The sequence below is a fragment of the Rhinichthys klamathensis genome, unplaced genomic scaffold (genome assembly GCF_029890125.1).
Source record: "Rhinichthys klamathensis goyatoka isolate OS25496 unplaced genomic scaffold, OSU_Roscu_1.1 h1tg000011l_1, whole genome shotgun sequence".
Taxonomy (NCBI): Eukaryota; Metazoa; Chordata; class Actinopteri; order Cypriniformes; family Leuciscidae; genus Rhinichthys; species Rhinichthys klamathensis.
In genome coordinates, this window is record NW_026606564.1 from 20,420,515 (window position 1) to 20,551,491 (window position 130,977).

The following is a 130,977-nucleotide window of genomic DNA, read 5'->3' on the forward strand; positions in this document are numbered from 1 at the left end:
AGAAGGAGAAGGAGAAGGAGAAGGTGAAGGAGATGGAGAAGGAGAAGGAGAAGGAGATGGAGAAGGAGAAGGAGATGGAGAAGGAGAAGGAGAGGGAGAAGGAGAAGGAGAAGGAGATGGAGAAGGAGAAGGAGAAGGAGAAGGAGATGGAGAAGGAGAGGGAGAAGGAGAAGGAGACGGAGAAGGAGAAGGAGATGGAGAAGGAGAAGGAGATGGAGACGGAGAAGGGGAAGGAGACGGGGAAGGGGAAGGAGAAGGAGACGGAGAAGGAGATGGAGAAGGAGAAGGAGAAGGGGAAGGAGAAGGAGAAGGAGAAGGAGACGGAGAAGGGGAAGGAGACGGGGAAGGAGAAGGAGAAGGAGACGGAGAAGGGGAAGGAGACGGGGAAGGGGAAGGAGAAGGAGACGGAGAAGGAGAAGGCCTAAAGCTGCTCTTTCCATGACGTGACCGTGACTGTTGACCTCCAGAAAGGACAAAGAACAGCAAGGATCATAAGGGGATCACGACACTGCAAAACGTGCAAAAACTATATCTTCAGGGGTTCAACAGCTTGCCACTGAATCAGAACCCTCAAAAGTTCAAGTTTCTATCTTATTCACAATAAAAAGGTTCATAGTCAAATAGTAATAGTATAGTAATACCTTAAGGGTTCATATTACTACTCTAAGACTGTTTTCCCCATGAGAACCCTATTTTAACATCCAACATTTTTTTTTTTGTACCCAAGAGATCATTTCTGTCTAATTTATTAACATTTTCTAACCAAACTTCTTGATATCCTGCTATTAAAAAAAAATTGTTCTGTTCATCAGATTCATATGTAGTGCTACAATTATGTTTTAGTCTGTAAAGTTGACTAATCTGTAAACTGCATTTGAGAGGGGTTGTATTACAATCTATTCCTAATTTCGTGTTTTCATCCATATGTTTTTGATACTTAGAAGTTTGCAATAAACCATCTATCTTGGTTATCTTAACATCCAAAAATTCATTTTAAATAACAAACATGTTTAATATTTAGCATTGATCAAACTTGTTGATCGATGGTGACAGAGAAATAATTGTTTAAATAGTAGTTGGAGATGTTGGATTGCCTCACACACTGAAGAAAGCCTGAGATTGTTTTTCTTCCATGTTTAAAATAAAAAAAAATATCACAGTTGAATTTTAAAAACATTTTTAAGAAACATGAGTCAAAATGATAAATTATTATTTATTTTATCTTTTATTTTAGGATTGTATACCTGTATGATATTACGCTGTACCCACATTGAACCAGCGGATTGTAAAATGGATGGATGGATGATTCAGCTGCGGCGCCATCTTCTGGTCAAAAGCGGGAATTCATTCGGCGCAACTCTCACAGTGCATTATGGGAATTGTCTAGCCGTTTAGGCGTACATCAGTTGTACAATAATTTTTGCGGTGCATTGTGTGATTGAATGAGTGCGCTCGATATATCGTTCACTTTGGTTTCGTACACCACAGCAAATGGCTATTCCCTCAAATAGTGCCGTATTTAAGGGTATAGGGGGTGATTTTGAACGTTTTCTAAAGTTTCCTAAAGGCAGTCAGTTCTCTTTAGACATACATTCATACATTAATTCAACAATTTTCTTCTGCACTCGGTTGTAAAGGTTGTAAAACCTCTCACTTATGTCAGCCATATTTTCACACAAAACTAAACGCATGTTACAAAAGTAACTGTGGTTCTATAACTAAGTGTAAGAGGCAGTGCTGAAAACACCAGTGGAAAGACCCCTCACGCTGGCGCTTGACCAACAACTGAATAACAAAGTTGTCACAATTGTGACTCATGTCTTGAGATATAAAAATACTCTAACATGTCATCTCAATCTCTAGATCATTCTCACGATACCGAGTGTCCAGAGACTCTGGCAGTCTTCCACTTAGTCATAGAACCTCAGTTACTTTTGTTACAAGCATCCTATTTCTTTTCGCGGCAGACCGCCAGAGGCAGTGCTGAAAACACTGGGGGAAGATGAATACCTATGCAGTCACGAGGAATCCCCTTGCGAAGCGTCCGGGCAGGCAGAGAGCACTGCAGGAAAGAGAGTCACATTCAATCTGTAGAAACAAGAAAACATGCAGCCTGAACCCCAAGTTGTTGCAGCACAAATCTCAGAGGGCGACACTCCTGCCAAATGTTGCCAAAGCTCAAGCTTGGACTGACAGTGAACAGATGAAGGCACAGATTGCCCAGCTGACACGTATGCATGGGAAATTACCTGCTTCACCCAGTGCGCCAATCTCAGTCAAGAAAGCACAGAACCTATGCGTGCATCACTAAAGCAAACAAACAATTGGTCCGTCTTACGCCAAGCTGCTGTCTTATCAATGTCAGCCCTCAAAGACCCAACTGGACATAACTCCAAACGTATGTCAGTTTGATCTGCTGGCAGTGCAGCTACTGTAACACAAAAGGCTGGTTCATAAAATGTGGGAACAAACTAATACTCTTGGGTAGAAATGGCGGATTGGGCCACAATTTTTTTTTATTATTAATAATAATATTAATATGTTTATTTTTTATAGCGCCTTTCAAGAACCCAAGGTCGCTTCACAAAGTAATACAAACAGTTGACAGACAAGAGACAGGCAATCTGCTAGTTATAGCAATTAAACAAGCAGAAAAGCAGATGGAGACAACAACAAATGAATAGATCAGATATGCAAGAAGACATACATTTTGATGTAACATAGCATGTAACAGGCATGTAACATAAAAAGTAAAATAGTGGAGGACAGAGAGATAGAATGAAAAACAGTTATTTACTGAGCATGGTGAATATATGTTCCCCTTCAGTCGCTCACGTTCGACGTGACGTCGACGTGACGAAGTTAGGGGATCACTTCAGGGAGCCCTATCAACTTCGAGTATCTAAGAACAAGCCAATGAACGTTGGCGTGCGTGAACGCGTCACGCGCCCCCGCCCCGCAGCGCGGGTATAAAACAGGAAGCGGGCGCGAGCACCCACCGTCTTTCATTTCGGAGCGCGAGTTTCCTGTGACTGATGTCTAAAGATTCAACGCCTTTGAAGACTTCAAGGAAGATCTCTCTGTTCTAGTGTTGGTGTCGGCGCGATCAGCGGTGGCCGCGAGCAGTGCAGCTCTCAACTGCTGTTCTCACAGCACTATTGTTTGTGTGTGTGTGTGTGTGTCCACACAGTGGCTACCCCTGGGCGCCTCAGCACTGTGAGAGCAATTTCCTTTTTTTATTTTACTAAAAGAGCAATACAAGCGGACCCTGCGTCTTTTTCAAGATGTCATTCCGCTTGTGCGTTTCTGGATGCAGTCGTTCCCTGGCGCCAGCAGATGGCCACAATAGCTGCATCTCGTGTTTGGGCGTTCGGCACGCTGAAGCAGCTTTTGTGGATAGCTCATGTTCCCATTGCGGGAATATGACTATCACAGCACTTAGATCGAGACTCGCTTACCTCAAGGGAGGTGCAGTCCCCTCGCCTATGCCCCGATCTAGTGCTTATTCTGCCCCGCAGAATAGGCCTACTTCGGCGCATGACCAGGGTGATCTGAGGATTACCGTGAGGGCTTCCCCGCCGAGGCAATCTCCGCGGGCCCCTCACGCCTCTCATGTGCTGTTGCCATCGGCGCCCCTTGGCGAACGGCTCAGTCCTTCTCCGGAACGACCAGTCGTTTCCTTTGGGGCACCAGCTGACGATCAGATGTCGATCGCAGCATCGGAGGGGGAGCGGTCATCTGGAGATGACGATTCGGCTGCGTTGCCCCCTTCGGGGATGTGTAGCGTTGTCCGAGCCGGATCCAGAATGGGCCGCTATGCTCTCCCGGGCCGCCGAGAAGGTCGGGCTTGCGTGGAATCCTCCACCACGTCCCGAACCTTCTCGGCTGGACGATTGGTTTCTCGGGGCGGGCCGTGCTGGTTCTCAGTGCGCCGCCCCGGTGCCTTTCTTACCGGAGGTGCATGAGGAGCTTTCTAGGACGTGGAAGGCATCGTATAGTGCCCGAAGCCGTCGTAGTGGCTCCTCTCCCCTCGCCACCCTCGACGGCGGGGCAGCTAAGGGGTATGTGGGGATCCCCCCAGTGGAGCGGGCTGTCGCGATGCAGTTGTGTCCGGCATCCGCCTCCTTCTGGCAGGGTGACCCACGCCTCCCGTCCAAGGCCTGTAAGTTCTCGTAAGTCTAACGGCGAGGGCTTACAAGGCCTGTGGACAGGCTGCTTCCGCTCTTCATGCCATGGCGCTCTTGCAGGTCCACCAGGCCCAGGCGCTCATGGACATGAACGAGGGTGGTTCTGACCCAGAGCTCCTCCGGGAGCTCCGTGTGGCAACCGACCTCGCCCTCCGGGCGACGAAGGAAACCACACGTTCAGTCGGTCAGGCGATGTCCACCTTGGTGGTCCAGGAGCGCCACCTTTGGCTCAACCTGGCGGACATGAGGGACACCGATAAGTACCGGTTCCTGGATGCCCCTCTCTCCCAGGTTGGGTTGTTCGGCGACGCGGTCGTGAGCTTTGCCCAGCAGTTCTCGGCCGCACAGAAGCAGACGGAGGCCATCCGACACATCCTGCCCCGGCGGACCGCTGCTGCTCCCACCCGCCCGCCGGCCGCAGCTCCTCCGTCTACTCGTCGCCGAGGTCGGCCTCCTGCGGCGTCCTCCGCTCCCGCTAAGCCCCAGCAGCAGCCATCATCCAGGCCTCAGCGTGGAGCAAGCCGCAGGAAGTCGACCCCGCCCGTCCAGGCCGCTGCCAAGCCAAGAGGCAAGCGCCGGTGCAAACATCCCTGAGACGGGCGGCCCAGAGGTGGATCAAGTTGCTCTTCAGGAGATGGCGGACATGCCACTCCTTCCCCCGGTGGAGGGCCGGGTGGAGAATCCTTTGTTTCCTTTTCTTTTTGTTCCCACCTTGTCAAAGAAAGAGCAATTTCTGAAACCTCTGGGCCCCAAGAGGGCGCGCTTGGCAGTCAACGACGCTAAGCCTTGTCACTCCCGAGCCCCTCTTCCATCGCCAGTGGGCAGCAGTGGCTGTGTCCTGGACGCACTGTCGCCTCCGCACACTCACTCTGCCCTCCGGCGGAAGCAGGTACGTCTTACACCACACGTTCAGACCCCACTCCGGGCCGCTATGCCGCCCGAGTCGGGTCCCTGCATTCCGTCACGCTGCCCCACTCCGGGTACGTCTGTGGTGCCGTTGGTCCCGCTTGCTCGGTCTCTGGGAGCTTGGCTAACGCTTCCCAGTCCGTCTCGCTGGCTCATCCGTACTGTCAGACTCGGCTATGCGATTTCAGTTCACCAGGCGCCCCCCTGTTTTCAGGGGCATCCTGTTCACCCGTGTTCTGGCGGACAGTGCCCCTGTTCTCAGAGCAGAGATTGCAGTCCTACTGGCGAAGGACGCAATCGAGCCGGTCCCTCCAGCCGATATGAAGACCGGCTTCTACAGCCCGTACTTTATTGTACCCAAGAAAGGAGGTGGGTTACGGCCAATCTTGGACCTGCGCGTCCTGAATCGGTCCCTTCACAGGCTACCATTCAAGATGCTTACGCAGAAACGCATTTTCAAATGCATCCGTCCCCAAGATTGGTTTGCAGCGATCGACCTGAAGGACGCGTACTTTCATGTCTCGATTCTCCCTCGACACAGGGCGTTTCTTCGCTTTGCGTTCGAGGGACGGGCATATCAGTACAAAGTCTTACCCTTCGGGCTGGCCCTGTCGCCCCGCGTCTTCACGAAAGTTGCGGAGGCGGCCATTGCTCCCATGTGCGAGCGTGGTGTTCGCATTCTCAACTATCTCGACGACTGGCTTATTCTCGCCCAGTCGAGAGAGCAGTTGTGCGAACACAGGGATTTGGTGCTCAGTCACCTCAGCCACCTCAGCCACCTAGGGCTTCGGGTCAACTGGGAGAAGAGCAAACTCACCCCCGGGCAGAGGATCTCTTTTCTCGTTATGGACTTGGACTCGATCAACATGACAGCGCGTCTCACCGAGGCCCGCGTCCAGTCAGTGTTGAACTGCGTGAGTACGCTCAGACGCAGAACAGCGGCACCACTGAAACTGTTTCAGAGGCTCCTGGGGCATATGGCATCTGCAGCCGCGGTAACGCCGCTCGGATTGCTTCATATGAGACCGCTCCAACACTGGCTTCACGATTGAGTCCCGAGATGGGCGTGGTAGAGCGGCTCGTGCCGGGTTCCAGTAACCCCGCACTGTCGCCAAACTCTCAGCTTGTGGTCGGACCCTTCGTTCCTGCGGGCAGGTGTTCCCCTAGAACAAGTGTCCAGGCACTCTGTGGTCTCCACGGATGCCTCTATCACCGGCTGGGGGGCCACGTACAACGGGCATGCAGCTTCAGGTCTGTGGACGGGGCCTCAAATGCATTGGCACATCAACTGCCTCGAATTGTTAGCAGTACATCTTGCGCTGGGCCGCTTCAAAACGTCGCTACAAGGCAAGCATGTACTGGTCCGTATGGACAACACTGCGACCGTTGCGTACATCAACCGTCAGGGTGGTCTACGCTCCCGCCGCATGTCACAACTCGCCCGCCATCTCCTCCTTTGGAGTCAGAAGCATCTGAGGTCGCTTCGTGCCGTTTACATTCCGGGCCTGCTCAACCGTGCAGCCGACGAGCTCTCACGGCAGCAGGTGCTACCGGGAGAATGGCGACTCCATCCCCCGGTGGTCCAGCTGATTTTCAGGCGCTTCGGGACCGCACAGATAGATCTGTTTGCCGCCCCGGACACGTCTCACTGCCAGTTGTTCTATTCCCTGACCGAGGGGACCCTCGGCACGGATGCTCTGGCACACAGCTGGCCCCGGGGTCTTCACAAGTATGCGTTTCCCCCAGTGAGCCTTCTGGCACAGACCTTGTGCAAAGTCAGGGAGGACGAGGAGCAGGTCTTGTTAGTTGCGCCGTATTGGCCCAACCGGACCTGGTTCCCGGAACTAGTGCTCCTCGCGACAGCCCCTCCCTGGCCCATCCCTCTGAGAGAGGACCTGCTCTCTCAGGGACGGGGCACCCTGTGGCACCCGCGTCCAGACCTCTGGAAGCTCCATGTCTGGTCCCTGGACGGGACGCGGAGGTTCTAGGTGACCTACCCCCAGCGGTAGTTGACACCATCACTTCCGCTAGAGCCCCCTCTACGAGGCGCCTCTATGCATTGAAGTGGAACCTATTCGTTGAATGGTGTTCTTCTCACGAGGAGAACCCCCGATCATGCTCGATCAGAGCCGTGCTTTCCTTCCTGCAAGATGGGTTGGAGCGAAGGCTGTCTCCCTCCACCCTTAAAGTGTACGTTGCCGCTATTGCCGCACATCACGATGCTGTTGATGGTAAGTCCTTGGGGAAGCACGACCTGATCGTTAGGTTCCTGAGGGAAGCGAAGAGACTGAATCCATCTCGCCCACTCTCTATACCCTCTTGGGATTTGTCTCTGGTCCTTTCGGCACTCCAGAGACCACCCTTTGAGCCTCTGCAATCAGCTGAGTTAAAAATCTTGTCCTGTAAGACAGTTCTCCTGGTTGCATTGGCCTCTATCAAGAGGGTAGGGGACCTACATGCTTTTTCGGTCGACGAATCGTGCCTAGAATTCGGCCCGGATAACTCTCACGTGATCCTGAGACCCCGGCCCGGATACGTGCCCAAGGTTCCTACCACTCCCTTCCGGGACCAGGTGGTGAACCTGCAAGCGCTGCCTTTGGAGGAGGCAGACCCAGCCCTGGCTTTTCTCTGTCCCGTCCGCGCTCTGCATTTGTATGTGGACAGAACGCAAAGCCTCAGGACCTCAGACCAGCTCTTCGTCTGTTACGGAGGCCAGCAGAAGGGAAAGGTTGTCTCCAAGCAGAGGATGGCCCACTGGATAGTGGATGCCATCGCCTTGGCTTACGAAGCCCAAGGCGTGCCTTGCCCGCCCGGGTTGAGAGCCCACTCCACTAGGAGTGTCGCTTCTTCTTGGGCGCTAGCACACGGCGCCTCGCTGACAGATATCTCTAGAGCTGCGGGTTGGGCGACACCTAACACGTTCGCTAGGTTCTATAGCCTACGTGTTGAGCCGGTTTCTTCCTGTGTGCTCGCTTCAACCAGCCGGTAACACCGAAGTTCCCGCTCTAGTGTCGGCTTGCTGCGCCACTCCCCTCTACGGAGCGGATACGTGCGCTCTTTTGCTCCAGTCGAGTTCCCCACCCAGGTGAACCCTGTGAGTTCCTCCACACCCCTTCGGCAGTTGGACGTTGCGGAGCGTCCGACGCCAGGCCTAGTGCTCGTATGCTTGTGTAACTTGTGCTAGGCTTGGTTCCGTATGTGTGATCCCTGCGGCGATCCCATATGAGTATTTTCCACGATCAGCTCCCTGCGGTGAGCCCGTGTCTTTCCCTTGGCAGAGCTCGCTCTGCTGTCACTGTCTGGTGTAGCCTCCCCCTCCTTAGGTGGAGCCACCCCAGTGACATTCCATATGTTGCACTGCCCCAACCGGCCAGTCCATGTGTGTATTCTCCACATGGTACCTCCCTTCGGGCAGGATGTGGCTCCGCAGCGTCCCTCTCCCCTGGAGAGGCACGCTTCCCAGTGTTATTCAAGAGTTCACTGCGTGGGTATGTGGAACAGCAGGTTCTCCCTCTACGCAGGTCTTCCGCATTGGGGGTCTGAGAGTCTTGCGTAGGGCACTGGATGTGGCAGCAACCGATGGCGTTTTCCATGGGATCCCCTAATGTCGTCACGTTGACGTCACGTTGAACGTGAGCGACTGAAGGGGAACGTCTCGGTTACTGATGTAACCCTCGTTCCCCGAAGGAGGGAACGGGAGACGTGACGTCCCACCGCCACAGTTGCTGACCATCGCTGTACGGCCGTCATTAAACTCGGCTCCTCAGTGAAAAACGGTGGGTGCTCGGGGCCGCTTCCTGTTTTATACCCGCGCTGCGGGGCGGGGGCGCGTGACGCGTTCACGCACGCCAACGTTCATTGGCTTGTTCTTAGATACTCGAAGTTGATAGGGCTCCCTGAAGTGATCCCCTAACGTCGTCACGTCGACGTCACGTCTCCCGTTCCCTCCTTCGGGGAATGAGGGTTACATCAGTAACCGAGACGATTTTTAAGCTGAGATTTAAAGGTCTGTAGGTTAGGGGTGGCACGAAGATCAGATGGTAGCTTATTCCACAGCTTAGGGCCGACAACACTAAAAGCCCTTCCGCCCACAGTAGACAGTTTATACCTGGGTACGACAAGCAGATTATCATTGCTGGATCTAAGGGTACGAGCGGGGACATATGGTTGCACTAACTCAGCAAGGTATTGAGGTGCGGGGCCATGACAGGCTTTATAAACTAAAATTAACAGTTTAAACTGGATGCGATTGACCACAGGAAGCCAGTGAAGTTGGGAAAGGATAGGAGTGATATGTGCAGATTTTTTGTTAGATGTAAGGGCTCGAGCAGCAGAGTTTTGTACCATTTGAAGCATTGTATAGCATTGGTGGGTAGGCCGCTATATTGTGATATAGATGGCCCATATGTGTGACATTTCACTCGCTATAATATCATTATAATATGAAACAAATAAGATGATCAGAATAAAAGAAATATCTGGGCTATGAAATGTACAACGAATAAAAAGAATGATCAATGTATGAACTATGTATGACTTGTTTGAGTGAAAAAACCTTTGACTCACAAACCTGCCGTTATCATGCACAGGATGCACAGATGCACAGGATACACAGACCCCCACCCTGCCTGAGGCAGTTTCCAAGAACCAGATGCACTGTTTATGTTATCTCACCTCCTATATACTGAGAATTAGGGTGTGCTGTCGCTAGCTAAATGTATCCTGCTGACGTAAGTGATTGCTGTTAGCTGCGGAAAGTGCTTGCTGTTAGCTGCGGAGAGTGCTTGCTGTTAGCTGCGTAAAGTATTTGCTGTTATCTACGGAAAGAAATTGCCGATAGCTACCACCAGTACCGGTGGAAACCTGGCTATAAAAGAAGGAGAGTCAGACGGACACTTCGCTCTTCCTTGCAAACAACACTCTGATATCCCAGCAGTTGTCAGAGGCAAGAAGCTAAAGGCCTAGCTAGTATCTATCTGTTAGTTAGTACTCATTTTGATCTGTAACAAGTGTTTCTTTTTCATTTGATTATTTTAATAAATTCTGTTACATTTATTATAATCATCTGACTGGACCTTGGATCATTGAGTGCTGTTCACTTTCCTTCAACTGAATCAAGAAGATTCTTTCTGGGGAGAACCAACATCAAGGGGTGAGAATTCTTTTGAGTTAAGAATAATTCACTGTTGAATTTGATTGATCAAACAGCCTAGCCAAAGAGGCAGCATATAACATGTAAACATATAGAGTGATATATGTACTACAAACTGTTATAGTGCGAACACGGTTGAAGAGTACCGCAAAAGGGAGACTTATAATATAAAGGGGAAATCTATTATCTCTATAATAGAATACCAATTTATATAGACTGATCACCTAACTCTTGAGGACACGACTAAAGGATAGGCTCTTTAGTTACCGCGGGATTATATTGATGTCCTGAACGGATGTCTTATAATTCGGAACGGTATTAATCGTGAAAATCCATCGCAATATAGGGAGTTACAGTAGTCCAATCTGGAGGTTATAAAAGCATGTATAACAGTTTCCCCCATCTCCAATGTTAAGAGAGGGGCGTATGCGAACAAAATTCCGCAAGTGAAAGAAGCATGATTTAACAACCTGGCTGATGTGTGAGTGAAAACATAACGAGGGATCGAACAAACCTCCCAGATTCCGCACAGTTTTTGAAGGCCTAATCTGGACACCATCAATATCAATAAAAAAGTCATGCCCGGGTAAGCTCTGTGATTTAGGGCCAGTCAACAAGATTTCAGTTTTCCCAGCATTAAGCTGTAGGAAGTTATCGGACATCCATGTTTTAAGTTCCTGAAGGCAAGAGACAACAGAAGTGGGTGGACAAAGTGGATTGGGTTTAACCGTGAAATAGATTTGAATATCATCCGCGTAACTATGAAAATTGAGACCATGCCGTCTGATGATCTGACCCAGTGGCAGCACATAAATGAGAAATAAAAGATTCACTTTTTATAGTCTGAGCTGTTGACACGACAGATCTTAGCACAGTTATTGGTGGTGTGTCCTACAATGTGAATAGAAGCACATGGTTGGCCACAGTTATCTATTTGCTATTTTTAAGGTATTGAGCTTTTGACGTCTTTGTTTGTCTACTCCAACTGTGATTGAAAGAGTGTATGGCAGTATGTTACGGTGCTTGCCATGATGCCCTGTATGCGACCATCTTTTCAAGGTCTTTTGGCTCCAAATTGGCATTGAGGCAGTCCTTGTAACATTTGAGTTGCCCTGTTTGAGAGTGCATGCCGCTCTGGAGCTGGCCATAGAAAACTTGCTTCGGCACACGCTTCACTGTTGTAATGGCCAAGAGAAATGCGGTCTTAAATGACAGCCATTTAATATCTGACTCTAGTATTGGCTCAAATGGGGGTTGACACAGGGAACCCTACTCAAATCCTACGTCAGACTTCACTCAGCACGTGTAGGACACAGACGATTAGCTCTTTCAGGAAGGCAACAATTAACCGATCAAATCCAAGTGAAGTATTACTAAACTCACCACACACCTTTTAGTGCCAAAAAATGTCCATTCTAACTGACTCAGTAGGTCTGGTCTGCTGGGCAGAAGATAAGGTTGCTCGATTGTCAGTGAAAGAAGAGTCTGAAACCATGGCCTTGCAGGCCAATGTAGAGCTACTAACAGCAGATGGTGGCTGCAGTCCTCCAAACCAGTGGTAATGGGGGGAAATCATGCAGTATAATGTCTAGCCAATCATGGGCTAGTGCATCCAGGCCCAAAGATTCCAGTTCGTCCCTCATGGAAAACCAACGAGGGCAGTGAGATGTTTGACTGTCCGCCAGGGCCGGCTCTAACCCTTTGGTTGCCCTAGGCGAAATTGAGTTTTGCACCCCCCCCCCCCCCCCACCCCCACCCTCAAAAATAATAAGTATTTTTTAAACTAAACAAAAATGCTCTTATAGTCAACAATACTTCAACAATAAATTGTTCATACAAATGCTACAAAGAACGTTCAAGGATATTTATAGTTGCATTGTACAAATATATTTTATCTGACCATAACTTGTAGTAGATAAATTACAATTGCACCTCTAGGCCTATTATAATTACTAATCTATTAGGCTGCTACAAGGTTAAGGGGGTTTCGGGGGTATCTCCCCCGTAAGAATTTTTTTGTGGATTTTAATGTTAAATTCATCAATCTGGTGCACTTTGAGAGTTCAAAACTAAAAGCTCCAACCCATATTCAGTGTGCAAATTGAACAAAGAAAAATTCAAACCTATTTTTATTACAGTGTCTGTCTACATTACACTACAACAATAATATATATAATATTAATCCCATGATGACAGACAGTAATAGCCATTGGCTATATTGTAAAACAAATGCACTGAAAAATAAAGGAAACTTTCATAAGTAGCCTTATTGTACAAATTTCTATACTTGAAAGTAAGTTATATAGGCCTATTTGGAAGTAACCCAGCGCCGTCAATTAAGTAAAACAATACGAATGGGCCACCGATGTACGAGTTTTATGGGCCGTTAAGACAAAAAATAGAAACATAGAAAAATAAAAGTATGAGATGTATCGGCCCAAAAAGCACGTCGGCCCAGAGGGAATCTCCCGGTAGTCCCGATGGCCAGAACATTTGACACCTTAATGGCTGCTGAGATGAGAACACTTACCTCTATACTGGGCTTTCTTTTTATCTTGTTGCTTTCTCCGTTTCGTCCCTGTGCACCAGAGGGTTTAGACCGCTTCATTTTCGATCAGCGCGCGCAGCAGCTGAGCACTTGCCTAACGTAACCATAGAACGTAACGTAACGCAACTAACCCCCGCCCCTTTAGGAAATGATCGATAATAATAATAATCCATTCAATCTAATAATCAGGTTGAAAAGTAATTAAACGTATGGCTGAGGGGCGCCTTTTAGGATGATCATGTTTAATAAACATGTTTTTGTTTCGCTTGTCATTCTAATTCTGTGATTAAGGGGAAGTAGGCCAAGGGCGACACTAGAGGGCGCCCGCGCCCCCAACACATTTGTCGCCCTAGGCAACCGCCTAGTTCGCCTATAGCAATCGCCGGCCCTGCTGTCCGCAAACACATCTACCACACAGTCCCATACGTTTGGGTGTAGATTCCAATCTCCAATCTCTGACTGAGTCGACCTGGTAGATATAATGCTCGAATGGAAAGCAGGTTGATCTGAGCCCAAACAAGCAGGTTGTGAGAGACTTGAAGCGCACTCTGTGACCTTGTGCCTCCCTGATGATAGTTGTAAAAAACCGTCACCCTGTTGTCTGTTTGCACCAGAACATGTTTTCCCAAGAGAACAGTCCGAAAATGAAGAAGGGTAAGAAACACAACGGTCAACTCTTAGGTGATGATATACTGGGCAACTTTTTGAGCAATGTTTCTGGGCAATGTTGCCGTCAACGGGCAACCAGGTGAGACACAGGGCCCACGACTGATCTAAATTATCCAGATAGAAATTTGTTGCCCATTCTCAATGGGAAAGTGTCCAGGCAACAATCAAACGGTAACATTGCCCAGCAACATTGCTCAAAAAGTTGCCTCGTGTATCATCACCTTTACTGTTGACTGTATGTCAACATTTATGTGTGCTGTGCGCAGGGCCCCTCTCCAAGTGCTATTCACTCCTCTCTTGTGCCAGACACAACACCATCCAAAAAGACTGGCATCTGTCCTGATGATCTCCCACCGTGCAGGTGGAAGTCCCAATGGAGCTCCTCTGAGGACAATCTGCTTCTGCGACCAAGGTATTAGAGCTTGCATCCAACGATGTGTGACTATGAACTTTGTGTATTGGTCTCGTACTGGGCACAGATCCTTTTGAATGTGCCATTGTTAGAATGGCCTCAGCCATAGCAGTCCCAGTGGTACTACTGTCGTTGCTGCTCTGAGCTTCCCCAAGAGTCTCATGAGAGGAATGTAGCTCTGACAATGGCCAACCCGAAGGCGACTTACAGACGTCAGAATTGACCCTATTCTCTCTAGAGTTGGAAAAGCCAGCACTGTGAAAGAGTTGAGAGAAAGACCCAAGAAATCGGTTGTCTGCATTGGGACAAGCTTGCATTTTTCCCAATTCACAGCAATCCCTAAAGCCGCAATATGGTCCAACAGATAATGAGCTTGATTTATTGCTTGCTGGGGTGATGCTGCACAGACAAGCCAGTCGTCCAGTTATGACAACACTCTCATGCCAATCCTTTGGTGTGGTTCCCATGCCGCCTGACAAACTTAAAAAACTCTTGGTCCCAGAGCAAGGCCAAACGGAAGAACCTTGAACTGGAATATTTGACCCATGAATGCAAGCGGAAGTAGTCACCTGTGTTCTGGAGCAAAAGGAACATGAAAATAGGCATCCTTCAACTCGATTGTCATGAACTCATGGCATAATGTTAACTTTAGGAAAGATTTAAATATCTCAAATCTAAGACAGGCCGAAATCGTGCTCAAGTGCGTGGCGTAGATCGTGAACTATTGTCTGTCTCATGCCAGCATACAGCAAAACTGTATATGGTATGTTCTGTATAGACTGTATATGCTTTTTTTTCATTTTGCAATACTTGTTTACGCTTATGATCGACTGCAGTGACACTGGAAGAAAGTAACAAACCTTCCGATCCTGATTCCAGACCCGCCAGAAGATTATGGAGCATTACGGGCACGGGTCAGACAGGCCTCTCTCTAATTTAAATTTGACAGAATATTCAGCATTTCACATCCGGGAACTGCAGGAATAGCAGTAGAGTACCGATGCATGATTAAATCTGCTGTTAGTCGACCTCACCAGCAGGGGGTGCAAGCGTGTGTTCACAAAGACCAAGTTAGAGAGAGTCATTCATTTAATTCATAAAAACGGATTTACAGAAATGGAGCAAGTGGTAAGTGTTTTTGATGATTATCAGGGCCAGTATATATATGCGGAAAGCTGATAAAGACACAAAAGCTGCATTTATGTTTAATTTAATGTCTCCGCGGTTATTTTCCCTGTGTACATGTAAACAGTTTCTACCGTGAACGAGATTATGTTATTCCCCGATGCTAATGTTCAGATCAAATGTTAAATCTGATTTAGTAGACATTTATTTCTTTCGGTTGTTTAGTTTCCTTAACCTTATATCACGGCACTGTGCTGCAGTCCTAGTGTTAAAACTAAATCTATGCAATGATCCCATGATGGAACCCCTAAAAGGTTCGATATGAAGCGCCTGACGAAACCCTTTATGGTTCCATATAGAACCTTTATCATTGAGTTGTGCAGTCCTTCATATTTTGATGACGTATCTGTGAACATATTCACAATACATCAGAGTTTCTTGAGCAGTGTATTGTGTGTATGAGTGATTCTTGATGTTGTTGAGCCATTCAGACACGCCTATAAGAGCAGAAACAGACTCCAGTATCTTCTGAATGACCCCTGACCCCTGACCACATGCAGTGAAGCTCTTCTGCTCACGAGCGGATCGTGTGTGAGTGTGTGTGCATGACTGTGTGGACCTGTTCTGTCTGTGTGAACAGAGAGACAGACAGTGTTTGCAATTATCAGGGATTTAACGGAGATTAACTCACTTCAATCTGACAAACAAGACAAGAACTTCCACAGACACACACACACTCAAACTCACGCGCGCACACACACTCAAAAACTCCCTCATACACACACACACACACACACACACACACACACACTCAAGCACAAATCAAGAGAATCTCAACTCATAAGCATTGTTTATTTTATGCATTTACTGATCTAGTTTCCTGATTTACAATATTATCATATAAATTAATACACTATCTACATTATGAAAACTGGTCAAATTCAAAAGCTTCTTGCAAAAGCTGAAACCTAATAGTAATTCCAATAATTCTCGTTTTTATACACATCTAAAACAGGAAAGAGCTTTGAGATTGATATTTTCACAGACGGCTGAAAGCTACAGAACAGAGAAGCAAATGAATCGCTGTAATTCACAGAAGCAACTGGATCCAGGCAGAGAACGCTTGATTTGCAGTTATCATTATTTGTCAATATGCTGAATATGCATCGTATATTCTGCATAATTGGATGTTTTTAAATAAAAACTGACAAAAAACTATACAAGTTTTAGGGCTGGACGATATGATGATATATACACTCACCTAAAGGATTATTAGGAACACCATACTAATACTGTGTTTGACCCCCTTTCGCCTTCAGAACTGCCTTAATTCTACGTGGCATTGATTCAACAAGGTGCTGAAAGCATTCTTTAGAAATGTTGGCCCATATTGATAGGATAGCATCTTGCAGTTGATGGAGATTTGTGGGATGCACATCCAGGGCACGAAGCTCCCGTTCCACCACATCCCAAAGATGCTCTATTGGGTTGAGATCTGGTGACTGTGGGGGCCATTTTAGTACAGTGAACTCATTGTCATGTTCAAGAAACCAATTTGAAATGATTCGAGCTTTGTGACATGGTGCATTATCCTGCTGGAAGTAGCCATCAGAGGATGGGTACATGGTGGCCATAAAGGGATGGACATGGTCAGAAACAATGCTCAGGTAGGCCGTGGCATTTAAACGATGCCCAATTGGCACTAAGTGGCTTAAAGTGTGCCAAGAAAACATCCCCCACACCATTACACCACCACCACCAGCCTGCACAGTGGTAACAAGGCATGATGGATCCATGTTCTCATTCTGTTTACGCCAAATTCTGACTCTACCATCTGAATGTCTCAAAAGAAATCGAGACTCATCAGACCAGGCAACATTTTTCCAGTCTTCAACTGTCCAATTTTGGTGAGCTCTTGCAAATTGTAGCCTCTTTTTCCTATTTGTAGTGGAGATGAGTGGTACCCCGTGGGGTCTTCTGCTGTTGTAGCCCATCCGCCTCAAGGTTGTGCGTGTTGTGGCTTCACAAATGCTATGCTGCATACCTCGGTTGTAACGAGTGGTTATTTCAGTCAAAGTTGCTCTTCTATCAGCTCGAATCAGTCGGCCCATTCTCCTCTGACCTCTAGCATCAACAAGGCATTTTCGCCCACAGGACTGCCGCATACTGGATGTTTTTCCCTTTTCACACCATTCTTTGTAAACCCTAGAAATGGTTGTGCGTGAAAATCCCAGTAACTGAGCAGATTGTGAAATACTCAGACCGCCCCATCTGGCACCAACAACCATGCCACGCTCAAAATTGCTTAAATCACCTTTCTTTCCCATTCTGACATTCAGTTTGGAGTTCAGGAGATTGTCTTGACCAGGACCACACTCCTAAATGCATTGAAGCAACTGCCATGTGATTGGTTGATTAGATAATTGCATTAATGAGAAATTGAACAGGTGTTCCTAATAATCCTTTAGGTGAGTGTATATAACATTGATATAAGTGATCATATGGATTTAGACCTACATATATTATATTTATATAAAGCGTTCACAGGTAAATCTGCTGTATGTATTTCTTTGGTAAGTTGTAGGGAACACTATATCGAGTCCAACCTTTAGTTTAAACTGATAATGGGTTGTTTTACTGGTGTTTTCTCAGTTTCCCTGTTAACTCCAGTCACACTCAGCTCTTCTGACACTCAGTGCGGCGGAGGGAGTGTGTTCCCGCGGGAAAGAGACGTCGAGGCATTTATTAGTCATGAAAAAAAAAGAGTTCTCAACTAACATTTTGAGTCTGAGTTTTCATTGACAGAATTAAGCCTGATGTGTTTTTTATAAGTAGCCTATATTGTAGAACTATAAATGAGATCAGGTGTAAGAGACACTTATCAGATTCAGAATCTTTATTTGTCATTATACAAAAGATTATATGCAATCTTATTCAGCGCAAAATCAATCTCCGACTTTACAAATAATGATCATATGTGCAAACAAAAATGATGGTTTAATCTCGGGAGGGCAGCGAGGAGGTTGAAGACCTACTTTAACTAGTTCCTCTCTGACATAATCCTGCAGCAACACTCGTGATAATCCAAGCACATTCATGTTTCCACATCTCACATGTATAAGGAGAAGCCTTTGCCGGGTCACGTGTGTACAGTGGAGGCTCACAGCGCTCAGGATCCCAGCGTGGGATGTGCGGAGACACTGAAACACACTCCTCTTTCTTCTGTGGCACGGATACAGACGTGGAGGAGGCACACACACACAAAACAGTGTGTGAAATCTGCCAGCGCACAGAATCTCTGAGAGACAGGCGGATTGATGGCTGCTATAAATACCAGCTCCTACATAAGCTCTACTCACACAGCAAAACCAGTTTGATCTGAGGCTGTAATACAGCATCAGCAACAGCACACGAAGCATCCTCGGTGAATGAAGAAGACTGTTTTCAGGACTGTTAGGGGGTTTGCATTATGTGTCCACATCATCCTGTCAATGGATGGACTTTTATCATTTAAAACAGCATATATTTAAATCAACATAACCCTCATCCTTCCCTCGCACTTTGTAACACATCTTTCCCTCGTGTGTCAAAATGACCCGAAGCCCGAAAATTATACTTAATTTTTTTTGTTCAGAAAGCTTATTTTATTTCATTTTGATAATAATTTATAAATAGTTTTTTAATGCAATTTGTTTTTGGGGAGATTTATTTGTTATGTGTTATTTTATTTACCTTTAAATGACTAGATTAGGGACATTAGAACACATCCTGAGCGGCTGCTGCAAGGCGCTGGCTGAGGGCTGGTACCGATGGAGGCACGACCAGCTCCTCAAATCCATCGCTGAGCCAATCAGCAAGGGGATCAAGTTACAGCCGATACACCCAAGCTATAGCCAAGGCCATTCACTTCATCAAACAAGGACAAAAGCCAGAGAAAACATCGAAAAACTGCTCTGTAGGTTTGCTCTCCACGGCCCAAGACTGGCTGATGACAGTCGACCTGGAAAAGCAGCTGAAAATCCCAACACACATCACCCAGTCCAAATTAAGACCTGACATCATCTTAGTCTCTGAGGCCACAGAACATCAGATCTTGTTAGAGCTGACAGTGTCCTGGGAGGAGAGGATGGAGAAGCTCAAGAGAGAAAAATGGAGAAATACCAAGAACTGATGGAGGATTGTCGGAGGAATGGATGGAGGACCAGGCGTATGCCAGTAGAGGTGGTCAGTAGGGGATTTGCTAGTTACGCCCTGAGGAAGGCCTACGGCACGCTGGGCATAACAGGTGCTAACCGAACAAGAGCCATAGGCAACAACGTGGAGGCCACAGAAGAAGCATCCAGATGGCTGTGGTTAGAGAGGGGAGAGCAGCAGAAGAAGCGTCCAGATGGCTGTGGTTAGAGAGGGGAGAGCAGCAGAAGAAGCATCCAGATGGCTGTGGTTAGAGAGGGGAGAGCAGCAGAAGAAGCGTCCAGATGGCTGTGGTTAGAGAGGGGAGAGCAGCAGAAGAAGCGTCCAGATGGCTGTGGTTAGAGAGGGGAGAGCAGCAGAAGAAGCGTCCAGATGGCTGTGGTTAGAGAGGGGAGAGCAGCAGAAGAAGGGTCCAGATGGCTGTGGTTAGAGAGGGGAGAGCAGCAGAAGAAGAGTCCAGATGGCTGTGGTTAGAGAGGGGAGAGCAGCAGAAGAAGCGTCCAGATGGCTGTGGTTAGAGAGGGGAGAGCAGCAGAAGAAGCGTCCAGACGGCTGTGGTTAGAGAGGGGAGAGCAGCAGAAGAAGGGTCCAGATGGCTGTGGTTAGAGAGGGGAGAGCAGCAGAAGAAGCGTCCAGATGGCTGTGGTTAGAGAGGGGAGAGCAGCAGAAGAAGAGTCCAGATGGCTGTGGTTAGAGAGGGGAGAGCAGCAGAAGAAGCGTCCAGATGGCTGTGGTTAGAGAGGGGAGAGCAGCAGAAGAAGCGTCCAGATGGCTGTGGTTAGAGAGGGGAGAGCAGCAGAAGAAGCGTCCAGATGGCTGTGGTTAGAGAGGGGAGAGCAGCAGAAGAAGCGTCCAGATGGCTGTGGTTAGAGAGGGGAGAGCAGCAGAAGAAGAGTCCAGATGGCTGTGGTTAGAGAAGGGAGAGCAGCAGAAGAAGCGTCCAGATGGCTGTGGTTAGAGAGGGGAGAGCAGCAGAAGAAGGGTCCAGATGGCTGTGGTTAGAGAGGGGAGAGCAGCAGAAGAAGCGTCCAGATGGCTGTGGTTAGAGAGGGGAGAGCAGCTCCTCAAATCCATCGCTGAGCCAATCAGCAAGGGGATCAAGTTACAGCCGATACACCCAAGCTATAGCCAAGGCCATTCACTTCATCAAGCAAGGACAAAAGCCAGAGAAAACATCGAAAAACTGCTCTGTAGGTTTGCTCTCCACGGCCCAAGACTGGCTGATGACAGTCGACCTGGAAAAGCAGCTGAAAATCCCAACACACATCACCCAGTCCAAATTAAGACCTGACATCATCTTAGTCTCTGAGGCCACAGAACATCAGATCTTGTTAGAGCTGACAGTGTCCTGGGAGGAGAGGATGGAGAAGCTCAAGAGAGAAAAATGGAGAAATACCAAGAACTGGTGGAGGGTTGTCGGAGGAATGGATGGAGGACCAGGCGTATGCCAGTAGAGGTGGTCAGTAGGGGATTTGCTAGTTACGCCCTGAGGAAGGCCTACGGCACGCTGGGCATAACAGGTGCTAACCGAACAAGAGCCATAGGCAACAACGTGGAGGCCACAGAAGAAGCATCCAGATGGCTGTGGTTAGAGAGGGGAGAGCAGCAGAAGAAGCGTCCAGATGGCTGTGGTTAGAGAGGGGAGAGCAGCAGAAGAAGCGTCCAGATGGCTGTGGTTAGAGAGGGGAGAGCAGCAGAAGAAGCGTCCAGATGGCTGTGGTTAGAGAGGGGAGAGCAGCAGAAGAAGGGTCCAGATGGCTGTGGTTAGAGAGGGGAGAGCAGCAGAAGAAGAGTCCAGATGGCTGTGGTTAGAGAGGGGAGAGCAGCAGAAGAAGCGTCCAGATGGCTGTGGTTAGAGAGGGGAGAGCAGCAGAAGAAGCGTCCAGACGGCTGTGGTTAGAGAGGGGAGAGCAGCAGAAGAAGGGTCCAGATGGCTGTGGTTAGAGAGGGGAGAGCAGCAGAAGAAGCGTCCAGATGGCTGTGGTTAGAGAGGGGAGAGCAGCAGAAGAAGAGTCCAGATGGCTGTGGTTAGAGAGGGGAGAGCAGCAGAAGAAGCGTCCAGATGGCTGTGGTTAGAGAGGGGAGAGCAGCAGAAGAAGCGTCCAGATGGCTGTGGTTAGAGAGGGGAGAGCAGCAGAAGAAGAGTCCAGATGGCTGTGGTTAGAGAGGGGAGAGCAGCAGAAGAAGGGTCCAGATGGCTGTGGTTAGAGAGGGGAGAGCAGCAGAAGAAGCGTCCAGATGGCTGTGGTTAGAGAGGGGAGAGCAGCAGAAGAAGCGTCCAGATGGCTGTGGTTAGAGAGGGGAGAGCAGCAGAAGAAGGGTCCAGATGGCTGTGGTTAGAGAGGGGAGAGCAGCAGAAAAAGCGTCCAGATGGCTGTGGTTAGAGAGGGGAGAGCAGCAGAAGAAGGGTCCAGATGGCTGTGGTTAGAGAGGGGAGAGCAGCAGAAGAAGCGTCCAGATGGCTGTGGTTAGAGAGGGGAGAGCAGCAGAAGAAGCGTCCAGATGGCTGTGGTTAGAGAGGGGAGAGCAGCAGAAGAAGCGTCCAGATGGCTGTGGTTAGAGAGGGGAGAGCAGCAGAAGAAGAGTCCAGATGGCTGTGGTTAGAGAAGGGAGAGCAGCAGAAGAAGCGTCCAGATGGCTGTGGTTAGAGAGGGGAGAGCAGCAGAAGAAGGGTCCAGATGGCTGTGGTTAGAGAGGGGAGAGCAGCAGAAGAAGCGTCCAGATGGCTGTGGTTAGAGAGGGGAGAGCAGCAGAAGAAGCGTCCAGATGGCTGTGGTTAGAGAGGGGAGAGCAGCAGAAGAAGCGTCCAGATGGCTGTGGTTAGAGAGGGGAGAGCAGCAGAAGAAGCGTCCAGATGGCTGTGGTTAGAGAGGGGAGAGCAGCAGAAGAAGGGTCCAGATGGCTGTGGTTAGAGAGGGGAGAGCAGCAGAAGAAGGGTCCAGATGGCTCTGGTTAGAGAGGGGAGAGCAGCAGAAGAAGCGTCCAGATGGCTGTGGTTAGAGAGGGGAGAGCAGCAGAAGAAGCGTCCAGATGGCTGTGGTTAGAGAGGGGAGAGCAGCAGAAGAAGCGTCCAGATGGCTGTGGTTAGAGAGGGGAGAGCAGCAGAAGAAGCGTCCAGATGGCTGTGGTTAGAGAGGGGAGAGCAGCAGAAGAAGCGTCCAGATGGCTGTGGTTAGAGAGGGGAGAGCAGCAGAAGAAGCGTCCAGATGGCTGTGGTTAGAGAGGGGAGAGCAGCAGAAGAAGAGTCCAGATGGCTGTGGTTAAAGAGGGGAGAGCAGCAGAAGAAGCGTCCAGATGGCTGTGGTTAGAGAGGGGAGAGCAGCAGAAGAAGCATCCAGATGGCTGTGGTTAGAGAGGGGAGAGCAGCAGAAGAAGCGTCCAGATGGCTGTGGTTAGAGAGGGGAGAGCAGCAGAAGAAGCGTCCAGATGGCTGTGGTTAGAGAGGGGAGAGCATCAGAAGAAGCGTCCAGATGGCTGTGGTTAGAGAGGGGAGAGCAGCAGAAGAAGAGTCCAGATGGCTGTGGTTAGAGAGGGGAGAGCAGCAGAAGAAGCGTCCAGATGGCTGTGGTTAGAGAGGGGAGAGCAGCAGAAGAAGCGTCCAGATGGCTGTGGTTAGAGAGGGGAGAGCAGCAGAAGAAGCGTCCAGATGGCTGTGGTTAGAGAGGGGAGAGCAGCAGAAGAAGAGTCCAGATGGCTGTGGTTAGAGAGGGGAGAGCAGCAGAAGAAGCGTCCAGATGGCTGTGGTTAGAGAGGGGAGAGCAGCAGAAGAAGCGTCCAGATGGCTGTGGTTAGAGAGGGGAGAGCAGCAGAAGAAGCGTCCAGATGGCTGTGGTTAGAGAGGGGAGAGCAGCAGAAGAAGGGTCCAGATGGCTGTGGTTAGAGAGGGGAGAGCAGCAGAAGAAGCGTCCAGATGGCTGTGGTTAGAGAGGGGAGAGCAGCAGAAGAAGGGTCCAGATGGCTGTGGTTAGAGAGGGGAGAGCAGCAGAAGAAAAGTCCAGATGGCTGTGGTTAGAGAGGGGAGAGCAGCAGAAGAAGCGTCTAGATGGCTGTGGTTAGAGAGGGGAGAGCAGCAGAAGAAGCGTTCAGATGGCTGTGGTTAGAGAGGGGAGAGCAGCAGAAGAAGCGTCCAGATGGCTGTGGTTAGAGAGGGGAGAGCAGCAGAAGAAGCGTCCAGATGGCTGTGGTTAGAGAGGGGAGAGCAGCAGAAGAAGCGTCCAGATGGCTGTGGTTAGAGAGGGGAGAGCAGCAGAAGAAGCGTCCAGATGGCTGTGGTTAGAGAGGGGAGAGCAGCAGAAGAAGCGTTCAGATGGCTGTGGTCAGAGAGGGGAGAGCAGCAGAAGAAGCGTCCAGATGGCTGTGGTCAGAGAGGGGAGAGCAGCAGAAGAAGCGTCTAGATGGCTGTGGTTAGAGAGGGGAGAGCAGCAGAAGAAGCGTCCAGATGGCTGTGGTTAGAGAGGGGAGAGCAGCAGAAGAAGCGTCCAGATGGCTGTGGTTAGAGAGGGGAGAGCAGCAGAAGAAGCGTCCAGATGGCTGTGGTTAGAGAGGGGAGAGCAGCAGAAGAAGCGTCCAGATGGCTGTGGTTAGAGAGGGGAGAGCAGCAGAAGAAGCGTCCAGATGGCTGTGGTTAGAGAGGGGAGAGCAGCAGAAGAAGAGTCCAGATGGCTGTGGTTAGAGAGGGGAGAGCAGCAGAAGAAGCGTCCAGATGGCTGTGGTTAGAGAGGGGAGAGCAGCAGAAGAAGCGTCCAGATGGTTGTGGTTAGAGAGGGGAGAGCAGCAGAAAAAGCGTCCAGATGGCTGTGGTTAGAGAGGGGAGAGCAGCAGAAGAAGAGTCCAGATGGCTGTGGTTAGAGAGGGGAGAGCAGCAGAAGAAGCGTCCAGATGGCTGTGGTTAGAGAGGGGAGAGCAGCAGAAGAAGCGTCCAGATGGCTGTGGTTAGAGAGGGGAGAGCAGCAGAAGAAGCGTCCAGATGGCTGTGGTTAGAGAGGGGAGAGCAGCAGAAGAAGCGTCCAGATGGCTGTGGTTAGAGAGGGGAGAGCAGCAGAAGAAGAGTCCAGATGGCTGTGGTTAGAGAGGGGAGAGCAGCAGAAGAAGCGTCCAGATGGCTGTGGTTAGAGAGGGTAGAGCAGCAGAAGAAGCGTCCAGATGGCTGTGGTTAGAGAGGGGAGAGCAGCAGAAGAAGAGTCCAGATGGCTGTGGTTAGAGAGGGGAGAGCAGCAGAAAAAGCGTCCAGATGGCTGTGGTTAGAGAGGGGAGAGCAGCAGAAGAAGCGTCCAGATGGCTGTGGTTAGAGAGGGGAGAGCAGCAGAAGAAGCGTCCAGATGGCTGTGGTTAGAGAGGGGAGAGCAGCAGAAGAAGCGTCCAGATGGCTGTGGTTAGAGAAGGGAGAGCAGCAGAAGAAGCGTCCAGATGGCTGTGGTTAGAGAGGGGAGAGCAGCAGAAGAAGCGTCCAGATGGCTGTGGTTAGAGAGGGGAGAGCAGCAGAAGAAGCGTCCAGATGGCTGTGGTTAGAGAGGGGAGAGCAGCAGAAGAAGGGTCCAGATGGCTGTGGTTAGAGAGGGGAGAGCAGCAGAAGAAGGGTCCAGATGGCTGTGGTTAGAGAGGGGAGAGCAGCAGAAGAAGGGTCCAGATGGCTGTGGTTAGAGAGGGGAGAGCAGCAGAAGAAGGGTCCAGATGGCTGTGGTTAGAGAGGGGAGAGCAGCAGAAGAAGCGTCCAGATGGCTGTGGTAAGAGAGGGGAGAGCAGCAGAAGAAGCGTCCAGATGGCTGTGGTTAGAGAGGGGAGAGCAGCAGAAGAAGCGTCCAGATGGCTGTGGTTAGAGAGGGGAGAGCAGCAGAAGAAGCGTCCAGATGGCTGTGGTTAGAGAGGGGAGAGCAGCAGAAGAAGGGTCCAGATGGCTGTGGTTAGAGAGGGGAGAGCAGCAGAAGAAGGGTCCAGCTGGCTGTGGTTAGAGAGGGGAGAGCAGCAGAAGAAGCGTCCAGATGGCTGTGGTAAGATGAGGGGAGAGCTGCAGAAGAAGGGTCCAGCTGGCTGTGGTTAGAGAGGGGAGAGCAGCAGAAGAAGCGTCCAGATGGCTGTGGTAAGATGAGGGGAGAGCTGCAGAAGAAGGGTCCAGATGGCTGTGGTTAGAGAGGGGAGAGCAGCAGAAGAAGCGTCCAGATGGCTGTGGTTAGAGAGGGGAGAGCAGCAGAAGAAGCGTCCAGATGGCTGTGGTTAGAGAGGGGAGAGCAGCAGAAGAAGGGTCCAGATGGCTGTGGTTAGAGAGGGGAGAGCAGCAGAAGAAGAGTCCAGATGGCTGTGGTTAGAGAGGGGAGAGCAGCAGAAGAAGCGTCCAGATGGCTGTGGTAAGAGAGGGGAGAGCAGCAGAAGAAGCGTCCAGATGGCTGTGGTTAGAGAGGGGAGAGCAGCAGAAGAAGCGTCCAGATGGCTGTGGTCAGAGAGGGGAGAGCAGCAGAAGAAGGGTCCAGATGGCTGTGGTTAGAGAGGGGAGAGCAGCAGAAGAAGAGTCCAGATGGCTGTGGTTAGAGAGGGGAGAGCAGCAGAAGAAGCGTCCAGATGGCTGTGGTAAGAGAGGGGAGAGCAGCAGAAGAAGCGTCCAGATGGCTGTGGTTAGAGAGGGGAGAGCAGCAGAAGAAGCGTCCAGATGGCTGTGGTTAGAGAGGGGAGAGCAGCAGAAGAAGGGTCCAGATGGCTGTGGTTAGAGAGGGGAGAGCAGCAGAAGAAGGGTCCCGATGGCTGTGGTTAGAGAGGGGAGAGCAGCAGAAGAAGCGTCCAGATGGCTGTGGTTAGAGAGGGGAGAGCAGCAGAAGAAGGGTCCAGATGGCTGTGGTTAGAGAGGGGAGAGCAGCAGAAGAAGGGTCCAGATGGCTGTGGTTAGAGAGGGGAGAGCAGCAGAAGAAGCGTCCAGATGGCTGTGGTTAGAGAGGGGAGAGCAGCAGAAGAAGCGTCCAGATGGCTGTAGTTAGAGAGGGGAGAGCAGCAGAAGAAGCGTCCAGACGGCTGTGGTTAGAGAGGGGAGAGCAGCAGAAGAAGGGTCCAGATGGCTGTGGTTAGAGAGGGGAGAGCTGCAGAAGAAGCGTCCAGATGGCTGTGGTAAGAGAGGGGAGAGCAGCAGAAGAAGTATCCAGATGGCTGTGGTAAGAGAGGGGAGAGCTGCAGAAGAAGGGTCCAGATGGCTGTGGTTAGAGAGGGGAGAGCAGCAGAAGAAGCGTCCAGATGGCTGTGGTTAGAGAGGGGAGAGCAGCAGAAGAAGCGTCCAGATGGCTGTGGTTAGAGAGGGGAGAGCAGCAGAAGAAGCGTCCAGATGGCTGTGGTTAGAGAGGGGAGAGCAGCAGAATGCCACTTGGACACAGGCCGGGTCTGATCAGCCTCGGTCGGGTCGCCTGGACGAGGGTGTCTGGTGTAGTAGCCAACTAGGTGAACCCGGAAATGTTGAGTACACCAAAGTTTTATTGCAGAAATGTGAAGTATGGGTCCCCAGCATACAGAAACTGCTGGATGCTAATTTGCATATGTTGAGCAATTTGCATAATTAGCATTATTAGCTTAATCATCCATTTTGATTTTGATTTTGCACTGTATGGCCAATTTTTACAATATGTGAGTGGTTTTAGAGGTTTTAGAGAATGCTGATTTCTTTTCTGCCATTTTCAGATTTCAAAGAGCTAATTTTATTTCATAAATTGATTTATTTTTATTTCACATTTTGATTACTTTCAGCCATAATTTTAGGTTATTTTATGGTAAACAAAATAATCTTACATTTCAGAATCATGAGTGCTCTTGTGAATGTTTATGCATTGTTTTCAGGGTGTAGTGAGGCTGAATCCCCTTCTGACACTTTTGAAGATTCAAAATTGCTTCTTGGATAAACGATGAATCTTTGTTAGGCTGCATGTAATGCATTTCTGGATGAAAAAGCAATGCGGATATTTGACATAACTTGGATCCTGCAACTGTACGATGCATGTTAATGGGGTAGCTCTTTAAGACACCCAATGACATGACATCACCTAAGCCCATCACCATGTGTGATCAACAAACTATGAACAAATATACACTATATACACTCACCTAAAGGATTATTAGGAACACCATACTAATACTGTGTTTGACCCCCTTTCGCCTTCAGAACTGCCTTAATTCTACGTGGCATTGATTCAACAAGGTGCTGAAAGCATTCTTTAGAAATGTTGGCCCATATTGATAGGATACCATCTTGCAGTTGATGGAGATTTGTGGGATGCACATCCAGGGCACGAAGCTCCCGTTCCACCACATCCCAAAGATGCTCTATTGGGTTGAGATCTGGTGACTGTGGGGGCCATTTTAGTACAGTGAACTCATTGTCATGATCAAGAAACCAATTTGAAATGATTCGAGCTTTGTGACATGGTGCATTATCCTGCTGGAAGTAGCCATCAGAGGATGGGTACATGGTGGCCATAAAGGGATGGACATGGTCAGAAACAATGCTCAGGTAGGCCGTGGCATTTAAACGATGCCCAATTGGCACTAAGGGGCCTAAAGTGTGCCAAGAAAACATCCCCCACACCATTACACCACCACCACCAGCCTGCACAGTGGTAACAAGGCATGATGGATCCATGTTCTCATTCTGTTTACGCCAAATTCTGACTCTACCATCTGAATGTCTCAACAGAAATCGAGACTCATCAGACCAGGCAACATTTTTCCAGTCTTCAACTGTCCAATTTTGGTGAGCTCTTGCAAATTGTAGCCTCTTTTTCCTATTTGTAGTGGAGATGAGTGGTACCCGGTGGGGTCTTCTGCTGTTGTAGCCCATCCGCCTCAAGGTTGTGCGTGTTGTGGCTTCACAAATGCTTTGCTGCATACCTCGGTTGTAACGAGTGGTTATTTCAGTCAAAGTTGCTCTTCTATCAGCTTCAATCAGTCGGCCCATTCTCCTCTGACCTCTAGCATCAACAAGGCATTTTCGCCCACAGGACTGCCGCATACTGGATGTTTTTCCCTTTTCACACCATTCTTTGTAAACTCTAGAAATGGTTGTGCGTGAAAATCCCAGTAACTGAGCAGATTGTGAAATACTCAGACCGGCCCGTCTGGCACCAACAACCATGCCACGCTCAAACTTGCTTAAATCACCTTTCTTTCCCATTCTGACATTCAGTTTGGAGTTCAGGAGATTGTCTTGACCAGGACCACACCCCTAAATGCATTGAAGCAACTGCCATGTGATTGGTTGATTAGATAATTGCATTAATGAGAAATTGAACAGGAGTCAAGAGTTAAAACTGAGTCTGGGCAACCCGGGTCAGCCCGGGTTCAGGCAAACTGCTATGCCTCACAATTAATTAAGAAAAGGCAGCCTCATCATCTTCACTATCCTCGTCTGTTCTGTCATCATCTTCTCCAGACCCTTCATCCCTCTCTTTGTGTTCTTGGTGTTGTGTAAGTATGTTGCAGCATATACCATCATTGCCTTTGCAGGAACAATAACTACAGGCCAGACCTGCAGCTGCACAGCTGCACTTTGCTGATGTACAAGGTTTCAACCTGGCTTTGCAACCAAAGCTGACAACATCTAACAAAGCAGGAGGAGCAACTGGACTTGAATCCTGGGTGGGCATAATCAGTTTCTCTCCTTCCTTTAGGCCCATCTTCTTGTCCCATCCAAACAAGGTGATATCCACAACCGGTGGATCAGGCTGGTCTGCTGCTTTCCATAGCAGCACATGTAGGTGGGCACATCTTGTCATCACTGAGAATGTGAACAGCTCAAGCCCCATGTCTGACAGCATCTAACATGTAAGATATAAGTGATATATCGGCCTCATCATGAGTGTCAATGCTGTCAGCTTTACTGACCATCATGATCTTACTTCCTACATTGAAAGTACACAGGAGTTCGCTCAGCCTTTGTTTGTTGTGCTTTTTTTTTCAAGACTTTGTCTCGACTAGGTAGAGGTGTAGTCAGTGAGACTGACTCTTCTATGTCTCGCATGGTCCTTGGCAGACACCTGCAAATATCTGTCAACGATAACAAATGTTTGGGTGTCGTAACCATCAAGCGGACGTCCCATGCTGGCTCCCGTCGTGCTTCACCCTCCTCTTTGTGTCTGTTGGACACAGTCTTCTCTGATGCTAGTGTATCACTGTACATGTCATCCAATGACTGAGAGAGATGGAACTGGATTAATATTCTGAATGATCCAAACTGACTTCTGACCTGTAATGTTGCCTGAATCATAATCATACACTGTTCGCTCGTTGGCCAGAGGAGAACTGACCCCCGACTGAGTCTGGGTTCTCTCAAGGTTTTTTTCTCCATTTCTATCACCTGATGGAGTTTTGGTTCCTTGCCACTGTTGTCTTGGCTTTTGGCTTGCTTAGTGGGGGACATTTAATATTCAACTATATTATTGATCTGCCTTACTTAAGGTGGGGGATGACGCAATTTTCTTCTAGAAACAAACTTTGTTGTATTAATTTCATGTTATCACTGTGAAGCTGCTTTGATACAATCTGTATTGTAAAAAGCGCTATATAAATAAAGGTGACTTGGCTTGACTGACTAGATGTGAACATATGCCAAATGATTGGATACAAACTGCAACCTGCTCAGGGTTGGTTGAAATACCCTTCATGCCTCCTGCTCCCTTCCCTTGCCTGATGTATGTCTGCTTCCCAAAACATATCGGCTCACACTGCAGGTGCACCATCTAAATGGCGGCACACATGACTTCCGGCAAGAAGGTCTCTTTGTTTTGAAAGTACTTAACCCTAGAGTTGAATGGTTAAATAATCCTCCACAACAACTTGAGAAATCAGCAATAACATTGAATATCGACGGTTTTTAATCATTTCCTTATCAAACCACAAGAAGTCTGAATTTAAAAAAAAGAAGAATCCGAAATTTTTAAATAATGGTTACTAATTTTAGAACACCAGATTCACCCACAAAATGGATCTGACTAGAAATTCACAATGTATTGAACAATACTGTCATTATAACTCTGTCCACCTTTTATCTTAATGTGAAAACATAAGTAATGTCAACATTAAAATGTCAACATTAAATCCATTGACTGACTTTTGTACGGAAATTAAGGCGATATAAGAAAAAATCCCTTCTGATGCTCCCTTGCTTTACAACATACGTATTACAACTACAACAGCGAGCTGCAACAGCTTATTTGCATAAAGACATGACCGTACCTCAAGAAATGTAAACAAATTTAGGTTATCAACATTCACATCAAAGAGCAAGAGCTCTTGTGATTCTGAAATGTGAGATTATTGTGTTTACCATGAAAATAACCTAAAATTTTGTCCGAAATTAATAAAAAATGTGTCTAAATTTATCCAAATTTGTTATAGAATTACCATTTTGTAGTCTGAAAGTGCCAGAAATTAAATCAGCATCCTCTAAAACCACTCACATATTGTATAAATTGGCCATACAGTGCAAAATATGTAGTCAAAATAAGCTAATCATGCAAATTGCTCAACATATGCAAAATAGCATCTGGCAGTTTCTGTATGTTGGGGACCCATACTTCACATTTCTGCAATAGAATTTTGGTGTACTCAACATTTCCGGGTTCACAATGGGGCTCTATGGGCAGGAGCAAATTGATGCAATCCACACTCACCTGACATCAATTACACACACACACACACACACACACACACACACACACACACACACACACACACACACACACACACACACATGATAAAATCACCATGTATGTCCTTTTAAAAAAATAGTTAAAGAAGAGGGGCAAACCATAGGGGAGTCATCATAATTCATAAATGGTGTTAATAAAAAAAAATGTGAACAACAATATTGTTTCTTTCTTATAAATGGCCCTTGGAATTTTAGAAAAGGGATCAATTGTGTTTGTCTTCATAAAATGCTAGGACACTGTTTTGTAGCTGTATGACGACCAATAGAGAATAGTAGCTACAGCAGATATTTAGTCGAGGATCCATATGATTACATGGTACTGTCTAATGGGCTAAATTTGGTTAATATCTAAATGTAACTTTATATAAATTCATAACACATTTCACTCAGTCTCCCATAAAAACCTACAGTGAATAGGCCTATAACTCCAGCAGGTCATATACTTGTCATAACATAATTGATCCAACTATGTGTATTTTTAATTTTTCAATTCACAAAAAATAGTCTTCAGTAGGCTGAGTGAAGAGAGTGAAGCCCAACTGAATATCTACAGACATTTTAATCCGTGCAGATCTACACTGTAGCGTTTATATTTAAATGAACAAAAAACTAAAAAATTGTCAAGTCTATGGACGAGTTATTAATGTGCACGCGTCGATTTAATTATGTTATTTCGCAGTATATCCCCCTACTGGACACATCAGGAACAACAGGGGCGTAAAACTGCCGGCTCCAGCTGCCTCATGTACAAAGACTTGCGTTGAATTCATACTAAAACATTGCGTACGGACAAAGCTGTAAATGTGCGTACGCACAAAAAAAAGCAGATGTATGAATCTCTGCGTACGAAGGATCCCACGCATATTCTCTTTGTACATCCCAATTAACGTAAAATTGAGCGCACATGCACGAGCACAACGCCCCACCCAGTCTCCTCCCCCAATTAAATTAATTTAAATATGGTAATTAGTCCAATTTGGCAAAAGAAACCTGCAAGAACATGGCTAAAGCATGCAAGCAAGAAACGAAATTTCACTGAAAAGGTCTTCTGTGTGAAAGTGTAATTTATTCCTGTGATTAAAGCTGTATTTTCAGCATCATTTCTCCAGTCTTCAGTGTCACATGATCCTTCAGAAATCACTCTAATATGAGGATCTGATGCTCAAGACACATTTTTGAGTATTATCAGTGTTGAAAACAGGTGTGCTTCTGCTTCATATTTTCGTGGAAACCGTGATATAGTATTTTCAGGATTCTTTCATGAATAAAAACTTAAATCAAACAGATATAGAAATCTTATAATCTTTTGTAACATTATAAATGCATTTACTCTCACTTTTAAACAAATTCAATGTGTCCTTGCTGAATAAAAATATGACTTTCTTTTTTTATCTTTACTGACCGAATTAATGAAGTTTATTTTTTATTCCTAGTTAAGCCAACGCTGCCATTGCTAAACGGGTTGTATCAATTTGCACATGCTTTATATATGTTCTTACTTAATTGCATAATTGAATATTTTAATAAGACTCGTGTGACAATGCTATGTCAAATAATTTATCAATTACAAATTATAAGCAATATCTGACAGCTGGTGGTGCGATAGAACAATTCGTAGTGTAATGTTTGCCACTTCACTTTATTGCCTCTAGGAGTCGCCAACGGACAAAAATCACGACAAATATACGTACGCCAGACATGAAGTTTACTTGGAGGAACGCACATTCTTACGTTAATTTCACTGTTAGTACATCTGGCCGTGAACGTGAAAGCTGACGTACGCCGTGTTTTTGTTATAGCACTAGATGGCCTTATAGCTCTATAATGAGCTGTTCCGCTGGGTCCTAAAGTCAGTTTCTCTTAAGTATGCATTCAGATACACATGTAGACATTTTAAAATATTTTTTTGGTACAGTTTTAGCATTTTTAGTTTGAATTTTGAGCATTTTTAGGTTTTTATACGTGTACTGAAGCATTCCTCGACCTCCATTCATTCCTAAGGGGGTCAAATTGACCCACGAGGGAAGGATTTGTAACTTTTTTAATTTAAATTGCAACCTTGAATTTCTTTTGTGTATTTGTGGTTCAAGTGCGACAAAAGTCCTGGGGCCTGATGTATAAACGTTGCGTACGCATTTTTCCACGCACAAATCGGGATTTATAAAAAATAAACTTGGCGTAAATAAGTGTGCACCGTAAGGATGCTCTTGACTGTGCGTATGCAGTCTTTTAGAAGAGTATGTGTTTTGGCGACACCAACTGGCCCAAATAGCAATAACTATTTAAAATGAAAAACTTCTAAATTATCCTATTACATCACCCAATAAATCAAATTGCATCAACCTGAATTATCATTATCAGCATTCTTAACCAGGTGCAAATACTATTTTTGCGGGCCCATTTGCCATTGCATGTTTAAAACAATAATATCTTAGTAAAAACCTAAAGTAATATTGCCAAACTATATATCATTTGAAAGCTTAAAATCTCTAGTTTTCATATTTGGTGGCTGTTATCTAAAATATATTACAGAGGAGCAGAAATTTATCAATTTGCAACAAGAATATTTCATATTCATTAGGAGTATTTAGGCCTTTATTTTGAAATAACAATAAACATGAAAAATCATGAAAGATTGGTAGAAACCTCAGTTTGTTTTCATGCCATGAGTTCAAAAGATAACACCAATTCCATTTTATGAGAAAAAAAGGTCTGAAAATGTTTTAAATATAAAGAAAAATGTATGGATTCTCAATTTGTAATGCGGCTGCGAGCTATAACGCTATAACGCAGTCTTTATGCATTTATTAGAGGTTTAATTCAAATCAAATACTGCCAAACCACCCCTACTACTTCTGAATAGGATGTCTACTTCATAAATTGTATGAAAATTATGGAAATACATGGTTCAGATCACTCAAAACATATGAAAATGGAGGCGCCCTTATATGGGCAGTAATGGAGTCTAGTGAAAAAGTTTGGTACTGCGCCCAAATAAAATCTTACTGAAAGCTCATTTTTTGAGATATCAACCTAAAATTTGGAATACAACTTGTTCAGATATTTGACTTTAATTTTCTTGCAGTTTTAGAGTAAAATATATTTTGTAATATATATATTTTATATAAAATATTAATCATTATATTTTTACATTACACAATTTCATAAACTCAAACTTATATAAATTTTTTTCTGTTTCATTTTTTACAATTTATAGACTTCTACAATAATCTGGAAAATGTCTTCTTTAAAACAAGACCAGCCATAGGTCTATATTCCAAAGCATTCCTGAATTACAACCATTTAAGTTTGGATAGTGATTTTTATGTCTATGCAAAAAAAAGGGGGGTGCCAGTTAACAGGATAAATATGTAAATCGTCACCTTGGATTCTATTCGACATTTCTTTCAAAATTGAGTTATTCACATATTCTTTTTCTGTGACAACTTATTTACACTATGTGATGTTTTTTATATATATTTTTAATTTAGATAACAAAAATCTCAATACCCCAGACCCGCTCAGAATGAAGACGGAACCTTATAATGGCGAAATGTAGAGATTAAGATGAATGAAATGCTGTAGAAGTATTGTTCACAGTTAGTTCATGCTAACTAATGAAACCTCATTGTAAAGTGTTTCCTATTACTTGTTCATTTGTCACATTTAACATGAGAGATGATGAAAACACTGATATAGGCCTACACTACTGTTCAAACATTTAAGGTCGGTCATATTTTGTAATATTTTTGAAAGACGTCTATTTTATTCACCAAAGCTGCATTTATTTGATCAATAATACAGTAAACACACAGTGTGACATTTTAGTGTGAAATTACAGTATATTACAGGTTAATAACGGCATTACTTTCACAGTAAGATTTTACTTGCAATTTTGGTCAAGTCTTTACAATTGTACTGTAAACAAGCTTTGTTTTATCATCAGTTTACTGTATTAGAGACACAAAAATGCCTAAACAACATCATGCTGTATTTCTGCGACTATGAAGGTACCCAGCATGCAATGCAGCATGAATAGGTTACGTAGAGTTCAGCAGTTTGTAAAGTTTTCCTTAATTCCAACTTACCTCGATGTGACAGAAGGACTGCCACCAGACATCATGCATGACGAATCAGAAGGCGCACTAGCTTTAGTAGTTAAAGGTGCTCTATGTAACTTTTAGCGGCCTCTAGTGGTGATGTTTCAGATTGCAACCAAATTTTACAAGAGCGCTCGTGCTCAAACTCATAGACAATACCGTCTATTACGCAAATATCTCGGCGAATACTAGAAGGATTTGGCGTGCACCGAGCTCGTTGGGACCATCTAGTCGAGCTGAAAAGAACCATATAAGTTCCATAGTTTTTGGTGGTGTTTTCGCGGAGATATTAGCAGAAAACCATCGGGCGCGCTGCAAAATTGCGGACGCCGGTGACGTCACGACCTCAGAAGAAAATCGCTCGTATCTCTGGAACGCAAAGACCCAGAGAGCTCAAATTCGGGGGAGGAGGTCCCAGGGGAACCCTTGCCCGAACGCTAGAGTGGCGGGCCTCGGGGATGCCCCCTACCGGATCGCCGTTCGCTGGGACCCCCGGTTTCGAACGGCTATAACTCGGGGAGCCGGGCGAGTTGGACCTCGGGGGTGGGCTCGTTCGAAAGGCCCCGTCCAGCACTACGAACGATTCGAGTCTTGGGAATATTGATCAAAGATTGACTGAGATATAAGCCGAAAAACGTGCGCCTTTAACCGGACGTAACTCCCTGACCGTCTACAATAGACTGTATATAAGGAGAGAGGCTCGGGAGCGCGCATGCACGTCACATCCGGTGGATTTCGCGGTAAATCCGACCCGGAGACTTCACATAGAAATAGGAATACTGGCCTTCAGAGGTAATAGCAAAACTCGACAAGTGGATCATTTTAATGTGTGATTACAACCCCTTCACACACAGGCAATAAAAAAAGGATTCATTTTAGTAGAAAAGTTACATAGAGCACCTTTAATAGTTTTATGTGAGGCACACAGAGATAAGCACAGGGAATAAATGCTGAAATGAGCCAATTTTCCATTGTTCAAAAATGACAGAGACAAACAAACCAGCTCATCGGAGAAGACTTCACACAACTCCAGCGTCTCGGGATCAGCTTTGCACCAAAGCTGCTTATTTAGGCTCTTCCGGTGTCACTCCGCTGGAGTCTGTTCGTACCGCAGCGCTGTCTGTCTTCTGTGTGGGTGAACTGCAGACTCACACCCACAGTGAAAGCAGAGCCTGACACCACAGTGAAAGAGCTCTCGCACCCAAGTGTCTTCGTCTAATGTATTATACGAGTCTTATTTCATCTTTTCGTCTGCTGCGTTTTGAAAGTAAAACTCTGTATTTTAAGAAAGTATCTAGCACCTTAAATATACACTCACTTTTTTAAACAAAATTTAAACAATTAGTCAATACATTATCAATCCTTCTTCCAAAACATGTTTTTGTGTTACCCTGATTCACTACGGTACGCCTATTATAAGTGTTTATTAACAAACTGTGCATATAAGTCACTCGCCAGTGTCTCGTCATATCTGTAGACAGAGTAAAGTTGCTCCGTGTGTGTGTGTTTGTGTGTTTGGTGTGTGTGTGTGTTTGGTGTGGGTGTGTTTGGGTTTGGTGTGGGAGTGTGTGTGTGTGTTTGGTGTGAGAGTGTGTGTGCGTGTTTGGTGTGGGAGTGTGTGTTTGTATGTATGTGTGTTTGGTGTGGGAGTGTGTGTTTGTATGTATGTGTGTTTGGCGTGGGAGTGTGTGTTTGGTGTGGGAGTGTGTGTTTGGTGTGGGAGTGTGTGTTTGTATGTGTGTTTGGTGTGGGAGTGTGTGTGTGTGTGTGTTTGGTGTGAGAGTGTGTGTGTCTGTGTGTGGGAGTGTGTCTGTGTGTGTTTGGTGTGTGTGTGTGTGCGTGTGGGAGTGTGTGTGCGTGTGCCTGTGTGTGTGTGTGTGTGTGTGTGTGAGTGGCAGGGGTTAGTTGTCACAGCGAGTGAGAAAGGTTGACATGTTCCCAGAGTTTACAGGAAGAGCCACACACACACACACACGATCCAGACGCAGCCAGTGGGAAACGCTTTATTCCCTGGTGAAACTGATGAGACGACTGGAGTATTATACAGGCAAACACTGGAAGAGGCGAGCGCCGTCTCCCACAATCCTGCTAAACATGAAGACACATCCGTGATTTAAGCGAAGGCACATGGGGAACTTTCAACAGCACAAACATACGCTCATGTGAGCTTCCTTTGGCCTAGTTTATGTGCAAGAGTTCATATTTCAGAAGCAGAGGAATGAATCTGAGATCATTGTGTGTGTTATTTCCCCTCGGTCATCTCCAGCTGATCCGGCGAGCGTGAGGTGTGTGTCAGATGAGCTCAGACTCGTGGCGCGCCAGAGCGGCAGGAAGAGTCTCTGAGCAACGGCCCGGGAAGTGAAACCTGCAACCAGATCAGATCTCATGAACGCCACATTCCCCACTGCTATCGGCCCATTACTACGGTTCAGAAGCAGCAGTATAGTGGTGTTCCTGGCCCAGGTCACGAGCTCACCTGAAGCGTGCTGTGTTCGGGGTCCTCTTAGTGTTGAACTCGGCCACGGGAACACCTCGGGACGCCACCTGTGGGCCGAACACGGCTGCCGGATACACCACAGAGGACGTGCCCACCTGAGAGAGGACAGGGGCACACCTCAGACTCAGATCAGCCTCGGCAGTGTGTGTGTGTGTGTGTGTGTGTGTGAGCTGAACTGACCACCAGACACAGGTCACAGGTCTCCAGCTCCTGCTCCACTGCAGTGAGGATGTGGGAGTCCAGGGTCTCCCCGAACCAGATGACGTGAGGCCGCAGCAGCCCGTCACAGCCCTTCTGCTCACACCTGAAGAAGAGGAGGAACAGGGTCTCACACGGGCAGGCCTTGTTGGTCACTGGCATCGATTGCTCCTGTCTCACGCTGATCGATTGCTCCTGTCTGCCTTCTGCTGGTTTGCGTCTGTATGCTCCGTATACCTTTCTGTTTTGAATCTCTATTTACTATCGTTCCTTGTTGTTTATATTGCTAAATATAACATACTCATCAACATATATAAGATATTGTCTAATATTGCCTATCACATTAATCTGACGCTAGCTTTATACTAAATCGTTATTGCTAGCACAACACGCTAGTATCTCGCTAGCCTGTTAATAACCTGCCATCCGTCTCATGCGCGCTCGCACGTTTCACAAGTCTATCAAACAACTGTGGTGAGTATGTTATTGTCACTTGCGTGTCACATGTATAGCATAGCCTTCTCTGTCAGCACTGAGGGCTACACATGTGATAAATGCAGGGAGACAGTCAGGCTGAAGGAGAAGATTTCAGAACTACAGACACGCATCCAAACTTTAATCTGTACATTGTTCGGCTCCGGTGACCGTTAGTTATTTTAATATACATATAGATAACGAAAAAGACGCATTGCGATTGGCCTTTAGAGACATTCTGAACTCTATTGGAGTTAGACAACACGTGTCAGGACTCATTGTCGTAATCATACTCTAGATCTAATACTATCACATGGAATCAATGTTAATGCCGTTTAGGGATGTTAACCGATGACCGTTTAACCGATGGTTGACCGTCTCAACGTTAACCGATCAAAGTTCTCGGTGGTCGGTTAAAAAAAAAAGTGATCTCTAAATTAGGCTATTATAGACAGTAGACTAAACGCTACTACAGTTAGCCATCTCATTCCAAGATATTTTTGTGTGAAGTGAACAAATCCCTCACACTCAATTTTTCATAACTCGCCTGTTTGTACTTAATAAACCAATAAAAACATTTGGCGCGAGGTCACAGCGTTTGGGTTCGCGCGCTCACAAGGTTTGCGAAAAGTAAAGCCTACAGGCTAAAACACTCGAGGTTAGAGCCAGGGCAGACGACAGGATGAAGCGTGCAAAGAAAAGTAGTGTGTGAGACCATTTCACCAAAAAAACATGACATAGTTGTAAGTTGCAACTTGTGTGATACAGTGCTTACAGTCACATCATCTATGATGTATCATCTGAAAACGCGACACCCGCAAGCCCCATGTCTGTCTGTGTGTTTGCATTTTGATTATTTCGAGAACGTTTATCCAATCGACTTCACAAGGGAGTGCAGTGTCGCATTTGGTGCAATAGATAGACACGCGAGACTCGGCACGTTCAGAATTAATACACTTTTTATAAACTACAGAACAGCTTGCGCGCGGGAAGCGGCGCGCCTCGCGGGTAGGGCTTATATGCTCCGATAACGGACACTGCACTAGTGTTATAAAACATGTGTCAACAGTTCTCTATAAAACGTGTTTTATATCACTATAATGCGTTCTCGGAGCGTAAGCCCTGCCCGCGAGGCGCGCTGTTCTGGCGCAGGTCTGTTAACTTAAGCAATAGGCTACTTTTAATAAAGTAGTCTAATATTTTTTCTGACTAACAAATTACTGTCAAAGTAAAGGGCAGATTTAAATAAATAAAAACGAAATTTCAATAAAGAAAAACAAAATTTAATGAAATAAAAACAAAATTTAATGAAATAAAAACGAAATTTCAATAAAGAAAAACCGTTGTGTTATGTTTTAATAATTAGGCGGTGGCCTAACACCTGTCTGTGAGCTATTTGTTGGCTATACAGTAGGCTATTCTCATTCATAGATTAAAATAATTTTTCGTTTTAATGTTATTATAGAATAGCTGTAGGCCATTTTGGCCATTGTCTGTTATGGTTTATGAGATGTTGTCCTTAAAGGCACACTGTGGAACTTTTCAACCTTTATAATATATTACCAAAACCCATTGAGATGGTACATCGACTTACAATAGGTTGAATGACACGTCTGCCGTAGCCTGAAGGTGTCTGTATCCCTTTTACTAGCACTATGTAACTTCGGGGTTCGGGTAGGAACCCGAGCACAAAAAGAACTACAAAATTCGACCGCTTTACGGCATACGTCACTTCCCCCACCACCCACAACTTCCTCAGATTCTGACGTGAGTGCTCAACTCGCGTTTGATTGCCGTCTGTATGTTTTTGTCATGGCCGAACCAACAGCTACAAGGAAGAAGGCAAAGGTTTTGTCAGAGGACACTAAAAAAAAGAAAAGGGCATAGTGACAAATGAAAAGCCAGGACGAGGATCACCATTGGTCCAGCGTTCGCTCGCTGGCGTGAGCTAACGTTACACGTCTATGGAGCTACAGGAGGAGGATGGGTGCCCGACCGATGCTAACGCTTGCCTGCACACAAATGCCGTTTCCAAGGTGACACAGATAAATCATATAAGCAGTGTAGTATTGTCTGGTATTCCGGCCACAGCCGATGGTGTTATGAGTGTAATAAAATGCCCACAGCCCATTGTTCATTTCTACACACAAACACAGCCCGCCACAGTGCAGGGCTCGAACAAATAAAATCGACTCATGTCAAATGTAGCTGCTACATTAAATGTAGTGAACGTTCCCACGACTCAGTGCCCACAAACACTACAGACAACATGTCCCACGGTTTCTGTAAAACGAAACCAACACACATAGCTTACAGTCAGCTCAGGCCGACGGTGTTTTTAGTGCAGTAAATGTGCCCGGCCCGCCGTCCCGCGCCCACATTCACTCACAGACATGTTAGCACTAATGGTGTGTTCACACCGAACGCGAATTTAATTATTTCCGCGAGTAGATTACATACAAAGTCAATGCAAAGACGCGAATAGACGCATCATTCGCGCCAGGCGTTGCGAATGACGCGAATTGGGCGACGCGTTTGCCGCGAATGTCTTCCGCGCAAGTTGAAATATTTGAACTCGAGCGAATGTTCAAGCGTCTAACTAGACGCGATAGACGCGTATTTGACGCTCTATTCGCGTTCGGTGTGAACACACCATAAGCCCCACGGGGCTCGCCCCGCTCGCTCTCTCTCAGCAGACTGCTATAAGGGAATCGACCGCGGCCAGGCTGCCCGCCTCAAACACTGCAAGCACACATAATCTAAAGCAGTGGTTCTCAATCCTGGTCCTAGGGAGCCACTGCTCTGCACAGTTTGTATGTCTCCCTCATTTAACACACCTGATTCAGATCATCAGCTCGTTAGGAAAGAGCTTTATTAACTGAAGTGGGTGTGTCAGATAAAGGAGACATATAAAATGTGCAGAGCAGTGGCTCCCTAGGACCAAGATTGAGAACCACTGATCTAAAGACACGGGAAGCTGACCCACTGTCTATAGGCGGACCGGTTGACTTTTGCGACAGTGCTGCGGAGCTTGTGGCCTCTAGGGACGCTAGACGTGAAAGTTACAGGTCGAGCGCCACTAGTGGCCAAAAAGTTCCGCAGTGTGCCTTTAACAGAAGTTGACACTTGTCTTTTTGAAGAATAAAAATAAAAATATGAATTATACAAAAGAGTTGTGTCCGTTATTAGAAGGCACACAGTTAGTTAGACCTGCCTTGGCCGGTGCGCCTTTACGCATTCTGAAGGTGCCTGTTTTATCCATTGGGTTTATCGTGTTGCAGTCTATTAGGCAACATTCCGCATAAGATGGGCTTAGATTTGGAAATACATTACATCTACATTTCAGTGGTAACAGATAAGGCGATGATCATCATCTTTCTTTATTATTGTAAGCACTACCTCAAACTAAAGCCGTGTCTCTTCGGAGCTGTCATTTTCTTAAATGAGCCTCAGCCGCGGCAATGTTTCAAATGAGCTTCTAACTCTTGACTAACGCCTTTATTTTCAACGCGATCACCTTGTACCCAAACCACTTCGAAACTAAGGAGCCATTGGTCCTCCGATTACTTACAAGCTCGGCGCTGCGTTTGCGGGACTCGTTACTTTCGCGCTGTAGGGTTTTTTTTTTTTTAAAGTGACGTGAGCGACAGAGTTGCGAAATTGCAGGCGCGGCTCGAAATGGCTGCTATTTCAAATAGCGTAGCATATTTTAAACTAATCGGTTAACCGGTTTCAACCGGTTAATGAGGCTCGGTGGTCGGTCAAGACATTTTTTAGTTTTCGCCATCCCTAATGCCGTTGAAATTCTGCAGCAGAGCGATGACATCTCAGATCATTATCTAGTCTCATGTAAACTTCATTTAGTTTAGTCTGCAAAGCCGACTCCGTGTTATAAATACGTTAGACCTATAACTTCTGCCACTAAAGATTGCTTTATCAATAATCTTCCTAATCAGTTTCATCATCTCAGCATCCCAGATAGCTTAGAAGAACTCGATATTGCGACAGAAACGTTTAACTCTCTCTTTTCCAGCACTTTAGACGCAGTTGCTCCGTTGCGCTTAAAGAAGATTAAAGAAAATAGTCCAACTCCGTGGTACAGCGAGCACACTCATACACACACACACACACACACACACACACACACCCAGGCCCTTAAGAGAGCAGCCAGAAAAATGGAGCGCAACTGGAAGAAAACTAAACTAGAGGTATTTCGGATTTCATGGAAAGATAGCTCGATTGCTTACAGAGAGGCTTTAAAAGCTGCTAGATCTGCTTATTTTTCAACCCTATTAGAAGAAAATAAACACAACCCTAGGTATTTATTTGAAACAGTGGCTAAATTAACAAGAAATAAAGCTTCTACTTCTGAAGTTTCCAAAGAGCACATCAGTAATGACTTTATGAACTTCTTTACTTACAAGATTGATAATATTAGGGAGAAAATTATAACTATGCAACCGTCTACCACAGTATCGCATCAGGGAGTGCATTGTAGTCTCCCTGAGGAAAAATTCAATTCATTCATTACTATAGGAGAGGAAGAATCTAATAAACTATTTAATTCATCTAAATCAACAACTTGTATGTTAGATCCTATACCGACTAAGCTACTGAAAGAGATGCTTCCAGATGTTATAGATCCTCTTCTTACTATCATTAATTCATCTTTGTCATTAGGATACGTACCGAAAACTTTTAAGCTGGCTATGATAAAACCGCTTGTTAAAAAAAAAACGCAACTTGATCGTACAGAATTAATCAATTACAGGCCGATCTCGAATCTACCATTTTTGTCAAAGATACTAGAAAAGGCAGTATCCTCACAACTGTGTTCCTTTCTATAAAGAAATGATATCTGTGAGGATTTTCAGTCCTGATTTAGACCGCACCATAGCACTGAGACCGCTCTCATTAGAGTCACAAATGATTTGCTCTTATCATCCGATCGTGGTTGTATCTCGCTATTAGTGTTACTCGATCTTAGTTCTGCTAGATTATTGTAATGCTCTACTGGGTGGTTGCCCTGCACACATAATAAACAAACTACAGCTGGTCCAAAACGCAGCAGCTCGAGATCTTACCAGAACCAGGAAGTATGACCATATTAGCCCGGTTCTGTCAACACTGCATTGGCTCCCTATTAAACATCGTATACATTTTAAAATATTGCTGATTATTTACAAAATATATATAAATACAGTAAATGTGACTTGACTTGACACACACACTCATGAACACACACACTGCTCACTCCTGTGGAGGAGGAGGAGAAATAGAGTCTCTCACACACACACACACACACACACACACACTCATGAACGCATACAACCTGCTGTATGACATCCACCTCACGGAACTGGGCCACATTTGGAGGATTAAATCAAAATAGGGCTGTACACTCAATCAAAGACTGATATGAACGAGTGTGTGTGTGTGTGTGTGAATCTGAAGTCTGTCTCAGTTTGCTCTACATCACAAACTCCAGCATGTGTGACGCTCATCTGCGCCTCACCCTATAGCCCCTTTCACACAGAGATTATGGAAAGTACGCGGATAAAGTGACCCGGGTTTGTTTGGTTTCTTTTGGTTCATTCACACTGCCAGTGATTTTCCGGAATCAGAGAGTGCGTTCACACACAACCCGTTCAATGTTCCTAGGTCCCCAAGCCGGCATCGATCCCGGGTCGTGTTTGCGTTCACACAGAAGGCGTTCAGGCAATTTACCGGGATCAACGCGCTGTGTGAAAGGGGCTTATGAATACATGAACTTCATCTCCAGAGCTGCTCTGAGAGTCACTTCAGCAGTGTGTCAGCATTTCATCATCATCAGCAGACACACACACACACCTCTTCACTGCAAACCCGCAAAAATTAAGTTTTGTTTAACTTGAAGAAATTATGACAGGAATATATTACTATTGAACGGTAAAACCTACCACTTGAAGTAAAAGTTTTTTGTATTATTATTATTATTATTAAGGAATAATCATGTTTTAATTTTAACAGCAAACCTCTGTCACAATGCAGCTTTTAGTTTGCAAAATTTAAGAAATTGTTAAATTTAGTTTTAATTGTTCATGTTTTATGCTTTCATTTGATTACCACCATTTTTGAAAACAAATGTATTAAATCATAAATCCAGAAAAATTCAAACACGCGATGCAGAATAAAAAAAAAAATGCTTTATGATTATTCAAATTTAATTAAACCACTGTTTAATTAAACCACAAAATATGGAAAAAACAGAATTTGGGGGAAACTAAGATGGAATTCAAGACAAAATATAATTTTTTTTAATGAGGGCCCTAAAATGCAATTTTTGTTATACAATTTAATAAAAAATTATTAAAATTAAAGACGCATTCTCATGAGTAAAATGGATAAAAAACTTAAAACGGAAAAAAATGGAATCCAGAATAATTAAAACGGTATTTGGGGGAAAATAAAACGTATTTTATGAGGGACCTAAACATTTTTTTTGTTAAACTTTTAATAAATTGCTGTTTAATGGTTCAATGATTTCCATTAAGTTTAGTGAAAAAGGCATGCATAAGATTTACTTTTGACAAAATTAAAAGAAGAGATTTGGTGGTAAATATTTGACAGGGTGTGTGTGTCGGTGGTATTTGACAGGGTGTGTGTGTCGGTGGTATTTGATATGGTGTGTGTGTCGGTGGTATTTGACAGGGTGTGTGTGTCGGTGGTATTTGATATGGTGTGTGTGTCGGTGGTATTTGACAGGGTGTGTGTGGTATTTGATATGGTGTGTGTGGTATTTGATATGGTGTGTGTGTCGGTGGTATTTAATAGGGTGTGTGTGTCGGTGGTATTTGATATGGTGTGTGTGTCGGTGGTATTTGACAGGGTGTGTGTGTCGGTGGTATTTGATATGGTGTGTGTGTCGGTGGTATTTAATAGGGTGTGTGTGTCGGTGGTTTTTGATATGGTGTGTGTGTGTCGGTGGTATTTGACAGGGTGTGTGTGTCGGTGGTATTTGATATGGTGTGTGTGTCGGTGGTATTTAATAGGGTGTGTGTGTGTGGGTGGGATACCTGGGCAGGTCTTTGACAGGTATGAGTGCATCGGGGACATCAGGGTCAGGTGACCTGTCAGAGGATGAGAAGTGTCAGGTGACCTCGCATCACTGAAACATCATCACAGTGGTGTGGGTCTGCGAGTGAATGATGACAGGACTCACCCTTTGCCCTCCAGTGACGGACAGATGGGGCTCTTGTGATTGACCTCCACATCTCCACAGCTCACACATCTGGTCTGATACTGGTTACCTGCACACAGAAACCACAGATCTGTCCAACTAACACAAAAAAGGGCAGATTTTCATCCAAACCAAACCCAACTTCACTTGAAGTGCTGGAAACGCCACTTGCTGGCGACCCCTGCTGGTCACAACACTGGAAACGCAGCCCAAAGATGCATGAAAACCTTCAAACCAATTGCAAATGTTTTATTGAAAGTGTAAAATATGCGATCATTAACAAATCATCTATCATCATTAAATATGAAGTGTCATCATAATATGTTATTTTAATACATTTGAGGGATTTATGGTTTTATGGAGAACTTGTTTGTTTTTGTTATTCAGTCACAAAGGTATAAGCCCATCACTACTTTATGATCCTTTGCTAGAGAATTCATTCCGGCCAGAAAGTAAACGCGATGTATACCGTCAAAATGAAACAAACAGTATGAACTTTGCTATGTGTCAATTATGTGAGCTTGAGGAGTCAACACACACACACACAGATCCGGCTTGGATCCGGCGCGCTGGTGCAGCTGGTCGATGTTCTGTGTGATCGGCACCAGTGACCGGCCCTGAGAGCATGTGTGTGTGAGTAAGTGTGTGAGGAGGTGTGTGTGTTCTGACCGTGGACCTCCAGCACGTGCTTGGATCCGGCGCGCTGGTGCAGCTGGTCGATGTTCTGTGTGATCAGCACCAGTGACCGGCCCTGTCGGCTGAGCCGCGCCTCACACTCGGCGATGGCCCTGTGAGCGGCGCTGGGCTGGGCCTTCACACACAGCTCACGTCTGTAGTGGTAGAACTCCCACACCCTGCTGGGGTGACGGCAGAACGACTGCGGCGTGGCCAGATCCTGCACACACACACACACAGGCTCAACACTGGACTGCACTTTATTTTTCCTGAGAATGATAGATCATGTAATCGCATAGGACTGTAACCTGCTGAATTTGAACAACAGGGTATAACGACTTCCCAAAGTAGGTCGATAATTTTTTGGGTGTTTTTCCTCCACTTTGTTACTACAAAAAACCATCTGTTAACATATGTAATCCTAGGTTCCCTGAAGAGGGAACGAGACGCTGCATCGAAACGCTGTGGGAACGCCCCTGCGTGATTGCATCATGAAGCACGTTTGGAATCAGTCCAATGGCGAGACAGAACGTCACAGGCGGGTGACGTCATCAACCAGGAAACTATAAAGCACACCTGAACCAAACAGCGTCAGCTTCTGATAGGCTGAAGCAAGTCGATCGCGGGCATGCCGAGAGTATGGCAGGGCGACGCAGCGTCTCGTTCCCTCTTCGGGGAACTAGGGTTACATACGTAACCAAGATGTTCCCTTTCAAGGAAACTCGAGCTGCGCCGAAACGCTGTGGGAACGCTAATACCCACGACGCCATAAGAGCAAGTGTCAGTCCGTGTGAAGTCAGTGCGCACATTCAGACGAAAGCACCTGCGCCCCTGGAGTGGAGCAGAAGTTAAGAACGTAGAACCTCACGAATGTGTGCGGTGAGGACCATCCTGCCGCATCACAAACATCTTGTAAGGAAACTCCTGACAATAAAGCTTTAGAAGCAGCCATACTCCTAGTCGAGTGAGCTCAAACAGCCAATGGTGAAAGCTGACCAGCCGACTCGTAAGCAAGCGAGATGGCCTCGACCACCCACTTGCTCATCCTCTGCTTAGACGCTGGACACCCCTTCCTGGGTGACCCAAAGCAAACGAACAACTGTTCACAATTCCTCCACAGGGCAGCTCTGTGTACATAAGCATCTAAGGCCCTAACAGGGCAGAGCAGATTTAGTTTCTCTCGGTCTGACGTCAGAAAAGGAGGAGGACAGAAAGCCTGCAGTAGAATAGGTCTAACAGTATTAGTAGGGACCTTCAGAACATAGCCAGGCCTGGGGTGAAGGAAGGCCTTTACCATGCCAGGCGAGAATTCCAGGCACAAGGGTGAAAACGAGAATGCTTGAATGTCTCCAATTATCTTAAGAGACGAGATAGCAAGAACAAAGATAGTTTTGGAGGATGGTCTCCACAACCTCGGTTGAGAGATAGATAGATAGCCCTCAATGAAAGTAGCTTCCCCTGGGCCAACGGGAGGATCTGGTGAGCCAGCTTGTATAAGGGATCGCAGACCCCCCTGATGGTTTATATAAGAGACCACCGATGTGTTGTCTGACGGAACAAGCACATGATGGCCCCTCAGGTCTGGGAGGAAGTGTTTCAGAGCCTGGAACACCACCAACATTTCTAGACAATTTATGTGCCATTGGACGCTGCTGCCATCAGACCTAACAGTCTTTGAAACTGCTTTACAGTGAGCGGCTGGCCTAGCTTCACAGCTGAGAGAATCGAAGCAATACGAGCAGGAGACAGGCGTTCCACACCCAGAAAAGTGGTCCTATGTAGTGGAGATAACAAACTTTCCTTGGAATTCAACCTCATCCCCAACTTTATGATGTGAGCGAGAATGGTATCTCGATGCCGAACCGCCTGATACTTTGACTGAGCTAGAATCAACCGAATCGTCGTTCAGTATACGGATGCCCTGGAGTCGCAGCGGAGCCAGAGCTGCATCCATACACTTCATGAACGTGTGTGGTGATAAAGCTAGGCCGAACGGAAGAACCCGATATTGGTATTCTTCGCCCCCGAAAGCGAACCTCAGGAACTTCCTGTGTTGTGGAAGGATGGATATATGGAAGTACACGTCCTTTAGATCTATCGTGACTAACCAGTCCTCGGATCTGATTTGTGACACGATCTGCTTGAGAGTGAGCATTTTGAATTTGAGCTTCCCTACTGAGCGGTTTAACAGGCGCAGACCTAAAATTGGACGAAACCACCCATCCTTCTTTGGGACAATGAAGTACCGGCTGTAATAACCGGACTCCCTGCTGGGAGGAGGAACCCGTTCTATAGCCTCCTTTTGCAGAAGAGCTTTTACCTCTTGTTCCATTACCAGAGCCTGCTCGGGGCCCAGCACCGTGGGCAGGACCCCTCTGAATCGTGGTGCACGTGACCTGAGCTGAATAGCGTTTCCGTTTTCGATCGTTTGCAGGACACACTGAGATATATTTGGAAGACTTTTCCACCCTGCCAGAAAATCTACTAAGGGTACCATCTCTCGAGACTGGCCTCTGGAGTATTTTGAGCAGCAGACACAATGCCCTGTAACGGCGCACCGGCAGGGAACAACTGGTCTGACTGCCCTAGGCCCTTCCTCGGAGGGAGCGAGAGCCCCTTGAGAAAACGCTCGCTGGGACCCTCTACGCCCCCGGCATAAAGGCGGGGTTGGCAGAGCGATCCCCTGAGGGCGCAGAGAAAAAACGGGCACCATGAAATGAGGTGAACTCAGTTTTCTCTTGGCGGGGACTACCCTCAAAAGCCGGTTGCGTCAGGACTTCTTTTTAGACAAAGCCCTCTTCGAAACAATAACGGTCCTCAGATCCGTTTTGCTCTTAGAGGACTTTGGCTGAGAGCGCAGCGCCAGATCCCATTGGGGACTTTAAGCAACAGCTGCTGATAGAACGTCAACGGCAGTCGGAAGTAAACGGCCGTAGCTAAAGAACGCAAAAATTACTAAGCAACAGTAAAGAGGACGGCGTAGGGGATAACTTAATCATCTGACAAAATACAAAAAAAGAATGATTTTTAAAAAAACAAGAGATGGGTTGCTTTTGGCATTTAATGATATTTAGAATCGATTACAATGCCACATACCATAAAACATAACATTAACTTTATTAATCTGTCACGTAGTAAGGACTACGGCAAATCAGCTGTTCTCCGTAGAAGACTGTTACAGTAGAACGTCGTGAAGTAGCAGTTAAAGTCGGGCATGAGCAATAGACCGACAGAATGCCGTTGCCGTTCCACCAGAGGCTGTTGCTTAAAGGGGTCATATAATGGTACATGCACTTTTACAAGTTGATTGTACTGAAATGTGTGTTGGCAGTGCCTGCACACAAACATCATATAATGATAAAAATCCATCCAGTGGTTTTGTTTTCTCCTTATATGTTTTCCCCTGCCTCAAATCAAGCCGTTCGTTTTTGTGACGTCAATAAAACGGACGCCCCTCCCACGACTGTTGATTGACGGGAGCGTTTCAACACAGACCCGCCCTCGCACATGAGGTAGCTGTCAATCATAGTCTGCGCGGATCGGCGCGGTCATTGTTGATATGCTGGAGCACTGTCTATGAGCAGAATGGCGTCTAAGCGATTGTGGTGTTCTGTTCTTGGGTGTAATAACGAACACAGTCATTTTAATGTTCCTGAACCCGAACCACTGAAGACGCAGTGGCTGAGTTTGTTTTCGAAGGGAATATTCCCCACGAGCAACGTCAATGCTCTCATGTTTGCGCGAATCATTTCACACACCAGACTGCTTTATAAACGAGGGTCAGTATAAAGCTGGATTTGCTAAGAAGCTTTGCTAAAAAGGATCGGTACCAGATATTCGTGTTCCTGCTGAACCTCCAGAAGAACGGAAGTGAGTGAAACGTTTTATTAAACTTTATATTAATATATTAATCTTTGCAAATCGCTAGCTGCACGCTTCACAATGAATGCGTCTAAGGTTTACACTCAGGGTACATTACGGCATGTTTTCTATGTATGACGTTCTCAATATAATTCATAATTCCACGTTTATACTGAACAACGCATTATGGTTATTGTGTTATTGAGTTACAAACGGTGTATTGCAGAACAGAGAGGCGGGGTCAGCAAAGCTCATTATCATTTAAAGTCATATGCACTGAAACGGCATGCTGAAAACAGAGCTGTTTTTGACCAGGTAAAATAAGTGTTTTCTTACAATATTAATGAGAATTTTTAATTAAAGTATATTACAAACTTTTAATTTAGACCCTAAAGAATCATATTAGCTTGTACAAAAATGGCATTATATGACCCCTTTAGAGTCCCTATTCTTTCTGTGGGGGAGCGCGAGACACGACACTGCTTCTGCTGCGCCTGGTGTGTGGAGCTGGTCGACGGCCAGGGCTCCTCCCGCCCAGTTGCCCCTGAGACATGAGTGCGGAGTGGCAGGTATTTCGGGAACGCCGCCACCTGTTATTTTTTCTTCTTGAAACCTCTCGATGACTGTATACTGAGTCACCAAGAGGGCAGCAGGGGGAAGTGGGGCGTCCAGAAGGAATGTTTTTCCTCTCTCCTTCATTCCTGAGAGGTTCAGCCATAAATGCCTCTCCGTAGCTCTCACTCATGTCTTTTAGTAGGCCGGCCTGGTATGCTTGCATGATTGACATGGTGTGAAGGCAGCCTGACCTGCCGCCGAATAAGCTTTACCCACCAAAGCCGATGTATGTCTGAGTGGCTTGGTGGGTAATGCCGGTTCTTTGAAGGACGATGCAGACTCAGGAGAAAGATGGCTCGCAAGCGTCTCTCCAGCCCTGGGCATCGCTCCATAACCGTATAAGAATATGTAATAATATTAGAATGTTAGAATATTGTTAGACAGTTGGGGACTAAATACACGGTATGAAACCGGTCTTTTCCAGGACTTCGACCCCTCAGTGTGGAGGTCGGGAAAGCGTGGAGGCTGCATGCGGGATGACAGAAAGCTTGCTTTTCTGCCTTGACTCTTGTTTATCCGCTGGCCACTCAATGCTGAATTTCTCTCCAGCACGAGTAAGCACCTCTACAAGCTCCTCACATGCAGGAGACTGAAGTGACGAGTCTTCAGTATCTCCTGTCCCAATACTAACATCCTCCAGATCCTCAGAACTGGATAGTTGCGGTACCGGGGCCTCAGCCTGGGCGGAAGAAACCGCAGTGGGTCCAAACAAAAACACTCTCAGACAATGATGCACACGGAGCGCTTGCTTCAGCCTATCAGAAGCTGGCGCTGTTATGATTCAGGTGTGCTTTATAGTCTCCTGGTCGATGACGTCACCCACCTATGTCGTTCCGTCTCGCCATTGGACTGATTATACACGTGCTTCATGGCGCAATCACGCAGGGGCGTTCCCACAGCGCTTCGACGCAGCTTGAGTTCCCGGCTTATAAATCTCTCTATTGCCAAAAATTGCATTCAATCTTTTTGTCAACATGTTCTATATCAGTTATGCATTTCTTGCTGTAACCGACTGAGTGAAAATGCTGACTCAAGCTTATCCTCCACCTCCAGTAAAGTCATCTTGATTTAAGAAAGCTGTACTGGAAACCGAGACAGAGAGACTGAGGAAGAACAGGAGTGTTTAGCAGCGTGGGAAGGGTCGGAGTCTGTTGTGTTATCAAGCTCAGTCTAGAGCGCAGGCAGAACATTGCAGCGCTCAGACACATCTTCAGTTTTATACAGCCCAGAATCTGTGAAGTGTGTGATTTATTTACATTTCTGGTTGTCAAATTCTGTGAAGACGGCTGAGGCGTTTCAGTCAAATAAAAATAACAAACTGGTGGTTTTGCAATACCTACACAAAGATTAAAAATGAAACTTGTCAGTTTCTGGAGCACTTGTGATGGAGTGTGTGTGTGTGTGTGTGTGTGTATGAGAGTGAGTGAGTGTGAAACCTGTGTTTTCCAGGTCCCCCAGTGTCCTTTAGCTCCTCTGATAGTTGGTGCTCCACTCTGTGTGTGTGTGTGTGTGTGTGTGTGTGTGTGTGTGTGTGTGTGTGTTACCTGTGTTTTCCAGGTCCTCCAGTGTCCTTCAGCTCCTCTGATAGTTGGCACTCCACTCTCTGCACTCACTCCTGCTCCAGTGATGATGGCGATCTGACGCGCCTTAGAGAAAACCTCTCGAAACTCTGCCATATCTACACACACACACACACACACACACACACACCTGTATCATAGTTTACTTATATCATATACTTTTGTGTAAGCGGTTACCAGGGCGTTGGTGATACTGGGCGATATGTAAAAATAAATACTTTAGCAATAATCGCCTTAAAAAATATCATGATATACAATTATATCGTCTACTACTACTTTTTCTAACCCTACTTACTAGTATAGAAAACATTTAACTGGACGCGTACGTGACGTCACGCACCTGAGTGTGTCCGGGTGAGTTGATTGACAGCTGTCCATCTCCCGCAGTGAGCGGCTGCCCTCAACATCAGCTGATTCACCATCACTTACTGAGTGCTGGTCTGTCAAACACACACACATGTATAATATATCAATCTGTTTTCACAGTCACATAAGGAACAAACTAAACAAAAGTTCCTAAAAGTTTATTGATCAAGTTAACTTATTCTAGCGTTAAACACAACACTGAATCCAACAGCAAACCGAATGTGATTGTATTGCAGGCCGCAGTAAGACAGTTGAGCGGCACAGGATCCACATCAATTATGATCCACAGACAAAATCAATAAATCAATCGTCATCACACCGCAGAAGAGCCTCATTTGAACGCATCAGATCTTTGACATTGAGCTGAATTTATGCCTGCTACCCGTGATCCACATACAGATATACATTCGTAAGCAGAACTGATAATAACCTAAATAATACCTTTATCGACGCCACACGTGAAAATGCGCTTTTCTGGCGTCCTACTACCGTAAACATGTCGTAAAGTGTGTTCACGTGTCGCAAAGCGCGTCTGTTTCTATGGTGATGTTGAGGCTCGGCTGAAGCGGACTGCGCTCTCTAGCGGAAGATCGCGAGACTGCAGAGTCAAACACGTGTTTAAATATGTGGCAGCATAAGAACAAAAATCACCATAATTATGACATAAAAAGTTGAAAACATTACATTCACACTTGTTTCTAGGATCCCAGTCAATCATATTTAACTGTAAAGGGGTAACCATTAATACTGTGAAGAAAAAAATATATATAATTGTGTAAGATACTCATTTTTTATTACATTACTTCATAGCGTTTTTTTTTTTTACTGTATTCATTTATGTTTATCAAATTATTTCTGAATCTATTAATTCTTTATTTAAATACAATTTCATTTTAATATATTTGTCTATTTAGTTACTTAGTTGAATCTTATTTATTTATTTTTTACACAGCTTTTCTTCTTTTTTAAATGAAGTTTTCATCAAATGCATTTATTTTATTTCTTAAATACAAGGAATGCAAGAAGTGCTGCACGGGGAGTAACTTCAGTGTCTTCAGTGTAACTGGTTGCTGCTGTGATTGTGTGTGTCACACACTCACACACACCCTGATGACGCGTAGGTGTGCGTTGCTTGTAATCCGTTTTTAACATATAAGCCATGAAATAAGAAAGGCTTTTTGTATTTTTCTAAAAACTAATACTCGAGTGCCTTGGATTGTTATTTCTTTTTTTTTCTTTCTATTTATTTTAATCTAATTTTATTTATTTTAATCATTTTCATTTATTTTTATTAAGATATTTTATTTATTTAATTTAAATACAATTTTGTTTATTTAACCAATTTATCATTTCAATATTCAATCCAATGTATTATTATTTATTTTTATATTTTTTATTTAATTCAAATGTATTTAATTATTTAGTTCTATGACGCTGGTCACGTGATAACAGGTTTTTCAACGGCTTTGCGTGATACATGTTACTTTTCTCAGCGCGGGTCGGGCTTGACCAATCACGCGGAGGCAATCGCAGAATAACGTTTTTTACATTTATTTATGTATTTTTAATGTCAACAATAATAATTTCATGTATAGCAATGGAATTGATTTCTACTTGTAAGTGAGTTACCAGTCCTCGAAATGATCAGATGATCATATATTCCAACACAAAGCTCGACGCTGACGGTGTGTGTGTGTTCGCTCTCGAGCGCCTGCTGGAGGAACAGCGCGTGACGTGTGTCTCGGTAACCGACAGCAGCAGCAGCAGCTCGAGCTCTAGCTCGGTGTGTGTGTGTGTCCGCAGATGGAGGGCGATGGACGCCGAGCACCGCTGCTCCGCCACACCGGGAGATCCGTCAGCCTCCGCACAGGTACAGACCCCGAACAGCAGCAGGAACACGCCCGTGCCCGACACTGTGGCGGCGCGCCTCAGATGTGTTGCTCAGCAGCAGCAGTCGCATCTCGTGTTGCCATGGTGACTCGCCATCGTTTTCAGCTGAGTCAGCGCTAACGAGAGAGAGAGCGCGCGAGGCGAGCGCGGGAACTGTACTGATGCTGCAGTAGATATATCGAGATAGAATAACACAACAGAGTTATCGAGAGAATTTGTGTGTGTGTGTGTGTGTGTGTGTGTGTGTGTTTAGCTCGGGTTGATGAGTAAAGGCGTGATATGAGATGCAGACTAGTGTGTGTGTGTGTGTGTGTGTGTGTGTGTGTGTCTGTGTGTGTGTGTGTGTGTGTGCAGGTCGTCAGCTGTGCAGTAGTGCAGCTGATGTGTGTGTGAGTGTGTGTGTGTGTGCAGGTCGTCAGCTGTGCAGTAGTGCAGCTGATCTAGTGCACTAACAGCTACACACACCTTGCGGATAATCTCACTCAGATGACACTGGTTAAAACATCATTAGTTTCCCAAAGCCAACTATGGTCGCAAGTTCCGTCGTTACCAATAGAGTTCAATGGAAATTGCGATAGTTGGATAACGATGCTTTCGGGAAACGCACTCCTGGCCGTTCGTAAAGTCTGGCTTAATCTAAGTCCACGCGAGAGGTTTAGTAATAACTAATTCTATAGTTTATTCGGTTCTTAAAGGGATAGTTCAGCCATAAATAAAAAAAATCTGACATAATTTACTAACCCTTCAAGTTGTTTAACCTGGTTTAATGTATTTCTTCTGTTGAACACAAAAGAAGATGTTTTTAAGAATGTCGGTAATTAAACAGTTAATGGTTCAAAACAGTTCAAAATATCCGTGTCCCAGAATTGTCATTTTTGTGTACTATCCCTTTAAGACAGACCATAGTTTGTAGACAAACACGTGAGCAGAAGCTGTGCTGAAATGCCGCGAATTTCAGTTCATCCTTGATTCGCGTAACGGTCAAATTAGTTTCCTGTGAAATACGACACTCTTTTATCATGGATAAATAATAGGGATTTTATATAATATGCACTATATTGCAGTGTATTTTTACCTAACATGTTCTTTCGATATTTAATGCATGTTTGAATAAATCAATTTTTTTATGACAACAACTATTTAAATGTTTTATATTTAAAAAATAAAACTAGTAGAAACATAATTATACCATTAAAAGGTTATTATAAGCAGGGCTTTGTGTACCTCAGCAGTGGCGTGTAACAGTCTCCTCCACTTTGGCCGGTTGAATTTTATATATAATGTACATTTTTTAATTGTAGTCTTTTAAAAAGGCATCTGAAATAGTAAAATAAGTGCAAAATATCTATTTTTTGATACATATCGATACTGAAATATCTGAAACACTTCCAATACTCATTTTCCATTTACCAGCTGCTCTTTCTCTCGAGTGACACACAAACCCGCCTCTCCTCACTCAATCGTTTCATTCGCTCAAGAGATTCGTTCAAAAACACTGATTCATCCAGTCAGGAAACAAGTCTTTATGAGTGAGTCATTGAGTCATTCACTCAAGAGATTCGTTCAAAAACACTGATTTATCCAGTCAGGAAACAAGTCTTTATGAGTGAGTCATTGAATCATTCACTCAAGAGATTTGTTCAAAAACACTGATTCATCCAGTCAGGAAACAAGTCTTTATGAGTGAGTCATTGAGTCATTCACTCAAGAGATTTGTTCAAAAACACTGATTCATCCAGTCAGGAAACAAGTCTTTATGAGTGAGTCATTGAATCATTCACTCAAGAGATTCGTTCAAAAACACTGATTCATCCAGTCAGGAAACAAGTCTTTATGAGTGAGTCATTGAATCATTCACTCAAGAGATTCGTTCAAAAACACTGATTCATCCAGTCAGGAAACAAGTCTTTATGAGTGAGTCATTGAGTCATTCACTCAAGAGATTCGTTCAAAAACACTGATTCATCCAGTCAGGAAACAAGTCTTTATGAGTGAGTCATTGAGTCATTCACTCAAGAGATTCGTTCAAAAACACTGATTCATCCAGTCAGGAAACAAGTCTTTATGAGTGAGTCATTGAGTCATTCACTCAAGAGATTCATTCAAAAACACTGATTCATCCAGTCAGGAAACAAGTCTTTATGAGTGAGTCATTGAGTCATTCACTCAAGAGATTCGTTCAAAAACACTGATTCATCCAGTCAGGAAACAAGTCTTTATGAGTGAGTCATTGAATCATTCACTCAAGAGATTCGTTCAAAAACACTGATTCATCCAGTCAGGAAACAAGTCTTTATGAGTGAGTCATTGAGTCATTCACTCAAGAGATTTGTTCAAAAACACTGATTTATCCAGTCAGGAAACAAGTCTTTATGAGTGAGTCATTGAGTCATTCACTCAAGAGATTCGTTCAAAAACACTGATTCATCCAGTCAGGAAACAAGTCTTTATGAGTGAGTCATTGAGTCATTCACTCAAGAGATTCGTTCAAAAACACTGAATCATCCAGTCAGGAAACAAGTCTTTATGAGTGAGTCATTGAATCATTCACTCAAGAGATTTGTTCAAAAACACTGATTCATCCAGTCAGGAAACAAGTCTTTATGAGTGAGTCATTGAGTCATTCACTCAAGAGATTCGTTCAAAAACACTGATTCATCCAGTCAGGAAACAAGTCTTTATGAGTGAGTCATTGAGTCATTCACTCAAGAGATTCGTTCAAAAACACTGATTCATCCAGTCAGGAAACAAGTCTTTATGAGTGAGTCATTGAATCATTCACTCAAGAGATTCGTTCAAAAACACTGATTCATCCAGTCAGGAAACAAGTCTTTATGAGTGAGTCATTGAGTCATTCACTCAAGAGATTTGTTCAAAAACACTGATTCATCCAGTCAGGAAACAAGTCTTTGTGAGTGAGTCATTGAGTCATTCACTCAAGAGATTCGTTCAAAAACACTGATTCATCCAGTCAGGAAACAAGTCTTTATGAGTGAGTCATTGAGTCATTCACTCAAGAGATTCGTTCAAAAACACTGATTCATCCAGTCAGGAAACAAGTCTTTATGAGTGAGTCATTGAGTCATTCACTCAAAACAGTTAAAAAAAGAAACTTCATTGAAAATAATTGAAAATTTTTGTCAGAACCTCTAGTAAATTACATGTTAGTTTGTTTAGTTGTCTGTTCAGAATCGTGATAAATAAATTTGAAAAATCTAATTTACCCAGAATCGTATGGAAGCATATGGGTAGCAATATTAAATTTGAAATGTAATATGCAAAATGACCATGTAAAATGGCAATGCATTTCTGTACTTAAATTACATTTTCCATTACATTTGTGCAACGTTTGGTGCAAAATGAAAATATTCTATAATTCACATTTGCCATTTCATACACTAGTTTTAATATGTAAATTGAGTGCATATTTGAACTCTTTATAAGGTGCAAAAATGCACTCCGAGCCGATGAAAATGTAAATTTAAATACAGAAATGCATTGCCATTTTATATTGCATTTTCATTTTGCATATTACATTTCAAATTGAATATTGCTACCCATATGCTTCCATAGAATCGCGCAGCTCTAATGTATTATTAAAAACGCTCGGCTGGTTTTCATTCACCAGTGTCTGGTGTGTGTGGAGGAGACAGGCCACTAGATGTCGCTAATCTGCTTCATTGTGTCGCATTCAGTTTATATGTGGGTCACTTTCACTCGCTTCATCTACACACACACACACACACACACGTATGGAAACACAGTCTTTTAACCCGACAGTTATCGTCTCCACATTATCAGAGATGCTCCATCGCAACAGAAGTCTGAGAGATTTGATAAAACACTGTGAGATGAGACGAATGTGCAGATCTGGTGCTTTTAATCATCCTCTCAGTTCACTGTAACACTCTGAACAGAAGAGGAATAGAGGAATCACTGTGTTTAAGAGCAGTTGGGGAATAAACCAGCATGACCTGAGGAAACGTGTGTGCAGCTTTAATGCTTTCTTGTTTTCTAAAGAGAATATGTGCCATAGAGGAAGCTTATTCTCTACATGACCCATAAATGAAGAGACCATGTCAGAATGTTTTGCCAACGTTCCCATTAGGTTATGAAAATGATATTTCTGAACGTTGAAGAATAATGTTTTTGTGCCAGCGTTTGAGAACCTGTACAGGAGCGTTCGGTTCGCGTTCCTGGATGAGTGTGTGTTTAGCGCTGAAGCTCAGATCTGAGAGGCTGGGAACGAGCTTCGGCACGGATTATAATGACATAACTCCCTCAGAGCCGCCGGCGCACATGGCAGAAGTTAATGAGAGGATTTCTCTATCGCCCCACTTTAATATCAGCTAAAGCAGCGTGAAGCGAGTGTGTGCGCCGCTGGACAGTGTGTTCGAGAGGACGTCCTCGTGACGGAAAGCTACTGTTCGAGTACTTCAAATATCTTCACATGTGTGGGTACATCATTAATGTAATTATTAGTGGTTTAGTCAGTCACCTCAAGATGAGTGTGTGTTTGTGCTCCAGACGTTATTGGCTCCTCAGATCGAGTTAGGGATGCGCCGATATGAACATTTTGGCCGATAACGATAGCCGATAATTCTTTTTATACCATGGTCTGGGTGAATACTCGATTCTGATTGGCTGCAGGGTGTCCGTTAAAAAGTGATAGAGGACACCTAGTAAAGGAGTTCTGGTGAAACTGACGGTTTACCGTTCGAAATTAATAAATAAATGCGCTGCTTACAACAGCTGTGAGTAACCATAGCAACAGGCAGTCAAAGTACAATACACTAATACAATACAAACTAATACAACAATGAGCGACTTCGTTATTTCTTTTAACATTTATGGAGAATATGACAACTTTGACGACTGGTATGCTGCTGAAGAAAGAAAAAATGTAAATAAAACGGAGAAACGACACAAAGAGATAACATCGGGTGAATTGAATCAAATAGAAGACGAAAAAGATGAGATCAACACGAAAAAAAATACTAAATGGGCAGTAAATACACTCAGAGACTTTATTGTTCAAAAAGAAATGGACTCCAGCTTTGAAAATTACACCGCTGCTGCTCTGAATGAGACCCTGCGGGAGTTTTACGCAGCTGTCTAGACAACCAAGGCAGGAGGAGAGTACAGCGTTTCAAGCCTAAGGAGCCTGAGAGCCGGTATCAATCGCCATATAAGGGAATTCAATATTATAACTGACACCAGATTCATGACCTGTAATGCTGTGTTTAAAGCAATAATTAAACGTTACAGAAAAAGCGGTAAAGATACCAGCGTTCACCATCCACGTATTTCTGAGTCTGATCTTGAAATCATAAAGAATTCACCTGTACTGTCTCCCAATACGCCCCTTGGCCTGGTCAGAAAAGTCTGGTTTGACATCCAGCTGTGTTTGGCTCGGCGTGGCAGGGAGGGCAACCGGGAGCTCTCCATGCAGTCTTTTAAAGTCCAGAGAGACGAGGATGGGGTTGAGTTTGTCACCCTGGCTTACAATCCGCACACCAAAAACCACATCGATCCGAATGACCCAGATAAGGAAAACTTCCGAGGTTTTATGTTTGCCAGACCCGGGGATCCGCTGTGTCCGGTAAAAAGTTTCACGTCCTATGTGTCCAAATGTCCATCTGACGCAAAAGCTTTCTACCACCATCCGAAGCGCACCGTGACATCCGCTTCCGAAGTGTGGTACAGCCGGGAGCCGATGGGTATCCACTACCTCGGGAACATGATGAAAAAGATCAGCGAAGATGTAGGCCATTACAATTTATGTAAATATAAATGTATTATTAGGCCTAGTAGATCTACTTTTATTATAATTATAACTATTATTATCATCATCGTTTTATCATAGGTGGTGGGCCTTTCGAAGGTCTACACTAACCACAGCCTCCGAAGCACCGCTGTAGGTCGACTCTCCGATGCTGGACTGGAGAGCCGTCAAATAATGTCGGTGACAGGCCATCGATGCGAGAGCAGTCTGCGGGCTTACTGGGCTCCGTCAGTCCGTGAGAGACGAAGCTGGAGCAACATACTGTCTGCATCAAGTGCCCATCATGGGCAGTACCCAGCTTTTGTGGATCCTCCTTCAAAGGCCCCTATGTCTGACTTGCCGACTTTTTCAAATTGCACTATAAATGGAAACGTTGAAATTAATTGTAAATAAAAAAGCTAGCATGTAGGCAAATGACCCTGATTAATCTGATTAATTTATTGCCCTCTATAAGCGCAAATCGCTGGAGCCAGAACTAATTTTTTTTTTTTTTTTGATTGTTGTTTGATTAATTGTTTTATGTGTAATAAAAAAAATAACTATGCCTACCTTTGTGTTTCATGAAAAAAAAAATGCATTTTTCAACCTGAAGGGTTCTACAAGCTGAGCGGACTATAAATATCTCCGGTTGCTAAATAAACCGTCAGGCAAGTTATTATTTGTAAAAACTAGAGATTTAGCCTAATTAAAATATAAACTAATGTTTTAAAAATGTTTTATTTGGCAAGTGACCATGGTATAAGCGGGTTAATGCCCTTCGAGGTGTCCGTTGTAAGGTTTTAATGGACTTCGGCGGAGGCAACCGTCCTCCGCTGCGCGTCGGCCGGTTTACACCTCGCCGTCGTCCATTAAAACCTTACAACGGACACCTCGTCGGGCATTAACCCTTACATATTTGAAAGCCGATAAACGGTATATTTGCTGATTAATCTAAATCCATATTTTTATATAATTTTTGAGAGCCTGATTACAAAAACAAAAGTCTCACCATTAAAATCCATGTACCAAACACACAATTATAATGCTCTTATTATAATTGTATGTAGCCGATATGACAGACATGTTGCACTTCACTGTATTTTCCTTTTCTAAAGTGATTTCAATCATATTTCAAGCAATTCAAACCCATCATGTTGAACAGTCGCATCTGAAGCGTCTCAGCTGAGGAAATAATACATCGTTGATAAGTTGAGAAGGGTATAAGGTCAAGGTCAATGTAGCATTTATTGTCTCCCTAAGGAGCAATTTGTTTTAGATTAGGCAACTGCTGCCGTATCAACACATAACACATGTAACATACAACATTAACAAACATTTCAAATCCTAAAAACCCTGCATCATAAAAACAGTACATCTCATTACACCAGCTCATAACTGCAGCCTGGAGATCTCCGAAACAGGGCGGAGCTCCAGAATAGGTGTGGCTTCCTTCTTAGACAGGCACATGACACGCATGCATGATTTTTTTCCCTCCAATCAACTTCAGCGCAAACTCCGCCCCGCAGCCGATTCTGAAGATTTCATTGGTCATGTCAAACACAGTGCTGATTTCATACAACGCTATGCTACACAAATCCTAACCCCTAACCCTACTCTACACCCTAACCTTAACCAGTGAAAATGACTGCCAGGCAGGGTTTGCGCTGAATAGCGTACTAATTAAGAAAATGGCAGTTCAGGAGATAAGCAGTTAATAAGATAAGCCAGGCCGTCCGTAACTTCCAAACCGGACCTCACCAGGCATTGGATTGATTTGGTTGCGAGTGCAGTGTGCTTGCAGAGAGACTCCGCCCACACACTCTTCTGATTGGCTGTGATTTTGGATTGATTTGGTTGTGAGTGCAGTGCGTTTGCAGAGAGACTCCGCCCACACACTCTTCTGATTGGCTGTGATTTTGGATTGATTTGGTTGTGAGTGCAGTGCGCTTGCAGAGAGACTCCGCCCACACACTCTTCTGATTGGCGGTGATTTTGGATTGATTTGGTTGTGAGTGCAGTGCGCTTGCAGAGAGACTCCGCCCACACACTCTTCTGATTGGCTGTGATTTTGGATTGATTTGGTTGTGAGTGCAGTGCGCTTGCAGAGAGACTCCGCCCACACACTCTTCTGATTGGCTGTGATTTTGGATTGATTTGGTTGTGAGTGCAGTGCGCTTGCAGAGAGACTCCGCCCACACGCTCTTCTGATTGGCGGTGATTTTGGATTGATTTGGTTGTGAGTGCAGTGCGCTTGCAGAGAGACTCCGCCCACACACTCTTCTGATTGGCGGTGATTTTGGATTGATTTGGTTGTGAGTGCAGTGCGTTTGCAGAGAGACTCCGCCCACACACTCTTCTGATTGGCTGTTTTGATTTTGGAATGATTTGGTTGCGAGTGCAGTGCGCTTGTAGAGAGACTCCGCCCACACACTCTTCTGATTGGCTGTGATTTTGGATTGATTTGGTTGCGAGTGCAGTGCGCTTGCAGAGAGACTCCGCCCACACACTCTTCTGATTGGCTGTGATTTTGTATTGATTTGGTTGTGAGTGCAGTGCGCTTGCAGAGAGACTCCGCCCACACACTCTTCTGATTGGCTGTATTGATTTTGGAATGATTTGGTTGCGAGTGCAGTGCGCTTGCAGAGAGACTCCGCCCACACACTCTTCTGATTGGCTGTATTGATTTTGGAATGATTTGGTTGCGAGTGCAGTGCGCTTGTAGAGAGACTCCGCCCATACACTCTTCTGATTGGCTGTGATTTTGTATTGATTTGGTTGTGAGTGCAGTGCGCTTGCAGAGAGACTCCACCCACACACTCTTCTGATTGGCTGTATTGATTTTGGAATGATTTGGTTGTGAGTGCAGTGCGCTTGCAGAGAGACTCCGCCCACACACTCTTCTGATTGGCTGTATTGATTTTGGATTGATTTGGTTGTGAGTGCAGTGCGCTTGTAGAGAGACTCCGCCCACACACTCTTCTGATTGATTGTGATTTTGGATTGATTTGGTTGTGAGTGCAGTGCGCTTGCAGAGAGACTCCGCCCACACGCTCTTCTGATTGGCTGGATTGATTTTGGATTGATTTGGTTGTGAGTGCAGTGCGCTTGCAGAGAGACTCCGCCCACACACTCTTCTGATTGGCTGGATTGATTTTGGATTGATTTGGTTGTGAGTGCAGTGCGCTTGCAGAGAGACTCCGCCCACACATTCTTCTGATTGGCTGTATTGATTTTGGAATGATTTGGTTGCGAGTGCAGTGCGCTTGTAGAGAGACTCCGCCCATACACTCTTCTGATTGGCTGTGATTTTGTATTGATTTGGTTGTGAGTGCAGTGCGCTTGCAGAGAGACTCCACCCACACACTATTCTGATTGGCTGTATTGATTTTGGAATGATTTGGTTGTGAGTGCAGTGCGCTTGCAGAGAGACTCCGCCCACACACTCTTCTGATTGGCTGTATTGATTTTGGATTGATTTGGTTGTGAGTGCAGTGCGCTTGTAGAGAGACTCCGCCCACACACTCTTCTGATTGATTGTGATTTTGGATTGATTTGGTTGTGAGTGCAGTGCGCTTGCAGAGAGACTCCGCCCACACGCTCTTCTGATTGGCTGGATTGATTTTGGATTGATTTGGTTGTGAGTGCAGTGCGCTTGCAGAGAGACTCCGCCCACACACTCTTCTGATTGGCTGTATTGATTTTGGATTGATTTGGTTGTGAGTGCAGTGCGCTTGTAGAGAGACTCCGCCCACACACTCTTCTGATTGATTGTGATTTTGGATTGATTTGGTTGTGAGTGCAGTGCGCTTGCAGAGAGACTCCGCCCACACGCTCTTCTGATTGGCTGGATTGATTTTGGATTGATTTGGTTGTGAGTGCAGTGCGCTTGCAGAGAGACTCCGCCCACACACTCTTCTGATTGGCTGTATTGATTTTGGATTGATTTGGTTGTGAGTGCAGTGCGCTTGTAGAGAGACTCCGCCCACACACTCTTCTGATTGATTGTGATTTTGGATTGATTTGGTTGTGAGTGCAGTGCGCTTGCAGAGAGACTCCGCCCACACGCTCTTCTGATTGGCTGGATTGATTTTGGATTGATTTGGTTGTGAGTGCAGTGCGCTTGCAGAGAGACTCCGCCCACACACTCTTCTGATTGGCTGGATTGATTTTGGATTGATTTGGTTGTGAGTGCAGTGCGCTTGTAGAGAGACTCCGCCCACACGCTCTTCTGATTGGCTGTGATTTTGGATTGATTTGGTTGTGAGTGCAGTGCGCTTGCAGAGAGACTCCGCCCACACGCTCTTCTGATTGGCTGTGATTTTGGATTGATTTGGTTGCGAGTGCAGTGCGCTTGCAGAGAGACTCCGCCCACACACTCTTCTGATTGGCGGTGATTTTGGATTGATTTGGTTGTGAGTAGAGTGCGCTTGCAGAGAGACTCCGCCCACACACTCTTCTGATTGATTGTGATTTTGGAATGATTTGGTTGTGAGTGCAGTGCGCTTGCAGAGAGACTCCGCCCACACGCTCTTCTGATTGGCGGTGATTTTGGATTGATTTGGTTGTGAGTAGAGTGCGCTTGCAGAGAGACTCCGCCCACACACTCTTCTGATTGATTGTGATTTTGGATTGATTTGGTTGTGAGTAGAGTGCGCTTGCAGAGAGACTCCGCCCACACACTCTTCTGATTGATTGTGATTTTGGATTGATTTGGTTGTGAGTAGAGTGCGCTTGCAGAGAGACTCCGCCCACACACTCTTCTGATTGGCTCTGATTTTGGAATGATTTGGTTGTGAGTGCAGTGCGCTTGCAGAGAGACTCCGCCCACACACTCTTCTGATTGGCGGTGATTTTGGATTGATTTGGTTGTGAGTAGAGTGCGCTTGCAGAGAGACTCCGCCCACACACTCTTCTGATTGGCGGTGATTTTGGATTGATTTGGTTGTGAGTAGAGTGCGCTTGCAGAGAGACTCCGCCCACACACTCTTCTGATTGGCTCTGATTTTGGAATGATTTGGTTGTGAGTGCAGTGCGCTTGCAGAGAGACTCCGCCCACACACTCTTCTGATTGGCGGTGATTTTGGATTGATTTGGTTGTGAGTAGAGTGCGCTTACAGAGAGACTCCGCCCACACACTCTTCTGATTGGCGGTGATTTTGGAATGATTTGGTTGCGAGTGCAGTGCGCTTGTAGAGAGACTCCGCCCACACACTCTTCTGATTGATTGTGATTTTGGATTGATTTTTGACGTTTCTGCTGTGGACAGACAAACTGAATGTCGCTAGAATCTTATCGCATCGCGTCTGGTTAGGACCTGGTGTCTTGCTGGATTTTTGACATCACTGGACACACGTCACGATCGCTGTCTCTTATGTTTCCTTCATCGTCAATGATCAAACAAATGACTTCTGGTAGCTTTGTTCCTGGAACAGGACTGAACAACCTGCAGAGAAAAGACATCAGCCTCATGCCTCTCTCTCTTCCCAAGGTCATGTACTGCATCTCACTAATTCATCCAATACATCTAAAAGTTAGGACTGAAATCCAAAAGTAAAGACCCACACAATCATCTGTGCTGCTCGGGGCGAGACTCTTCTTCGTGAATGAGTGTGTGTTGACAGAGAGCGGAGATGGCGTTACGCAAGCATGACGTCACTGGAGTTCAGCTGAAGTGCTCAGAGCCGCATGATGGTCTCTGGTGATGTGACTGACACAGATGGTAAAGGGATAGTTCACCCAAAAAGTACAATTCTGGCATCATTTGTCCTCACATCGGTCCAAACCCATAAGACTTTTGTTACTCTTTGAAACATAATATTAGGATAGTTTTGAATAGGTCATATTATGCCGTTTTACAAAGTCTTGTTGTGTTTGTTCTCTACTAGAACAGGTTTTCCTGCCTGAATGTTGATTATTTTCCTCAGATTCTCCATTGTTGCGGCTCCTCTCTTCCCAGTCTGTCAGTAACGCTCTGTTTACTTCCTGTCTCTGTGAAGCCCCTCCTTCTGAAAAGCACACTGTGCTCTGATTGGTCGGCTGGAGCAGTGTGTTGTGATTGGTCGAGCGCTTCAAGTGTGTTTGTGAAAGTCCCGCCCCTTACCATAACCGCCAGTTTAACACACTACTAACTAACTCAACCAGGCCCCGCCCCTTTATTCTGCGTATTAATTATTATAATGAGGAATATTGTGACGTGTTCCCGGAAGAAACTCAAGACTACAGTGGAGGCGTTTCAGGAGTTCAGAAACACTGACACTGATATAGAGGAGACTGGAGCTTCTTCATGCTGAAACAGCACTTTGCTAGCAGGAACTGTTTGTTGAAGTAAATCCTGCAGTCTTCTGTCTCCTTGATGCTGGTGGAGTGAGGCCGGACTCATGAATGTCCTGATTCGAGATCCTCAGGCCTCCTTCATATCTCCGCTGCGCTCTATCACTCCGAGGGCCTGATCCAGCCTGATCCGGCTATCATCCACAGCACAGGGACTGAGATTAAGACGGAGCGGATGTGTTTCAGCAGCCTACGGTTAGTTAGTTCATTCATTATTCACGGTCTGCTGCACGTGCCTGCTGATGTAACCGTGCACTGATGTGTGTGTGTGTCTACTACTAGTGTTTGGACAACTGACTCCAGTGCAAACCCACAACACACACGCATATTGAGATGTAGATGTACAGGCGTGCAGCTGATCCAGTGTGTTCAGTGTCTCCGAGCAGCTCTGCGGGTTTAACATGCATTTATCCTCACATTCACTTCATCTCAACACTTCTGTGGATGAAGATTATAGCATTTCATGTTGTTATTATTCCCGCTCTAAGCTATTGAGCCTGAGGAGTCTCAGACAGCAGAGGCTCAGTTGATGAGAAAATACTGTGATTATGGTCAGAAGCAAGTTAACTTGGTTACTGTTGAAATTTCATTCCCTTAATGACTACTTTACATTCATAATGAGATTTGTTGTGATTTAACTTTACCTCATGTAAACACAATACTTGCGACTGAACTCGTAATCGTAGCAACCATAATCGAGTAAAATATGTGGCATATGCTGATTTTAATCGCCAAAAACACTTTAATCGCATGTATTCCACCGAATGCACGCGCTTATGAAGAACACGATGGCGGTTTCATGCACAGATTCATAAACGTAGCGGTAAAGAAGACATCGCATCTTTGGGCTGCTGAAGAAACACTGATTAGGGATGCACCGAAATAAATATTTTGGCCGATACCGATAATTCTTTAAAAGCCGATAACCGATATATTGGCTGATAAATCTAAATCTGATTTTTATATCATTTTTGAGAGATTCTCCTTATTAAAAGCCATGTCCCAAATACAATTATAATGATGTTCTCGGTGGTCGACCGATATATCGGCCGATATTTGGCATTTTTAAAATATCGTTATTGGCCGATACGTTTTTCTGATTGGCCGATGTGTTGGAAGCGGGACTTTTATTTTGACGGGCGTCGCTGAGAACACCAGTCACAGCGCTCTCTCACATTCTCCGTCTTCATTAGTTTACCATCTCTGTCAGTCATTTCTCATACTGTGTTAGACAGAACTGGTAAACAAAGAAAGTAAACGGTATGCGAAAAAGTAAAGCTTTTGCTTTTATATTATTTGTAACAGAAAAGGCAAACAATCAGGCTAAAATACGTTCTCATTTACCGTCAGCATTCAGCAAATGCGCATCTACATCATTTAAACAAATCTCTGAATATCTAATGAACATTTACTTTCACAAACCTTGGAGATTTAATGGACTCCAGCGGTGAGATCGTGTGAAGTGTGTGTGTGTGTAGCCGGCATAACCGTGTTCCTGCGAGTGACGGCCGGTCTGAAGAGTGCGAACAGAAGATCAGCTTCACCGCAGACGCCATCGTAACACTTTAAATCCTTCAGTTTAAAATATGCTGGGCTATATCCAGTGTCCCACTGTGGCATATTCATATCGCTTTCACTGTGTGCTGTATGTAAAATTAGCCTTACCTTGTCTTGATTTGAAAAAATATGATTACCAGTGCGCACGATATTACCAGATTACTGAGTGCCGTTACAGTGTTTACTTCCTTTTTATTCACATTTAAACAATTACTTTATTTGTGAAAAATACTGTAATAGGATTGCAGATTCATCTAAAATATAAGCATGTTTATTTTAAGGATTGGTTTTCTAATTTATTAAATATTGATTAAAATAAATATAAAGTATATATATATATATATATATATAAATATCGGCTTTAAATGGGCCATCGGCCACCCTGTTCTCTAAGATATCGGCATCGGCCATCAAAAAACCAATATCGGTCGACCACTAATTAAATGTAGCCGATATGACAGACATGTTGACCTTCACTGTATTTTCCTTTTTTGAAGTGATTCCTATCATATTTCAAGCAATTCAAAACCATCATGTTGAACAGTGCGCATCTGAAGTGTCTCATTCATCGACTTTAATATATCGGACAAATTTTCTTATCGGGCCGATAACGCTAGCATTATAAATAAACATATATCGGCCGATACCGATAACCGATAATTCTTTAAATCTGGATGCCTATAACCGATATATTTGTAGATAAATCTAAATCCAAATTTTTATATAATTTTTGAGAGCCTGATTACAAAACAAAAGTCTCACTATTAAATTCCATGTCCCAAACACACAATTATAATGTTCTTATTATAACTTTATGTAGCCGATATGACAGACTTGACTGTATTTTCCTTTTTTGAAGTGATTCCAATCATATTTCAAGCAATTCAAACCCATCATGGTGAACAGTGCGCATATGAAGCGTCTCAGCTTTATCGGCCAAATCTTCTTATCAGGCCGATACCGATAGCATTAAAACTGAACATGGGCTGATATATGGTGCATCTCTTCTCACTAGTGCAGCCGGGTCTGAGATGTGAACCACAGCATGTCATGTCCTGTGTGATGCATCTCTGGTCTGGTGTGTGTGTGTGTGTGTGTGTGGGCAGTGACGTCCTGAAGAGCGGGTGTAGATGATCCAGGCCGTGACTCAGCGCTGAATCATGTCTTCACTGCTCTGCAGGATCTGTTGAGTCACGGATGGGCTGATGTTATTAGGTGAGGATGTGCTTATGTGGCGTTTAGCAGCTCTTCAGTGCCGGTGTGTCTCTGACCACGCCTGGAGATCCACAGTTAAACGCTCATTTGTGACACATTCAGAGCGGTGGAGGATCAAAACATGTGGCTCCGTCATGAAACAATACTGCAGAAAGTCATTTACAGTGTAATTCGATAAAAAAACAATATGCTATGATGTGAATGTGTCATCCCGGTCAAACTATAGCATGGTTCAAGCCCAGGGTTCTGACGTATATTTGGCTTGTGTGTGGTAATGTTCAATCATTACTGGAAAAGCGTCAGTGACGTATGCAGGACTGTCCTATCATTAGTGTGCTTAAGCCCCGCCCCCTTAAGCTGACGCTCATCTGCATAAACTCCTCAGAGCCACGCCCACATCTCAACATCCAATCAGAAAGAACCATTACAGCTATAAACTGACAGTTTAACATTCAAATTAATGTATCACATCTAATAATGATTCAGGGGAGGTTTGACAAGGACAGCAGAATTATTTCTTAGGTTTGCATTTTATTAATGTAAAACTAAGACATTTTAGATGTCTCAATACTAATAAAACTGTGTAGTTTGCAGTAAATGTCTCAAACACAGCAGTATGCAGCATTGATGCCACATAAAAATATTTCAGATCATTCAGCAGTTTTATTCAGTTTTGTGTAAAATACCCCTTCCAGTTAATTCGTCACACTGGGAAGGGAAGGTCAGGTCAAGTACATTGAGCACTGTGGGATACAGTACAGCACATCATGCACACTGAACTTCACATCGTGCAGAAACAGTAGGACTAGTGTGTGTGTGTGTGTGTGGAAGCAAACACATCGTCCAGCTGGTAACCTTCTGTCAGTGTGTGTGTGTGTGTGAAACTCATCATCACTGCAGCAGTGTTTGTCTGTGATTTGAGACACACTCCTTGCACTGCAGTTCCACTGAGTGTCTATAGGGGGCGCACAGTGCGCGAGCGCGTGCCCAGTGCTGCTCAGATGCGCGCTCATCTCCACCACCATCATCATCTCCTCCATCATCCTCATCCTCATCATGTCTGTGGTGGATCCGACAGTCCTGCACGGCGTCTGGGGCAGCAGCGCGCCCGCGGGAATGGAGAAGCCGAAGAACAAGGGCTTCAGCCTGGCCAGGATGATGACTCTGAACTACAGGAAGGAGAAGGAGAAGGAGAACCAGAACCAGAACCAGCACCACAACAACAACATGCCCTTCATGATCCACTGCCACATCGGCAAGGAGATCAAGCACATATGCAGCAACTGCAGCCGCGGCAGCCACGCGCGTCAGGACGGTGAGGAACGCGTGCGTTCATGCGCTCATTTAGCGCTGGCAGTCTCATTACATGTCTACAGCCGTGTGTGTGCGTCAGATGATGGGCGTCGCGTCGCGTTCACCCAGGACGCGGTCTCGCGTTCTGCTTTTGTTTATATTAATTATTATTATCATGTACACATGCGACAGACGCACGTGCGTCGCGTATAGCGCCGCGTTTTTAATGTAAACGCGCTAAAAGTGGATACGTGTTTGCTATTTTTCAGTTGTCGGTCTGTCTGTATACAGACACGCGTTACATGGGCGTCTCTACTGGGGGTTTTTCATTGTGATTTCTTTCTTTTCAGTGTGGTTTTAAAAAAATAAAATAAATATTCAGCTGATTTCATTGGTAAACACAACCATTCTTTCACCTGTCAACAAAAAAGTACAGACTAAAGAAATATCATTGCGACAAACAGTTATGCTGGCTATCAGGATGTTCTAACAATACTATACTTAGTTTACAGTCACCATGAATTAAAACAGAAGTTGTTTCAGTCTTTTCTTCAATATTGTGCCATATCTCAGTGAAACGCTTCTGAAACAAGAACAAATGTGGGCGGGGCTTGTTTTTGAGGAATTAATTGGATGGTTGTGGTTTGCTATTGGTGGATCTCATGTGAGTGACAGGTTATAGCCCCGCCCACATCATCAGAGAAGATGGTTATTCTGATTCTAGATCACCAGGAACATGAATTTAACACAATAATGATTATGGATATTAATATGGATATTTTTCTGCGTGGCTTGGCTTCAGAAGGCCTTTATTAACCCCTGAAGTTGTATTTATTACTTTTATGATGGAGGGATGTGCTTTTCAGGGCTTCACAATCTCATCCCCCATTCACTGCCACTATAAAGCTGGGAAGAGCCAGGTTATGTTTTAATATAACTCTGATTGTGTTTGTCATATTAGGATGACTTGAGGGAGAGTACATCATGGGGTAATGTTCAGGTTTGTATGAACTATCCCTTTAAGGTGAAAGGCTTTCGGCTTCATTGACTGTAATGTGATGATGTAGTTTCGGTCAGGGCAGATCATACAGCAAACGTGCCGTCATATTAAATCCCATGGTTTAATCCGCTTCATTAAAGTCCTCTCTGATTAATGCATGTCACGCGTGTGTTAATGTGATTAGGATGTAAGTATAAATACTCCAACACGTGCTTCAAACATGTCCTTCATCACAGCTCGTCCTCATGATCACATGACCCTGCTCTCGTCACACACTGATGCTGACTGCTCTTCTAGAAGTGTGTGTGTGTGTGTGTGTGTGTGTGTCAGTAGGGACTGTGTTTGACCTACTTCTTCAGTTTAAGCACTTCCAGTGAATGCTCCAGTTTGAGCCTGTGTTACTCCAGTTTGGGCCTGTGTTCCTCCAGTTTGAGCCTGTGTTCTCCCAGTTTGAGCCTGTGTTCCTCCAGTTTGAGCCTTTGTTCCTCCAATTTGGGCCTGTGTTACTCCAGTTTGGGCCTGTGTTCCTCCAGTTTGAGCCTGTGTTCTCCCAGTTTGAGCCTTTGTTCCTCCAGTTTGAGCCTGTGTTCTCCCAGTTTGGGCCTTTGTTCCTCCAGTTTGAGCCTGTGTTCCTCCAGTTTGAGCCTGTGTTCCTCCAGTTTGGGCCTGTGTTACTCCAGTTTGGGCCTGTGTTCCTCCAGTTTGAGCCTGTGTTCCCCCAGTTTGAGCCTGTGTTCCCCCAGTTTGAGCCTTTGTTCCTCCAGTTTGAGCCTGTGTTCCTTCAGTTTGGGCCTGTGTTCCCCCAGTTTGAGCCTGTGTTCCTCCAGTTTGAGCCTGTGTTCCTCCAGTTTGAGCCTGTGTTCCTCCAGTTTGAGCCTGTGTTCCCCCAGTTTGAGCCTGTGTTCCTCCAGTTTGAGCCTGTGTTCCTCCAGTTTGAGCCTGTGTTCCTCCAGTTTGGGCCTGTGTTCCCCCAGTTTGAGCCTGTGTTCCTCCAGTTTGGGCCTGTGTTCCTCCAGTTTGGGCCTGTGTTCCCCCAGTTTGGGCCTTGAGCCTGTGTTCCCCCAGTTTGAGCCTGTGTTCCTCCAGTTTGAGCCTGTGTTCCTCCAGTTTGAGCCTGTGTTCCTCCAGTTTGAGCCTGTGTTCCCCCAGTTTGAGCCTGTGTTACTCCAGTTTGAGCCTGTGTTCTCCCAGTTTGAGCCTGTGTTCCTCCAGTTTGAGCCTGTGTTCCTTCAGTTTGAGCCTGTGTTCCTCCAGTTTGAGCCTGTGTTCCTCCAGTTTGAGCCTGTGTTCCCCCAGTTTGAGCCTGTGTTCCCCCAGTTTGAGCCTGTGTTCCCCCAGTTTGAGCCTGTGTTCCTCCAGTTTGGGCCTGTGTTCCCCCAGTTTGGGCCTGTGTTCCTTCAGTTTGAGCCTGTGTTCCTCCAGTTTGAGCCTGTGTTCCTCCAGTTTGAGCCTGTGTTCCTCCAGTTTGAGCCTGTGTTCCTCCAGTTTGAGCCTGTGTTCCTCCAGTTTGAGCCTGTGTTCCCCCAGTTTGAGCCTGTGTTCCCCCAGTTTGAGCCTGTGTTCCCCCAGTTTGGGCCTGTGTTCCTTCAGTTTGAGCCTGTGTTCCTCCAGTTTGAGCCTGTGTTCCTCCAGTTTGAGCCTGTGTTCCTCCAGTTTGAGCCTGTGTTCCTCCAGTTTGAGCCTGTGTTCCTCCAGTTTGAGCCTGTGTTCCTCCAGTTTGAGCCTGTGTTCCTCCAGTTTGAGCCTGTGTTCCTCAAGTTTCAGCCTGTGTTCCCCCAGTTTGAGCCTGTGTTCCCCCAGTTTGAGCCTGTGTTCCCCCAGTTTGAGCCTGTGTTCCTCCAGTTTGGGCCTGTGTTCCCCCAGTTTGAGCCTGTGTTCCTTCAGTTTGAGCCTGTGTTCCTCCAGTTTGAGCCTGTGTTCCTCCAGTTTGAGCCTTTGTTCCTCCAGTTTGAGCCTTTGTTCCTCCAGTTTGAGCCTGTGTTTCTCCAGTTTGAGCCTGTGTTCCCCCAGTTTGAGCCTGTGTTCCCCCAGTTTGGGCCTGTGTTCCCCCAGTTTGGGCCTGTGTTCCCCCAGTTTGGGCCTGTGTTCCTCCAGTTTGAGCCTGTGTTCCTCCAGTTTGAGCCTGTGTTCCCCCAGTTTGAGCCTGTGTTCCTCCAGTTTGAGCCTGTGTTCCTCCAGTTTGAGCCTGTGTTCCTCCAGTTTGAGCCTGTGTTCTCCCAGTTTGAGCCTGTGTTCCTCCAGTTTGAGCCGTTGTGTTCCCCCAGTTTGAGCCGTTGTGTTCCCCTAGTTTGAGCATGTGTTCCCCCAGTTTGAGCCTGTGTTCCTCCAGTTTGAGCCTGTGTTCCTCCAGTTTGAGCCTGTGTTCCTCCAGTTTGAGCCTGTGTTCCCCCAGTTTGAGCCTGTGTTCCTCCAGTTTGGGCCTGTGTTCCCCCAGTTTGGGCCTGTGTTCCTTCAGTTTGAGCCTGTGTTCCTCCAGTTTGAGCCTGTGTTCCTCCAGTTTGAGCCTGTGTTCCTCCAGTTTGAGCCTGTGTTCCTCCAGTTTGAGCCTGTGTTCCTCCAGTTTGAGCCTGTGTTCCTCCAGTTTGAGCCTGTGTTCCTCCAGTTTGAGCCTGTGTTCCTCCAGTTTGAGCCTGTGTTCCCCCAGTTTGAGCCTGTGTTCTTCCAGTTTGAGCCTGTGTTCCTCCAGTTTGAGCCGTTGTGTTCCCCCAGTTTGAGCCGTTGTTCCTCCAGTTGAGCGTGTGTGTGTGTGTGTTCCTCTAGTTTGAGCATGTGTGTGTGTGTTCCCCCACAGCAGAAGAGGTGGAGAAGCTGTCCTCCATGCGCTCCGAGTCTCTGGTGCCGCCCGGCCACTGCCGGAGCAAGTTCTCCACGCTGGGACGCCTCTTCAAGCCCTGGAAGTGGAGGAAGAACAAGAGCGAGACCTTCAAGCAGAGGTCCACAGGTAAACGCTTCTTTCTCTTCTATACATTCTGTATTAAAACCAAAATACACCAATAATACAACGGGACAGACGCGTGTATCCGAAGCGACTTGCATTGCATCCAAGGTGCAAATTTGATCAGTTCACTGGGAATTGAACCCATGACCTTTGGTGTTACTAGTGTAGTTGTTTGAGCTACAGGAAAACTTTCAATCTTGCAAAATATTGAGTTTATAGAACTGCAAAATGCTGCATCTGGCAAGAACACAAATATATTTCCTAAGTAGGGGTGGGAATCGCAGGGTACCTCACGATCACGATACAGCAATTCTGTGATAATTGATATATATCGCTAGACAATCCTATGAGACTATACCCGAGATCTAGTTTACATTGACACACTTAGATCCCAGAAGTCCTATTGCTTTAGCGAAGCAGCATGTCAATGTCACTCAAGATCTCCTCATCATGTTATGTTGTGTGTGGCTCGTTTGTATCCAGACAACCTGCTCTGAATACGACTCATGGCTTTGGTTGCGCATCGAGGGCTTTATTCAGTAATGTGTTTGCATGAGCATGTCTGCCTCAATTGAGCACGTACGTTTTTTATGTGCATCTTGGTGTTTCCACCCGGCTATTTTCTTTCATGCGATATCCCGAAACGAGCAGAAGCAGTCTGATGGAGGCGTAGCTGATGAAGATCATGAGAGAGCATGTGTCTGGTACTGCATCATGTTTAGGAGAAGCACGTCCCGTGATGTTTGATATTTCTCAACTCTTGACTCTGTAGAGGACCTTAGTGAGACCTGTTGTTCCCGCTGATGTCAGTCCCGGATTGTGTTGATCTGTGGGTTTGTTGGGACAGGGGAAGTGCTGCTATTGATCAGTTGAGGGAATGTTCTGGGTTCAGCGCGTATAAAGGGTTATAACCTTAAAGTTATGAACAAACATTCTTCCAGCTTTAATATATTATTCATACATCGTTCATGGCATGTTGTTTGTTTGTTTTTAAATGTTACTACTTGTTTCAGAACAATCGCATAAAGTTTGAAGAATGATGGAATGCAATGTTATTTTAACGTTTTTATTACCAAGAAAAAACATTTTTAAAGCGTTTCAAACTGGTCGTTTTGAACCTGCAGAGAACATTCATAAATAACGTTTTTTAAACCTCAATGGGAACCCAGTAAACTACATCATTACATATTTACTGATGAGTTTGACTGGTGATGATGCGGCATCAATATAATATCAGAAGAAATAAACGAAAACGTCATATGCAGATTGAGTTGTGATAGCCCAAAACTGAGAAACGATTGGGCTAAAAGGATAAGTGTGTCATTAATGTAAAATGCCCAATCAGAGATTCTATGCAAATGTTTGCATTGTTGCAATTTATTAGGATATTAGAATAACGACAGATGAATAAGCAAATCCTGCTGTCATTCCTCAAACATCTGCTTATTAAACCCTCAAACTGTATATCCTTCATCTCCATATATCCTTGTTTTGTTGATCAGTGTAGTGTAGATGACCTCACACATCCCATATTGACTCTAGACAGCCACCAACATAGTCAAAACAGAACTTATTCAGACATCAGATATCATTTACTAGTAGTGTTACATATGTGAATAGTTTGCATGTGTGTTTTGATGGCGCTATTGATCAGTGTAGATTAAATCACAGACCCACGCTGACTCCAGATCAGCCATCATGATATCACACACACTCTGATTCGCAGTGTGACTGAGCTCTCGAGTGTTTGTGGTCCAGCAGATGAGAAGGGTCTGTTCTGTCCCAGTGTCCCGAGGCGTGACCACACTGAGCTGTCCCTCACCTCTCGCTCTTCATCTGTGTTCCCAGCGCTGGAGAGGAAGATGTGTGCGCGCCAGAGCCGGGACGAGCTGATCCAGAGAGGCGTGCTGAAGGAGATCTTCCAGAAAGGTCAGTCACCGGACGAGAAGGACATGGAGACACGGCGGCACGCAATCCAATCCAAACGTCTACATTGACTCTGTATTGAGTGAAGCTCCTGCTTGTCAGCAAACAACAAAACAATGTCTACAAGCGGCTGTGTGACGGGGTGTACAGCAAACAAGCTGAAAAACCCAGAAACACGCTTTTATTAGCGGTCGACCCCAAAATACGAGCGTTTTTGGACACAAAAGTGGATTCAGGCGATTGAGACCGAGCTCAACATGTCCTGTTACTCTGAGAACTGACTTACGCCCGCTGGAGGCGACAGGGTAGCGCACCTTACAGAAATATAACATATAAAACTGACATTTGGATATTTGACTCACCAGTGAGACACAAAATGTGTACTGCACACTTAAGGTCCTTTCACACTGGACGCGATTTATTCGCGCGATAGTTTTATTTTTGATCAGCTGTTTGTGTAACGAGTGCTTCCACACCGAACGCGAATGTGCCGCGGCGAAAAACGACTTATTTTTTTCGCTTCGATGTCGATTTTTTATTTACTTTTGCGGCGACAGAAAAGGCTTCAGCCAATCACATACAGGGAAACAAAGGTGAAGCTTGTTGACGCTTTGGCCGCTCTGACGTAGCAGCATTATGTGCGAGAGAAGAGAAGTGTCACAACATGAAATGTAAACTAAAAACAAGCAATACATTAAAACTAGAAACCTTTTATAATGACAGCATTTTTATATGGCCTATTCCGCATCATTTATGACATGACGGTGTTTGCTTATAGGGAGCAGTTAAGAACGAGGCATGGGATAACATAGCTGGGATAGTTGGTGTCTCCGGCGAGTTGATAAAGTGCGTGCTGAGAAATAATTGATTTTGAATTTTTTCAACATTCATGGTTGTGTGTTTCATATTATTTTTGCATGGATGTATAGGCCACACACCAGAGCATGTGCGTAAATAAACCAGAGCGGGGTGACGCTTAAATAGACCTATAAGTAAAAAAACTCAAACATACGTTTCATATATACGTTTAAATAATATAATGCTATTTTTTTTATTTCATCTATGATGATTAGCTATATGGGAACCGCATGAGATGAGTAGCCTCAAGGATCATAAGATGCCCAATATATCGAAAACATTTGGAATGGGTCAGACAAAATTTTGGCCACTTATTAAGTTTTGTTTTGTAGAAAGCCTTTCTTTAAAGTGAATTTCGTTATGTATAAATTGTATCTTAATTTTAATCAATGTTTCATCAACAAATTGCCTGGATTAATAGGAATAAGAAGCAAATATAGTAGACAATATAATTAGGACACGGAGGCGCCGGCGCGTGAACTGGAGCGTGTCTCACACCGAAAACACTTTATTAATAAACAATTCAAATGTTTAATGCATAATCCTTACTTTGGCCGGTTCTTTGTGGCAAAGTTTTAGCTACTTTACAAGATTAGCATACTCCCCTTCAGACTCTCTGTTCTTTAAGATTGGGTGCACACAAAACCTTCTTTTCTGTCTTTTAAAGAAAACGAAAAGCTCGTCTTCACTGGATGATGATGATGATGATGATGTGTCCGTGTTTTCTCAGCTGTCGGCGCAAAAGTTTTGGAATGTAGAAGCTCTGAACGTCGCAAATTCGCGTCGCGGCTGATGTGAATGGTTTTGACGCGGACTATTCGCTTTTTCGTTCCGCGTCCGGTGTGAAAGGGCCTTTAGGCCGTGTGTCCACTGAAGCGTTTCTACACGCGGCTGGCGTATTTTTTCAGTTGTTTTCAATGGGAGCGCCGCGTTTGTTAAACGCCATGAGCGTAACGAGTTTTTTTCACGCTGAAGCGCCCGGCGTTTTTCACCGGTCGCCGAGAGTTGGAGAATGTTCAACTTTGGGTAAAACCACTGATCTATATAGAATGACATTATATAGATCAGTGGGTAAAACGCAGCGCTCATCACTGTCACTTTTACCCAGCCGTCCAATCACAGTGGAGGAGGGGCGGGGCTAATACCACACCGGCCAACCGCCACATTCTGATTGTACAACGTCAACAGACGACAACAACAAGCACAATAACGGAACAAAATCATTTAAAAATAGCCAGAGAAAATACATTACATCGTATCGACAGTTTAATATAGAATCAACACAGAAACAAAATGTGTGTGGATGAGATACTAGTAACACTTTTGCAGATATTCTGTATCATAACAAGCAAAGCGTCTCAAAGCGCTCTCAAGCGGCCACAGCAGAGCTAAAACGCTTTAGTGGACACACGGCGTAGTGTATTTTCAGTGTCCCACACTTTACCCATTCTCCAGCTGATGCTTCACGTCTTATCGCCTGTATCCACTTCTGTGTCCTTAAACGCTCGTTTTTTGGGGTCGACTGCTTATAAAAGCGTATTTCTGGGTTTCTCAGCTTGTTTGCTGGACACCCCGTCACACAGCCGCTTGTAGACATTTAGTTTTTTGCTATAAGCCATAAATGACAAAGAGGCAGCTTCACACAATACAGAGTCAATGGAGACTGGTGGGTTGTCCCCCCCGGTGTGGGCGTGGCCTAAATGTGCTCTATTGCTGGAGTTCCTCATGTAATACTTATTTCATATGCAAAGATGTGAGCCAATCACAGCAGAGGGCGTTTACATTGAGCTCTTAAAGGAGACACGCCCCTTTACAACCTTCGAGCCAATATCAGGGTAGAAATGGACATTTATTTCTAAATAATGTAAAACTCTTACTAACATTATCCCCAGGTTTCACGGACAAGGCTTAAGATAGTCTCAGACTAAAATGCTTGTTTGAGCTGTTTTACTTAAAAGCAAATCTTAAAATATGTCACTGCCATTGTTCTGTCTCAAGATGCACACCAGTGTTGTTTTTTCTAAGGCACGTTTATAAAAGCGACTTAAGTGTCCTAATTGAGCGGCGTAAGCCTGGTGTAATCTGAGCCTGTCTGTGGAAGCGGGCCGAGGAGTTGAGCTCAGGAAAGTGTTTGTGCTCGCCAGACTCCAGGGTCCCGGGACTGAAGCAGAGCAATCCCTCAGGAGCAGACTGTGAGCGCACAGCAGACGTCCCAGACCGGCAGAGGACCGGTGAGTGTGTGTGTGTGTGTGAGCGCACATCAGACATCCCAGACCGGCAGAGGACCGGTGAGTGTGTGTGTGTGTTAGGGCTGTCACGATCCCTCGATTAAAGTCGAGTATTCGATTTAAAAAAGTCCTCGATTGCAGTTTACCCGTGTCGAGTAACCGGTAAAATACCGTAAGCGGCGCGTTCCCCAGACGAGAATCCACGAGCCGCATTATTACATCGTTTCCTAAGGCTACGCGATATATTTAAAACCATTAGCAATCATAATTTAGCATAGTGCTATTGTGAAATCATAAAGGCTGCGATCCAGTTAAATAAATACGCTGTTTTTTTCCACAGAGAAGCGAGGTTTTAATTATTGGCATGTGTGCAGATTACATGCTAAACCACCTCAGCTGCGCACAGTAACTCTGCTCACACACACTCGTCTCTGCATGTGCTGTGTTTAGCTTTCCAGTAATGTGCATTTGGGAACGCAAAAACTCAGAGTGGTTTGTGTTTCATAGTTGCACTGTTATCATTTATATGTGTGGAGCGTCTCGGGTTTCTCACGCTGTGAGTGTGTGTTGCTTAACGTTCATCTGGGAACCCAGTGTGTGCCATTTCACCAGATTTGTAAACCTACGCCTACACAGGAGAAAACAAATATGTTTCTAAATATGCAAATTGTTGTTCATCGCGATTTCAAAATAAAACCCCTCGCTCTGAGTTTGCATGTTTTGATTTCCACATGTTCTTGTTCAGGAAAGCGGCTGTAGCGTTTCTATCGTACAGAAGAGGCCTAATATGAAAGATTAAGTGGACATTTGAATTAAATGTTGTTTGGCCGAAATTGAACAAGGATTTGATCACGCCGTAGTGTAACAACAACTAACACCAGGCCGTCGGCGCCCTCTGCAGGCGTTTGATATAATGCGTAATGTACATTTACATTTAATCATTTAGCAGACGCTTTTATCCAAAGTGACTTACAAATGAGGAGAGCAATAGAAGCAATTAAACTAACAATAGGTCAACAGTATGCAAGTGCTGTAACAAGCCTCAGTTAGTCTAGCACAGTACACGTAGCAAGGTTTTTTGTTTAGTTTTTTAAATCAGAAAGAACAAAACAAATAGAATAGAAAAGGTAAGTGCTAATATGAATTGGTCAGGTGCTGATGAAAAAGATGCGTCTTCAGCAGTGTCTTGAAAGCGGCTACAGACTCTGCTTGGTGAAGGTCAGTGATAGTGAGTTTGTGCCTCTTTGGGAAGATGGCACGCCGTTCACATGCAGAACACAAACTTCTGGAGGACACATCGGTCTGGAGTAGTGTGTTTAGGTATAGGGGAGCTGAGCCATTGGTGGTTCTGTAGGCAAACATCAGTGCCTTGACTCTGGTGCGAGCAGCTGTTGGGAACCGAGAGGAGTGACGTGCGTCTCTTCGGCTGAAATGAAAGGTAGAGTTGTGTGTCATCAGCGTAGTGAAAGGAAAAGCCATGTTTCTGAATGACAGATCCTAGTGATGAGATGTGGATGGAGAAGAGAAGCGGTCCCAGCACTGAGCCCTGAGGCACTCCAGTAGCTAGATGATAACAGTGATGGGATAAACCATGTTTCTGAATGACAGATCCTAGTGATGACATGTAGATGGAGAAGAGAGGCGGTCCCAGCACTGAGCCCTGAGGCACTCCAGTAGCTAGATGATAACAGTGATGGGATAAACCATGTTTCTGAATGACAGATCCTAGTGATGACATGTAGATGGAGAAGAGAAGCGGTCCCAGCACTGAGCCCTGAGGCACTCCAGTAGCTAGATGATAACAGTGATGGGATAAACCATGTTTTTGAATGACAGACACTAGTGATGACATGTAGATGGAGAAGAGAAGTGGTTCCAGCACTGAGCCCTGAGGCACTCCAGTAGCTAGATGATAACAGTGATGGGATAAGCCATGTTTCTGAGTGACAGACACTAGTGATGACATGTAGATGGAGAAGAGAAGTGGTTCCAGCACTGAGCCCTGAGGCACTCCAGTAGCTAGATGATAACAGTGATGGGATAAGCCATGTTTCTGAGTGACAGACACTAGTGATGACATGTAGATGGAGAAGAGAAGTGGTTCCAGCACTGAGCCCTGAGGCACTCCAGTAGCTAGATGATAACAGTGATGGGATAAACCATGTTTCTGAATGACAGACACTAGTGATGACATGTAGATGGAGAAGAGAAGCAGTCCCAGCACTGAGCCCTGAGGCACTCCAGTAGCTAGATGATAACAGTGATGGGATAAACCATGTTTTTGAATGACAGACACTAGTGATGACATGTAGATGGAGAAGAGAAGTGGTTCCAGCACTGAGCCCTGAGGCACTCCAGTAGCTAGATGATAACAGTGATGGGATAAACCATGTTTCTGAATGACAGACACTAGTGATGACATGTAGATGGAGAAGAGAAGCAGTCCTAGCACTGAGCCCTGAGGCACTCCAGTAGCTAGATGATAACAGTGATGGGATAAACCATGTTTCTGAATGACAGACACTAGTGATGACATGTAGATGGAGAAGAGAAGCAGTCCTAGCACTGAGCCCTGAGGCACTCCAGTAGCTAGATGATAACAGTGATGGGATAAGCCATGTTTCTGAGTGACAGACACTAGTGATGACATGTAGATGGAGAAGAGAAGCAGTCCTAGCACTGAGCCCTGAGGCACTCCAGTAGCTAGATGATAACAGTGATGGGATAAACCATGTTTTTGAATGACAGACACTAGTGATGACATGTAGATGGAGAAGAGAAGTGGTTCCAGCACTGAGCCCTGAGGCACTCCAGTAGCTAGATGATAACAGTGATGGGATAAGCCATGTTTCTGAGTGACAAACACTAGTGATGACATGTAGATGGAGAAGAGAAGTGGTTCCAGCACTGAGCCCTGAGGCACTCCAGTAGCTAGATGATAACAGTGATGGGATAAACCATGTTTCTGAATGACAGACACTAGTGATGACATGTAGATGGAGAAGAGAAGCAGTCCCAGCACTGAGCCCTGAGGCACTCCAGTAGCTAGATGATAACAGTGATGGGATAAACCATGTTTTTGAATGACAGACACTAGTGATGACATGTAGATGGAGAAGAGAAGTGGTTCCAGCACTGAGCCCTGAGGCACTCCAGTAGCTAGATGATAACAGTGATGGGATAAACCATGTTTCTGAGTGACAGACACTAGTGATGACATGTAGATGGAGAAGAGAAGCAGTCCCAGCACTGAGCCCTGAGGCACTCCAGTAGCTAGATGATAACAGTGATGGGATAAACCATGTTTCTGAGTGACAGACACTAGTGATGACATGTAGATGGAGAAGAGAAGCAGTCCCAGCACTGAGCCCTGAGGCACTCCAGTAGCTAGATGATAACAGTGATGGGATAAACCATGTTTCTGAATGACAGACACTAGTGATGACATGTAGATGGAGAAGAGAAGCAGTCCCAGCACTGAGCGCTGAGGCACTCCAGTAGCTAGATGATAACAGTGATGGGATAAGCCATGTTTCTGAGTGACAGACACTAGTGATGACATGTAGATAGAGAAGAGAAGCAGTCCCAGCACTGAGCCCTGAGGCACTCCAGTAGTTAGATGATAACAGTGATGGGATAAACCATGTTTCTGAATGACAGGCACTAGTGATGACATGTAGATGGAGAAGAGAAGCAGTCCCAGCACTGAGCCCTGAGGCACTCCAGTAGCTAGATGATAACAGTGATGGGATAAGCCATGTTTCTGAATGACAGACACTAGTGATGACATGTAGATGGAGAAGAGAAGCAGTCCCAGCACTGAGCCCTGAGGCACTCCAGTAGTTAGATGATAACAGTGATGGGATAAACCATGTTTCTGAATGACAGACACTAGTGATGACATGTAGATGGAGAAGAAGTGGTTCCAGCACTGAGCCATGAGGCACTCCAGTAGCTAGATGATAACAGTGATGGGAAAAACCATGTTTTTGAATGACAGACACTAGTGATGACATGTAGATGGAGAAGAGAAGCAGTCCCAGCACTGAGCCCTGAGGCACTCCAGTAGCTAGATGATAACAGTGATGGGAAAAACCATGTTTTTGAATGACAGACACTAGTGATGACATGTAGATGGAGAAGAGAAGCAGTCCCAGCACTGAGCCCTGAGGCACTCCAGTAGCTAGATGATAACAGTGATGGGATAAACCATGTTTCTGAATGACAGACACTAGTGATGACATGTAGATGGAGAAGAAGTGGTTCCAGCACTGAGCCATGAGGCACTCCAGTAGCTAGATGATAACAGTGATGGGAAAAACCATGTTTTTGAATGACAGACACTAGTGATGACATGTAGATGGAGAAGAGAAGCAGTCCCAGCACTGAGCCCTGAGGCACTCCAGTAGCTAGATGATAACAGTGATGGGAAAAACCATGTTTTTGAATGACAGACACTAGTGATGACATGTAGATGGAGAAGAGAAGCAGTCCCAGCACTGAGCCCTGAGGCACCCCAGTAGCTAGATGATAACTGTGATGGGATAAACCATGTTTCTGAATGACAGACACTAGTGATGACATGTAGATGGAGAAGAGAAGCAGTCCCAGCACTGAGCCCTGAGGCACTCCAGTAGCTAGATGATAACAGTGATGGGAAAAACCATGTTTTTGAATGACAGACACTAGTGATGACATGTAGATGGAGAAGAGAAGCGGTCCCAGCACTGAGCCCTGAGGCACTCCAGTAGCTAGATGATAACAGTGATGGGATAAACCATGTTTTTGAATGACAGACACTAGTGATGACATGTAGATGGAGAAGAGAAGTGGTTCCAGCACTGAGCCCTGAGGCACTCCAGTAGCTAGATGATAGCAGTGATGCGATAAACCATGTTTTTGAATGACAGACACTAGTGATGACATGTAGATGGAGAAGAGAAGTGGTCCCAGCACTGAGCCCTGAGGCACTCCAGTAGCTAGATGATAACAGTGATGGGATAAGCCATGTTTCTGAGTGACAGACACTAGTGATGACATGTAGATGGAGAAGAGAAGCAGTCCCAGCACTGAGCCCTGAGGCACTCCAGTAGCTAGATGATAACAGTGATGGGATAAACCATGTTTCTGAATGACAGACACTAGTGATGACATGTAGATGGAGAAGAGAAGCAGTCCCAGCACTGAGCCCTGAGGCACTCCAGTAGCTAGATGATAACAGTGATGGGAAAAACCATGTTTTTGAATGACAGACACTAGTGATGACATGTAGATGGAGAAGAGAAGCAGTCCCAGCACTGAGCCCTGAGGCACTCCAGTAGCTAGATGATAACAGTGATGGGATAAACCATGTTTCTGAATGACAGACACTAGTGATGACATGTAGATGGAGAAGAGAAGCAGTCCCAGCACTGAGCCCTGAGGCACTCCAGTAGCTAGATGATAACAGTGATGGGAAAAACCATGTTTTTGAATGACAGACACTAGTGATGACATGTAGATGGAGAAGAGAAGCGGTCCCAGCACTGAGCCCTGAGGCACTCCAGTAGCTAGATGATAACAGTGATGGGATAAACCATGTTTTTGAATGACAGACACTAGTGATGACATGTAGATGGAGAAGAGAAGTGGTTCCAGCACTGAGCCCTGAGGCACTCCAGTAGCTAGATGATAACAGTGATGGGATAAACCATGTTTTTGAATGACAGACACTAGTGATGACATGTAGATGGAGAAGAGAAGTGGTCCCAGCACTGAGCCCTGAGGCACTCCAGTAGCTAGATGATAACAGTGATGGGATAAACCATGTTTCTGAATGACAGACACTAGTGATGACATGTAGATGGAGAAGAGAAGCAGTCCCAGCACTGAGCCTTGAGGCACTCCAGTAGCTAGATGATAACAGTGATGGGAAAAACCATGTTTTTGAATGACAGACACTAGTGATGACATGTAGATGGAGAAGAGAAGTGGTTCCTGCACTGAGCCCTGAGGCACTCCAGTAGTTAGATGATAACAGTGATGGGATAAACCATGTTTCTGAATGACAGACACTAGTGATGACATGTAGATGGAGAAGAGAAGCAGTCCCAGCACTGAGCCTTGAGGCACTCCAGTAGCTAGATGATAACAGTGATGGGATAAACCATGTTTCTGAATGACAGACACTAGTGATGACATGTAGATGGAGAAGAGAAGCAGTCCCAGCACTGAGCCTTGAGGCACTCCAGTAGCTAGATGATAACAGTGATGGGATAAACCATGTTTCTGAATGACAGACACTAGTGATGACATGTAGATGGAGAAGAGAAGCAGTCCCAGCACTGAGCCTTGAGGCACTCCAGTAGCTAGATGATAACAGTGATGGGAAAAACCATGTTTCTGAATGACAGACACTAGTGATGACATGTAGATGGAGAAGAGAAGCAGTCCCAGCACTGAGCCTTGAGGCACTCCAGTAGCTAGATGATAACAGTGATGGGAAAAACCATGTTTTTGAATGACAGACACTAGTGATGACATGTAGATGGAGAAGAGAAGCAGTCCCAGCACTGAGCCTTGAGGCACTCCAGTAGCTAGATGATAACAGTGATGGGATAAACCATGTTTTTGAATGACAGACACTAGTGATGACATGTAGATGGAGAAGAGGCCCCAGCACTGAGCCCTGAGGCACTCCAGTAGCTAGATGATAACAGTGATGGGATAAACCATGTTTTTGAATGAGAGACACTAGTGGACATGTAGATGGAGAAGAGAAGTGGCCCCAGCACTGAGCCCTGAGGCACTCCAGTAGTTAGATAAAAACAGTGATAGGATAAACCATGTTTTTGAATGAGAGACACTAGCGATGGCATGTAGATGGAGATGAGAAGAGGCCCCAGCACTGAGCCCTGAGGCACTCCAGTAGTTAGATGATAACAGTGATGGGATAAACCATGTTTCTGAATGAAAGATCCTAGTGATGACATGTAGATGGAGAAGAGAGGCGGTCCCAGCACTGAGCCCTGAGGCACTCCAGTAGTTAGATGATAACAGTGATGGGATAAACCATGTTTCTGAATGAAAGATCCTAGTGATGACATGTAGATGGAGAAGAGAGGCGGTCCCAGCACTGAGCCCTGAGGCACTCCAGTAGCTAAATGATAACAGTGATAGGATAAACCATGTTTTTGAATGACAGTGTAATAGCACATTTTCTATTAAACAATCATCAAAGCATAAGAGACAGTCTGAGAATTAAAAATGATTTATTTCTTGCAAGAAAGGTTCAGTTGTTCCACAGAGGTAGTCAATGTACAGTCTGCGACACAAGTGTGAACGAAGAATGGAAGGGGAGCGCAGTTTTTTATACTCCTATCTCAAGGTCTGTGCTTGGGGTCAAAGTCCATCCGTTTCTCCCCGTCCATCCTTCTCACCTGCTCGCTTCAATCAGCAAATCAGCAGTAGCAGGATTCATTGGTTTGGAAGAGATGGGAATAATTCTGCCATAACAACAGACACTAGTGATGACATGTAGATGGAGAAGAGGCCCCAGCACTGAGCCCTGAGGCACTCCAGTAGCTAGATGATAACAGTGATGGGATAAACCATGTTTCTGAATGACAGATCCTAGTGATGACATGTAGATGGAGAAGAGAAGCGGTCCCAGCACTGAGCCCTGAGGCACTCACGTAGCTAGATGATAACAGTGATGGGATAAACCATGTTTCTGAATGACAGATCCTAGTGATGACATGTAGATGGAGAAGAGAAGCGGTCCCAGCACTGAGCCCTGAGGCACTCCAGTAGTTAGATGATAACAGTGATAGGATAAACCATGTTTTTGAATGAGAGACACTAGCGATGGCATGTAGATGGAGATGAGAAGAGGCCCCAGCACTGAGCCCTGAGGCACTTCAGTAGTTAGATGATAACAGTGATGGGATAAACCATGTTTCTGAATGACAGATCCTAGTGATGACATGTAGATGGAGAAGAGAGGCGGTCCCAGCACTGAGCCCTGAGGCACTCCAGTAGCTAAATGATAACAGTGATAGGATAAACCATGTTTTTGAATGACAGTGTAATAGCAAATTTTCTATTAAACAATTATCAAAGCATAAGAGACAGTCTGAGAATTAAAAATGATTTATTTCTTGCAAGAAAGGTTCAGTTGTTCCACAGAGGTAGTCAATGTACAGTCTGCGACACAAGTGTGAACGAAGAATGGAAGGGGAGCGCAGTTTTTTATACTCCTATCTCAAGGTCTGTGCTTGGGGTCAAAGTCCATCCGTTTCTCCCCGTCCATCCTTCTCACCTGCTCGCTTCAATCAGCAAATCAGCAGTAGCAGGATTCATTGGTTTGGAAGAGATGGGAATAATTCTGCCATAACAACAGACACTAGTGATGACATGTAGATGGAGAAGAGGCCCCAGCACTGAGCCCTGAGGCACTCCAGTAGCTAGATGATAACAGTGATGGGATAAACCATGTTTCTGAATGACAGATCCTAGTGATGACATGTAGATGGAGAAGAGAAGCGGTCCCAGCACTGAGCCCTGAGGCACTCACGTAGCTAGATGATGGGTCTTAGACACCTCACCTCACCCCTCCACGAAACCTGAGATTGCAGTGCGGATCCCGAGATGTCCTTCGTCTTTATGATTGACAGGAGCATCTGGTGGTTAACTGTGTCAAACGCAGGAGATCCAGCAGGATGAGGACTGAGGACGTGTAAGCGGCTCTCGCCAGTCTCAGAGCCTCAGTAACCGAGAGCAGGGCCGTCTCAGTTGAGGAAAGCTTCTGAAGCCAGACTGGCTGCTGTCCAGCAGGCTGTTCTGTGTAAGAAAGAGAGAGACTTGGTTGAACACGACTCAAGTGTTTTAGCAATGATTGGAAGAAGGGATACCGGTCTGTAATTTTCCAGATGTGCTGGATTTAGAGTGGGTTTCTTTAGCAGTGGGGGTTACCCGAGCCTCTTAAATGCTGTGGGAAAGGTACCAGTGGGACGAGGGGGCAAAGAAGAGAAGAGAAGGTCAATTGGTTCTGACTAGTTGTGTTCTGACTTAAGCTCAAAAACGTGAGTTTTTTTATTTGCGCCACTTGCTCTCCGCAGCCCTGAGTCTACAGCGACGTTCACGGAGGACAACGGACATAAGTCATGTTTATATTAGTTTATATCATTTATTTTACATGGTGTATTTTAACGGTGTTGTTCAATAAAACCCATATGATTACTTTGATACTTTATTTGAACCAATTATAATTGGTTGTTATTATATATTTGTATTTTACGTCATTTTAAATGCTCTTGTTCATTTCTTCGATCTATTTTTATTACCACATTTTTTTTATCCGATTAATTGATGGAATAATCGGTAGAATACTCGATTACTAAAATAATCAATAGCTGCAGCCCTGTATGTGAGTGAGTGTTTAACTGAGTAAGTGTGTGTGTGTATGTGTGTGTGTGTCTCTCTCATCAACACTCTTATTATTTATTGTGTCCCTTTTATCGGTGGATATGATATTACAAAACCGATATCCGATGCCGTGATTGTAAAAATATCAGTAAAAAGTGTGTGTAAACTCACTTTAAACAGTAGTGTAAACTCACACTGTCCTGTAATAGAGTCATGTGTGATGAGTTGTGTGTTTCTTCCTCACTGTGTCGAGATAATGAAAGCGATGAACTATCATGAAGGGCTGCTTTAGCTAACGGCTCTCTTTAATGAGCTTAGCTGAGATAATGAAGCGCTTCATGAGCTAAGTAATGGGCTTTGTTCTGCTGCGTCCGGCTCACAGTTAGCAGGACGCTAGCTCCTTGTGCGCTTAAACTCTGTGTCTGATCTTTGCTCTCAGTGGACTTCCGGTCGTCTCTGGATGGAGGAGTCTGTGCTCAGGACAACACACTCAAGTCTCTAACGCTTCCTCCCAAAAAAAACCTCACCTTCCATGGTGACCTTCAGGAACCCCCCGCCAAACCTCAGCTCATCCACAAACAGCCCCCCGCCCTGCCGCCCAAACCCTTCTCCAGACTAACCAATCACAGCACAGGTGAGACTCGCACCTCCTACAGACTGACCAATCACAGCACAGGTGAGACACAGACTGACCAGTCACAGCACAGGTGAGACTCGCACCTCCTACAGACTGACCAATCACAGCACAGGTGAGACACAGACTGACCAGTCACAGCACAGGTGAGACACACACCTCCTACAGACTGACCAATCACAGCACAGGTGAGACACAGACTGACCAGTCACAGCACAGGTGAGACACACACCTCCTACAGACTGACCAATCACAGCACAGGTGTGAGAGACACCTCCTACAGACTGACCAGTCACAGCACAGGTGAGACACACACCTCCTACAGACTGACCAATCACAGCACAGGTGTGAGAGACACCTCCTACAGACTGACCAGTCACAGCACAGGTGAGACACACACCTCCTACAGACTGACCAATCACAGCACAGGTGAGACACACCTCCTACAGACTGACCAATCACAGCACAGGTTTGAGACACACCTCCTACAGACTGACTAATCACAGCACAGGTGAGACACACCTCCTACAGACTGACCAATCACAGCACAGGTGAGACACACCTCCTACAGACTGACTAATCACAGCACAGGTGAGACTCACACCTCCTACAGACTGACTAATCACAGCACAGGTGAGACACACCTCCTACAGACTGACCAATCACAGCACAGGTGAGACACACCTCCTACAGACTGACCAATTACAGCACAGGTGTGAGACACCTCCTACAGACTGACTAATCACAGCACAGTTGTGAGACACACCTCCTACAGACTGACTAATCACAGCACAGGTGAGACTCACACCTCCTACAGACTGACCAATCACAGCACAGGTGTGAGACACACCTCCTACAGACTGACTAATCACAGCACAGTTGTGAGACACACCTCCTACAGACTGACTAATCACAGCACAGTTGTGAGACACACCTCCTACAGACTGACTAATCACAGCACAGGTGAGACACACCTCCTACAGACTGACCAATCACAGCACAGTTGTGAGACACACCTCCTACAGACTGACCAATCACAGCACAGGTGTGAGAGACACCTCTTACAGACTGACTAATCACAGCACAGGTGAGACACACTTCTTACAGACTGACCAATCACAGCACAGGTGAGACTCACACCTCCTACTGACTGACCAATCACAGCGCAAGTGAGACACAGACTGACCAATCACAGCACAAGTGAGACACAGACTGACCAATCACAGCACAAGTGAGACACAGACTGACCAATCACAGCACAAGTGTGACAGACTGACCAATCACAGCACAAGTGAGACACAGACTGACCAATCACAGCACAAGTCTGACAGACTGACCAATCACAGCACAAGTGTGACACAGACTGACCAATCACAGCACAAGTGTGACAGACTGACCAATCACAGCACAAGTGTGACACAGACTGACCAATCACAGCACAAGTGAGACACAGACTGACCAATCACAGCACAAGTGTGACAGACTGACCAATCACAGCACAAGTGTGACAGACTGACCAATCACAGCACAAGTGAGACACAGACTGACCAATCACAGCACAAGTGAGACACAGACTGACCAATCACAGCACAAGTGAGACACAGACTGACCAATCACAGCACAAGTGTGACAGACTGACCAATCACAGCACAAGTGTGACACAGACTGACCAATCACAGCACAAGTGTGACAGACTGACCAATCACAGCACAAGTGAGACACAGACTGACCAATCACAGCACAAGTGTGACACAGACTGACCAATCACAGCACAAGTGTGACAGACTGACCAATCACAGCACAAGTGTGACAGACTGACCAATTACAGCACAAGTGAGACACAGACTGACCAATCACAGTACAAGTGTGACACAGACTGACCAATTACAGCAAAAGTGAGACACAGACTGACCAATCACAGCACAAGTGTGACACAGACTGACCAATCACAGCACAAGTGTGACAGACTGACCAATCACAGCACAAGTGAGACTCACAGACTGACCAATCACAGTACAAGTGTGACACAGACTGACCAATTACAGCAAAAGTGAGACACAGACTGACCAATCACAGCACAAGTGTGACAGACTGACCAATCACAGCACAAGTGTGACACAGACTGACCAATCACAGCACAAGTGAGACACAGACTGACCAATCACAGCACAAGTGTGACACAGACTGACCAATCACAGCACAAGTGAGACACAGACTGACCAATCACAGCACAAGTGTGACAGACTGACCAATCACAGCACAAGTGAGACACAGACTGACCAATCACAGCACAAGTGTGACACAGACTGACCAATCACAGCACAAGTGTGACAGACTGACCAATCACAAGTGAGACACAGACTGACCAATCACAGCACAAGTGAGACACAGACTGACCAATCACAGCACAAGTGTGACAGACTGACCAATCACAGCACAAGTGTGACACAGACTGACCAATCACAGCACAAGTGTGACAGACTGACCAATCACAGCACAAGTGTGACACAGACTGACCAACCACAGCACAAGTGAGACACAGACTGACCAATCACAGCACAAGTGTGACACAGACTGACCAATCACAGCACAAGTGTGACAGACTGACCAATCACAGCACAAGTGTGACAGACTGACCAATTACAGCACAAGTGAGACACAGACTGACCAATCACAGCACAAGTGAGACACAGACTGACCAATCACAGCACAAGTGAGACACAGACTGACCAATCACAGCACAAGTGAGACACAGACTGACCAATCACAGTACAAGTGTGACACAGACTGACCAATTACAGCAAAAGTGAGACACAGACTGACCAATCACAGCACAAGTGTGACACAGACTGACCAATCACAGCACAAGTGTGACAGACTGACCAATCACAGCACAAGTGAGACACAGACTGACCAATCACAGCACAAGTGTGACACAGACTGACCAATCACAGCACAAGTGTGACAGACTGACCAATCACAGCACAAGTGTGACAGACTGACCAATTACAGCACAAGTGAGACACAGACTGACCAATCACAGCACAAGTGAGACACAGACTGACCAATCACAGCACAAGTGAGACACAGACTGACCAATCACAGCACAAGTGTGACACAGACTGACCAATCACAGCACAAGTGTGACAGACTGACCAATCACAGCACAAGTGAGACACAGACTGACCAATCACAGCACAAGTGTGACACAGACTGACCAATCACAGCACAAGTGTGACAGACTGACCAATCACAGCACAAGTGTGACAGACTGACCAATTACAGCACAAGTGAGACACAGACTGACCAATCACAGCACAAGTGAGACACAGACTGACCAATCACAGCACAAGTGAGACACAGACTGACCAATCACAGCACAAGTGAGACACAGACTGACCAATCACAGTACAAGTGTGACACAGACTGACCAATTACAGCAAAAGTGAGACACAGACTGACCAATCACAGCACAAGTGTGACACAGACTGACCAATCACAGCACAAGTGTGACAGACTGACCAATCACAGCACAAGTGTGACACAGACTGACCAATCACAGCACAAGTGTGACAGACTGACCAATCACAGCACAAGTGTGACACAGACTGACCAACCACAGCACAAGTGAGACACAGACTGACCAATCACAGCACAAGTGTGACACAGACTGACCAATCACAGCACAAGTGTGACAGACTGACCAATCACAGCACAAGTGTGACAGACTGACCAATTACAGCACAAGTGAGACACAGACTGACCAATCACAGCACAAGTGAGACACAGACTGACCAATCACAGCACAAGTGAGACACAGACTGACCAATTACAGCAAAAGTGAGACACAGACTGACCAATCACAGCACAAGTGTGACACAGACTGACCAATCACAGCACAAGTGTGACAGACTGACCAATCACAGCACAAGTGAGACACAGACTGACCAATCACAGCACAAGTGTGACACAGACTGACCAATCACAGCACAAGTGTGACACAGACTGACCAATCACAGCACAAGTGTGACACAGACTGACCAATCACAGCACAAGTGTGACACAGACTGACCAATCACAGCACAAGTGTGACAGACTGACCAATCACAGCACAAGTGTTACACAGACTGACCAATCACAGCACAAGTGAGACACAGACTGACCAATCACAGCAAAAGTGTGACAGACTGACCAATCACAGCACAAGTGTGACAGACTGACCAATCACAGCACAAGTGAGACACAGACTGACCAATCACAGCACAAGTGTGACAGACTGACCAATCACAGCACAAGTGAGACACAGACTGACCAATCACAGCACAAGTGTGACACAGACTGACCAATCACAGCACAAGTGTGACAGACTGACCAATCACAGCACAAGTGAGACACAGACTGACCAATCACAGCACAAGTGAGACACAGACTGACCAATCACAGCACAAGTGTGACAGACTGACCAATCACAGCACAAGTGAGACACAGACTGACCAATCACAGCACAAGTGAGACACAGACTGACCAATCACAGCACAAGTGTGACAGACTGACCAATCACAGCACAGGTGAGACTCACACCTCCTACTGACTGACCAATCACAGCACAGGTGACAAACAAACTTTCCTGTTTAATTTTAGAGGATTTGTTGTGGACTGAGGATAACTAAAATAGCCTATAGCTATGTTTATAATGTTTGTAAACATTTCACATTATTTACCGGTATTTTACATTAATGCATTAATAAAATGTGACTTATATGCAATTTATCAGGGGTTTTCTCTCAAAAACGTTAATATGTGTGTATATTGTGTAGCGTATTTTTAGACATGCACGAAATGTTTTCAAAATATCTTAGAAAAATGACTTTTAAATTTCTTAAATGACTTTTTAACTGATAGTATTAACGGGTAACCAGTTCATTATGAGTTCCCGTTACTGGTGTGTGTGTGTGTGTGTGTGTGTGGATGAGCTTTACGCTGTGAGTTAGTCCTGATGAGAAGGGGATGTGATGCTGTATCATGGGGCTGTTCACACCTGGCCAGATCATGTGTTTCTCAGATCTGGTTTATCAAAACCGTTCCATCCACACCGGGTCACACACATGTGTTTTCATAAATCTGATCTTCAGTTCCTGTGCTATATTAGAGTTCACGTCAGCGAAAGCAACAGATATGAGCTGCACTTCATTGATCTTTAGTTCATTCTAAGAACGCAATAGGAGAGAGCGGCAACAGCACTAGTACGGTCATTTAGTTCCTTTACTTTTAATGAAGATGATTGTGTGTTAAGCGTCTTGACTTTCACTGTGATCTGCGTTAGTTTGCGCGTTAGCTTGATGACAGATGCTCATCTGTGGCGATGCGTGTTACAGCAGCGTCGTCATATCTGACTATAGCATGACATATAGCCTATATCACTCGCTCTCACACGTTTATTTTTAGCATTTGTGGGAGGAGTAAAATTGACATGTGGTTTCAACAGCCGGCTGCGTTTCCACTTGTGCGGTTTCGCCTGTAGCGCGTCTCAGACCTCCTCCTGATGTGCTGCGAGCGACCGGATTCAAGCCCGTCTGGAATGTGTAAACAGCCCCGTTGAGTTTGAGTCCGAGCTGGTGTTTGAGCTGTGTGTGTGTGTGTTGTGTCCAGACCCGTGTCTGCAGGGCAAGCCGTCTCCTCCTCTTCCTCCGCAGAAGCTGCTGATGTACTCCTCCTCCTCCTCCTCCTCCTCCTCGTTCGGGCCGTACGGGCACCCGCTGCAGTACGGCTCCGCCCACCCGTCCAGCCGCATCATCGACGAGCTGCAGAAGACGCTGGCGCTCGCCCTGCAGAGACTGGAGAGGTGTGTGTGTGTGTGCTCATACACGGATATATATATCGGTCAACATATCGGTATCGGCCGATATAAGTTCATTTGTAATGTTATCGGTATCGGCCTGATTATCGGCATTATAATTGTGTGTTTGGGACATGGATTTTAATGGTGAGACTTTTGTTTTTGTAATCAGGCTCTCAAAAATTAAATAAAAATTTGGATTTAGATTAATCGGCCAATATATCGGTTATCGGCTTTCAGATTTAAAGAATTATCGGTATCTGCCAAAATGTTCATATCGGTGCATCCCTAACACGAATGCTTTGGAATACAGATTTAAGATTAAACTAAAAAAGTTATAGACGTTTAAGTTTATGGTAAAGCAAATGTATTGAACTAAAAAAATTTTTTTTTTATACAAAATATATGTTTTGTAATTCAATATTTAAACATTTTGAGTCTAAAATTGCTATAAAATCAAAGCCACATGTCTAACCAAGTTGATATCACACTATTTTGAAATTGATATCACAAAAATGTAGGTTTCTGTGACTTTTTTTAGGCGCTATACCAAAAACAGCCACCAAAGATAGAGATTTAGATGTATTTCCCTGAATTTACAGTTGAATTAATAGTGCTTAATAGGAGTCTGAAACCACACACTCTCTGAGGACGAACTGCTCTTCAGTCCGTCGCTGCTGTGTGACAGTCGGAGGAAGTAGATCTAGCCGGAAAGTCTCGGTTATTTATAATCTCGGCCTACTCTTTACTCTTTACTTGCGCTCACTCGTTTACCAGAGTCATCTTGACTGCTGAATTGTCAGTAAAAGTAAAAACGTTGAGAGAAAATCACATAAGCTGACTTTATAAATTGATGTTGATTGATTCAAATGGTTTTGTTTGAAGTTAAATAAAGCCAGAAAGTAGTAAAACAAAGCAATTGCTTAATTTATTCATGCTGCAATGCACTCTGGGAGTCAGCATAGCACCTGCGGCTGAGAGTAAGTCCAGTGTCTTCCAATGTTTTGATTACTGAGACTTGTTAGGTTTAAGTTAAGCCGCTTTACATTGTTCTGTAATCCGCTTATGTTATTCCGACATAAAAAATGACCACAGTGCATTTATTTAGTTTGAATATCTTGTAATTGTCAGTGTAACTCTAATACATGTTATTTTAAGGCAAGGCCTCACTCAGGGGCGAGTTCACCATTTTGGCTAGTCCAGGATCTCCACACACACCCCACTCCCCAACATTACCTAACACTTTACTCTGAATTGCTCAACGGTAATAGTGAATATAGTGATAGTTTAAAAATGTATATTCATTAAACTGCATATCAAAAATCGTCTACACTTTGGTACTTGCTCCCTTAAGCTTTATAAACATTCTTGGTTTTGGATTCATCAAGAGTCTTAATTTTGTCCATTGTCTTCAAAATTCATAATTACACACAGTCCATTTAGCTCTGAGAGGACAAACCTCTTGGTTTTAGCTTGAACAGTTGTGTGATATTCCGGTTCTGACTGTATTTTGTCTTTTGAAACGCTTGTATAATGATCATGTTAGATGATGATGTAATAGCTGGAAAGCGATTCGTCGGATTTAAAACACGCAGATGACGCCATGACTCGACCTCGTGTCCTCCAGACACACACACACACACGTGAACATGGCCTGTTTTAATGACATCTGGGAGATTCTGTCCCTCACTGAAACTCGTGAAGCTTCCAGACGTTCATTAAGAATCATGAACTGAGCAGGTGTAATGCAGGCTCATATAAGCATTGATCATGAGCAGCTTTGGTCAGGGAAGCGGTGTTTATATAAACGCGTTCATCAGTTCTGTGGTGTGTGTGTGATCCGCAGCTCTGCGCTCCACACGGGTCAGTACGGCTCTCCTCTGCCCTCGGGTCTGATCGACTGTGACGACGATAAAGAGAACATCCCCAGCGAGTCGGACTATGAGGACCTGCCCAGCATGTACAAGGATGAAGAGCCGGACGAGGACGAGGAGGAGGACGACGACGCTCTCTTCACGAGTGAGTCCTGCAGTGTGTGTGTGTGTGAGTCGGCCGGCTGCAACGATGGGTTATTATGGCCTAGTTCTCGTTTAGAAACGAGCTCACTGGGTCACATCCAGATTCCAGAAACATGACATTAACAGTAAAGATATCATTCTAGAAATCATTGTAAATGTGAAAGAATAGCACAGCACTAATGATGATAAACGGAAGGATATCGTGCGCTGGTGCTGAACACTGATGTAGTTATCGTGTGTGTGTGTGTGTGTGTGTGTGTGCAGGCACGCTGGCGCTGAAGATCTTGAGGAAGGACTCTCTGGCAGTGAAGCTCAGTAACAGGCCGTCTCAGAGAGAACTGCAGGAGAAGAACATCTTACCTGTGCAGACGGACGAGGAGCGCCTGCAGTCCAGACAGCTCATCGGCACCAAACTCACACGGTACACACACACACACTGATGTATGTTGTGACATCACAGGGTTTTTCCTGGGGCAAAACTGGTCTTGGGTGGCGGCAGATGAACACGGTCATCAGTATAAAGAACCCATGTCACCTGTTAACTCTTTACAAGTGAATGCAGAGTTAGTAATATTAAAGTCCCCCTGTAGTCAATCATTGTATCCCTTAAAACTCATCTTTGATCACCAAAATGACACATTTAAAAGTTTTTTCCTTGAAAAAAATTCATGTCTTAAAATATCTTGAATGTAACTCGACACCCTCGCCTCATTTAGTATGCGCGGTTCTATGAATATGCAAATGAGCCCCGCCTCCACTCACTCCCTCAGCTCAGAGATCCACTGGTTGACGATCACACGTTGATCTGATTGGTTACAAGGTCGTTTGTGACGTCAGAAACACCAGCGATTTCACACCGTGTTTTTGAGACTGTCTTTGGTTCACTGCAGTTTTAAGGAGAAAGTACTCAGCAATGCTGTCGACTTATGAATTTACACATGGCTTGTCTTAAAGCATATTAATAACACCACATAGACATATAAACAACATCAAAAGCTTGATTTTTTTTTTTGACTTTAAGTAATCTCATTTATTCGTTTAATAAAAAATTATCTCTGTCAGGACAGATCATTAAAGACCCACTCCGATGAAAATAATGTTTTTCTAGGTGTTAACATGTTCTTGTGGCATTTTTCTTATGTTAGAGGCCATATCTTGAGAAAAATAAGCTCAAAGTTGTATTTCTGAGTATTTCTACATTCAAATGGCTGTGAATCAGTAGCAGATGCTAAAATGCCGTTTAAAATAGACTGGAGTTGTGACGTAGTAACTCCACTGGGCGGGGCCACAAGCTTGTTAAAATTAATCGAAAGTGCCCCTCTCAAACAAATATCAATGATAATATTGTTTTCAATAAAACAAAATGCATTTGATTATAATTAACATGACAATGTGACAAAATTCACGTTTACTTGTATGTTTCTGTCGGTTTGAGCTGTCGTTGCCATGACTCGTTGCTATGGGTTGCGTCACTTGCGTGTCTTGCATCGGACTCGACTGAAGGGGTCAGTCTCCGTTTTCGAGGCCGAGGGTCAGTAATGTGGACGGCAGGAGCGCATAATCGTTGCAAAAGTTATGCGTTTTAAAACGAAAACGCACTGTACGGCTGGATAGCTCCAATATTGCTCTCAATTTTTGTTGCACCGGTTAATGACAGGTTGGGGGTGTAAGCTAGCGGGAGAGACAGAGCTCTCAGCAACGGGGAGGGGGAGGGTCATCTCCGTGCCAACGGCTCCGCCCACAACGCAGAGGCGAATTGCTAATGAGCAACTGCCGCTCTGCTGAAGCAAAGTCCCAGAAAACGGCACAGGTTTTGTGAGTTTGGCTAAAAATGGCATAATCATAATTTAAAGACCACTGGGAATGTTTACAAATAGCTCAAAATATGATCGGAGTGGGACTTTAAACAAAGTGCTTAGAACTATAAAAACTCATGTATGATTACCATGTAAAAAGTCACTGAGTGACTGATTTGAAAAGTTAGTTAACCTCACGCTGACATCGCCCCTGATCGTGTGTGTTGGTCGTGAGGGAATGGTCTAGAAATATTAAATATTGCCCTCTCCATCATTGAAATAGGCCTCGTAACTTCCTTTTCTTTTGAAACGCATGTGCTTGTCGGAGCTGAACGTGTGTGTGTTCAACAGGAGACTGAGCCAGAGACCCACGGCTGAAGAGCTGGAGCAGAGGAACATCCTCAAACGTGAGTCATGTTCACTCCATCACACGCCGTGTGCTAACCAGACGCGCGGAGACAAGATTCCAGCGACAACAGTGTGTGTGTCCACATCAGCACTCACAACCAAATCAGTCCAAAATCACATCCAATCAGAAGAGTGTGTGGGCGGAGTCTCTCTGCAAGCACACTGCACTCACAACCAAATCAAACCAAAATCAATACAGCCAATCAGAAGAGTGTGTGGGCGGAGTCTCTCTGCAAGCGCAATGCACTCACAACCAAATCAAACCAAAATCACAGCCAATCAGAAGAGAGTGTGGGCGGAGTCTCTCTGTAAGCGCACTGCACTCACAACAAAATCAAACCAAAATCACAGCCAATCAGAAGAGAGTGTGGGCGGAGTCTCTCTGCAAGCGCAATGCACTCACAACCAAATCATTCCAAAATCACAGCCAATCAGAAGAGCGTGTGGGCGGAGTCTCTCTGTAAACGCACTGCACTTACAACCAAATCATTCCAAAATCAGAGCCAATCAGAAGAGCGTGTGGGCGGAGTCTCTCTGCAAGCGCACTGCACTCACAACCAAATCAATCCAAAATCACAGCCAATCAGAAGAGTGTGTGGGCGGAGTCTCTCTGTAAACGCACTGCACTCACAACCAAATCAATCCAAAATCACAGCCAATCAGAAGAGCGTGTGGGCGGAGTCTCTCTGTAAACGCACTGCACTCACAACCAAATCATTCCAAAATCAGAGCCAATCAGAAGAGTGTGTGGGCGGAGTCTCTCTGCAAGCACACTGCACTCACAACCAAATCAATCCAAAATCACAGCCAATCAGAAGAGTGTGTGGGTGGAGTCTCTCTGTAAACGCACTGCACTCACAACCAAATCATTCGAAAATCACAACCAATCAGAAGAGCGTGTGGGCGGAGTCTCTCTGTAAACGCACTGCACTCACAACCAAATCATTCGAAAATCACAACCAATCAGAAGAGCGTGTGGGCGGAGTCTCTCTGTAAACGCACTGCACTCACAACCAAATCATTCGAAAATCACAACCAATCAGAAGAGTGTGTGAAACAGAATTGTTGTCGCATCTGATTAGGACACGGTGTTCAGTCTGTTGCTCATGAAGGAGTGTTTGTTTCTCCTCTGACCGGTTTCTGTCCCACAGCTCGTAATGAGCAGGAGCAGATGGAGGAGAAGAGAGAGATCCGACGCCGACTCTCACGCAAGGTATGATGGGTGCCTGAGTGTGAGTGTGTATGTGTGTGTGTGTGTGTGTGTATCTCTCACTCAGTGTGTGTGAATGTGTTTCAGCTGAGTCAGAGGCCCACGGTGGAGGAGTTACGGCGAGCCAAGATCCTCATCCGCTTCAATGATTACGTGGAGGTGTCGGACGCTCAGGATTACGACCGGCGCACAGACAAGCCCTGGACGAGACTCACCACGGCCGACAAGGCGAGTTTCACCACTCTGTGTAACATATGAATGTCGTTTTTAATTGATCCTCGTTTTGATTAACTGAGATCTTTTAGTCTATGCTGCTCTCAGTTGATTAGATTTCAGTTGATTATTTGTCTCTTTTCACAGTAAACGCTGCTCATGATCTGTTATCCTTTACATGCGTCTCAAACTCTCTCTCTGCATATGCTGTGTGTTTGTGTGGCTTATAATGTTCATCTGGGAACCCAGTGTGTCCCATTTCACCAGATTTGTAACGTAAATCATTTATAAACCTACGCATATTTTTGCATATTTAGACACGGTGATGTATTCTCCTGTGTTGGCTTAGGTTTATAAATGATTTACGTTACAAATCTGGTGAAATGGCGCACGTTGCGTTCCCAGATTAACATTATAAGACACACAAACACACAGCATATGCAGAGAGAGAGTTTGAGACGCATGTAATCGATAACAGTTCATGAGCAGCGTTTAAATGAGACACGTGTCCTACACGTATGTCAATCATCTAAACCTGTGCACACATCTGAACCTGTGCACATCTGAACCTGTGCACACATCTAAACCTGTGCACACATCTAAACCTGTGCACACATCTGAACCTGTGCACATCTGAACCTGTGCACATCTAAACCTGTGCACACATCTAAACCTGTGCACACATCTAAACCTGTGCACACATCTGAACCTGTGCACATCTAAACCTGTGCACACATCTAAACCTGTGCACACATCTAAACCTGTGCACACATCTGAACCTGTGCACATCTAAACCTGTGCACACATCTAAACCTGTGCACACATCTAAACCTGTGCACACATCTGAACCTGTGCACATCTAAACCTGTGCACACATCTAAAGCTGTGCACACATCTGAACCTGTGCACATCTAAACCTGTGCACATCTGAACCTGTGCACACATCTAAACCTGTGCACACATCTAAACCTGTGCACACATCTGAAGCTGTGCACATCTAAACCTGTGCACATCTGAACCTGTGCACACATCTAAACCTGTGCACACATCTAAACCTGTGCACACATCTGAACCTGTGCACACATCTAAACCTGTGCACACATCTGAACCTGTGCACATCTAAACCTGTGCACATCTGAACCTGTGCACACATCTGAACCTGTGCACATCTAAACCTGTGCACATCTAAACCTGTGCACATCTAAACCTGTGCACATCTGAACCTGTGCACACATCTAAACCTGTGCACATCTGAACCTGTGCACACATCTAAACCTGTGCACACATCTAAACCTGTGCACACATCTGAACCTGTGCACACATCTGAACCTGTGCACACATCTGAACCTGTGCACATCTAAACCTGTGCACATCTAAACCTGTGCACATCTAAACCTGTGCACATCTGAACCTGTGCACACATCTGAACCTGTGCACACATCTGAACCTGTGCACACATCTGAACCTGTGCACATCTAAACCTGTGCACATCTAAACCTGTGCACATCTAAACCTGTGCACATCTGAACCTGTGCACACATCTAAACCTGTGCACATCTGAACCTGTGCACACATCTAAACCTGTGCACATCTAAACCTGTTCACATCTGAACCTGTGCACACATCTGAACCTGTGCACATCTGAACCTGTGCACACATCTGAACCTGTGCACACATCTAAACCTGAGCACATCTAAACCTGTGCACACATCTGAACCTGTGCACACATCTAAACCTGTGCACATCTAAACCTGTGCACACATCTGAACCTGTGCACACATCTGAACCTGTGCACATCTACACCTGTGCACACATCTAAACCTGTGCACACATCTGAACCTGTGCACACATCTGAACCTGTTCACATCTAAACCTGTGCACACATCTGAACCTGTGCACACATCTGAACCTGTGCACACATCTGAACCTGTGCACACATCTGAACCTGTGCACATCTACACCTGTGCACACATCTAAACCTGTGCACACATCTAAACCTGTGCACACATCTGAACCTGTGCACATCTAAACCTGTGCACACATCTGAACCTGTGCACACATCTAAACCTGTGCACACATCTAAACCTGTGCACACATCTGAACCTGTGCACATCTGAACCTGTTCACATCTGAACCTGTGCACACATCTGAACCTGTGCACACATCTAAACCTGTGCACACATCTAAACCTGTGCACACATCTGAACCTGTGCACACATCTGAACCTGTGCACACATCTGAACCTGTGCACATCTAAACCTGTGCACACATCTAAACCTGTGCACACATCTAAACCTGTGCACACATCTAAACCTGTGCACACATCTGAACCTGTGCACATCTAAACCTGTGCACATCTGAACCTGTGCACACATCTGAACCTGTGCACACATCTGAACCTGAGCACATCTGAACCTGTGCACACATCTGAACCTGTGCACACATCTGAACCTGTGCACACATCTGAACCTGTGCACACATCTAAACCTGTGCACACATCTAAACCTGTGCACACATCTAAACCTGTGCACACATCTAAACCTGTGCACACATCTGAACCTGTGCACATCTGAACCTGTGCACATCTAAACCTGTGCACACATCTAAACCTGTGCACACATCTAAACCTGTGCACACATCTAAACCTGTGCACACATCTAAACCTGTGCACACATCTAAACCTGTGCACACATCTGAACCTGTGCACACATCTGAACCTGTGCACACATCTGAACCTGTGCACACATCTGAACCTGTGCACACATCTAAACCTGTGCACATCTGAACCTGTGCACATCTGAACCTGTGCACACATCTGAACCTGTTCACATCTAAACCTGTTCACATCTGAACCTGTGCACACATCTGAACCTGTGCACATCTGAACCTGTGCACAACCTGTGAACTACCTTTGGACAAACTGTTCTGTCTATCAGAGGAGGTCATTTTTGGAACAGCATCCCAACAAACAAACATTAGGGAATGTCCCACTTACTGTACATTTAAAATGCACCTTAACCCTCTGGGGACCAAGGGGTTTTTGGGGCCCTTGGGATGTTTTGACATGCACTGACATTTGTGCTTTTTCAGTTATTTATAAACATGTTAATGGCAAAGGTGTAAATTCATAGCCTGGTTCTACCAGACTCTCGTACATTTCATTTGTACAGAGAGTCTGGCACCGCTCCATTGACAATCGTTAACTTCCTTGTAGGCGGGTACTCTATTGAAGTCTAAAACTATTGGATCTGCCCAGAGTCACTCTGGATCTGCCACCAATCGCTAACGTTTGCTCGTGATGTATGTCGAATCCCGTGGGGAGGAGGGCGACAACATCATGGCCAAAACAAAACTAAGCAAAGATTGTTCATGCTCCGGCTTTAACTTCTTAATATTTGGCAGCGTTGCTACAACGGACCGAATGGCTTAGCTCGCATCTTTCTCCGCTGCCATTACTGAACTACAACTCAAAATAACGCACGACGTCATCGTTCTCAGCCACTCCCTCTGTTCGCTGATTGGCCCTACAAAAAATTGATCGGAGAAAACCAAAGTCTACAGTAGAATCCCAGACGTAGTACTGAAGGAAAATGAAATTGAGCGGAAGTGCGTAGGAGGGCGCAGCCAGGCTAGTAAATTCACTCTATATAGCACAAACGGGGCTGCCATAATATGTGAGCAACATGTATGTACATGTTTGTATTTTTGAGAGAATATTATTTATGCATGGTTATTGAAAAACTTAAAAATAAAAGTTTCTGAAATAAGGCCACAAAACACATATTGATTATTTCTTCACAAGACTTTTGAAAATTGTATCACATAGCCTAGAATATTTGCACAAACTATGTGAGAATCATCCTGACTACTCATTCAGATAAGTCAATAAAGTCTTTTAGAATGTGTATGACGTATTTAGTGTGAGAAAGCTTTATGCGAGGAGGCGTGATCTCTCATTAATATGTATGGCATTTCACACCTGAGAAAGACAAAGACCCTCCCATAATGGCCCTATTAGGTGCTATCAGGCCCTTATGAGGAGCCTTGCACAAAGAATGAGGAGATTTAAAAAAGAATGGCTTTTAGATTGTTTGGATTTATTTACAACACAACATAATCCAAAGATACACAACAAAGGACAAAAAAGCACATTAGTAAACACACTGATCTAAAGACAGAGGCTTGCACAGTCACACAGCATTGTCCCATTCCTGAAACATAGTACATACCTGTCATTTCCAAGGTGTTTGATTTTTCATTACAGTCTCCTGTGAATGTTGAACTCAGCAGGACTCATCAGTGGCATATCGTCCCTGTAAAAAAAAAAATAAACACCTGTGAACATGCTGATATCAAGAGAAACTATATGGCTGCACGACTTTGGGCATGCATTGTAGATTTTTCTGGTTAAAATTGCTTTTTAATTATATATACACACACACACACACACACACTGCTTAGAATAAGTGAACACACCCATGCTAAAGTTGACTGAAAAGAGGAATAAAAAATCTTAATGCCTTAATTTAAAAAATGAGGAAAACTCCAACCTTTAGGGACGTGAATAATGTCCCTGAATTCTTTGTGAATGAATAATGTATCGCAAATAATTAAATATTCTTCTTTAAAATACAGGGTGCATACGTCTGGACACTTCTATCACACACCCTTCACCATATAGACATGGTTTTATTTCAGTTCAAAGTTAGAGTTGGAAACATCTTGAAAAGAAAATGGTATTTTTCCATAAATGTCTTAGTTTGATCATACATATTTCAAAGTTGAGGATTCATTATTTTGATATAGCTTGCATTGGAACAAACATCTTAGTTGATTAGTTTATTGACAAAACATACTATATATTTAACATATGAGCAGAAACTCCTAACAAAAGCTTATTTGATGTCTTTATTTTGAAGCTTATTTGATTTGAAAAACTTTATCCAAAACTAGTCAACGAAATGTTGTCTTATTTCGTCTGTAACAGTGCGTATCTGTGCGTTCATTCATTCATTCACACACACACACACACACACACACACACACAGAAACATGATTCACATTTAAACAGTATGCTATTTTTCCGTTTACTGACACTAACGTTATTCTATATCGCGATTAGAACAAAGCACAAAACACTTACACTTCTCAGCTGAATCTGTTGCTCCTCCTCGAAGTGAAAATAAACCATCACTTGTTCTGTGGTAAATGTCCCAGGGTTATCCCTCATAGCCGCGCAAGATGAATCTTAATCTGACTAAAAAATATAGTGTGTTTACAGAGTTTATAGCATTTGCCTGGGGGCGTTTATCTATTTTGCAAATGGCCTCAACACATTATCTTATGAATAGCGCCCTCTGCGAGTGGGTGTGAACAAATTAACGATAATGAGCTGAGACAGGAGAAACTGTACTTCTCTTTAGTTTCAGACAGATTACATTGCAGGAGAATATTTATTTTAAATGTGAATTGTTTTATTTAAAAGTAGAAATTTAAAGCGTTCTTTAGACGTATGTTTCATGTTTGTGTGATAAGTATTAGCGGAGTTTCCGTTCATTTTCCAGGCATGTTTCAGAAAGATTTTTGCGGAGACAGAGTGAGCTGAAAGAAAAAAAAGGTTTTGATGTTAATGTGAGTGTACACAAAAAAAGAAGACCCTATAGTTTATTATCATGTATTGATTTGATTTATATGACCATAAATGACGGAGTATTTTAAGTCTATGTTGCTGCTATGTGAAAAAAAAACAGCAAAACGTTATTGTGTTGCATTATTTCATATGTTGTTGTTTTCCTGCCTCAGGTCTACAGGTGAAAATTAGCATTTATGCTATAACCTGGCTCATTTACAGTCTGTACAGAAATGTTAAGATTGTTCATTAATGTGCACTGTCCTGAATAAAAATAAAAAAATAAAAAAAATCACATCTGAAGGGCTTTAAACACGTCGAACTAACTAAACCTGCTCTAGCTTCAGCTCAGCAAACTCTGTTACTAGCATTACTAGCGTGTGTGTGTGTGTGTTGTGCTGCAGGCCGCCATCAGGAAAGAGCTGAATGATTTCAAGAGCAATGAGATGGAGGTGCACGAGTCCAGCCGGCATCTGACCAGGTGAACACACACACACACACATACACACACACACACACACACACACACACACACACACACACACACCAGACTCTCTCTCTCTCTCTCTCTCTCGCACACACACAGTTTTAAATATTTACAGAGCAATGAAGTGCAACATTTTTACATGATATTGATTTCATACAAACAATAAAGAGCTATATTTTTAAAAAAATTAATCTCAACATTATTTATGCAGTTGTAATGGACCAATTCAGATGCAGTTTTGCAACGCAAAGATGAATTTTATAATGTAAATGTCATCATAGCCATTCAACATAACATTATAACTATGGCTGGGCAATAAACAATAACGATAATTATCGCAATATAATTTTCCTCTAAATAACAATAACACGAGTTTGATAAATGTTCGATATAATGTTAATGTGGCAAAAGCGGAATGAAACTGCAGCGCAGAAGAATTCATATCGAATTTTATTACATTATTAATGTAGACATGTATTGAAGAAGTATTGGAATATAATTTGTATAACATTTGTGCATTTATACTAAATGTATTTAGGCTAGTTTTTCCAATGCCCGCTCCCGTGTGTGTCTCATGAGTCGCCACAACCTGCGTAATATGCGTTTACTACAAAAATAGTTTACAAATATGCAGATTTCACGTGGCGTTTTCGCTCGTAACTTCATAAAACATGGACGGATCGCAGAACATCGCTCATCATTATTTACAGCAGGTTCTCATGATTAAAAACACGATCACGAGACTTCCTCACGTACATGGCTGAACACATGTGTCATCTCTCCGGGACGCAGTTATCCAATGTTCCCGAACCAAGTGTTGAGTCCCTCTAAACTCGCGCCACCTAGTGACGAAAACATTAATAATCATATTTTTCCAAAACCTTGATCAACACAAAATATGTGTCATTTGAAAGCTTAGAACTTAACAATGAATGTAGCCTATTTGATTAACTCCCAAGTAGTGCGGAGTTATTTGCTGCTAAATAGAAAATTCATAATTTATGAAATATTATTTTGTACTATGTACTGTAATTCAAAAACATCATACGGCTCAGATAGTCGTGTCTCATGTCATTTGAAAGGTCTCACGGAGTGAAACACGACATGTGTAATTGTTTAGGGCTTTGAATAAACTTGAGCGAAGCCCTGCGAGACCCATATGTACATAATAAACTGATTGAGTCCAAAATTAATAAAATAATCCTTTACATCGATCATAAGATATTCCTCATGGAGGAACCATTTTAAAAATTGCCACTAGGAGGCGTCGAGGACTGAGCAGAATATGATCCAGATGCGGCTCACGTCTGGGGGAACCTCCCAAACTATAGACTTATTCCCTTCCTCAGTTACTGCATGTCAAATGAGAAAGATAAGTACAATTATAATAAAAGTTATATATATATTTTCAACAGTTTCTCAGCATGAGAATGTCCAAATGTAATTTATGTGTGTTCTAAAAATGTAAAAAGTCTTCCATCAAACCATACGTATCTTTTGCCCCAGCTCCTGAGTGACTGCGTTACACAACACTAATGAAACCTTTAACTCTGTGAATGCCATAGTCTGATCGGTCACTGAACAGTGAGTTTGAGCGGGTGGAGGTGTGTGTGACGCTGCTGTGTGTGTGCAGGTTTCACCGGCCGTAGAGACGAGCGACGATGATGATGATGATGATGATGACTCTTCACTGATTCTCAGATCTGGGAACGCACGATACACACGTCACCATCCACAGGGACACATTCAGGACACCCCCGCTCTGACTGAAGCTTGCAGTGTGTGTGTGCAGTTCATACCGCTGGACATCGTCTGCATCGATGAAGTCGTCATGATGTCTGTCAGCACAATGGCCTGAATGTGATTTTTTTTTGTGTGTGGTTTTTATTCATTTTGATTTGTATTTATTTTTTTATTTTTAACATCTTTTTTACTGTTTATTGCAGAATCAAACACTAGAAAATGTTTTTCCAGGCTTCAAGCGCAGTGACGCATCCGTTGACCTTTAATAAAGGAAATGAGCAGTTTAAAGCTGACGGACGGCTGGTTCAGGTGTGTGTGTGTGTGTGTGTGTTTAATGCGGACGGACATCCAGTTCAGGTGTGTGTGTGTGTGTGTGTGTGTGTGTGTGTGTGTGTGTGTGTGTTAATGCTGACGGACAGCCGGTTCAGGTGTGTGTGTGTGTGTGTGGGTGTGTGTTTAATGCTGACGGACAGCCGGTTCAGGTGTGTGTGTGTGTGTGTGTGTGTTTAATGCGGACGGACATCCGGTTCAGGTGTTTGCATGTGTGTGTGTGAGTGTGTGTTTAATGCTGACGGACAGCCGGTTCAGGTGTGTGTGTGAGTGTGTGTTTAATGCTGACAGACGGCCGGTTCAGATGTGTGTGTGTCACACACTGCAGAAACAGATGCTCTTCCTTTAGTATGTTTAGTTTTCCAGCACAGTCCTAAAGTAAGAGATGTACTTGACATGCTCATTGACTTCAGACAGTAAGTCTTGTTTTCTAGTTTTGCTGAAATAAGAACACAGTGTCTGTCAGTAAGGTATATGAATGAATAATACTCTTGTTTTCCCTTTGAATTAAGATGATTAAGACTCCATTGGCAGATGTGTGTTCTTGTTTTACGCTTTCAACTCACTTAAAGGATTAGTTCACTTTAAAAAAAACTTTTGCTGATAATTTACTCACCCCCATGTCATCCAAGATGTCCATGTCTTTCTTTCTTCAGTCGAAAAGAAATTAATGTTTTTGATGAAAACATTCCAGGATTTTTCTCCATATAATGCACTTTGCTGGGTACCAAACGGTTCAAGGTCCAAAAGACAGTTTCAGTGCAAACTACAAACTGTTCAAAGGGCTTTAAACGATTCCAGACGATGAATAAGGGTCTTATCAAGCGAAACGATCGCTCATTTAAAAAATAAATAACAAAGTTTAAGTTTTATAAGCTCAAATGCCCGCCTTGTTCTGTTCTGTGTGACTCTCCTGTTCGAACTCGTTCATCAAAATGAACAAATCTTTTTCCGAGTCAGATTGACTCGGAAAAAGATTGACTCTGAAACTGTCTTTTGGCCTTGAACCGTTTGGTGCCCAGCAAAGTGCATTATATGGAGAAAAATCCTGGAATGTTTTCATCAAAAACCTTAATTTCTTTTCGACTGAAGAAAGAAAGACATGGACATCTTGGATGACATGGGGGTGAGTAAATTATCAGCAAAAGTTTTTTTAAAAGTGAACTACTCCTTTAAGTTTGATCTTTCAGAAAACAAGCCTTAACCCTCGAGAGTGTAGAAGCCACTGTGATGTACCAGTGCGGCTCTCTCTCTCTCTCTCTCTCTCTCTCTCTCTCTCTCTCTCTCTCTCTCTCTCGCTCTCGCTCTCTCGCTCTCTCGCTCTCTCTCTCTCTCTCTCTCTCTCTCTCTCTCTCTCTCTCTCTCTCTCTCTCTCTCTCTCTCTCTCTCTCTCTCTCTCTCTCTCTCGCTCGCCTCGCTCGCTCGCTCGCTCGCTCGCTCGCTCTCTCTCTCTCTCTCTCTCTCTCTCTCTCTCTCTCTCTCAGATGGGCTGATATGATGGTTTCACGTCCAGCTGATGATCAGACTCTGCATGCACTTTAACAGTGTGTTTGATTTATTTGTGCTTGGGTTGAGTTATTGATCCCTGAGATGGTCAAGCTGAGGCCAGTCCTGAAGAGTGGCCATCATCATCATGAGTTCATCAGCCGCTAGCATGAGCTGGAGGTTCTCCAGGAGAGTTCAGCGGGAGCTTCAGATGTGGAGATGCACTGAGCTCCAACACTGGCACAAGAACAAACATCCGTCACCGAGCCGAGCCCACGCGGAGAGATTGGACTTTTTTAAGGAACTTAATCATCTTTTTAACAATGGTGTGATTTTGAAAACTTTGTAGAAATTGCATGACTTTATATGAGGGTGCGACGCCCCGTCCTGACCAGCGTCATGTGACCAGCTGTCCGAGGGACGTCATGATTCAGCAATAAAACTGACCTTATTTACAGCGACTCTGTGTGTGTGTGTGTGTGTGTGTGTGTACACCTATCTAACGGGACCGTGGTGTCGTTACACACTCGCCAGCGGGACCGCCGAGACAAGAGGGGACAGGTTTCAGGTGGGTCATGCTTTAAATCATGTTAAAATCAAGTAAAAAAAAACACTGCTGATTTATTTAAAAAAAAACATTGACCAGGTGGGTACCTACAGGGGTGTGTGTGTGTGTGTGTGTGTGTTTAACGAATTCAAAAGTGCAAATAAGTCCGATAGAATACATGTATTTGGCAATGTAAGTATTTATTTGTGGTACTTTCTTGTGAAAAATATTTTCCTAAAAAAATGCAAGATATTTGATTACAAAAAAGATTACGGTTATGTCCCTTAGAACTAAGCCCCGTCACGCCAACTATTCTCCGCCTATCATGATGTAGACTCCACCCATGTGTGACATCAATTCCCAGAAATGACATCATTCAGGTCTTTAACTGCTGCAGAAGATGGTTAGTAGGGGGGGGCGGGCCAAGATGGCGACCTGGGTAGACGCTTTCCTGTGAGCTAATTTAAGTTTACATGTTTGATTAGATGTATTGTTTTACCGGGAATATGTTCAGTTCATACCTTGGGTTAAGTTCTCCTACTAAGGCATTTATTGTCTACTGTATAGCACAATCATATTGATGTGATTACCTATGTTCGAAATTAGCATACTGCACTACGAGTACTAGTAGTTAAATAACCTATTTCTACAGTGGCACAGTTACTTGCTTAATTAAGCAATTTATTCACTTCTTTATATTAAAAAGAGAAAGAAATGAGTTTTCAATTTCATAAGGTACTCCATATTTAGAGTTCTTGTTTGAGAGTATCTACTTGTGTATCTATATCTCAACACTTTACAAGTTCCTGTTTATTTACAGACTTCTAGTTCACTTTATTTTAGTTTTCTATGACAGATTTCCATTTCAGTTCCTTAAAAATAATATCCCTTAATGTTAGAGGTATCCGTGACAGCACCAAAAGAAAATCTATTTTTATTTTTTGTAGACGAAAAAATGCAGATTTAATCCTTTTGCAAGAGACTCACTCAAGTGAAAATGATGTGAAATTTTGGAAAGCACAATGGGGTGATCAGTGTTATTTCTGTCATGCCTCTCAACAATCTGCTGGTGTAGCTATTCTCCTCAACAAATTTAAAGGTATTATTATTGAATCATTATTTTCAGATGAGGGTAGATGGATTATTTTAGTTAAATTAAATTGAAGAAACTAAAAGAAGAAATAGATCATACATATATTAATATGGCTAAAGGAGCCTTCATAAGGTCAAGAGCAAAATGGTTGGAATTAGGCGAAAAGAACTCTAGCTACTTTTTTGCCCTAGAGAAACGAAATCAAAAAAGAAACAATATCTCTGCACTCAAGATTGATGATGTCATAACCACTAATCATTTGGACATTTCAAAATATGTTTATTCATTCTACAGTAACATATACAAATCAAATTCCCAAATCAATGATTGTGATAAGTTTATTGAATTAATTAAAAAATATACACCAACCATTTCAGAGCCCTTCAAAACTAATTGTGAACGACCCATCACAAAATCAGAAATATCAGAAGCAATCCAATCAATGAAAAAAGGAAAATCTCCAGGCAACGACGGCCTCTCGGTTGAATTCTATTTACATTTTTGGAATATTATTGTGGATCCTTTATTGGAATTATTTAAGGAATGTCAAGATAGGAAAGAAATGTCAACAAGTATGAAACAGGGTATTATAACGCTAATCCCTAAACCGGAAAAAGATCACCTTATGATAGAAAATTGGAGACCTATTACGCTCCTAAATATAGATTACAAAATTATCTCATTGGTATATGCTAAAAGGTTAAAAAAAGATCTTGGAGAAATCATCGCCGAAACTCAAACTGGATTTATGTCCAACCGTCATATTAGTTCCAACATAAGGCTTGTTCTTGACTTATTAGACTACTCTGAAAACATTGATAATGACTCCCTTATAGTTTTTCTTGATTTTTACAAGGCTTTTGATACGGTGGAATATCATTTTTTGTTTAAAGCACTTCAAACCTTTGGTTTTGGTCAAAATTTTATTTCAACAATTGAAATGTTTTATAAAAATATTGACAGTTGTGTCATACTATATCCAAACACTACCAAAAGATTTCCAGTGCTGAGATCCGTCCGTCAAGGCTGTCCGATTTCTCCCTTTTTATTTTTGATTGTTGTTGAATTGCTCTCATTACATATTTTAAAGAACCCAATAATTCAAGGTTTGTCTATTTTTGGAAAGGAAATTAAACTGACCCAACTAGCTGATGATACAGCATTATTCTTAAAGGACAAACATCAGATTGGGAAAGCTGTAGCATTAATAGACGAATTCTCAGCTGCTTCTGGACTAAAATTGAATAAATCTAAATGCGAAATTTTATGTCTGTTTGAAACAAACGATAAAACCATATATAATATGCCTGTTAAAAATTGTATTAGATATCTCGGTGTTTTTGTTTGTAAGAATGTTATAGAGCGCCAACGATTTAACTTCTCCCCCAAAATGAAAAAATCTAAAACTATATTGAACCTATGGCTTCAAAGAGACTTATCAATCTTAGGTAGGGTCCTTTTGACTAAGGCTGAAGGAGTTTCTAGATTTGTGTATCCAGCACTTTCCCTTAATGTCTGTGATTCTACATGTAAAGAAATCAATGATATGTTTGTTAAATTTGTATGGAAGAATAAGCACCACCATTTGAAAAAAGCTTTGCTTTCTGGTCCTAAAGCTAAAGGGGGTTTTGATCTATTAGATTTTGTGGATTTAAATTATACTTTTAAAGTTAAATGGTTAAAGGACTTCTTAAAAGCCCCAGATTCATTATGGAATTTTATTCCTCATAATATATTCAAGAAGGTTGGAGGTCTCAAGTTCTTACTGTCTTGTGATTACAGTATTTCTAAATTACCAGTTAAGATGTCGAAATTTCATCAACAAGCTCTGTTAGCCTGGAAGCTATGTTATTCACACAACTTTTCACCACATAAATCTATCATTTGGAACAATGAGTATATTATTAAAAGGAACAAATCATTGTATTTACAAAACTGGATAGATAATAATATCATCTACTTAAAAGACTTATTTAGTCCTAATGGTCAACTTCTTAGCTATGAAGACTTTCTTACACAGAAAACTTTCCCTGTAAAATTTAAAGAATTTAGCTCAGTAATTAACTCTATTCCCAGTGGAATATTAGAATTAATGAAAAGCTATGTAGAGCAAAATGTACAACGCATTACTCCTAACATTCTTTACATAAATGGTATTGACATTCTAAGCAAAAAATGTACTAATAAACATATCAGAGAATGTTTCTACAATGCCAAAAAAATAATACCTAGAGGGAAATTTTTCTGGAATGCTATTTTTATGAATATTAATTGGCAAAAGGCATGGCTTGTTCCTTTTAAATTTTGTGTCACAAATAAAATTAGAGAATTACATCTAAAAATATTACATAACATATACCCATCTAAGATGTACATTTCAAGATTTCTTGATATTGATAACAAATGTACTTTTTGTAAAAATGATCCTGAAAATGTAACCCACTTGTTTTATGGTTGTTCATACAGTATTGCATTTTGGAAAGAACTTGAGAATTATATATTATGTAAAACAAAACACAAAATCAACATTGAGGGGAAGAACATTATCACTTATTTTGAACACAAAGAAAAGAAACTATGTACTATAATAAACCTTTACATTTTGTTAGGCAAGTTTCATATCCATAAATGTAAATTCCAGAATTCTTCACCATCATTTAAGTTGTTTTTGATAGAGGTGGATTTTTATTTTAAGTCTCTTAAATTAATTACAAACAAAAAATGCATATCAGTAATGAGCATTCATTTAGAAATTTTTAATGGATAATATGTCACTAGAACTATTTTTGTCATGGGATTCAAATCTGTCACAAGTTTATTTTTTTTTATTGGTAACTTGATTGTTTGTGTTTTTTTTTTGTGTGTTTTTTTTTTTTTTTTTCAATCTTTAATGCATTTATTGTTACTATTATAACGAATGTGAACTGGAAAGACTGAAATGTTGTTATATATATATTTTTTAAACTAATAAAAAAAAAAAAAAAAAAAAAAAAAAAAAAAAAAAAAAAAAAGATGGTTAGTAGCATCATACGTTTTATTTATATTTGTGAGGCCTGTTATAGTCCAGGGAGGGCACTGTCAAGCTTAACAACTCAACCCCATCACATCAAATTAAGATGGAAAATTGTTATTTTTAAAATTGTATTGTAATCCATAAGTATGTACTACTCGTTTCACTGCTGCCATAGATGGTCTCCTCTCCTACACTACACGAGGGCTAGTGGCCATTATGAGCAAAAACCCTCAACGCCGGCACATATCTGTATAGTTCTCACTGTTTCGGGGTTGAAAACTTGTGACAGGGTTGAGTTTTTCTCTTCATTCATGAATAATTTAAAATATATACAATTGAAGGCGATGTCTCCCTTCAAACCTGTCACAGTCCTCAACACCGGCACACTATTCTATGTTGAGTTTTTCTCTTCATTTATGAATAATTTGAATAAAAAACTATAAAATAGTCATGGTTTCAGTAGCAGTGTATTTTCACTGTGGAATGCTTTATTATCCTGCATTATTTCAGTTTGCATTGATCTCTTCTTCAGAGAGCTGTTGCCGGGCCAGTGTAAGCTCACAGCTGGAGGAGTGTGTGTCCGCTGGCCCGGGTCTCTGCTCTCGCCCCGGTGTCGGGATCTTCAGGCAGCTCTTGAAGGGTGGGGCTGCAGGAGGGCGGCTGGGCAGTTTCAGGAGTCGTGTCCTGATCCACATCGCAGCTCTTTCCCTGTATCCGGGTCCAGGTTTAACGAGCTGCTCGGCCCGGATCAGCTGGACCTCTCGTGCGTCTCGCACATAGAGCTCCATCAGGTTGAGCCGCTCTCTCCGGCTGTGCTCCTCAACAGGCCTGAAGTACAGATGGTGACGCAGACTCACGGTGTCGGGCCAGCGCACCCTCTTCCCCTGAGCTTCGGGATCATCCTGCTCCACGCACACCTCTTCACGGGCCTTCAGGCGGGTCTTCAGCGCCTGGACCGGGTCTGACCAGATCGAGGGTTCGGCCGGCTCTGCAGGAGTGTTCCTCACATACTCTCTCCACTCGTTGTAAAACACGGGAGTCGTGCTGTGCTCCTCGTCGAACCGGTTCACTGTGGGCTTCGGAGCTTGTGTGAGGCAACTCTTCAGCGGCCCGCACACGTACTTGTACTTCTTAGGGTCTCTGCCGCCCTGGTCCGCCCAGGACACCTTCTTTGGTCCGGGGGTCTTGGCCATGGGCGTCTCCATCCACTCCAGCCACCTCTGCTCGCCCCAGGGGAACGGGAAATACGGCGGGTTCGGGTTGTGGAGGAAGGGGAAATAGCAGGGATTTGAACTGTCGAAAACCTCATCTCTCGACTCCACTTTAACAACACCCGAATCTAGGCAAGGAATCCTTTCCATGCTCATCAGTCAGATGATCAGATCAAACTCGTTGGAGCATTTGACCTCGAGTGTGCGCTGTTCTATCATGCTCTGGGGCGTGACGTCACAGTGGCCGCGAGGCGCGTGACGTCACAGTCAAAGAGGCCGCGTTCCACTGAGCGAGTCACTCACGAGACCGCAAGTAGGAGAAACAGCAGAGCAGAATGATTACAGGTAGTAATAACTTTAGTCGCCTAAAGTTTGCTTATTTACATTTCTTGTCTGGTCAGACAGCGTTTACATGAAGGTAAGGCTTCAGATTATTTACTTGTATACTATAAATTAATTCGGCTGCATTGCGCGCTGCTCTAATTAAAATTAACCAGTTTTATTGCAGTAAGTTAGCCACGTTTTTTAAGCAGGTTGTTTTTAAATGAACACAGTTTTACTACAAATACCATGGTAAAACTATTAATGTAGCAACATTTGGTTCATTTGTAGTTACAACGGTTTAACTGCAATAGCAAAACATGTTTTTTTTTTTTCAACAAGTTGTTTATTGCTATAAAAAGATGTGGATTTTAGATGACACGTGACAGTTTCCACTCGCCGATCGTCCCGTATTTAATGAATGTAATGTTTCAAAGCGATACGGGACATGTTTATCCCATTATTCCCAGCTGCGACGATTATTGTTCCAGCGGACGCCAGCATTAAAGGTTTCAGTGCGATGTTCGTTTGAAATTCGGGAAGGGATCGTGTAAACAGTCACACATTTACCATGTTTCTCCCACAGCAACTGTTTTTTTACTCGGGTATTTATAGATAAAACACGGTAACCACACCACTTACCACGGTTTTACCAGTTGCTGTGGTATTTGTAGTTAAAACATAGTAACAACACTTACCATGGTATTACCGCAATAACCACAACATTTTCCATGTTTTTACCACAGTAACGGTGTTTTTACTGTGTACTATTTGTAGTTAAAGCACAACAACACAACACTCACCATGTTTTTACCACAGTAACTGTATTTACTGTGTACTATTTGTAGTTAAAGCACCATAACAACAACACGCTATGTTTTTACCACAGTAACTGTATTTACTGTGTACTATTTGTAGTTAAAGCACCATAACAACAACACGCTATGTTTTTACCACAGTAACTGTTTTTACTGTGTACTATTTGTAGTTAAAGCACCATAACACAACACTTACTATGTTTTTACCATAGTAACGTTAACTGTTTTTACTGTGTACTATTTGTAGTTAAAGCACCATAACACAACACTTACTATGTTTTTACCATAGTAACGTTAACTGTTTTTACTGTGTACTATTTGTAGTTAAAGCACCATAACACAACACTCACCATGTTTTTACCATAGTAACGTTAACTGTTTTTACTGTGTACTATTTGTAGTTAAAGCACCATAACACAACACTTACTATGTTTTTACCACAGTAACGGTGTTTTTACTGTGTACTATTTGTAGTTAAAGCACCATAACACAACACTCACCATGTTTTTACCACAGTAACTGTTTTTACTGTGTACTATTTGTAGTTAAAGCACCATAACACAACACTTACCATGTTTTTACCACAGGAACTGTTAGTAACCGTTTTATTTTTAGTAAAAGTGTAGTCACCACGTTTTTTTAGTGGATTGTTTTTGTAAAACCACAGTTTTACTACAAATACCATGGTTAAACTATTGCTAGTGTTGCAAAACCTTGGTTAATTTATAGTTGGGGCATTCCTGGGATTCGCTAATATTTCAACTTTTTTTTTTTTTTTTTTTTTTTTGTTAAACTATATAATTCATTTTCTAAATACCCCACAAACTCATATTTTGTCAGGTGGTAATCAGCAAGAAATGCCTTCATTTTTGATCCTCTTCCCTATTTTCCTCCCAAAATATTAATGTGACGAGGTTGAGAATAGTGTGCCGGTGTTGAAGACTGTGACAGGTGTGAAGGGAGACATCGCCTTCAATTTACTATTTTTCATTTTCTCTCCCTCATATTGTGCTCTTCTTTCTGGATCAACATATCTGCATGCGCAACACTGTCTTTGTGCTGTCGATGTGGCTGCCATTCCTGACACAAGTGGACACAATTACATCAAATATTTATTTATAACAACATTATGAGTTGTCATGATTTTGGTATATGTTGCATCTAAACAACCAACATTTTAGAGAGCTTGGTTTTTTAAAAGTTGAAAAAAGGGTAACATTTTTAAAATTGGTGTTGGCGAATAAAGAAAAGTGTTCCTGGGTACCTGAGACATGTCAATGTAAAAAATGAGCATAGTCATTCCACAAGGGGGAGTAGCACTGATATTTATCCTTGTAGATTTAAGAGTTTAATGGGGATGAATTATTTTCTTTATACTAGTGCTATATAGCCTGAAATGAGTTACCTTGCTGTATAAAGCAGATACAAATTGAAAGTGTTTTTAAAAAGGAAGTAAAACAATTTTTTTAGTATCACTAACTTAAAAGGGATGAAGTATTAGATGCTGAACTTGTCGATGATTTCTCTCCATGTATGATCTGTTCCTATATTTGATAAACATTGAGGACCAAAATGGAAATAAGCCATTGGCTTTTTTGTGTATTTTATCCTCGACAGTTTTTGAAATGATGTACGATCACTAGTCTTTTTACAATTTTGCATGTATTCAATTATTGTCTAATAAATCAATCAATCAAAACATTTTGGGCTGATTTGGAATTAATATTTCATGTCGATATACAATGTTTACATACTGTTAAAACTGGTAAACGTACCTATTAAGCTCACCAAAATCTACATTCAGACATTTTTAGGGCACAGGATATTGGTTTTAGTAAAAAAAGTTATGTTAAACTAAAATATTAATCTCTTAAACAACAATATTTTATTTTATTTTAAATGACAAAAGCATTAAAATTAAAATGTACATCATTAAATGCAAAAAGTCTGACTGGGCTTAATGGTTACGTTTGTGTACCCTTTAAGCACACCCCTGTTCCCAATAAGCTCACAACAAGTTTTATTATAAAATCTTGTTTATTTTAAACAACCTTTTTAAGGAATAATTGAAAAAAGTTTTATTTGAAGGTACAGAGTCAATCACAAAAAAACAGAACACTAAAATCAAGCAACAAGGCATTCAATTTGATCAGGTAGCCTATCCTATTCATAGTGACGTGTCATTCAAACTGCAACATCTAGACTAGTCCACGTTCAGCTAAGTAACACATATTGAACAATTAAATAACAAAACAAACCAATAAAACATTTAATTCATGGGGATGAACACTAGCCTGGGAAAACCCAGACAACTTCCGGCAAATGTAGATTTGCTCTGAAAGTTAGTCTGGCAAAGAGCTCATTCAAACCCATTTCCAATCCGTCGAAATGGCGGCACCAATCAGAAGCGTTGGGGCGGGCTTTACACGATGACGACAGCGCTGGGATTTTGAAGCAGATTTTGTAGCCTACATTACAAAGATGGATGCCGCCGTCGAACATCACTCGTTCCAATCAGCGATCGCGTCTGTTTTAAGCCATTTGAACGTTTCCTTTTTGTTAAAAACCGAGCAAAGAACAACACCCGGAGATGTGTCTCCGCCGCTCTGCATACGTCATCTCCTTCATCGCTCAGGGGTGCGTTTCCCGAAAGCATCGTTAGCCATCTATGGTTGCAAGTTGGTCGCAATTTCCATTGAACTCTATTGGTAACGACGGAACTTGCGACCATAGTTGGCTAACGATGCTTTCGGGAAACGCACCCCTGATTGGTTTAGGTCTATCCACGACGTCCGTTGGTGACGCCCCTCTGGAAATGATTTGTCTATGACGCTTTGCCAGACCATAACTCAGTTACAACTGAGAATGCTCTGGTTTTAACCAGGCTAGATGAACACAGAAACTAGACACATTATGAAGCCTCTTCATAATGTCAACTTATTTATATTCTCTTCTTTTTGTAGAGATCGTCTATATCTTGGTGGTTCTTCAAGTAGAAGGGTCTTAAGACTGTGAAAATAAGTTTATTAATCATTTTATGAAGATTAACTTGTTTACAACCATCAGTTAATATTTAAAGTCTGATTATGAAGTATTTACATAGACGTTCAATGTGGATGAGCTTAAAGGGAGCACACTGTGCTTAATTGGAGCAACAACTATTTGTTAATTAATAAATATTACATGACATTTAAAAGAAAATATTTAGCTAAATAAATAATCTAGGTCATGTATTAAGCTTATACCAATTTGAATATGAACAACTATTATTGACAATATCTATGAAATTATGCTTTTTCTAATTGATGTCACACTGAAGTTGTGTGATTTTCATAGTAGTGCACCCTTAAAGCTCACCTAACTAATTCTTTACAAATTACAGTAGTTTAAAACCACAGACTATCAATAAAATGTACAATTATAATATTATGGATTTAAAAGTACAAGGCATTAATGCCTGTAAAGAAATATATTAGTGTAGCACACAATCTTATACAGCTAGTAAGCTAGCTATGTTCTGTAGCATCTGCACTATGTTGCTAAAACTATCTTTTAGATCTAACTGTAATTATTTCCCACATCCAGGTTCCAGGTTAAAATATGCAAAAGTCTAAACATTAATCTCTAAATTTTGCAATAAGTAGATGTACTAACCCAAAATAAAAGCTTAAATATATAAAAAAAAAATGCACATTTGAGGGGCTCCTCTTCTGGTGAAAGTTTTCAGACAGCTTTCAAAATGGCCGCCAGACAGTGTGAACACATAGATACACATATCTCAGTGTGCAATGGTCTGATTGGTTTAAAATTATAGGAGGTATGTAGTAACAAACACATCAATTGGTTAAAACATCAAATAGGAAAATACATTGCTTTTTCTTTTTATAATCTGAGCTCAAAGATGGCAGTGTGCTTAATGGGTACTTGAGCTTAATAGGTACGTTTAGGCTACCCTAATCATAGTGTTGATATCTTTGTAAAACTAACTTTACTGCGCTCCGAGAGCCCTCTGGGAGTCGGAAGCACTTCTGTTGTGTTGTGACTTTACTTCGTTGTGTTGTGACTTTACTTCGTTGTGTTGTGGCTTTACTTCGTTGTGTTGTGGCTTTATTTCGTTGTGTTGTGGCTTTACTTCGTTGTGTTGTGGCTTTGTTTCGTTGTGTTGTGGCTTTATTTCGTTGTGTTGTGACTTTACTTCGTTGTGTTGTGACTTTACTTCGTTGTGTTGTGACTTTACTTCGTTGTGATGTGGCTTTACTTCGTTGTGTTGTGGCTTTATTTCGTTGTGTTGTGGCTTTACTTCGTTGTGTTGTGGCTTTGTTTCGTTGTGTTGTGACTTTATTTCGTTGTGTTGTGGCTTTACTTCGTTGCAGGGTATCCGCGGGTCCTTAAAAAGTCTTAAAAAGTCTTAAATTAGATTTTAAAAATGTATGGCCTTAAAAAGTCTTAAAAAGTCTTATTTTGACTTATGAAAGGTCTTAAATTTTCAATGGCAATTTGAGTTAGACATATCTAAATGTTTTCCAAATTAAAACTATCTAATTAGCGTACTTTTTATTTACTATTCGTTCTTTGTGGATTTGCTCGTTCACGTGACATTTCGCTTCACATTCGCGCCAGCATTACGTCTGTCTCCTGCACGCGAAACAGCAGGAGAGGAGAAGAAAGCTGGTTAATGTCAGTTCAATTGTAAGTTCATTCTTTATGTGCGTAGTGGTGTGCGATGTGTATTGTCTATTATGATATTGTAATCATTGTTTTACTTTAACGTTAACTATGTACGAGGGCGCACTGCGAGCTGACATCGCATTTGTCTCTCATGCTTGCTTTCACTGCGTGATGTGTCAGTGCAGTTATAGGTATGTTCCCTAATAGACGTATAAAGTTTTTGTATTTTATATATCATATGTTGTTATCATACAATATTACATCAGCAAGAGGGCTGTTCTCTTACGAGAGGTTCTCTCGTATTGCGTAAGCTAGCTTACGCTGCGGGAAAGATTCATCTTTGCTGAGATATTGAAGCCAAAAAATTATTTCATAATTTTGTATCCATACACAACGCAGTTCCTCTGCGGCAGACCTAGAGCGGGCTAGCTAGCAGCTCATTGGTTCGCTCAGAGAGAACTGCTTAAGCCTATGGGAGAGCGGGGCTGAACCCGCTTCCAATGAGAGGCGCCCGCGCGCTCATTGCGTCATGACCCGCCAGAATGGGCGTGGCCATGGTGTATATAAGGCGCTCTCCCAGGCTTATATGTTGATTCATTTCATCTTCAGCAAGCTGCACGCTTCTGCTGTTCCTGAGAAAAGCCATCGCCGTCGAAGAAGGCATCCTCTAGCGAGCTCAAGGACCCTGAAGAAGCCGGCCGTCTTCGCCACCTTCAGCCGCCCAGCAAGCTAGGCCATCCGACGATTGTATCCTTTCTCTATTTCTAAAAGAGCCGAGCGTCTTTTTAAAGATGTCTCGTTTTTCCTGCGGCTCTTGCCGCGCTCGTCTCGAGGACGGAGACCGCCATGTCATCTGCGCTCTCTGCTTGGGACTCGAGCATGCAGAACTCGCCCTCGCTGATGGAGGATGCGACCTCTGTGAAAGCCTGCCGTTATCGTCCCTGCGGGCACGACTTCTGGCAGTGAAAACCGCTCCCGCGCCGCCTATTCTCTCGCCGCGTAAAAAGAAACGCCGCTCTCAAAGGCCGCCGGAGCCCCCAGCGGAAACATGCGGGCCGCCGCCGCCGCCTCCCGCTTCCCGCTCTCCCTCCCCGCCCCTGCCGGACATTCAGTTGCCGCCGAGTGGCCGCTCTGTTGTTTCCGATGACGCCGCGGAGGAGAAGGACTCCTGTTCACTGCTCGCTTCTGACAGTGAAGACTGGTCATCTCTCGGATCCGCGAGAGAGTCGACGGGGACCCGCGCCGGGATAGAAGAGGAGCTGATGCGCCTCCTCTCACAGGCCGTCGAACGCCTCGGTCTCGAGTGGTCTCCTCCACCCGAGCAGGCCCCGAACCGAATGGACGGTAGCTTTTTTCATCGGCGCTCGACCCCCGCGTGCACCCGGGCCGCTCCATTCCTGCCTGAACTTCACGCAGAGCTGACAAAATCCTGGAATGCACCGCTCTCGGCTAGAAATCGCTCCGATGTATCCGCCTCGCTGCGCTCGGTGGACGGAGCCGCCGAGAAAGGCTATGCAGCCATGCCGCCCGTCGAGGACTTGGTCGCCACACACCTCTGCCCGCCCTCCGCTAGATGGCGTTCTTCACCCACGCTTCCTTCGAAGGCTTGCAGAGCGACCTCGAGCTTTCATGCTCGCGCTTACGCCGCCGCCGGTCAGGCCGCCGCTGCGCTTCACTCTATGTCTGTCCCCCAAGTGTTACAGAGCGATATTCTCCGTGAATGGGCCGAAGGCGGTAGAAAACCCCCCCCCCGCCGTCACGGATTTGAGAAGTGCTACGGATCTCGCCCTTCGCGCCACTAAAGCCGCCGCACAAGCTCTGGGGAAATGCATGGCCAGCCTTTGTGTTGCTGAGAGACACTTATGGCTCACGCTCGCCGACATGGGAGATTCTGAGCGCGCCGCGTTTCTCAACGCGCCCCTCTCCCCGACGGGCCTGTTTGGATCTGCCGTCACGGGAATTGTCGATCGCTTTTCTGAAGTACAGAAAGCTTCTCAGGCGATGAACTTGTTTCTACCCCGCCGCGCTAGCTCTTCAGCGGGCCGCTCTCACGAGCCCTCCGCCAGAGCCCCATCACAGCGCCCCCCTCCGCAGACTCAAACAACTCAGCGCAGTCAGAGCGGCCGCCCTCGCTCTCGCTCTGACAGCCGCCGCAGACCGCCGCCCCCCCGTGGCCCGCGACCCAAGATCACGCTGAAGCCTGATCATCAGAAGTCTGCCTAACAATGTCAAGAAAACGACGGTGCTCTCCCGCCGCGGCCGGACCGCCGTCAAAGCTTCGCCCTCTGCCAGTCCCCGTTATTTCGCCGACTGCTGTAGTGTTGACCGCCACAAACAAGCCGGTGTCCCAGCCCGCTTGCGAGCGACAAAAAGCCGTTTTTACGGCTACCCAGAGAAATCTCAAAAAGAGAAATTTTGCCAGTTGTGTAGAAAATGTGCCCACAATCATGTGTTCACCCATACACACAAGCATAACATATCCCGTGTCTCTATCAGAGCCCCATCACATGAAACGGGCACAGCCCGCTCTAATATCAGAGAACATAAACACGCCCACGAGCTCGTGCACGTGTCCCCTCTCTGCTCGCTCTGTGTCACGGCCCATAGACTCCTCTCTGAGTGCAAATCCCGTTGCCACACACATTCAAAGCGCGCCCACACACTGTGTCCAGCCCGCTATGTGCAGCAATCAGGGCAATACAGCCATTTGGCCACTAGCCGCATGCTCCAAAGCGTGGGAAGCCATTCCAGGCATTTCCCCGTGGGTGTTAAGCATTATAAAGAACGGCTACCTGCTACAGTTTCGCCGCCGCCCGCCTCGTGCGCGCGCGCAGCTCGAATCTTCTGTCAGCCCGCTGGCCGCCGGCACGCTCCGCTCAGAAATTGCGACGCTGTTGCAAAAGGGCGCGATAGAGAGAGTCCCGCCATCTATGACCGAGTCGGGGTTTTACGGCCGTTATTTTCTGGTTCCCAAGAAAGACGGCGGCCTCAGACCGATCTTAGATCTCAGGTCTTTGAACAAAGCGCTCATGAAGAGACCGTTCAAGATGCTCACTACCAGGAAACTCCTCGCGCAGGTGCGCCAAGGGGACTGGTTCATATCTCTAGACCTGAAAGACGCCTATTTTCAGATCCAGATAAATCCCCGTCACAGGCCATTCTTACGTTTCGCCTTCGAGGGTCTTGTTTATCAATACGCCGTTCTCCCGTTCGGCTTATCTCTGGCGCCCCGTACATTCACGAAGTGCATGGATATGGCGCTCGCCCCCCTGCGAAGCCAGGGGCTGCGCATTCTGAATTATCTGGACGACTGGCTGATTTTGGCCCAATCACAGACGGAGCTTCTGTCGCACCGCGCAGTTCTCCTCGACCATTTGGAAACGCTGGGCCTCTCTGTCAACTGGACAAAGAGCTCCCTTCATCCCAGTCAATCGATTTCCTTCCTAGGAATAGATTTGGACTCGGTCACGATGATGGCTCGCCTGTCTACACAGCGCACGCGCAGTGTTCAGCGTCTAGCCGCCTCGTTCCAGATGGGCACCCGCAGGCCTCTGAAAACTTTTCAGAGGATGTTGGGTTACATGGCCTCAGCCTCCGCTGTACTTCAGCTGGGCCTTCTGCACATGCGCCCGCTTCAGTTCTGGTTGAACAGCCGTGTACCCCACCGCGCGTGGAACACGGGTCGCCAGCTGATCAGGGTTACGCAAACGTGTCTCACGGCGCTGCAGCCATGGACAGTAGCAGAATGGTTTCGTCTAGGCGTCACGATGGGGACCTTTTCCTGCCGAAAAGTCATCTCGACAGATGCATCCAACACGGGTTGGGGTGCAGTCTGCGAGGGCTCACCGGCCTTCGGCCACTGGTCGATTCAGGAAAGCCCATTACATATAAACTGTCTGGAAATGCTGGCGGTCGAGAACGCGCTCTCGCACTTTCTCCCGCGCATCCAGGGACACCACGTCCTGATCCGTTCGGACAATATGGCCGTGGTCTCCTATCTCAACCGTCAGGGCGGTGTCAGATCCAGAAATCTCTGTCGACTGACGCACCGCATTCTAGTTTGGTCTCAGAGCCGCCTGCTCTCGCTCAGAGCGACGCACGTGCCGGGCCATCTGAACGACGGTCCAGACATACTGTCCAGGAACCTCATCTCCACAGGAGAATGGTCCCTGAACTCACAGACGGTCCAGTTACTGTGGCGACTATTCGGCAGAGCAGAAGTAGACCTCTTCGCGTCAGAAGAGAACGCTCACTGCCCAATATATTTCTCGAAGAGCGAGGACGCGCTAGCCCAGGAATGGCCTCGCCGCCCGCTCTATGCATTCCCTCCGATCGCTCTGTTACCACAGGTAATTCAGAGGATCAGGGACACACGCCACTCGGTGCTCCTCATAGCCCCGCGTTGGGAGAGTCAGAATTGGGTTCCGGAGCTCACGCAGCTGTCACAGACAGCCCCGTGGCCCATCCCAGTCAGAGCAGATCTCCTCTCTCAAGCTCGCGGCACGATCTGGCACACCCATCCACAGCGCTGGGCGCTGCATGCATGGGTGATCAACGACTATTCGTTGATTTGCCAGAGGGAGTAAGAAACACTGTCATACAGGCTAGAGCACCTTCCACGAGAAGGCTCTATGCGTCTAAATGGTCTGTGTTCTCAAAATGGTGCACCGACAAACAGCTGGACCCACGGTCGTGCGAGGTGCCGTCTTTGCTTGTTTTCCTTCAAGAGATGCTGGACAAGGGCAGGTCCCCCTCCACTCTCAAGGTTTATGTGGCAGCCGTCGCGGCGTTCGCGGAACCCCGACGCGCTCAGTCATTGGGCAAAGACGAGTTAGTCATCCGCTTCCTCAGGGGAGCTAAGAGGATGAACCCTCCGCGGCCCCCGTCGGTTCCGGTTTGGGATCTTTCTATAGTCCTTGAAGCTATGAAAGCACCCCCGTTCGAACCGCTCGAGTCTGTGGATCTGAAATACCTCTCGCTCAAAACCGTTTTCCTGATGGCTCTGTCCTCAGTTAAACGCGTTGGGGATCTTCACGCGCTCTCATCCAGGGCCGCGTGTCTTGAGTTTGGACCGAATGATTCGATTGTCATTCTCAAACCTAGGCATGGCTATGTCCCGAAGGCGATTGGTACCCCGTTCAGGGCTCAGATTATCTCCCTATCGGCTCTGCCTTCATCCGATAGTGAGCGCGATGCCAATCTCCTTTGTCCGGTGCGGGCTCTGAGATTGTACACTACGCGCGCTGCCGCGTTCAGACGCGCTGAGCAGCTTTTCGTGTCGTTTGGGGGGCGCACCAAGGGTCTGGCCGCCTCAAAACAGACACTGTCTAGATGGATAGTGGACGCTATCGCCTCTGCTTACGCATCTAAATGCCTGCCCTGCCCTCTGGGCATCAGGGCGCACTCCACTAGAGGCATGGCCTCATCGTGGGCATGGTCCTGTGGAATTTCCATTCATGACATTTGTGTGGCCGCGGGATGGGCCTCCCCGTCCACTTTTGTCAGGTTTTATAACTTGGAAGTTCCCGCCTTGCAGGCAAAATTACTAGCTGTCTGACGAACAGCTCTCTAAGAAGCTGCATTTCTGGAGGTCCCTCACAACCGGTTCGCCCCTTGTGCTCTCCTGTAATGCTTATACACTTCATGTGCCCGCTCTGCTGGCCCCATACATGCTTATGTGTACACTTCATGAGCCCGCTCTGCGGCCTCTTTGTACATTCACTCCACGTTAAGAAATTCCCCCGGTATATCCCTGGGTTTTTCATGAGTGGATTCGTAGCGCGCACGGCGTTGGCCAGGTGTTCCCGCAGCGTAAGCTAGCTTACGCAATACGAGAGAACCTCTCGTAAGAGAACGAATCGGTTACCTAACGTAACCTCGGTTCTCTCTAGAAGAGGGAACGAGTATTGCGTTCCCGGCCGTGCTTGCGCTACTAGCGTTTCGCTTCACGCTGAAATAAATCAACATATAAGCCTGGGAGAGCGCCTTATATACACCATGGCCACGCCCATTCTGGCGGGTCATGACGCAATGAGCGCGCGGGCGCCTCTCATTGGAAGCGGGTTCAGCCCCGCTCTCCCATAGGCTTAAGCAGTTCTCTCTGAGCGAACCAATGAGCTGCTAGCTAGCCCGCTCTAGGTCTGCCGCAGAGGAACTGCGTTGTGTATGGATACAAAATTATGAAATAATTTTTTGGCTTCAATATCTCAGCAAAGATGAATCTTTCCCGCAGCGTAAGCTAGCTTACGCAATACTCGTTCCCTCTTCTAGAGAGAACCGAGGTTACGTTAGGTAACCGATTCGTTTTCCCGTGCACAATAGCAAATATGATATTTATTTTATATAACAGTTAAATTAACATTGTTACATTTTATAAACAATATTGTCAATATTGTTTGTTTTCCCTTTATTTCGCTGACGAGAATTTCAAAATGAAACCGTAGCAGAGTCTCAATGCAAAAGTTCCTGAATGAATCAGCCGTTTGAACAAATCGTTTGAATGAATGACTCCCTGAGACAGTGACTTGCCGCCACCTACTGGCGGGTTTAGTTTCACATTTAAAGTACCCTGTAATTAAAATGTTACAATTAGAAATCAGTTCATATTTAAATATTGAATTAAGAATTGAAAGAATTGAATATATCATAGCTTTATTTATGCAATTGTAAATGGAGTATAAATATATTAATGCCAGTTCTGATGCTGCTTCTGTGTCTCCTCTGCACTGCAAAGATGGATTTTGATTTAATGATTTAATATAACTGGTAACAGTGGTATTGTGTTATTATTCTAATATAATTTAATTTGAATGTTAGAATTTGACATAAAAGGTGATGCATACCTCTAAGTAAAAAAAAAAAAAAAAGTCCATATATAGGTGAAAATGCCCCTGGAACTCAATTTAAGGTTGCAAATATTGCACTTTAATAAAAAAATGTTAATTCCTTTCACTGCTGTGAACTGACCACTGCATAGAATATGAAAAATATGAATAATATGAATAAATATGAGTCAGCTGTCAACAACAGGCCTAAACCAGCCATGGTACCAGTACACAAACACAATCAGTAAAATATCATCTAATTATCATCAACAAAACTTTGAAAATATTGAGACATTTTTTTTTCAATATTGCGCACCCCTAATGTAAGGTATTAATTTTGATTTCTTCAGGTCTTAAAAAGGTCTTAAAAAGCCTTAAATTTGACTTTAAAAAGTGTGCAGATACCCTGTCGTTGTGTTGTGACTTTATTTCGTTGTGTTGGGACTTTATTTCGTTGTGTTGCGGCTTTATTTCGTTGTGTTGTGACTTTACTTCGTTGTGTTGTGGCTTTATTTTGTTGTGTTGTGGCTTTATTGCGTTGTGTTGTGGCTTTACTTCGTTGTGTTGTGGCTTTATGTCGTTGTGTTGTGGCTTTATTTTGTTGTGTTGTGGCTTTATGTCGTTGTGTTGTGGCTTTATTTTGTTGTGTTGTGGCTTTACTTCGTTGTGTTGTGGCTTTGTTTCGTTGTGTTGTGGCTTTATTTCGTTGTGTTGTGACTTTACTTCGTTGTGTTGTGGCTTTACTTCGTTGTGTTGTGGCTTTATTTCGTTGTGTTGTGACTTTACTTCGTTGTGTTGTGGCTTTATTTCGTTGTGTTGTGGCTTTACTTCGTTGTGTTGTGGCTTTATTTCGTTGTGTTGTGGCTTTATTTCGTTGTGTTGTGGCTTTGTTTCGTTGTGTTGTGGCTTTATTTCGTTGTGTTGTGGCTTTATTTCGTTGTGTTGTGACTTTACTTCGTTGTGTTGTGACTTTACTTCGTTGTGTTGTGGCTTTATTTCGTTGTGTTGTGGCTTTACTTCGTTGTGTTGTGGCTTTATTTCGTTGTGTTGTGGCTTTATTTCGTTGTGTTGTGGCTTTATTTCGTTGTGTTGTGGCTTTATTTCGTTGTGTTGTGGCTTTATTTCGTTGTGTTGTGGCTTTATTGCGTTGTGTTGTGGCTTTACTTCGTTGTGTTGTGGCTTTATTTCGTTGTGTTGTGGCTTTACTTCGTTGTGTTGTGGCTTTATTTCGTTGTGTTGTGGCTTTATTTCGTTGTGTTGTGGCTTTATTTCGTTGTGTTGTGGCTTTATTGCGTTGTGTTGTGGCTTTACTTCGTTGTGTTGTGGCTTTATTTCGTTGTGTTGTGGCTTTATTTCGTTGTGTTGTGGCTTTATTTTGTTGTGTTGTGGCTTTATTTTGTTGTGTTGTGGCTTTATTTCGTTGTGTTGTGACTTTACTTCGTTGTGTTGTGGCTTTACTTCGTTGTGTTGTGGCTTTATTTCGTTGTGTTGTGGCTTTATTTCGTTGTGTTGTGGCTTTATTTCGTTGTGTTGTGGCTTTATTTCGTTGTGTTGTGACTTTACTTCGTTGTGTTGTGACTTTACTTCGTTGTGTTGTGACTTTACTTCGTTGTGTTGTGGCTTTATTTCGTTGTGTTGTGGCTTTATTTCGTTGTGTTGTGACTTTACTTCGTTGTGTTGTGGCTTTATTTCGTTGTGTTGTGGCTTTATTTCGTTGTGTTGTGGCTTTACTTCGTTGTGTTGTGGCTTTATTTCGTTGTGTTGTGGCTTTATTTTGTTGTGTTGTGGCTTTATTTCGTTGTGTTGTGGCTTTATTTCGTTGTGTTGTGACTTTACTTCGTTG

The 130,977-nt window shown here is 44.5% G+C and overlaps 3 protein-coding genes across 5 annotated transcripts; 2 read left to right on the plus strand and 1 right to left on the minus strand.

Moving 5' to 3' along the window:
• Positions 1-36,969: 36,969 nt before the first annotated feature.
• Positions 36,970-52,977, minus strand: LOC130100725 (NAD-dependent protein deacylase sirtuin-5, mitochondrial). Of its 2 annotated transcripts, none has more exons than XM_056266304.1 (9): positions 52,888-52,977; positions 52,421-52,520; positions 52,045-52,178; positions 46,019-46,244; positions 45,332-45,419; positions 45,186-45,239; positions 37,639-37,762; positions 37,438-37,553; positions 36,970-37,326 (listed from the first exon to the last, which is right to left on the minus strand). In XM_056266304.1, the coding sequence occupies exons 2-9, from the start codon at positions 52,500-52,502 to the stop codon at positions 37,254-37,256; spliced, it is 897 nt and encodes a 298-aa protein (XP_056122279.1). In that variant the 5' UTR covers positions 52,503-52,520; positions 52,888-52,977; the 3' UTR covers positions 36,970-37,253. The 2 variants fall into 2 exon arrangements, with proteins under 2 accessions (XP_056122279.1, XP_056122269.1); XM_056266294.1 differs by having other exon boundaries at positions 52,421-52,524; positions 52,888-52,939.
• A 1,204-nt stretch (positions 52,978-54,181) lies between these two features.
• LOC130100707 (phosphatase and actin regulator 1) lies at positions 54,182-108,782 on the plus strand. Of its 2 annotated transcripts, none has more exons than XM_056266267.1 (13): positions 54,182-54,316; positions 74,287-74,436; positions 76,282-76,362; positions 79,362-79,448; positions 89,290-89,484; positions 95,134-95,326; positions 97,167-97,339; positions 97,603-97,759; positions 99,486-99,541; positions 100,694-100,755; positions 100,840-100,980; positions 106,999-107,075; positions 108,715-108,782. In XM_056266267.1, the coding sequence occupies exons 1-13, from the start codon at positions 54,250-54,252 to the stop codon at positions 108,728-108,730; spliced, it is 1,455 nt and encodes a 484-aa protein (XP_056122242.1). In that variant the 5' UTR covers positions 54,182-54,249; the 3' UTR covers positions 108,731-108,782. The 2 variants fall into 2 exon arrangements, with proteins under 2 accessions (XP_056122242.1, XP_056122234.1); XM_056266259.1 differs by lacking the exon at positions 54,182-54,316 and adding an exon at positions 70,174-70,517.
• Positions 59,137-61,018, plus strand: LOC130100733 (uncharacterized). Its single transcript, XM_056266317.1, has 2 exons — positions 59,137-60,100; positions 60,203-61,018. The coding sequence occupies exons 1-2, from the start codon at positions 59,561-59,563 to the stop codon at positions 60,512-60,514; spliced, it is 852 nt and encodes a 283-aa protein (XP_056122292.1). The 5' UTR covers positions 59,137-59,560; the 3' UTR covers positions 60,515-61,018.
• Positions 108,783-130,977: the final 22,195 nt, after the last annotated feature.

What these genes read in the sequence shown, in the direction of transcription:
- LOC130100725 (XM_056266304.1), bottom strand. Translation starts at nt 52,502, where the DNA reads ATGGTGAATCAGCTGATGTTGAGGGCAGCCGCTCACTGCGGGAGATGG. An exon ending in GCACGTGCTGGAGGTCCACG is followed by an intron (nt 45,420 to 46,018) that starts GTCAGAACACAC and finishes TTCTGTGTGCAG; the next exon opens with GTAACCAGTATCAGACCAGA. An exon ending in CCTGTCAAAGACCTGCCCAG is followed by an intron (nt 37,763 to 45,185) that starts GTATCCCACCCA and finishes CCTCTTCTTCAG; the next exon opens with GTGTGAGCAGAAGGGCTGTG.
- LOC130100733 (XM_056266317.1), top strand. Translation starts at nt 59,561, where the DNA reads ATGACCTGTAATGCTGTGTTTAAAGCAATAATTAAACGTTACAGAAAA. An exon ending in TGAAAAAGATCAGCGAAGAT is followed by an intron (nt 60,101 to 60,202) that starts GTAGGCCATTAC and finishes GTTTTATCATAG; the next exon opens with GTGGTGGGCCTTTCGAAGGT.
- LOC130100707 (XM_056266259.1), top strand. Translation starts at nt 70,259, where the DNA reads ATGTCTGTGGTGGATCCGACAGTCCTGCACGGCGTCTGGGGCAGCAGC. An exon ending in CAGCCACGCGCGTCAGGACG is followed by an intron (nt 70,518 to 74,286) that starts GTGAGGAACGCG and finishes GTTCCCCCACAG; the next exon opens with CAGAAGAGGTGGAGAAGCTG. An exon ending in GCCCTGCAGAGACTGGAGAG is followed by an intron (nt 95,327 to 97,166) that starts GTGTGTGTGTGT and finishes TGTGATCCGCAG; the next exon opens with CTCTGCGCTCCACACGGGTC.